The following is a 129,160-nucleotide window of genomic DNA, read 5'->3' as shown; positions in this document are numbered from 1 at the left end:
GGCAAACACAGATAGAAACTTCGTCGGGGGCCAGACATCCGCACACATGCGATGTGGCGTTCAATTACTTTCATGAATTATCGATAATTGCCTAATGCGGTTATCAGCAACAAAGGCGCGGAACTATCTCCCAAGGAACACCCTTCGAGCTCCCCGCTCCAGTCAGGTGCACTGAGTGGGCAAACATCCATCTGAAATTCATAAGCTCATTAAATTTTCAGCAGCCATCCCGGCAATCAGTAGTCGGCAGTCGGCAGTCAGCAATTTCCCAGGCTGGGCAAATACAATTAAAATGCCATAAAGCAAATTAGCCAAGACAAACTTTTCATATTTAGCCGCGGGCTGTGCAAATTAGATGCGACAAGATGGGAGCCTGAATGAGGGGGCTTAAAGGCTGGGCGCCTCGCTTTTCAGGGGGCAGAGCGACACTAAAACACATCCTGCGCCTTTCGTAATTGCCAGGCGGAGCACTCGTGGCTGGCAGTTTCAGCAAATTGTTGGCAATTATGTGGCACAAAGTAAAGTAAAACACACAGCGACATCCGCGGAATGCGAAGAGCAAACTCCCGGGAAAGCAGCATCCAAAAAGGTGAGGAAAAATATCTTTGATGACCGGATTATCGCTGATTCGGGTCGCCCAAGCTGGGTATATTTTACCCAGTGATGTATCGAATCATATCTGATCTGTTGGGACCAGCTGTGCAATTTTCCTTCCTGTTTTAGAAATCGATAATACAAAAAAACTGTACCTATATTTATAATTACTTAATAGTTGAACTAATGAAGTAACTTTAAATATTATAAAATATTAAAATTATTAAATATTATTCGTAATGAAAATGGATAATAAAGTTTTATACTTATTATTAGTAAGTTCTAACAATGAACAATGAAAATGTTAAGGCTTGCCGTGTATGTCGTTGTATATTGTAGCTATTATAATTAATTCAAGTCATCTTTTATTATTTTAGCTCTATAACACTGAGATTGCAATCGCTCAAATAGGGGTATTCGGGAAAAATGCTATCTGGAAATCTCAACTAACCCTCCCGTAGATCACCCTCTGGGTTCGGCAACCTGCTGGCAAGTGTATTAAATTATAATTATTTGTGCATGACAAAGGGTCATGAAACATGCCTAATGACACATTTGCCACAGTCTGGAACAAAACGCGGGCCGCCACCACAGCAACAACACCGCGAGGGGGGTGGGTGCGAGGGGTTCCAGGGGCATGGGTGGGGGGGTCGCGACTGGCACGCCCAGGGGGCAGACTTCACGTGTCTCCCTCTTGTCAGGATAGCGACTTGTGTATATGGCTACAATTAACCACGCTCGTTATGTTCGAGGCGAGCGGCAGCCGAAAAGAAATTAAACTAAATTGCTGCAAAACTGAAAATTTCCACTTGTAATGCAACACTAGCAACACAGCGGTTACGTCGAGGGAGAAAAGGCTTTCTCTGTTTGTTACGCCCTTAAATACCTATAAAGTTGCAAGAGAAATTTGTAACCGACATTTGGGATTCACTTTTTCATCCACCCATGTTTCCATATGCTGAAAACATCATGCGATTGGTAATTTACATTTCTTATAAGCTTTAAATGCATAGGTACACTCGTACTGGATCTACTTTTGGTATTACAATAATTTATGTTCCCATAACTTCCCTTTGCGTAATTATATTATATTACGTTTCTCAATTGAATGCAAGAAACCACCAAATTATTTACATTCAGGCAGATATCATCCATAGCATCTATGTATATCCTATAGGCACATATTCGTCAGGGTGATTACTTATATTTAGATTATCTATTTATGAATTACGTCCATTACCAGGCATTTTCCATTTAAAAAGAGAAGGAAGAGTATAATGTTGAAAACCAGACCCACCTAAGCAATCAGGTTTTGGACTAATGTCTATTAGGCATTTGCCTTGCTGGAAGTTTTCCGTTCCCTTTCCCCGGGTTTTCCGCCCTTTCAACCCCCGAAAACTTTTCATTTGCTGCACAGTGGAATGGCCAAAGTTGGGGAACCAAGGAGCGCGATAAGAGCACTCGGGAATGTTTCATGTTTTTGCTAAGGGCCTGCAGATAAGATCCGTAATGGGGCTCGCCACATTTAGTTGGCTGCACAGTTTTGGCTTAGTTTAGTGACCATTAAAGAATGTTGCAGGCCAAAGCGAATTCCTGACCTTAAATATAAGCAGTCTGGTGTGGCATCTTTTTAGTATTCCTTGTATTAAAATAAACTTAAGCAAAGTTATTCCACTTTGTGCTTAAAAGTATTAAATATATCTATGTTTTTCACAATCAAATAATCCTAAAACTGTAAGCATTTCCCAACCTGTTTATCCGCCCTCAGCTGTCCCATCGACCTACTTACTTTTAATTCTAGCCCTCGCTACAAGCTGCAATCAAACACCCACTCCATTAATCATCCCTCGCTCGTATTACCATGCCATTTTCTATGTGTCGTTCCCTTTTAGCTCGAATCCACCAATCTTGCACCACGGTGATTGTCTAAGGAAATTTGAGTCGTGGTCATGTCGCATTTCTTTTTTGAGCCCAGCTTGACGTCTTCCTCCTCTTCTTCTTTAAGACCTACGTGTTGCAGGCAAACAAAACTCGGAAATGAAGTCCAAAAACAACATAAACGCGGCACATAAACTAGACAAACATCGATAAGAGCAAACGAAGTCCATTCAAGTGGGTTGGAAAACGGGGAGGGGGCAGAGGGCTACGTAGATACTTTCGTATGAAAACAGAATTTACTAAACAAATACGTGCGTATGGAAATGTTTTGGATGAACCCGGGTAGGTAAAATGGTGGCTACTGACCCTTCCCACATACATTATGATTCCTAAGCGAATTTTCTAATTAAACGGAAATGCTTCGAAATTAGGCAGCAAGCGGAAATGACACAATGCCGGAGTACGAAATATGAAGGGTTCTGTGAGAAGCGCCCTGCAGATGATGGTTCCCTCGGGCTCTTTATTTATTTAACCAAGAACGCATATGGCAGCGTCCCGTTACCATTTACCATTATCAATCGTAAGAGGACAGTGAACATAAAAGTTTGGATGTTTGATTAATAAGTATTCAAAGTTATGTTGGAGTTACCATGTATTTCGTATGAAACTGAGTGGAAACGAATTGCGAGTCCTTGTTTTCTATAAAACTTCCTATATTGTACTTAAAAAATGAACCAAACCTTTTCTAAACCAGTTTTAATAAGTGCCATGTGTGGAACACCCCTAGTAAAGGCCGTACCATTTGTAATACTTTTCTTGATTCTATGTTGTATAATTTCTCCGGGTGGTAAGAGCCTTTGGACCTCATTAGCTTGCCCTTTCGAGGGCCCACTGTCTGGGTGATGCCCGATCCATATGCGTCAGGTTGTCGCTGCGCCGGCAATTGCTGCCAGCTGTGTTCATAATTTGATATGCGCCGAATTTGATTCGAGTTTTGCTCTCGGCCCGCTCAGCCGTCGCTTTAATTAGCTACAGTTGCTGACTTTTTAATGGACAGCCCGGGGAAGAGGGATGGTCCGAGTCCGGGCATCCAGACGGGAGGGCGGGACGGGCTCTTGGCTGGGTTTATGCAGGCCCGATCTGCGATTCAGGTCCGCACTCCGCCGCTTATCAATTGCGCTCAAATCGCGCACATCAATTACACGTCTGGCACGTTGCCCCGGCAGGCCTATCAATAAAATGTGCCGCGTTTCAGGTTTCGTTTATTTTTCGTTTTTTCGAAGCGATTTAATTGAAATACAAGCCCTCGCCAGCGGACAGAGAAGTGGAAAATCGAAGGGACAGGTCGACGCATTCGCTTTAAGCCTAAGCCGTAAAACTAGACGCCGACCACATGGAAATTAATACGACGACTGCGATGCCCTTTCGCAGGGGCCCTAAGTCGCCTGATCTTTCCCAATCCCCTATGAGTGAGTGGAATGCAAGCCGGTGGGAATGGGCAGATCTGATTTTGGATGGGGAAAGGGACCCTTTGTGGCCGTCGCCTTTGTGCGGGTTTCGATTTACACCACACAACTGGATGCTTGGTTTGTATCTGGATTTAAAGCTTATTTCACAGAAAAATTACCATTTCGAATATATAGAATATCCGTTAATAATCTTTTGAGTCGAGACTTGTTGTTCATTATTCTACATAGTGTGTCGTATATTTCCCAGAAAATATCAACGGTCAAGTCTGTTTTAATATAATAAGAATTCCAATTTAAATTTTATTATCTGTTTGAAGTTTTCTTTTCCCTATTTCTTAATATCTTTGATTTTCCGCACAATATCATGCCATAATATTTAGTTAAGGCTAAACCAATTTCAAAGTAACCTAATTATAATCTCTTCCACCCGAAAACGTGCTACTCAGTGTTGCCGCGCAGGCACGATTTTCCCTCTGCTCATTACCCTCATTCCATTTTCTCGCCTTTTAGCTCAACCTTTGCCCTTGTTTTCCCCATTTCCCCCTCCCTCGCCGCCATTCCACCCCCAATCAATCGCTCTCACTCATTATTCGATTCGTTATCGGCTGCAGGAACGACCTGAAAGATTTACGCTTCAATTGGTTTTATTTAAGCGCAAAATGCAGGCCTCCGGAATGAACTAGGGAAACCATCTCATCTCCTCGGAGTGCCAAGAGGTGGAGGTGAAGGGCTGCTCGGCTGTGGAAGTGATTTTGGAGGCGATGCGCGCCAGTTGCATTGATTTACATGACAATTGCGAGGGCGAGGGCCTGAGAAAATGCACACGAACTCTCGAAAATCGCGGCACCGGGAAGATTCCTTATCGCCACTGCCAACCCCTTGCATGATTTATAAGACGGGTCTCCACGGAGCACAGGAAGCAGACCCGATATCTCTATCTTGAGGGCTGCTAAAAGCAAATCATAAGCGACTACATACGGAAGTCGAAGTTGTTCAGCCCTTTTCCACAACTTTCCCCTTGCACGTGAAAAGTTGGGCCCGCAACTTGGGAGCAACCCTTCGGACGGCAACGGAACTTCTGCCTGGCTGCCGGAATTTCCGCCTCCATTCGAGTAAATAATTTCCAGACCCAGTCCTCGCTCCCCGAAAAATATATAAAAAAGAAAGTAAGTTGTAATAATTTGCATTTGGCTGCCAAATGAATTTAGCCACTCGGGCGAACGGAGGGTGGCGCACTGCCAGACAGATAACTTTTAACTTCAATTCCGGATAACTTCGGCCCGGGGGAGAGCTCTCCAGTCAGTCAGTCAGCCAGCTCGTCAGCCAGCCACCTGCTGTCAGCTCGGGCGGACTTTTCCATTTATTTTCCTGCCCGGGGTTGGTTTTATTTCTGCACGATCCTTGAGGGTTTCTGAAGAGCAGCATTTCTTGGCAATTCTGCATAAAATTACAGCTAGCTGGAGTGAATTCACTTAATTAGAGGCAGAGTTTCCGGGCGGAACTTCGCACATGCATGAAAGATCTAAGGAGAATTCTGCGAATTTGCGTTTAATTAAATTTGCAACGGAAGCAGCAACACTACACATTTTTGTATAAATCTAATTCGTGACTGAGGAACGTTCGAATGCCCGATTACAATCATTTATGGGAAGCTAAATAATTGCTAGAATTTTAATTTAACGTAGGGCAATAGTTCACATTAGGTGTGAGTTGCATGAGTTGTCTTTACAAATCAAAAACAACTTGATTTATTTGATTCCCAAAGGAGTTGGATATTTAGGTTAAAATTGTATCCAGTCCCAAAAGTAATTAAACGATTGGAACAGTTACCGTGACAGTTTGCTGTAGTTAGTTGTTTTTCATATATTTAAAAAATAGTTTGCCCAGCAGTTCTCTTAACCTTAAATTTAGGTAAGTTAAAAAGATTCTGAAGATAGAACGGACTTCTTACCTTAACAGGAATTTCCTTTGGAATCGTGACCCATCGCTTTGTAAAAAGTTTACTTTACGTTTATGTGCGTTCCTTTTCAGATAGGCTCATAGAGTTTCTTGTTAATGGATTAAATTTGGTTTCAGAAAATAAAATACATACTTTAGGGATTTTGTTTAATTTATTTCTCTAGTTTTCTTTGACTGAATCGCTTTCAACTTGCGACCTTATGTAGTATACCTTATAACTTACAAGTTACAAGGGTGTATCTATGGTACAAGATAGTCAATACAAAGAAGAAGTGAGTTATCTCTTTATGCCGAAACTTTGAAATGGGAATAAAAAGGAAAGTGTAGTTTAACCTGCTACAACGTAGTTTGGTCTGAACAGTGCATTGGGTAAAATTAATTTGCAATTGAAGGTGAAATTCTAGGATGTAAGTATGAATATTAAGGACAAAAGTAGCCTGCAGAAAGGTCACAGCCACTCACCCTGAATGCCTCGCAAATAAGCCACCGCTCGTGCTTTTAGCAGTTTACGTGGATCGCTTTTTGGCAACTCAAATGCCTGGCACTTCCAGACTAAAACTCTGAAAACGTGGCCAACTAGGAGTCGAAGGCAGGGCTGAAAGGAAAGGTAAAAGGCTGCTGCCACACGTAAATATTCTATAAATGTTTATGTGCTGCCTGTCTGGGCCGTAGTTCCCATAGCGTTAGTAGTTGCCGAGTGTGTTGCACCTGCCCCTCCGCTTCCTGTCCGTCCGGGAGTGCCGTCCGTGGGTGTCCGCCTGTCCGCTTGTCCGTATGTTTCATGTTGTCCGGGCCTTGTTCAATTGTCTGCCGTCTGTTCAAATATTTTAAACGCCTGCCAATGGCTGGGCTCGGCAGGAGCAGAGTGGTGGGACTTTGGCCAACTTTCGTTCACGTAATTGCCATTCTCATTCGGTTTCAGTTGCGAGTGTAGTTTGCGACGAGTTCTACACGAGCGGGGCAGGGGCATTCTGCGGTGTAAACACCTTGTCTGAGCCTTGCCTTGGGGCAACATTTCGTAATTCGGCTCTTCTTGGCTCCCGTTGCCGTGCCCGAAAAGTATAGATCCCGATGCCCAGGCTGCGCCCAGAATACCATGGCAATTAGGCACAAGAGCACTGAGCACGGCAGCATAATAGCACGACGATACACGGACAAAAAAAGGCGTTAATCTGTAATTATCATATTTCAAACCATTATCAAAAGGTTTGGAACCCGAAAAATAAATCATTAAATCAAGCTCAGATTGTATTGCCTATTTCTGTAACATATCCATAAAGATCTTGCATATTAGGCAATAAAAAGAACTATATTTAATAATCTTGACTTATATATCTTCACTGTTAGTGGTAATTCTTCTTCCTTTTAAGAGTGTTTATGTTTATATTAATTTATATTTCAGTATGTTACTGATGTTGCTCCAGTTGTTCTAAGTGCACGATAGCACGATGGCATATGGGCTTGGGCTGTTCTTGCCAAACTGCCAGGAGATGAAAGGCAACACGATTCGGGCGAGTCTCAGGCAGAGTTTTCTTAGGTGCGTCTAATGAAAGATTCAAACAAATCGCGATGAATGGGCGATGGGGTGAGTCAGGGAAGGGCGAAGAACAAGGCGCCGCGGGTGCAGCCCCAGATCAAAGACCTATCGATTGAAATTCTTATAGGGAATTTTCGAAAATCAAATATTTTCAATTTCCTGTCCGTGCCGGCAGTAAGGCGATGCCCAAGCCTAATTCACTTTGATCAGGGAAGGCAAGGCAAGGTTCTCAACCTTACTAATGTTCGAATGAGATTTAGTAGGCATTTATTAATTAAATTTTGATGCCGTAAGGGCTATGTATAAAAAGGCAGAATCCAATAAAAATAATGTTATTTGAAAATTTATTAGACCACATCAATTTATCATTTCAGATATTTCACCTTTTCAAATGTTTTTTTTTCCCAATGATATCCGAAATGTATCTTTCGCTCTTGCTCTCAATTGTTAAATCCAACGAGCTTCTATTTATTTACTGAAGTCTTTCATTAAAGTGCACCCACTGAAAGAGAGTGGACTGAATTCCTCGTGGATCTTTTATCCCGTAATTATAAATGCCCGTTGCCAAAAAACCGCTTTGAACTTAGTGCCATTATTGCCTCCGAAAGTCCCCTTTCATCTGGCGAGGTTTGGCTTCCGTTTTATGTAAGTCCCGAAATTGCAGCAATGGAAATGCATATTGCCAATGGCAACAGAAAGGCAAAGCCAGAAATTTAATTACTTTTTATTACCAAGAGGCGGAGGCAGGGCCAACAAACCCAGCGAACCGACCAACCAGCCGAAGGGGATAGAGGCAGGCTGTCAGGCTTACTCCTCCCCTTCCACCCCCTTCCCTCCCGCTCACTAAAAACTTTTGATTTGGCTTCGTGCATATTTAATAAGACGTCAGGACGTCAAAGTTTCGTTTGCCGCTGCTGCCGTGTAATATAATAATACACACTCCAAATTAATATTAATTTTTCAGGGGTGGTGAGCGGTCGGGGGCGAAAGCCCGCAGTGGAGGCGCTGAGGGTTGCTTTCTAGCCACAAAACTAAGACGGCAATTTATTGTAAGATAACGCCAAGGCCCTGGATACAGGATACAGGATACAGTATTCGGTTCTGGGCATGCTCCATTTACACCCGAATTTATGGCACGTGCCAGTTGCCACCCGAAAAAGCCCAAAGGGGCGTTGGCCAGGACTTTAATGAACAATTAGCACTGGGTCGAAGTAATGGGTGGGCGGGGACTGTTTTTCCAACTTCTACCGCATCTTGCCACCAGATCATTTATATGTTTCACTACCAGACGCGGTCAACTTATCATTTGATCGAGGGAATAAAAGTGAGGCCAAATTCGTGCTAACTATTATCTAAGACGATTGCGGGGTGGTCTATAATTCTTTTCTTTTTCCCTCAAGTTATGTAGAAAAAAGTTAAATATAAAAACACAAGTATTTCAGAAGAAAGTGGAAATGGGAGCACTGTGGGGTGTATTTAATTTAGTTGCGCCCAGCAACTTTTTACTTTTGTTTGTGCATCCGAGCCCCAGCCTCTTCTTCAGGCTTTATTTATCTGAGATGCATCTCTTTGTGGTCCCTTTCTACAGACGTCGCCGTTTGCTTGTGACATTTTCGCAATTTCTTAGGCTTCCGTTGCTACGGCTCTTTATTCTCTATGTATTGCAACTGCCCCTTCTTTTTGCCCCTGGCACTGTCCATTCTGTCACATTCACACAAGCACAAAGGGGCCAGGAAAGTGGGACAGGGATACCAGGGTGCACTGAGAGAAAAGTCCACGGGAAATATATTCGATCTTCAGGTATTTCAATTTATTCAAGAAGACGAGGTTTCTATCATAATATTCTTAAGTATGACAATAAAATAAGATAAAAAGATTGTTTTTCTATATTTTTCTAAGATCTACTTTCAAAGGTCTCTAACATTTTTTAGTTTCCTCATAATTTAAAGTGAACCTCCTTTATCTTTAGGTCGATATGTCAGGTCGGTTTTGTTTTGAGTGTAGCGAAAGAGGAGGAGAGGGGAGGCCCACATGTGACCCAGGCGGCGCACAATAGAACTTAAGTAGTGACGGGATCGAATAGATATGGTAATACAATACACGAGCGCAATAACAATAAAGGCAACAACACAAACAATAGACAAACGCAGTTTGCGGAATGGTGGGAAAAGACAACAATATACTCGTATGGTGGTACGGGGAAACAAGGTGATAAACGGGAAATAATGGGATGGATGGATGGTTGGATAGTTGTGTAGATAGCTCCTTATGGAATCTCGCAGATATTTTCTTTGCATCATGACAACTTCCAGGCTTTAAAATAACTCGTAAGGACAAAACGCAAAAACAAGATGATTACTGTATTAGATATGTATATGGTGATCATCCGCGTGGGAATAAACTAAACATTATTTTCAACATGTGATAAGACAAGTACCTTATGGATGTATGTTAAAACGAATAAGGAAGCAGTTGACAAATATTTTATCTGTAGATAATGCGGCTCCGGCTTTCATTACTTAAATATAATAATCCGTAATAATTTAATCCGTAATTTTCCTATTTTGTACCTGGTAAAAGCACAATGAAATCAATCCCTTAGCTTCAGGGATATAACAAAACCAGTTTTCAGTTACCATTATTTTTCAAATTAGTTCAAAAAAATCCGAAAAAGGTCTTCCAAGTTTTGTGGCCCAATACCTAAACCTCATTCAATTTATGATCGCCAATATGCATCGTAAAATAAAACACAAATTTTGGCCCAAACAAAACTCATTTACATAGCATGTGAGTGCACGCGTGTATATTTTAACCTTCTAGGCACATTTTTTGGCACTTTCCGTTAGCAAGTTTTGCGTGTTATCAAACGATTTACAGCCCACAAGTGAGACTGCATAAATTATCAATAAAAAAGGGGAATCGGGAAAAAACATGCATATAATAAAAGCCAACCGCCAGCAAAAAATGCTAATGAGTCTTGCACTCCCCTCGCCGCCCGGGGCAACTGTGTGAACACCCCTCGCGTCCGTTTCCTTCCCCAAATCTGCCCTTTGCGGATGGTCTGCGGTCTGCAGTCGGAGATATAGAAATCGGGCGAGGGGTGGGACAAGAGTCCCGGCCAAGTCATTTCGTTTCGCTTGATTTTCAACGACTTCCTGGCAACAATATTTAACCTGCCCCTTCCCCGCCGCCCTCTGACCCCGCAGACTTGGCTCCGCAGTCCTCAGCCGAGCAATTAGCGACAGTTGCAGCGGCAGTGCTTCTGTGAGACAGCTGCGGCCAAGATAATAGCATTTTGGAGTTCACATTTCACAGCACTTAGAAATATCTAAAAATACAAAAATATTTCTTTATAGTTTACTTTTTATTGGTCTACCAACTATTGAGTCCTATGACAATAAACAAAAATCTGTTTTTAAATATGTTGTCCACCCCAAGCCAATTAAATCCATTATACCGTAACTTTACATTATTAATAACTGTTTGTGTTTAAACCTCACTAAACTTAAAACCAAAAATTCTTTCACTCTGAATATTAGAAGTAGTTAAAATGACCACAGACTAACATTCACAGAGAGAAGGGTCCAAGAACATTGTTCTTGAATTGAGAACATTCGTTCTTAAAAACCGTTTAAGTACGTAATGGTATCAATATAAGAACGAAATGGTGAGAAGAGAAAAGTTAAATTGAGTTTATTTAACAATTTTTCGATAATTATAAACTAAGGACTACTTAAATACCGCTAATTCAATTTGATTCGAGCAAAATAAAAACATTTTCAACTTACAAATATCGTTCTGTTTTTAAGGACATTTTCAACTCAGATGAGAACATCAGAACTTTCTCTGTGTTCATAACACTCATTTAATTTGTTCCACCATTAAGAAGCGCACAACGAATCATTGAATATAAAAATCTATCGATTCATAAGGTGCATCTGGTTTAGATCTACTATTTTTACGGCAGGTGTGGCCTTCCATTTGTATTTCTTTGACGTCGTCCTTTTCGCATCTCTGCGGTTGTTTTTTCTGCTCTCGCTTGGCTGCTTTCGCCCCGTCCATCTTCAACTTGTTCTGTATCAATTTTTTCACGACAATTTGTGTTTGATAGTTTGTCGATTTTTGTTGCCCTGGCGTTTGTCATTGCATCGGTTAATTTGAAAACTGTCGACTTTCGTTTATTCACTTCCGGTCCGTCCTTCCCCCTCCCCCTCCCCATCCGCATCCCCCTTTAATGGAGCGTGTCAGCTGGCCAGAATTTCCGAGATAGTTTCGGGAACCGCCCAGAAATTATCCATGGAGTGCGCATAATCAAGCGGTAAACCAGCCCGAATGGATCGGGGTCTGGATGTCCTGAGAGTATCCTTTGGGAGGGCGCAATAAAAATAATACCAAGCCACCCCGGGCGTATCCGTTCGATTCGATTTCTGCTTTTTATGCTGAAAAAGCGTAATTAATGCATTTTTCCCTTTCAACAATTCCCGTTTTGTTTTTCGCTCCTTATTTTCTTTGTTGTTCATTCCTGTTTTTTTCGCTGAGCGTGCAAAAACGCAAAATCCAGCGCCCCGAGGGCGGCAGGGCAAGGGGCGTGGCAGTAATGAACAATGCCAAACACACACTCGAAAGCGGGCAGGGGGTTACTTTTATGTTTTGTTTCCGCTCGCAAAATGAAAAGCTTGAGGCTTCCCCGCTTTCGCACTTGAGCCGCAATATCGCACTCAAGGGCTTAATACATAAATGGCAAGGAAAAGGAGATACACGTTCGTATATAGGGGAATCGGACCTGGAAAGGGTAGCAAGATAAATAGATGCAGCTCGGCGGCAGCAGCTGCGTGTGGAAATTATCGCCGCCATCGATTTGTTATTGGATCAGAACAGGAAGTAACGGAGAGTCGGGGGTGCACATAAAAAATAGAATTAAATTCTGTTTGTTACACTGAAACTTTGCCCATCTGTCACCATGATACAAAAGAATCTTAACTTTCAACAAGCCGCCTTACTTAACACTGAAATGTGACAGTAAAATGAAATAAATTTTTTAATTTTAACAAATTTTAAAGATATAGATTATTTATCAAATTTAAAAGGTTGTATCTTAAAAAAGAATGTATAAGTCAACTGACTTAGGATGAGGTTGGCCGACTTAATTTCGGGATTGACGGCTATTAAAGTTCTAAAAGAGTTTAATGATGAAACCACACTTTTTAGACTAACTTCAAACATATTCCCTAAGAATGGTTCCAAAGATTTTTGAGAAAAACAACATACATATTAAAAGCTTATACTTTAGAATCCAATTACAGAAATGCTTGGCACTATCTGAATGAAAAAATGTACACCATTCCAATGACTTATAATTAACCAACACTTCATTTTCTAAAAAAATGTTTCTTATTTATTGAATCTCCAGTTAAAAGCCATTAGTAAATTTCATTCGATTTTAGAACTATATAATCAGATCTCAAGAAAACCAACAATACTCTCGGAAATGTTAAATGAACAAAAATATTAAATTATATTTAAGCTTCTCATATGCACATCAAATGCCATGTTCAATACTCAACTCCTTCTTCGACTGTATTTTTCCCAGTGCATTATATCAAAGCTCGCAGTCGACCGACAGCCGTCAAAGGCGTTTCAAGGCGTCTCAAGTGGCCGTGCAATGAGTTTTATTCCCATTTTCATTCGATTTCCATTCGTTTCGTTTCCACTCGATGCGATTCGATTCGATTTGGTTCACTTGGGATTGGGGTCTCTGTAAGCTGAGATCTCAGCCCCTCGTCCCCGCCCCTTTTTGCCCCTTTGCCGCTTGAATGTGCAGCGGGAATGCGAATGAAGCGGACTGATTGAGCGCCAAATTATGGGAGATACGTTCGCTACGCCTAAGAAATGATAAAAGAAATCCACTTTGAAGCCTTCAACACGTTTTGGTGTGCTACAAAAAAAAAAGTTGTGTACTTTATTTACAACTCAAAGAGCAAAAACTTTTGTTCGGGTAACATAAATGTATTTCACAAGTATACTTAAGGTAGTCAGATCTAGAATACAGTTATTATATTTGGCTCTAAATTTCACGTATAAGTTCTAAACTTCTTTTGACATATGTATATATTTGTTTGGACTTTGCAAATTCAAGAACATGTCCTTAGTGATTTGTACAGGTTAAGACGACTTATTCCTGACTGCGTTTGCACAATCCCAACTGTTTTCCCATTTAAGGCTTAGGCGAACACGAACTTAATCTGGCAACAACCCAATCTGAAGTTCCATTTTTCCATCACAAAGACCCACAGACCTGGTGCTCAATCCCTTTACCTAACCCATCATTAGGCCAGAAAACCCAAGAGAAGAGGTGGCCATTCCAAGGAGCTTGCTGGTAAAAATCCTATTGGCCGCATGATTAATGGCAGAAAATTCATTTCCGCAGGATAGACCCAGCGGAGGGTATCGAAGATATGTACTTGTATCCCAGAGATTCGTGAATTTGGTATCTCGGATTCAAATGCGGATGCGGGGCGAGAGATCCGCAGCCGTATCTTTCGTGTATCTGGCGCACACTTCCTGGAAACCGGCCGCAAACAAAATGTATATGCAGGTAGCGGGTAAGAACTAACATGCGAGTGCCGCCGAGTGTGTGCCGGCAATTCTCCGGGCGCGCCATAAGCTGGAAATTACTGTAAATCAGCAAATCAGGTCATTAGATACATTAATCTCGACAGCATGGACAATTTATGCTAAATTATAGCGTGCCAGGCAAAACGCAAGCGCTGCGAGATACATTTCATCCACAGCCTTAATCCCTTGGATACTTTGGCCAAACGAGCGCACCATCTGCGAAAAGCACTCTACGTTTGTTTTTGAGTCTGCACGCAAGGAAAAGTTATAGCTTAGACAAAAAATGACACAAAAATCGACCTTAGAAATATATTTGATATTTGATGGAATAAAGCAATAAACATTGAAACAGTTGCTTATATGGATAACAAGATTTTATATTTAACAGTGTCCAACTGATTACAATACCAAGGAAAAGTTATAGCTTAGACAAAAAATGACACAAAAATCGACCTTAGAAATATATTTGATATTTTATGGAATAAAGCAATAAACATTGAAACAGTTGCTTATATGGATAACAAGATTTTATATTTAACAGTGTCCAACTGATTACAATACCTTGTTACTTATTTTTCCGAGTGTGCTTTTATTTGGCAGGTGCTACCCTTATAACGAGATCCCAGCCAAACAAGAACGAAAACAATTTGTTTAAATATACTGCGCCCGCATCAGCAGCAACTAAATATGGATGTGTAATACGAGGGCAAGGGCGGCCTAACAACCCCCATACGTCAAGTGGAGTGACAGAATTACCTGCCTCGTCCTCCCGCTTTTCAACCCCTTCCCGCTTCCGCTCGCCGGTTTTTAATAACTGGAATTTGAAACTGCAATCAAATTGGCTAAATGCAGCTCAACCGGGAAACTTTGAGACGAGCGTATTAAGTTTCTCGAAAATTTGTCGCCCAAGTGGAAAAAGAGGCAATGCGAAAATCCGGAAAGTGTAGGCAAAGTAAGGGGAATGTTATCATGAAATTGTATCTCTTAAATTAATATAACATTTTTTTTGATAAAGTGTGTTGCGTGTCACGTTTGACGTGGAGTGACCCAACTAAAATGTATTATCTATGACTAACAAATATTTTATGTATTGTGCTCTTTACTGAAATCTTCAATTTACAAATAATCGTTGGAACACACGCTTAAATTACAGTACTCGTCATTAGGACTTCCCAAAGCCATATCCATTAGATAGTTTATACAGATAAGTTCCCCTTATTCTTTTTTCATCCAGAAAATACAAAGCCCAAAGTCATACCCTCGCCTCAAACAAAGTGCATATAAATTGTTTACTAATTGGATCCGTGGAGTGCCTTTATATGGCAAGACTTGATATACACTTCGGATGGTTTTTTCGCCATTTACCGCCAGCGGCATTCCCAATTCGACGTTTTCTCTCTCTTTTTTATCATTTTTTATAACCTCGACGTAAAGAATATCGTAATTGTAAAATGCTGGCAAGATTATGTGAGTACTGCCAACCGACTGGGGAGCCTTTGAGAGGAACTGTTATTATTTGGAAATTATTTTAAATATATGCGTTACGAGTGGCCCTAACTCACAGGGGAGCGGCGCTCTGGGCGCTGAAATTGCGAACTTGCGGTTCGCGTTTTGCATTTTGAAGTTTTGGAGTGACTAGGATAATGGGGTTTTGTAGTCTTATCACGACTACTCTTGTGTCAGTTTGTGGTAAGAGGCACTTTGAATTTCAAAGAAACAGGAAAGATGTAATAATTCTTATCGAATAAGTGCCTTCGGCACCATTTTTCGGCTTATGGTAAGCTAAAACCATATTTTAAAAGGTGTGTAGGATAAGTAACAAGAAAGGAAGATTCGGAAAGCTGAAGTTTGCTAAACCCCATTTTATACATTTTAAATCATACGTGTTTTTCTGGAACCATATACATACAGAGTTATGAAAAAAGTGTAGAAAATGATGCTACATCGTCTCGTCTAGTGAGGCTGAGCAATATATACTTTATAGGGTCAAATGTCTCCATCAGAGCGTTGCAAACTACTGACTAAATATTACTCGCTGTAAGCTAGTTCAATTTAATTTCTTTCACATTTCAAGGTCCAATGAAAAAAATTCCATAGTCTTTGAAATCATACACCAATTTCTTTAATTTTCTTCCCATTCCCTTTTGATTTAAATCGATCACAATCCAAAGCAAACTCCTTTACCAACCGATCCTCAAAACAGTTAAAAAGCTTTCCAATCGAAACCCATCAACCAAACCGTTAAACGGCCCCCATTTTGGCTCAGACTCGTGATTACGATCTACAATTATTGCCCGACAAATTTGAGGATCGCATATATGGTATTTATTTATGAAATTCCAGAAATGCCCAGGGACATAACTATAATAGCTTGCCAAAGTGGTTGTTTTAGTTTTTTGTTTCGCAGTATTTTGTTTTGTTTTTGTGAGCCCAAACTTGAACGACATTCCGGGATCCAGTTCGTCAAAAGTATTTTAAGAGGAATCCGTTTAATGGCATTTCGAATAAAAAACATAATGTGAGAAGTAAACGGTAGAACCAGAGAGGTAGAGGAACCCATCCTCGCGTTCAGAACAAGAAAAATAATAATAAAATACCGAGTCGTATAACTGCAATTTCTCGACCCCGTACCCCATACCCCTGTGCCAACCCTTCCCGCTTGTCCCCCTGACCATCCCTTCTGGCGAGCGAAGGTCAAGTTAATTATGCATTTGCCAGCTGACAGACAACTGGGTATGAGGAAGGCGAACGAACACATCTTTTTGGGAGTCAAATGCTCCGGATTCCTGGCAATTAGTTGCATAATTTCGAACGTCGCAAAAGGAGACGAGAAAAATAATTGAAATTGTTTATAACTGATGGGCAATCGAAATTGGACGGCAGTGAGACAATGGAAATGAATAATTCCCGAAGGGCTATTAAAAACATGCCAAGGAGCAACTACCAAAAGCGGCAGCAGCTCCATGATGAATCACAGGAATGAGGAGGCCAGTTCGGTTTCAGGGAAAATCAAAATGTATACAATACATTATGAAGCAACTATGGATCGCTTCTGCGAAAGCCGGCGATACGAAGATACATTTTTAAAATGTTAAATTGAAGCTCCGCAGCAGGGGCAGCGGTACAGCGGGACTGCCAGTAACCATAAAAAGGTATTTAGCAATTTAGATTCACTCGACGTGCACGCCGTCGCCATCGCCATCGCCGTTCGGAGTCGCAGTCGAGGTCCACGGGCAACGTGCCTGCAACTCAAGACGCTCCTGATGTTGCTGTTGCTGTGGTGGATGTTGCTGTTGTGCCTGTTGCTGCGGTAGATGTTGCTGCTGTTGTTCCTGGCGGAGTATCGCACGCTCGATCAAGCCGCTGATTGCGGCTGGAGGGGATTCGATCAGTGATGCCCACTGTGATCTATGAAAATGCGCTATAAATCAGGCATCCAAAAAAGGAGTTTTGCGCTGCTAATATCTAGCTATAGCTATTTACAGCTAATAAAATAAACACAACTTTTTAGATATGTATAAAAAATATGTTTTTTTTTTAGATAGGATTTAGTTTTTTATCTACTGCTGGCAGCAATGACAATTTTTTTGTAGTTTTCTATTGCATTTAAAACTTTTAATATATCTTAGATCTATATATAATATATGCTGTTCTTCTAGGAAAATGATAAAATAAAATTAAAACAAGTGGAATAAATATGTTTTCAAGCAGTATCATAAAAGAATTAGTGAGTACTTGATTAAGGGGAATCTTTAAGAAACACAATAACCATTTGTTTCATATTTGTATGGAAGTATGCGAACAAAGTCAGACGGATCTTTTCTTTTACACTCTATTGCCCATACAGACCGACACCCAGACTTTCAAAGATAAAAAACTTATAAACTTACCGTGAACATGGGAAATATTTCCCCTTGTGTTCTACGAATACGTTATTTAAATAAAATCAAAAATGCATGATTTCGGGTAGCTGCTTTTTAATGGTAATCCTATTAAAAAAAAGGGGCATAGAGAACAGTGGTCCTGCTCTGAAAACATCCAGTTTTGACGGGAAAGTGGCTGAGTAACCACCCCTGAACGTTCTGGATGGGACTGAGGCTGTGGCAAAGGGGAGGGGAGGGGGCTGCAAGGACTGCTCGGCTGGAAAAAAAATGAATTGCTTAGCGCTTGCCCAAAATGGTCCATGGCATAAATTCCGAATGGGAAACGCATCAATCAACGGGAAGGCTCTCGCACCGAGGAGTTCAAGAGCCGAGGAGCTGAGGAGCCGGCGAGCTGGGTATCCAGCGTTCGTGATGATATTGCCGGGGAGATTAGACGGCGACAGCACAGCAACTCCGGCAATGGCAGCCAAAAATTAAATAAGAAGAGATAACAACTAGGCACGGCCCGAGAATTCGAGAGTACGAGAATACGTGGAACCGCAAACAGAACAGAGTGGCCGGCGGGAGGGTGGGGAGGGGAGGGTCGGGAAGGCTGGGACCCGGGCCCAGAACAAATAGTCATCGTTGTCATGCCCAAGCGGATTAGCCTACCTTGCCGGGTAGCCTGCCTAGCAGCCTGCCCCGTCTTACCTGCGAAACTGGACGTGCAACGCCGCTCCCCTGAGCCGGGCTAAAATTTACGATTTTAGCACAGATTGTAAAGTAAATTTTCCTGTTTTTATTTCGAATTAACAAGCGGACCAGGCAAACAGACAGGCAGACAAGCCAACTGCAACAGCGCAGAGGGGACACACAGAAAGCCTGTCGGATCGTTCCGCTCGATCGTGATATACCCTACAGACAGTTGGCTTAAACATGGGACTTTAATCCAAAGAAAGTTTAAGTTAGGGTAGAAGTTGGCTTGCTTTAAAAAAGTATTTCAATATTTAAAAAATAATATCAATATTTATATATTCATTAAAATTAGCAGTTACTCTTAATTGTTTTTATCATGGTTCAGTGTAAAAAGGTGCAACAAATAATCTACTTTTGAAAAATTTTAATATGTATAAAATTATTATAATCTTAGTTTCCTAATTGCAGACAGTATTAAACTTTTTAATAAGTTCAAAGTGATAAATGATTTATCATAAATCACTTTATTACAAAAATACTAACAAAACTATTAATATCCGTAGAAAACTGTATGATTAGAACCAGAAATTTTATAAGAAACGTTTCTGTAAAAATTTCACTATGACCGATCCATTTACTTTTCAGAAACCTTATTTGTAGCTTGGGGGATCATGGTTTCGAGAAAAACGAATTTAATATTTAAAAATGTGTCTATTGCATACGGTAGACGGGATTTAGAAGGAGCTATACATACCTTCCAAATTATTTCGATTTTTGTGAAGCTTTAATAATACATTCTTAAAAATATATTCTACCGATTGGTGAAACAAAAAAATCGATTTCCATATGTATTTCAGTTAGTCTATTACAGTATAGTGCATATATCTCGAACATGTTTCTAAATCAGAGGACAAAATAAACACCCTTTTTTGTATGTTCTATTTATTCAGTCGAAATTTAAGTACGAGACCCAACGCTTAGCTACCAAGAAAAAGAAGGTTCGGTTTAAATGTGTACGTTTCTCGGCAAAATAGGGTTTTTGAAAGGCGGCATGCCTCTAACCCCCATCGGGTACCGGGTATAAAAAACGAAAGTTTCGAGCGGACATCGGGGAATAGAAGCGACGGCAGAACAGGCGTCTTCTGAGGAAGAGCCATGCAGCGCAACCGGTCGCACTCGGACACAGGCCCCGGCATAGCGGTTACTCAATAATGCAAACAGGTTTCCGCCGGGCTTCACTGTACCAGGCGACCGGGGAGAACGGATCGGGAGGACTGTGACTTCAACAAGAGAAAGGCAGTTGGTTATGAATTCGATATGCCAGAAGGGAAGAAAAGGAGCGAAGGAAGCGATAACACAATGGAAAAATAAAAAAGAGACGATGACAGAGATTAGAGGAACAGGAAATGTGGGCTGGACCGATTTAATGAGTGAATGCCAGAAATCCGAAAACTGTAGACCAAAAGAATGACCCTGGGGAGAAAACGAGGAGAGCTGAATGTTATCATAGAGCTGCGTTAAATGGGAACCGGACCAAATTATATATTTCACTCCCTCCGAAATGCGATAGCCGATCTTAACCAAGAATTCTCTTACTTATTTTAATTATTTAAATTGATAGTCAAAACAGTAAAACATCGAAAACATTAATATTCTGTGGAAGGAAGAATTATGACTAACATATAAGAATCCACTACATACAATTAATTGAAATATAAATCAAGGCACGTTAGTTTTCATCTCATTAAGTTAAATAGTAATATTTAAAATTTATATAGTACCAAAAGATCCGCGGGTGTGGGCCTGTAACGGAAACTCTAAGCATTATGTGACCGAAGTAAGACTAAAAATCCGCATTTGGAGGTATTTAAATGGCTCTCTTGTTCTGCAATTTGGCCAACCCCACTTGAGTAAACCATTATCTGTCTAGAATTTCTAATTTCGTAAAATTTTCTAGATAATTTCTAGCTTTTGTTGTGGTTGTTGGTGCCAGTCTTGGCCAATTTCCTGCTGCCCGTTTGCGTTCTTCTGTTTTTGCCGTTCGTTGAGGTTGAGCCATGGGCTCACTCGCAGAGCGACGTTCCTCTAATTCGAGCAGTTCGGTAATTTCCAAATTGGCGGCCCCGTAATCAAACTGTAATGCGGCCGACTCGTCATTAAGCACGCAAGCAGCAACATCACGGCAGCAACATCAAGCCCACGAGCAACAGCAACAGCACGTCGGCAGCAGAAAAGCAGAAGAGCCAGAGCAATAATAACCGCACCAGGGCAGGCACAAGTGCAACAACTTGGCAGCAACATTGGCAGCTGAAGTCTAAAGCAATAGCAATAGTATACTGTTCCATATATGGAACAATAGGAAGAACTATAACTAATAAAAACCAATAGCAATAACGTGGCAGTACTAACAGAATTAACACTTTTAGCAGTACACATCAGCTACATTAAGAAAGGATGGTCTACTTTAAGCCTATAAAAATTATCTTGGTATTAAACCGAACCACGCATCATAGGTGAACTTCCATAAATGATTATTTGATTTGAGTTTACCTACTTGTATTTATGTATTGTTTATTTTACTAATTAGACTTATTATCTGACTCTTTTGTAGATAAGTTTGACCACATATTTGAATATAATATCATAAATGTATTTCTCTCTCTGCATATGAAGCAACAACATTTAAAAGCAATAAAAATGTGGCAGCAAAATCATGATTTTACTTATATCTATGTATTATCTCCTTTACAAATGTGAATATTTTAACTAATTACTTGACAATTGGCATACATTTTTTTCATCAAATTGAAATACCTGGTCTTATAGCATTTTCTGTTTTTTTCTTTTATATAAAGCAACAACAAGCAGACCCACAAAAATTTTCAGCAATTTCCAATTCTAATTACCTGGCGCTTGGTTCTACACTTTTATCATAAAATTGAAGTACCTGGTCATATAGCATTACTTTTTCCTTCCTTGCTTATAAAGCAACAACAACCATAAGCAATAGCAATATGACAGCTACAACATGCAGCCCCACATAGGTGACAACAACCACTGCATCAATTTCTAATAAACATATGCTTATAAAAAGCATCTTGGTGCTAAGCGAAACCTTTAAAAAAGAAGAGATATGAGTACTTCGATATTACCTACAAGTATGTATTATCCATGTTACAAATTTGACTACTTCGACTAAATACCAGAAACTGGGTTTTACATTTTATACATCAAATTGAAATACCTGGTATTATTTCGTTTCATATAAAGCAACAGCAACAACCAAAGGCAATACCAATATGACAGCAACAACATGCAGCCCCACAACAACAACAACCACCACCACAGCAATTTCCAACAAACATATGCTTGAAAAAAAAAGAAAATAATATAAAAGAGAGGCAGCCAGACAGTCGTCACTCACCCACACACTCGCACGCGGACACACCTCCCCAAACAGCAGAACAGCTGATTCGTTATCAGCAGTTGCTGAATGGGCCCCACAGAGAGGGAGAGCGGCTCTCGCGCAACAACAATAAGTGGGGGAAAAAACGACGCCAACGGCGGCTGCTATGGCAACGACCTTCCTTATTTATTACAATGTGTGTAATTCCGTCTGCCCCGCTCTCTCTCTCTCCCTCTCTCTCTTGCTCGCGCTCTCGGAATGTGTGTGCGAGAGAGAGAGACAGTGCCCTTTCCCGACTTAAATTGCCCACTTTTTAGTGCAGAAATGTTTAATTTCGCTGTCTGTTTGAGTTTTTGCAATTCTTTTTTGGCTGCAGAAGCGTGGAAAAGTCTCTCAGTGCGCAGTTTAGGTTTCCATGTTCGGAAACTGGGGAGCTTCCTGGGGTTACTTTGTATTTAGGCGTGTTTTAGGGGCTTCTATTCGATATTTTCCATGGTCAGCACCTCTGTTTAACTAACTTTTTAAGTTCCTTTTATAAATCTGGTTTCAGGCTTATCATGTTCCACTGCCTGACTTATTTTATTCCCCTTTTAGGGCGACTCAATTAGCTCTCAACTCGCTGTTAACCCCTTTAGGCCCCATCTGCTTTTACGAGCCATAAAGCTGCTCCCAAAAAGCGTTTGCAGTAAAATTAAAGCAGGGCAGCACTTAAACGGGAAAAAAGTCGTATTACAAAATAGTGCGCGCTCTCGCTCTCTCGCGCTCTCCTGCTCGCTCTCGCCCAAACGGTTGTAAAGATGGCCGCCGTGTAGTAACATGGCTGAATGTGTACCACACACACACGCACACTCGGGCGCACAAAGAGAGCGACCATATGCTGCCATTGAATGCAATTGGCTCTCCTCGGGAAAGCAACAATAACAAGGCCGCTTACGCTCGCGCCGCGCGCCTGTGTGCGTGCTGAATACGTCACGGAACATCAGCTGTGCCGAACAGCAGGTAGGCGTCGGCAGAAGGGCGGCAGCGCAGCGACTGCGAGACTTGGAGGCCAACTCGCCTCTGCAGTCATTCGCTTCAAAGAGCTCGAATCGTGCGGATCGGAATCGGCAAAACACACAGTGCTCCGGACCAGAAAACGTTCTAAAGAGAGTCAGACTCAGAGTCGCGTTGCGAGTGACCGATCAGGCTGTTTGAAAACCAAAAGCAAGCCCATCTGGGGCAATTGTGATACCAAAGTGGGCGAATCGCCGCCAGACAAGCAACAAAAACAAAGCCTAAACACGGGCGTCTGGCCAACAGCTGTTTTCGTGCGCGCTCTCTCTTCCTCTCTTGCTTGCCCACCCACTCTCCGCTCGCACTCACCGTTCTCCGCATTCAGCAAACTCTCCGAGTCGCGCTCACAACGCCAGCAGCGACCGGGCAGAGCAGCAGCCACACAGCCATACGCCATACTTTCTCGGTCGCCGTTCAGATCGCGTTTTTCTTTCGGAGTGGACTGTTCGTTCGGCTGTTCTATCGCTCACATAGAACTAACAAGTTTCCTACTCCGCGACTCACTCCCGCGAGAACAGAACGGAACACAGCGAACCGAATGAGAAGAGAGACAGAGACGCAGACAAGGAGCTGAGAAGCAACGGTTAAGCCAGCGAAAACGGGCAAAAAGACTGAAAACACACGTGGATTGTTCACTCACACCCCCAAACTCTCACCCACACTCACCCAGCAGCTGCAACTGTTCGCTGCATTTATGTAAAACCAAACAAAGACTGATTAAAACGCTAATAAATATACAATAAACGTAACGAAACAAAGTTAAACACGCGAACAGCAGTTAAATATTATACGGGTTAAAGCGAATTCCAAAGCAAAGCAAACACATATGGATTAAGGTTCCTCCTATCTCAAAAACAAAAACAAAAACAAAAGCATACTCCAACACACACACACCACACACACACACTCACGGATTACCTGCAGCGGCAATTTACCGTTAGCCGCTCTTTTTGGATTACCAGTGCCAATAAAACCACAAAAGTGAATTTTTTCGAAAGTGAAGAAAGCGAGAAACGCCCGCAAAATGCAAAAAATCTGAAAAGCAAAGTAAATAGCAACCAAAAGCGAATTCTGTGTTACCGAAACGAGAGCAAAAGCTAAAAGAGCCCAAAAACCAGCAATGACGATGGCCGCCTGTTACGCCAACTACGACATGTCGTCCCTGTCGCACGGCATGTCGGCCCTGTCCGCCCTGCAGCAGCAACAGCAGCAGCAGCAGCACAGCCAGTCGCAGCAGCAGCACGGCCAGGCGCAGCAGCAGCACCACCAGCAGCAGCAGCAGCAGCACATGTACCACGCCGCGGTGGCTGCGCACCAGCAACAGTTGCTGCAACAGCAGCAGCAGCAGCAACACCACCGCCAGCAACAACTCCACCAGCCCGCCAGCAACAGCAGCAACTCGCAGCGCCACAGCCACGCGGCGGCGGCCCAAACGCAGGTCGCCGCCGCCGTTGCCAACAGCAGACAACAACAACAGCAGCAGCAGCAGCAGCAACAGCAGCAGCAGCAACAACAGACTGCCAGCAGCAGCAGCAGCAACACCGCGCCCGCCGCGTCGCCGCAAAAGGACTACAGCATCCCGCTGCACGTGGACTGCAGCGTGGAGTACGAGCTGCCCAACCAGCCGAAGCCTCCGGCGGGCCAGCGCGTGGAGCCGCTGCTGATGATCCACCCGTGCTACTTCCGCAAGATGGAGTCCCAGCGGCGCAGTCCGTTCGTGAACAACATGCACGCGACCGCTCGGGCGGTCAGCAGCAGTTCGCTGAGCAGCGGGGCCGCCCTGGGCGGGGGCGGAAGCGGCACGGCGGTCGCCTCGGCGCCCAGCAGTAGCGCCGCCCGGAGAGGAGCTCGGGCGGCGGCCACCAGCGCCCAGCAGCAGCAGCAGCAGCAACAACAGCAGCAACAGCAGCAGCAGCAGCAACAGCGCTACCAACAACAGCAGCAACAACTGCGACAGCAGCACCAGCAAATGTCGCAGATGTCGCAACAGGCTCACTATCCCCAACAACAGCCTCAATACAACCAACAACAATCTAGTCTGGAACGCCGACGACAACAGCAACAGAATAAAGAATATTTGATTGGTGAGTACTGCTTACAAGATGTATTTGAATTAGTGTTATGAATTAGATTGTGTTCATAGCGGAGGTTGTTGTCCAAATGATTAGTAATCTTTGCATGGTTGGTTGGGGATCAGCGGAATGATTTTTTCATTTCGGTCCTGCAATAGAATGAAGTATATAAACAAGTGATTGTTCATATAATGTAATCATTGAAAGGAATCTTTCCCAAAAGTCTAGTCTAAAATCTAATTTATATTTCTTCCTTAAAAATAATAGTACAAATATTAGGAATAAAAGTATTGAAGCTATTAAACGTGTTCTTTCCTTTTATGTATTATTCTCGTAATTAAAAAACAAATTTATTTTGTAAATTCTGACTTCTGTTGCCAATATTGTTTATAAAATTTTTAATGTCGCCCGCGTTTTCGAACTGAAGTCTCCCATGAGTCATTCCACGTAACAATTACATTTAAAGAACAAAGAAATCCACAAAATTCCAACTAAAAGAAATGTAGAATTTGTAAGAACACGCGATGGACTTTTACGAGTAAAAACATTAATTTGAACTTAGTTTGTGAATGTGAGTTGATTTTTAAATCCACCCTAGGGGTACAAAACTGGTCGGAAACACAGAACATGGCTGTTCAGCCTCTTATTTCGCGAAGAACATTTTAGGGCCCATAACAATTACCGTTGGTGGCTTATAAAAAAATCTTTTCATATAAATATAAAAGATATACATTTAATTTTATATGAACTGTTATTTTGTGACTAACTTTTTTATAATTAATAACATATGTATATAAATATGGTCCGTATTTAATTTTAATTTTTTTTCTGGATGTACGGTTTCTGTAGGATGCTTGCATAGTATAAAAATTATAGATTATTTAAAATTATTTTTAATTATTATTTTATTTATTTAAATTATTTGTTAAGCTAGTGGCCGTGGGAACTAAATTTGTGTTTTACCTATTTAATAAATCTTAAATACTTTACCTATATCCTCAGCCATATTCCCTTGCATTTTAATCATAATGGACCATGAACATTTTTTTGGTACTGGTTTCTGAACACAATAATTGTTTTTTCCAGGTTTCTGCGTAAAACTTTAATTTTTTTTGGGGCGTGTCTTACCAAATAATTGATAAACGAAGTTGTTAAATCATTGTTCATGTTATGCGTTTTTATTAGCGACATTTTAGATGTTTTACATCTAAGACGTGGGACAATTTGTGTACAAATACCGCCGCTTTTTAAGTTAGGAACGGAAGGAAAAATATTTCTAAGTAATTTATAAAGTTAACCGCTAGCATTTGTATAGTAGTAGCCGAAGTTGAATTAACAAATTAAAGCGAGTAAAGCAAACTACGGACAGAAGCAGTTTACCTGCCTTTGCAGCTATTTAGGCTACAATTTTTTAACAGTAAATAATATTTTATTACGGTAAAGTAAATTATATTCACATAGAAATGTGAATTTATATAAATAAAATGAAATATTTTGTGTATTTTCCTATTAATTCGTAAAATAATAAATAAAATACTAAATCCAAGCGTAGAATAGAGTACGTAGTAATGGAAAACATCTTAACCATTTATGTTAAATTAGGTTTTGTTTTAACTTGCTTAGGTGTATGTACATTTAATTTTTACTTTATAAGATTAATGATGTCTTACTAACCAATTGTAATTATTTTTTAATTGCAGCAAATCGCCCTCAACAACAGCAACAGCAACAACAGCTACACTGCCTGCCTCTAGATCAGCTGGCTGCCGCGCTGGCCGCCCGCACCGCCCTCACTCCCCACCACATGCTGCACCCCCACAGCCACTACGCGGCCAAGGGGAGCGGCGGGGCCGGGGGCGGCAAGCGGGACGCCATGATCTCGGGCAGCAACTACGGACAGACGGCGGTCGCCGCGGGCAAGCTGCAACAGTCGCAGGTGCAGCAGCAGCAGCAGCAGCCACAGCAACAGCAACACTGCCTGCCCCCTCCGCCCTGGGACGCGGCGTCCATGCTGATGGACCGCTCGCCGATGGCCACAGTTCCTAGCAATTATCAGGCCGGCCCTGACACCAACCCCATGCGCCTCTACTCGGCCACGCCCACCTCCGGAGCGGCCACGGGCGGGTCGGCGTCGGTGGGCGGCGGCGGTGGGGGCGGGGCGGTGAGCAGTGCGGGGGCGACGGGGGCGGTGAACACGGCCACGGACAAGCTGAGCGGAAAGTACCGCCAGTACTTGCGCTCCCAGCGGATGCATCCCTACGCGGCGGCAGCCTCGCTCAACCTGGCAGCCGCCGCCGCCGCCGGACAGACCTCCTTCGTGCCGTTCAGCTCGGCGGCCACTGCGGTGGCGGCCACGCCCACATTCCAGCACCTGCCGCAGATCTCCTGCTACAACGTGTGATGCAGCAGCAGCAACAAGGACAACGGCAACATCAGCAGCAGCAACAGCAGCAACAGGCAACTTGCAACACATGAGACAGGCGCCTACCAAGTACGCGTCGATGAAATAGCCGCCTCAAGGAATAACCAATAGATCCTCCCCTAAACAGTACTATATATACACACCCCCTCAAAGCTTTTAGAATCAAAAGTAATTAACTCTAAAGAATATTAAGAGATGAAATTCAATTCTGTTCAGCTGCTATGAGAAATTGTTGTCCGACGGTGAGAAAAGAGGAAACGAGCGATCTTTTTTTCTTTTTTAGTAATGGTAGTAATTGATAAACGATACAAAAACAAACAACAAAAAAATGCAAACTATTGTAGTGATATTTGTTATAAAATAATTTTAGTGATTAATTTAATTTAAATTAAACAACCAACAAGAAACAACAACAACAACCGCTCTGTGTAAACCAACAAAATCAACAATAACAACAACAACAACGGCAACAACATCCAACCAAACAACTGCTAAAAATTACACATACGCATATTTAATTAAAAATCAACAAAATGTTACAACAAACCATTTACCGAAAGAATATAAAAATATGAAAGCAAAAATTATTACCAAACGATGAAGAGAGGCGAGTAAAGCAGAAAAAGCCACACAAAAAATACGAATAAAAATTATTCAAAATTATGCAACGTAATTTGAAGCGAGATATGCAAAAATTAAGTAAATTGTGTTTTCAATTCAAGCTAGAGAGCGCGTAGAGAAAAGCGTAGTTCGAGTGATTTGGCTGCGGCGAAGAAAAGTCCGCTTGCCGTCGGCTTTTGGCCAACTTTTCACACTTCCCATCCTCGGCCCCCCATTCTGTTTTTTCTTTTCGCCTTAATTTGATTTTCAGCCTCGCTTTGCCCCTCATTTGGCTCCGCCTTTTGGTTTTTCATCTGCGGCGAGCCGTGATTGATTATTGTCATTGATGGAAGACCTGGCCTCGGGTTGGGGCAACTCCACTGGCAAACTGGCAACCGGCAACGTCTGCGCACAGAGGGCCCTCGCTATCGGAAACCTTTGAACTGAAACGAATTCCGAAAACTGTTCGGGTGCGATTTATGGTTAGTCGATAGGGAAGTCAGAAAACACCTATAAAATACGTTTTATCTCAGATCAAAGAAGGAATTTTTTTATTTCCCCCTATATATAAAGTAATTGACGCTCATTTTTTCTTCATTATTATCATTTGTCATAAACTTTTCCGGTATTATTGATTTCTTTTAAAAGTCTATTGTGTTGTCTTTAGTGATTAAATGAGATTAAAGGGACTCTAATTCACTTAGGGATGATTTAAAGATTAGAAAAACTGCCCATAGAACAGAAAAGGAATATGAAAACTGGCGTCTCGTTTGATTTATATTCATAGAACTCCACTAACGTCATTAAAATTTTTAGGCCCTACTGTGGTTCATTCATTTCAACGGCATAATCCATTCGCCTTTGTCTATGGCGCTGGCTATACGTATCTCTCAGATTTTCCCCACAAACCAATGTTTACGACTCCACATTACGCCCCTGTTGGAAGGCGAGTACACCGAAAAATCTAATGGTTTAGAGCTGGGAGTTTGAGCTGGCAGGAAATGCGAGAAGTTATCGGCTGAAATTGTTTTAGCTCGGCCCAAGGTCCCTGGGGAAAATGGGTATTTTTCATTATTGATTGCTCGCTGAAGCGATTGGCGACGTTCCATGGGAGTTGCCGGGTTCCGGGAAGTAAATAACTGATTAATTTATGCATAGGCAAGGGAAACCCGTTGAGGATTCAGTGCGGCAATCAACGAATTAATTAAACCGAAAAGAGTTTCCAACTTGAACCGAGACGAACGACATCCGCTGGCCGGAGACCAAAACTGACTCATCCGACTCGAACCCCTCCGCTTTGGGCTGCCCTAAATTAAAAACAAGTCCGAGTCTGCGTCCAAGTTGACGTGAATCCACTTATGAATCAACTAGGAAAGACGACAGACCCAATTGGAGCACGACGGAACCAAAGCAGGAATTGCTTTGGCCGGTGCTGGCGACTCTGAGGTATCTGAGAAATAGCCAAACCACAAACAGATCCATAAAATGGTATAAGGTGTACCATACAAGGCAAAAAGAAAACTATGGTTTATAACTTTTTACTTTACAGTTTATGAGCTATTTTTGAGTTATCTTAATTTTGGATTTCCTACACAGTAATCTGTCTCCAAACTGAAATAACAACCGGATTTAGTCTTAGGGCACTAGCATATTGTTATATCCGACTCACAATTCCTTATCGCCTTGGTCTACACTTAATCAACGTTTTCATTTCAATACCCTCGACTTCCCAGAAACCCACTTAACATTTGCTGGTGCGAGGGACCCTAGAAATCTTTCTCGGCTGGCCTTTCAGCCAATCTATCATCACTTGCCGTAGAAAGCAATCTCGTTTGGAAGCCGAATCTAAACAAGGCACCGCTCGTTTCCTGAATGGTGCCGAAGTCTCTCCGGTATTCACCCCCCATTCCGTGCTCCATGATACGATTGCCATCTATTCATTTATTCAATTCATATTAAATTGGTCGTAGATTAGAGACGGAAAAATATTTCAATTGCCGGCGGCGGCATTCACACAAGTGTAATTAAAATATACTAGAGATCGCTTCTCCAGCTGACAGCGTCGGTTGTTTGTTTTCATTTCGTCTGAGCAATCAGCCATCAGCTGCTGGGGCCATTTGCATGCTGCCGGGTGAGCGATGCCCCTCCGCCCACCGCCCCTTCGAGTGCGAGGTCATCGCCATTGTCGTCACTCATACGCCCCGTTGCCGCGCGGCAGGTCCGTCGGGCATTACTAAGCTGCACTTTGGATTCGCATTCGCATTCGCATCTGATTTGATTACCGTCCCGTGTGTGGGCCCGCGGATAATGTCCAGTCGCTCGAGTGCCGCACTTGAGTGCTTTCGCTTATTCGGCGTTTTTAGTCGGATCTGAAATGAGCACAGCGATCAAGTGGTGTGTTTTTGGGGCTTACTCACTTGGGAGGAGAGGTCTGTAGTGCTTGTTGATAGCCGTCTGCCGCCTAGTTTCCTAGTATACGATTTCATTCAAGTTGGACGAGGTCTTGGACTCACATGGTTACGCAAAAGGGCATGAGCAATTTCCTTTAATCAGACTACTTTGCTTAGAACTTCCATTTCCGATTAATATTATTTAAAAGGTTTCTTTTTAATTGACATTACATAAGTCAGTTATCAAGAGACTACTTGGTATCGGGTAACTTATAGTTAGGTCTTCTGAAATTACTTAACTCCCGTTTAGAAATTCGAAAGCACTAATAATACGGCAGGTTGCTGTGACTCAATTGATTCGTCTCCGTCGAATGCGATTTCCAATGACCATACTCGATTAATCGCTCAGTCCGATTCAAAGGCAGGCCTTATAGAGCGGATAGGTCAACTAAAAGGTTTTCTCTTCTAATTGACTTTATTTAGACGTTGTTTTTTGCCGTCGAGCGGGGAACAGCTGCCATTTAAAAGTCATCAACAGATAAATAAGCCCAATGATGGCCGGCAGGGCAAACAAAAAGCCAAGTGAAACAGGGCAAACATGCAAATAAGAGGCATAAAAACAGACCCCCGATGCAAGAGTGGGTTATTTTTAATCCAAGTGGGGAGTGCTCGCCCAAAAGTAACGAAACTGTTCGAAATGAAACAGCGCAAAGCGCATTAAACACAGTCCGCGCCGGGGATAAAATGGGTAACTCAAAACCAAGTGGAAGCGGCGACGGCAGTTGTCAAGCGCCGAAAAATAAATATAAAATAAACACGGGGCCCAGAAACTCAGCGTCGGAAGCTGTCCGCCAAACATTGTCTGTGGGGGCGGTCGGTGGGCGTGGCAGGGGCTAAGTGGCAGCCACAAAAGAGAAACGGCGGAGGACACTCGCATTGAGGCTGGTCATAAAGCCGATATTTACGAGTCGGAGGAGACTCCACTCCCAGACTTCGGACTTCAGACCCCAGACATCAGATACCTCGGGTGCCCCGGACTCCGATTTCAGACCTAGGCAACCGGTTTTGTCGTCATCGCGTTTTTCTGCCCCCTCGCTTTGCTCGTTTTTTATTTTTGGGTCAACTTCAATCTGCTGCCAAGCGAGCTACATCATTTCTGACATAATTAAAACATTTTAGCGGGCAAAAAATGAAAGAGAGAAAAAATACAGAAATTCATTTAAATATTTTCTAGGCTTTCGGTGATTATTATGCCAGTTTCCCAGCTCGGTGATGGCTGAAGTCATAAATTAAGTGTAAAAGTAAATGTGCATAAATATATATTTATGCCCGATGATAAGAGGCAGGGAGAGGTCGCGAGCGACAGTTTTAATAAGCTTTAATTAAAAAATATAACAGATCAGATAAAACGAATGCAAATATATGTATTAAATTGTCAGGCGGTAGCTGTAACTAATTAGCATAATTTATATGCACGAGTGCGCAGCGCGGAGTGGAATAGACTGCGGGATTTGAGCGCGGCTTTAAATAAATTAAATATAAATTATTAATTAAAAAGGCAAATTAATGGCACTTAATTGACCTCACTCTCTCTGTGAGCGGATGATTATAAGCCAAAAATAAAATTATACGGATTACTGTGCGCGCAAATATGCAAATGCCAAGCCCAAAAACAGCTTACCAAACTATAAATAATTAAGCTCGCCAAATGGGAATTTCGTATTTATTTTTTGCCGTCCACGCTTAGTTAGTAGGTTTTAGCTGAGTCAGCGGCCGAGATGATGTCAAAAGCGATTTGTCATTGATTTCTAATTTCTAATTATAGTGGGAACCTGCCTGGGCGTTTAAAATCCAAGTAATCCCGCTCAAAGTCCCCCAACCCTTGCGTAATTGTGAACACTTTTGGCCCAGAAGCAGTTAACCAAGTCATTGCTGAGCCAAAGTCAAATCACTTAGCCGCCTTTCAGTTGGGCAAATCAGTAGAAGGAGACAGCCGGCTTAGAGAGGGAAGGTCACAGCTTTCAAAAGGCCTACGAAACACGTAAAAAACCAACTTGAACTACAAACTTTAGACTTGGCCGAGCAACAAACAGCACTACAACGTGTAAAACTAGTTAGCTAGCGCAAAAATATCTAAAAATAAACAGCTGAAAAGCACTTACACACAAAAAACAATTAAAAAGCATTAACGCTTACAGCTGCCTAAGTGCAGCGCCACTTCGATACAGTGCGTTTCAGGGCCATAGGGAGTTCAAACCATACTAAGCCCTTTCCTTATATTGTTTACTTAACTTATATATTGACCATTTTGGGCTTCAAAACCTTTGTTAAATAGAATCTTCTTAAAATCAAGTACTACCTTTAGTTTTCAGGCATCTGAATATTATAAAAAACGTTTAACTCGAAACGCACTGTGTTCGTCTTCATTTCCATGCGCCAGATGCGAGTAGAGGTACGCGGCATAAAAGTAAAACATAAAAACTATTAGGTAAACCAACTCGAAAAACAATGTAACAAGTATAAACTATATGTAAGATGGCGAGCCAAATGTTTGGGGGAAGGCAGACATATACGTGTACATAGCGAAGATATGTGGCTCTGAGGAAGAGCAGTTCAGACATGTCTGGGTAATTAAACTCGAAACTGGGTCTCTGGCGAAGACACGAACAGCCCCAAGTGGATGGAAACGTGTAGTCATCATACACGTACGAATACGAAAAATACAAGTATATACCTATATTTAATTACTCTAAGTACATTAACTGCATTAGCCAACCGTATTGTGACTTACAACAAACAAAATCAGCCGCGAACTAAGCGAAATTAGCCAGTTAACGAATTGATACAGACGATCTATATAGCATACCTACCAACTACGCCTGTGCCGCAGCGTAACCACTATCTAGGCCATCAGCAAATTAAATATGTACCGAATATATATGCAATCCATCCGATACTTGGCGAGGGATTGGTTAGCCGTAGCTGCATATGAATAAAAAATCGGATTACTTATGAATGTGAAACGAAATCAGTTTTCAGCAGTTGGGCGCTGATTTAACAGAACTTATCGAGCGTGAAAATGCAAATCAGATATAAATCCGTAATGGGCGAAACAAAAAGTTGTCATTAATTCTGCTGTGAACGCATTTAACAATTATATATTTTTTAATTCGCTGGAAATCCACCCTTTTCGTTGCTTTTTAAATCGCAGCTAAGTATGGTTAGCATAGGATATAATCTGCCAAACTGCCAAGACAACGATTTTTGTTCGATCGAACGACCTCAGAAAGTCAGTCAAAGTGAAGCGCTGTCGGGAATTTGTTAAATTAGAGAACAATTTAGTGGCATTATTATCGGACCCAAATTGTTTCAATTTTCGCTTTGCGTGTGTAGATATTAATGAGCAATTGTTATTGTTTCCCGGGCATGTATCATACATATGTGTATTTCAATGTGATAGTAGTTTTATTCATAATTATTGTGCAGCGTACTTTGAATAATGTATGAAAATCAAACTACAGCATACATAGATGACTAACGAGTTTTTTTGCACACTGCTACAGCTGAACATTTGCATTATTTATGCTATTTTTTATAAGCCCACAGCCAACTAATGGATATTAACGTTTCAGTTCCGAGTGAAGCCAAAAAACTTTCATGTAAATTATTTAGATCCCCTGTCGAATGGAAAACCCAAAAACAACACATAAATATAATTATTTCGTATATATAACGATGTAAAGCGGTAGAAACGGAATAAATTTGTAGCATATTATGGATATAAAGGAATTATAAATACTACTGGGCTGCATGCGTAAGAAAAAACCCAGAGAACAACTGAACCGAACACAATAAAAATGCAAATTAATTGAATATTAATTTGGGCAACTTGAATAAAGTCGAATGTGTTTTGCTGGCAGGGAGGGGGTTTTGCGATCGGGAATTGTATTTCCCTCCATGGAGATTGTCCCTGTGTGTTGCATGAAGTACCAGCTCACGTATCTGTCATTGTGCGCAGCCTTCGTCGACTTTTCCCCGCCCCCGGGCACTTGAATTTGTGCCACACTATCAGCACTCACGGGGCTCAAGTTTCAAATGTGGATTTCCAGGGCTCATAATTCAAGCGGAGCGGACTGAACTCAACACTAAGTGGAGTGCTTTTCACAATCATCAGGGCCCAGATGATGGGGCAAGCTGAGGCCCCCGAAGAGGACCCACCCCTCGAAACAGACGTCAATTGGTCTCTGGCGAGGCAATTAAATTCGCTTTAAAAAATAATTCGAAACAACCTGCTACGCCCACGAAATCGCATTTACCAAGGCACACACGTATACTCGTATGAGTGGAAAATAATTAAAATATTTTAAATAGTTGTGCCTGGCGCGTCTTTTAATGAGCCGCCAGCTGAAAATGTTTTTCCTTGAATTTTTCATTGAATTTCCGCCGAATAAAATGAGTCCGACGAAACCAAAGCAAACAAAACAATAAACAAATGAATCCCATTCGAATTGGAAACGAGCATTGAGAATTAAATGAAACAAAGTGCAAAAGTTAAATAAATTATAATTTATGTTTATTGAGCGATGTGTCAGTCGATTTTTGTGTCTTTTTATGGCCTCCGCAACAACAAAAGTATCTGTATCTGTTTCTCTTGCTGGTGCTGTGCTGTTGCTGTAACTGTGTCCATGAGGTTGAGGCATTTATGACTTGTCATATACATATTTGCTTTTTTGGGGCCGCAGTGTGTCTGTGTAGGAAGCCATAAATTGTGGCATATACTTAGAGATACTTTCTCACATATGTGTAGTTTGTAGTCTGAAGTCTGTCGTTTGTAGTTTGCATCTGTATCTGCTGGCTGTGCCGTATCTGTATCGCTGGCTGTATCTGCCATCCACTATCTGCCCCCCGCCAGCAGCGCTGCATTTGTTTGCCGGCCGCCTGTTCATTGTTTTGCCATTGACAATAGTCGAATGCGAGGAAACCCTAGAGCCTCGGATGAGTAATGATTGCAGGCTAGGCATTCCACTTAATGGCCGGCCCCGGCCCTCTCCCTTTTCCGACTGCCTGCGGGCAGCTCTGAGACCTGGAAACCAGCAGATCCCAACTGAGACGAGCCGATCCAATCCGCATCCCAAAAAATCCGGCCCATCCCAGAGTTGAGTCGCCTGTTGTGCGAAGGGTACACGGAAAAAACAGCCTAGGATCAAAATATATATATAAATTCAACATAAATCTATTCTGCCCTCTCCTCATAGGCAACATTTAAATGTAAAGGTAATATACTATTTAAAGTAAAACGTTTTATCTAAATAAACAATTTGTGATGTACTCCCCCCAGTTTTTCTCCATGTACAAACAAAAAGTGCACCCAGCCATCGCTCGAATCCACCAGATACGATTTTCCGTGCGTTGGCCAGGCTCACTCACACCAAATTATACACATCGAAAGATTTATTACACGGCGACTGAATGGGCGACCCGTCAAATGAGTTTTTCAGCGTAATTACCGCGCGTCACAAAAATGTTTATATGGCCAAATTCGAATAGTAAAAAAATGGGAAAACGAAATAAAATTAAGCGCACTCGCACAGACAGCGGACCATGTGGGCACAAGTATTATGATTATTATATGGCTTTTACGGCCGCATGGAGTTTCAGTTTTGGTTGCGTTGTTTCTGATTATCGTGCCGATAAAGCGGCCGAGGGGAAATGGTAAAAGTATCTGTGGGGTCCGGGTGCGGACTTCTTCCTCCGCGTGACTCTGCCCTTGTTTGCAATGTTAATTGCACTTTGGCAACGTTAATCATTTATGAATGGTTTCCCGACCGACGAAAATAATAATAACGACGGCGGCTGAAGAATTAAGCCACCTTAACGACTGAAAAGACGAGGGGAGACAGACAGAAGTTAGATAGATTGCCAGCAAACAGAACATAATGAGATACGCGTTAATTGTTTGTTCGTTAATTAAGATTTTCTTCGAGCGGATGGGTCCGACGAATGCGAATGCGTAGCGTTCCACAACGCCGGATTTTGGTAATTAAGGGACGGAGAGCGCTGCTGAATCGATTGCTGATTGAACGGACAAAGGCCTCCAGATGGGGCTCAGCTGAGGTGTATGTCTAACCCAAATAAATGAACCAGATATCTGGGACTCGCATCGGATACTTTTTGAGACCCCAGTTCTCATGCTCCGCTCCCCCAAACTTTCCCATCTCAAGCTGATAATCCGCTTTTAATGATTTTAATTTATTAAAGACAGCCATTATGACATGATTTATACGTATTTTCGATGGCCGCGCATAAATTGGGATCCACGAAATTTCATGTCAACAATTTTTACGGCAACTCTCAGTCATTGACTGCTGCTTTTTATAGCCGCGTTGGGTACGAGGTGTCTATGCGAGAATTTCCAGTATGTGATCTTTATGAGTGGAAAAATATCGTATAGCTTTTACGTCTTTATAAGAATTCTGGAAACTATGGGTCGCAATAGTGGATCTTCGACGATAGGGTTAGATTCAGATGATTTTGTATCTTTTAGTGATAAGCCTTTTGGATTTTTCCAAGCTTAACATTGTAGCCTCAAAACGAACCCAGAAGAGATCAAATTAGTCGCTTTAATTTCCAACTGATTGAATGGGTACACAGCCTCCGCCATGAATAATTCCAGCTAATCGTCACCTATCTATCTGCGCTATTCTAAACTCGATATTCCAGTTAAAAGATCTGTCCCGGCTCGGTTTCTTGCGATGCAAGCGGAGCAGTGGAAAAATCAGAAACGTTAATCAAATCAAGTCCGCTCGGCGTCAACAATTACAACACGATCCGGAGAGCGGTTCCGATTGCTATCGGATTAGCATCATCTTGTCACGATTCCCGGACGGTTCGCTCCGCTCGAATGCAAAGCGCAAATCACACCTCCAAGGGGACCCCGGCTCCAGTCCGAATCCAAAGCCAATTTCCAATTTCGTGTCAAATCCGGCCATGTGTCATTATTCGTGTGTGCTTGCGTTGGCTTAATGGAACGTGTTTTTCTTGTAATCGCTGATCTGGCATTTGCACTTAATTAAAAACATTTTAGCTATTATTAACGGCGTTTGTTTTGTATTACTTCTCCGCCTCGCTGGAATTCGAATTCGCATTCGTAGTCGTATTCGTATTTGTATTTGCTTATGGTTATGGACCTGCGTGACTCGGCCCCTCCAGGCTCTGTTTTTGATATCCCGGGCCGTCTCGTGATTTTCCAGTTTGGCGTATCCATAAGGCGCTGCATTCAGGCCTTTATTTGAGTTGTTATTTCGAGAACTCGTTAATATCAATTTGCCCGAAATCGTTAATTGATTTTGCAATGAACAAATATTACGCCATTCCCCGGACCATTGGCACTGATGCTTTTCGCATCGCCTTAGCGCGGTTTTCGATGGAATTTCCGTAGAAGTATGCAAATATTTCTCGTTTCATTTCGGGCCAATTAATACGCTTACTTAATTATTTACAGCGCTGCTCGCTAAAAGTTTATCGCTTCTCGGCGACTTTCACGAAATCAGCGAAATTGCTCACGTCTCTGGATCAGTTGGGATCGCCTAAGTGCGTTAATAAAATCGCGTGACGTTCATCAGCACTCCCCGAGATATTGGAGCCCAGTCTAATGAGTTTGGCCCACACTCGGCCCCCGAAAAACTAATAAATAACTCGGCATTAGCACACACGTCACACGGCTCCGTGCTCGAAAAGTGCGGAGTGAATGAATTTGTAAACAAATATTTACCTGCACCGCAAGAAAGCTCTGCGCAGCTGGATTTGGCTTATCTGGCCGATAGCCAGGGGCACGTGAAATATTATCGACATTCTGTGGTCATTGACGTGACTTGACGGGTGGGTCGAGCCGCTGACCACATGCAAAGATGGGGTGCGAAAGAATTCCGCGATAGGGAAACCTTGTGACACGATTGCAGGGCGATTTGTTCTCCGAAACGCCAGATACAGATACACTATCTGGCCCGGTCACGTATTACCGTTCAAATTCGCGTGATGGGTGGGAGGTGATCAAGCGACATGGTATTTTGATGTAATCTGGGTTCGCCTATCTAGAGTTGTAAACATAAATTACAAAATGTTGAATTGCCGAATTTTGCTAAATACAGTTAAAAACTTGAATTCTTAATCAAAATGTGTAAAATTGTTGTAAATTAAAATGCCCTAATACCGGAAAAGATTGAAAACAAGCTTAGAGTAATTCAGAGCCCATAAAAAGTGTTCCAGCCTCACCTCTAAAAATATCCACAATCTAAAAAACGAATAAATAAATGTTGGTAAACCTTGTTTAATAGCGGCTATCTAGGCATATATACGTATACTTGTAGGTGTTTTTAATTGATAGAAGATTTTTATTACAGCTAATTTCATTTAATGGTAGTACTAAGTCGACAAACTAACTTCAGTGGAGCCTTTGATACTCAATAAAGACACTTTAGCTCCACAACCAGCCTATTGTGCGGACTAACCCTACCTTTAAAAGCTGTTGGCTCCACAGAGTCATTGTTTCACCCGCCACAGACGCAAGTTTCTTTGGCTCGGATGTATATTCCATTTGAAACTTATTACATCAAATTAAAACAGCTATTTTCTAAAGAATTAGCCCCTTTGTGTCTGCGCCTGGGTCTGTGGGGTCTATATAATTAAATTATGAATGCTTTATGTGGCAAGTTCATTGTTTGCCTTTATAGCACGCCCGGCACCAAAAAAGGGGCTTTGTTTTGTTTGTGTTCTCGAACCGATCCGATCCGTCAAACTGGTTTGGGCAACTGCGAAAACACACAAATTTTAGACTTAATTCCGAAATGAATGAATCCAATCTATACTCGTACGCACACAACAATCAAGCTCTAATGAATGCCAATGAACAAGAAAATAAAAACATTTTTAGGCATTGCATTATCCCGGCAGAGAGAAAAAACGATATAATATAATCATAAAAATGATACGTTGAACTGAGGCCGGGCCGGCAAACGAATCGAGTACATAAATAATTTATTAAATTACAAAAACGTTTTCTGAATTGCTCGGTGCGGTCCGGGCCCAGTCGGATTTCGGCCATTATGCCTTAAATTATGGCCTCATTGTTCGCCTCCAGTTATACAAACCCCTGATTACATTTATATGTGCCGCAGCTTATATTTTTGCATGAGCGGGCGATAATCGGCGCAAAGGTTGCGTCGCATTTCGCCTGCTAATCTAATTTATGGGGTTTTTCTAACGACTAATTGCAGTTTCCGCCCAGCCTCAGAAGGGAGCCACTGTCACTGCAATCAAATTACGCATGCCGAGCGTAAATAAATCTGTATATAATGCAAATCCCAAGAACCAAAACGGCGTAAAAGTATCAAGAGTCCGAGCCACCTTTCCCGAGCAGCCGACTGAGTGGATGACTTGACTGACTTGGCTGGCTGGCTCTTTTGATATGCTAATTTGACCCGCAAACGTTTGTTTTAATTAAGTTTTCCAGTGTCGCCGGCGTGCCCAGGCATACAAAGAAATCCACTCAGGCCCAGACTCGGAGGCGAACTCAAAGTCCCTCGACTGCGCTTCGATTTGAATTTCAAAAATGAGTTTTCGTCATTTATTCCGGTATTGTTTTCGTCTCTGGCTCCACTGCCTTTTGGACTAATCATTATGCGCGCGCCAGTTTCACATTGTGGGCCAATGGGCCGCCTTTGGGCCTGGGTCCAAAGCCACTCGCGGCCAGAGGGCTTAATGTATGCAAAATCATAATCATTAATAAAACCATTTAATGTGGTCTTCTGCGAAGTCGGGACTTTTTGGATTGCCCACTTTGGGTTGGCTGATGACTGCGTAATAAAGTTGGCTGCGAGGATGGGGTAGTACAAAAGTTGCTTTGAGGGCGGAATTCCTAATCACCTTGGCCCAACGTCCTTGTATAAATTTAAATTTGAAACCTTTTATAATATTTCAGTTACTAAAGATGGTTTTAGTGGTGGAACTTCGGTGTACTTTTATGGGATTTCTTAATAAAATTCATGTTCTGCTTTTACTAAGATAAAGGTGAAGGTTTACCATCCATTTGTAATTTCAGAATAAGTGATTAACTCATTAGATCATTTCAGTAAATAACTTATAGTATGTCTGACGTAACCTTAATACGTTCTTGGCTCTGTTAAGCAGATCAAAGCATAAAAGCTTAGCGCGTAAAAACCCAACCCTAAAAGAAATAGCTATTTTAATGCTTTATGATCCGCCGTTTTATTATCAGCTGCTTTTCAGGTATTTTGCATTAAAACGAGTTCCCATGGTGTTAAATGGGTTTTCGCTCCCGTTCGGGAGGCCTAAAGAGCTGACATTGAGGGTCGTCCGACCACCTGACCACCTTGCCGCCTTGGCCGGGGACTTGAGATGTTCCAGGAATGGGGTTCCACTTGTCGGCCAGCATGGTCATGCCCACGAAGCGTTGTTACTGCGATCGTTGTGCTGCTCCTTAATTGATTTGCCACCCAATGAGCGGCTCGCAATTAACCCACGGCGGCCCCAAAGGCCACTTCAAAGGTCCACCGTCCGCTGGGTGATTAAGCACAAAGGCTGGCCCGTCCCCGTTCCCGCTGCCGTCCGAATTTCCGATTTGGGTACGGACTGGGGGCCCCGAGCGCTGGAATCAATAGCGATATCATCGACGTGATCGCAACTCGGCTGCAGGCGACTTTGTTGCAGCCGGACAGATTGAGATCTCGCTTTGCCGGCGATTATATTTATTCCTGACTAATTAAAAGCAATGGAGAAATATGGAGTCTATAAATTAGGCGAGCCATTCTGGGTGCCCGCGCACCAGACTCTTTCCGATAAGGCACATATAGCTAGACGTAGCCCTGCCCACACGGGGCTGGTTCACAATCTGATCATGAGCTGGCCCATAAATCTAGGCATTACCAGACCAGACCGAGCAGCAAAGTGAAACAGTAAAAAACCCAAATCCATCTGACGCGGGACAAGCAAATACAATTAAGTCGGCCCCGTCAGCTCGTAAATCTGATACACCCCCGACCGACCACGCCCCTGCATTCGCCACCCTCTCAGCCTCCCGCCCGTCTAACGTCAGTTTCAAAATCGCCTCGCCCGCCTGTCGAAATTATCAAATGAAAAGTATCTTAATTAATTACTGATTACAGGGGGAGGTATAAAAGAGATTCATGATTGAAAGGTAGTTTTTCGCTTTCGACAAGCTCAATACCCTTATGAATGGTTGTTACTATGGATATTTTTGTTGCTTTTCAAGGAAGCCAAAGTCGGAATACATTTTGTAGTAATTATTCAAGATATTTCCCTAGCACTTTAAGGCATACGAAGATTAAGCGATTATTTTTTTAAATACAGAAGTCACTCACACAAAAGTAAACGTTTTTAAAAAAAGGAATCCTGATTTTACCCTGAAGTGATTAAATAAGTATATTGTTTAAGTTGTGTCGTTATGTGGCCTCTATTTCGAAACACAAAATTCTTACAGACTAGTTAAACAACAAATGACCTACCATAACACGGGATTCAAACGAAAGTACCTAGTTTTTAGAACATCTCGACCATTCAAAATTCCGGGGCGTTTTCCAGGTGCGAAATGAATGAATGACGTTTAAAACAGTTTAAAACAAACTTTTTTAAAATTTGGAACTACTTATGTACAAATTAAGAACATTACTTTACCTAAAGATTTAAAGAAAAGCCGTACTTAAGTAAACTCAGGTGGAAGAGCCAGAGCACCCTGAACCTCATCGAGGGTATGGAAACTGCTACTATCTCGACCTGCTGACGCAGCAGTCTAGGTGAATGGCGACTGAGCTGAGTGGTTCGTAATATCGGTCAAAAGCCGCAATTGCGCTTAAGTGTGATTAAGCAGAGGAACTCGTTCCGCCCCCCATCTCATTTACGATGGTGCCTGGTAAGAGCTAAGTATTTCCAGTCGCTTATCGCTATTTTCGTTTTGTGGGCTTTTTAACTCATTTATTTTACTTACCAGCGACAGCGTTTCGGTTTCGATTTGGCCGCCTTCGTTTGCGGCATTTCAATTTAAAGTGGATTGTTTAGGGATTTATGACGCTGATAGCTGGTCAAGTGCTGCCCTTCCGCTCCCCTTTCATTCCCCTGGTTGTCTGCTAACTGGAACCTTACTTTAAAGTTAATTTTTACTTGCCTGGGGCACGTCACAGTTTGGATTGATTGGAAGACGTGGGCCGAGAAAAACGTTGGCCATTGAAGGCGGGGCGATCCATGCTACAATGTAACACCGCCTATGTCTTTTACTATAGCAGCTGAATTCCCACACGTTTTCCAGAAATAACACAATAAAAATTTTCAAATTGTTCTTCCATAAAAGTTTATCAGAGGAATCCGAGAGGCCTTAAATTTGTCTTAAGATCAACGTCATCTTATAAGATTATACCAAAGGTGTTCTCTTTATATCGTTGGGAATTAGTCTGGACAATATTTTTTGATAACTCTAAACCTCTGTTAACAAAAAATTAGTGGTTTATACTTTATATCCCTTTTGGGATATGTTCTTACTTATTAAATAAATTCTGAGTAGCATAACGAAAAATTTCATTATAGACTTGTATTTCTGTATATCACATTACGTTTATGAGTAATCTCAGCCTGTTGACTCACACATAGTTCTGGAAACAGGAAATTATGTATGATGTAATCAAATTAAGTTTCTATAATCTTTGGATTAGTTACATTTCAAAATGACTTGGTAATTTTGATAACAAGTCCCACTCAGTAATTTAAAATAAAAGGAAAACACTTTTGTTGTAATTTAAATTTGGGCGTTGAACCCCCAAGTTAAAATAAGAGAAATCCCACAGTTTCAAAATGCCAAATAAAATTGCGTCGGGTTTTTCTTGGCGAGAACACTTAATCTAGAGTGCTACTCGACTTGGAGAGCTCTACGAACTTTTTGGGGAACAGCCCAACCACCGCCTAATTCAGAAATCCAAATGGCCATATATGGACGGGGAAAACAAACGTGGGTCCCCAATAAAATGATTCGGGAGAAGTTTTGACACTCCGCAGTCCCAAGGCCATAATCGTAATTGTTTACTGCCCAACAGATGCCAGTTGGACCTGATTATTTGCCAGCTGCCATATTTTATGGAAAAACAGGCACTTGGAGCCGAAAGAACCGACTGAAATGGAAACCCAATCCCGATGATTACGCATCGCATTTGGGGAAATGTACAAATGCTTTTTCGTCTGTCATATTTCGCCCCATGACTGATGATTGTACCAGACACTTGAGCGTTTATAATTGTACGTGGTTTTTTTACCACTCGAACACTTTTGTCAATATCATTTAGTGGGCATCGTAAAGATTGCCAAAGTCCACTTCAGACTGTGGAGAGCCATTGTGCCCTCATCTTGAAGTTTCGCCTCTTTTTTAATTTAAGGCCCGTTTTTGGGTTATTTCTGTGTTGCTGCCAGTCAAGTAGTCAATTTGTTTTGTGTTGAGTGTTTTATTAATTAAAGTGCTTAACTCACTATGGCTATGGCTCCGGGCTGCAGTGTTGTTTTGCGTTTTGGTGCCTTCCATAAATCATGGTTTCCGTCGCTGGCTGCTAATTAAAAAATAAAACAAGCAAGCAACTTTGGCGCGACATTTAAGCCCTTTTAATGAAAATTAATGCGGCTTAGTTTCAGGCCCCTGCACCCTGTGCCTAACCCCCCACTGCCCCTGTTCCTGTCCGGCCTCTTCCCGCCGAAGGTCGCCGCTCCATAAATAAAAGTTTCTGGCCGGCAGCTTCGGTTCGGGTCACGAAATGGAGGCCTAATGATTTATGCAGGAGCACAGCTCCCGGCTGACCACCCGCCCCTCCCACTGACCACTTGAGCTATTTGCATTAACAATTCATTCGAACTGCGACCTGGCGAACTGGCGCTTATCAGGCAGCGATAGGAGTTAAGTCGCCGGTTTTTGTTTTCGTTTTATGACACATTTTCCCAAGGGGCTGATAAGGGGTTTATAGTTGCCCGCCGGGGGGAGTCGCATATTTGGCAGTGTTTATTTAAAGTCATAAACGAAAGCCCGACTGCAAGCCTTTAAATATTTTAATTACTTTTAATTTATGGCGGAACGCACCGTTCCCGTTCCCGGTTCCTTCGTCGCTCGCGTGACTCAATGGGCACACCTCTCACCTTGGCCCGGGTTTCCTCGGCTCTACCCTATACTTTTCCTTTGTTTCCTGGCCCGAAAGCCATTAAGGCACCCGGCTGGAAATTGGCATCGAATCTCCTGGAAGTCCGACATCTCTCGCTGCCGGCTCTTTTTAATTTTATTTTTTAATCAATAGTTTGTCGTTCGCAGCGAGCATGAATATTTATTAGGCTTCCTCTCTTGTTTTTCGGGGTGTTGTTCATTTTTATAAATCAAAGAAATTGGAATTTACGAGATGCTCTAAAATCACTGGGGACTCGCCATGCTCCTCGGCCTTCTTTCTACTCTCCAATCCACTTCGATTCGCCTCGGACGAGGCCAGGAAATGGTTGTTAGCAGGTAAAACTGAATGTCAAATGGAATTACAGCGCAGGCAGTTGAAGTCTGGAGTAAGGAATTGCTAGGGAACCGCGATTACAAATTCCGTTCCCGTGGCATCTGGTTGATACGAATTGAATGGCCGTCGAATGAGGTAAGATAATGCTGGAATTGGTTAGAGTTGCAGCTGTTGGAGGACTATGCTTCATATGAGTAATGTAGTTTCATTATAATGGGAAGTCCTAAAAACCGTTCTGATATTAGCTACAGACATATTTCGTTAAATAAAGATCAGAAACTGGGAATTATTCTGGACTTACAGTTGAAACAAGTAAACACAATAACCATATTTAGATATCAATCCTATAATTTATAGAATCTATTTTATCTTTATGTAGCTCACAGGTGCAACTAACACGGTTTCATGTTATAGGTTCTTTGTAATAGATAAATACACTAAGGAAGTTCGTATTATTTTGAAAAGAAATGAATTTCATGTATATTACTTAGAGGTTTTTAAATTTCAAACACATCAGCACTATGGATGTATCAAATGTTAACATAACTTTATATTCCAATAAAAAGGTCTTAAAAACGAAAATCATTCTGAGTTATTCTTTTAACTTAGTGATTACTATATTTCGTAAATATAGTTTGACATTTTAATGCGTTTTCCAGTGCATAATGAGCTCTCAGGCGAATGGACCGCTGCTCATTAAGGATATGAGATGGCCAACTTTCGTTTGCTCAAGGGTTGTGGAAGCCTCGGTCTGAAACTGAGGCGGTTTAGGGTTTCGTTAAATGCAAAATAGTGTGACATATGCGGGCGGGCAAAGTTTTCAGTTTCCAGTCCGCCGTTCCCAGGGGCGGTGGCGGGTGGGGGGCGGGGCAGATGGCAAACAATGTGACCGCATTTTAGTCACAGTCACACTCGGGCAGACAGACGTTACATTTAATTCAGAGATTTCCGACCCGCGTGCTTCCACGTGAAGTGCAAGATGAGACCGAAGTGGAAGGGGAGACTCCTCCGTAGTTGGATTTGGATGCTGAATGTCGGTTGTTGGATGTTGGTTGTGTGCACTGCACCGGGCATAATTGAGTTTGTTTCAAATGCTTTTTACGAAGCACGACCATCAAGCAGCAACAAAAGCAAATACACACTGGAAAAGCAATTGGAGAAACTAAGCATCTCTGTTTTAGGATCTCATATTAAAAAGTAGGCATCTGTAATTTAATCCAGATCTTATTCGAGAAGGCATTTCGAGTACAGCTAGAGTAAGAGTCTTAACAACGTTAGCCAATGAAACCAAATAATGGAACCAAAACTATAACATTTTTGAAAGAATGTTATCATCCTAAAGCTAAGAAAGGTCACATTGTCAAGATCACTATAATTTGATAGTTTGATTGCAGTCTTTACCTACCTTTTAAATACATTCGTAAAGGAAAACGAAAGTTTTTGGTTTGAAATAAAGTATCCTGGTCACAGATCGTATCTTTTATTTCAAGATATGACATGTTAATAATATTTCAAGTAGGTACGATTTCTGCCAGTGTACTTATTGTCGCTGCCGATGTTGCTGCCGCTGTTTTTGGTGTTGCTGGTGCTGCTGGCATCTCTGGTCTTGTGGGTCGTCGGTTGCCGCTTGTTGGCTCTGCTCTTGGCACTTTTCGACATCAGCAACGTTGCCGTTGTCGTCGTCGTTGTCGTTGCTGTTGTTGCCAGTCGCTGGTTGGCATCGGCAACGGAATCTTAATGAATTTTACGAATTTAACATGCTGTGCACTTCAAAAGGAACACACACACACTTCAACATCCGCTCGCCGGGGAGGGGGAAGTGAGTCGAGGGGAGGGGAACACGCATGTCGCCGATAAGTGTGTTTGTCGTGCCATATATAAAATTATTACTTTCGACATGCAACTGCAACAAAAACCACGTCTTGGGCCTCGATTCCCCAACTCACGTCGCACATCTCGCATTTCTGGGCAGGAAGAGCGGCTTTGCATCCGATGAATGCCGCCTGGTTGGATGACAAATCCTCAGATCGTTTTCAGGGGCCACACAGATTAGATGACTGTGAATAGTTGCAGGCAAAATTATATTTTCAGTTTTAGCAACTAAAATATTTTGCGATTTTTAGATGATAAGAAATTGTGCAAATTTCAATTGAAAATAATTTTTGTTTCCCGGAAGGCTTTACAATTTTAGCATACAACATTTTCAATGGAATCTGTTTTATTTAACCAATATGACTCAGTTCCTGGAACTGGAGGCTTTCTTAATAAGCCATGAAAAGCTTATGTTATCAATTAAGGTTGAAAAATGCTTGCAAAAATAACATTAGGAGATATCTAGGAATGTGTTCTATTAAATAAACTTGTAGTTTCAAAGAACACTCATAAAATAATTTTCTTAGAACAGCGGTCACGACATGATGTTCCATCTTAATTTACTGGTAGTGATTCAGTATTTAGCAAACATTTATCTTGGCAATAGCACAGAACCATTCTTATGTTGATAGTAGTATCTTGAAAATATCAAAGCGCATTATTAAATTGTAGTCTTGAAAGTCTGGGCATAAATCAATCAATGCGAAACACACTTGTGCCTCTGCTGCTTTTCATTTTCAGCTGAGTGCCCAAGGCTGAAGTCGATTGCGATTCCCTGACCGCAATCACCCCGCAGATGATTGAAATAGAAAGGTCTAGTAGTATAGTAGCATTCGCATTCACCCAAAAAGTTGCTCAATATGCATTTGACAGTTGATTGATTCTAATTGAAAGCGGCAATTGAAGGCGACCGAAGGTTGCCCGACTGCCGGCAGCTCTTGTCAATTTGTGCTATCGAAAGGCCTTTTTATGGCGCACAAAATCCACGAAATGGAAAGCAGCTCGCTCTGATTTCGCCTTTTTGGAGTGATGATTTCAGTGGTGTTGACACAATTCGATTTTTAGGCCTGTGACTAATGCGGGCACCTTGGCTGGCTGTCCACTTGAAATTCTGGACACTTGGCCGGAGTCTTTGGGCAGTGGACTCGGCTTTGGACAGCCGACTTATCAATCATGCCATTTACACTGCGGGCATAACAATCGCATTAGTCGCCGACCGACCTTAGGCCGCAGGAAATACAATGCCGCATTACTAATAAAATAAACAGCAAATAAAGTTAATAGCATTAAAGAAAACCCGCTAATGAGCAAAGCCAATTAACGCTTGAATACAAATTTCAAAATCAACACACAAACACAAACACCGAGGGGGAATATAAACTTTTGCCAGACACATATCGGAGAGGTCCACTTCCAATGGCCCCAACCATTTCCAAGTCAGAGTCCGAGTTTTCTTTATTTGTGGCTGACCGCAAACATGTGAGTCGCTTGCGTTAAACAGTATTACGATTGTCGTACTCTTCTGGAGGGTATTGCACACTTGGAACACAAATATAGCTCGGATTCTAGTAGATTTATAAAAAACTATTATAAAATGCAGTGATCTATAAACAACCTTTATAGAATTAGACAGTTATTCTAACTAATGTTTTAAATCTGTCATCGTATAACTAACTACTTTTTCTATCCCAAAAACACCTCAGGATAGTCGTTATATACTTGCATTAAAATATAAAATGTTAAGAGCATCGATTTTTATAACTTTTTGCAAGGGTGTAGCACACTTCGCTGCCCAAACTCAAACTTATCCCTTGATAGTTTTGAACCATTTTCTTCTGTTTTATTTTTTGTAAATTGTTTGAGCATGACGAAGGCGATTGCGGTGGAAAACTAATGAAACGAACTCGCCTGAACTGAAATCATTTTTTTGCCGGCTGTGTTTCATTAATTTTCAGACTTGTGTGACATTTTGGAGGGGGAAGGAAGGAAGTGGCATCTCTCAACGGTCATAATTCGATGCGCATGCATTCGCACCGGGGCTTTTAATATTTTCATTTGTATTTACTTTTAATGCGCGCTAAATGAAATTAACAACTGTGCTGCACTTTGTTGATAATTTTTATTAGCTACGCGGCACAAAGACCTTCTTAATTATACGCTGAAAATGTTTTATAATTGAGCTGCAAAAATAAAAACAAAACGAAACCGAAAAACAAGGCGCCGAACCGCTGAAAAGGCAAATTATTTAATTTTATGCTGAGCATAAATTTTCTGCAACGTCGCTTAATATGATTTTTGTTTCGTATATTTCTGCTAATTGCTTGGCGCTTTTGTTTTTTCCTTCGGTTTCTTTCTTGATAATCATAAAATATTTAATTATAAATCATTTGCGTTCGATTTTCGCCTTGCCGCAGTTTTGGAAGGTCTCGCACGCATGCCGAAGGTGAAACCCAATTCCGAACCCGATCCCAAACTCCAATCCAAATCAAAAGCTTACGTTTCATTAAAAGCTGGCTTAAGCGCATTTAAATGTAAAATTATACAATTTTGTTTTACGATATGTATGCATAAATGCAAATATTTTGAAAGTATTTTGTAAAGCCACCTGACCAAAGCTTAATTCGAGAGCGGGGGTTTCGGCCGGATTGCTTTGGCTTTTCAGCACTTATTGATTTTGAATAGTGCGCATTAAATGCGTTTCATTTGATAACCATGGACAGGCAATTTGGGCAATTTTTATTTAACGAATATCGGGTTGCACATGCCACTGCGATGTTAATTGATTAAAGGCATTTAAGCGATTTCACGTTAAATTTAGCTCGTATTTGCCACTGATTGGTGTACTTCGCACATTGTTTTTGATGCAATATTAACAGTGTCACTTTACCCGCACTTAATCTCAATTTGATCATTGATTGCGTTCAAACATATACGTATGAATGTACTTGTGGACGAAGTTGGTCTTAGTATAGACATCTGTTAGATTGTTTTCATGGTTTCCAATTTTATTGAAAATTAAGGTTAACAATTGTGATTCAAATTCCTCAGATAAAAAACTGATTTTTAAAAGTTTGATACACGAAGGAATCCAGATATCCGCTCCGGAAAGCCGTTCATAAAATCGAACAGATCGACAAGCATTGTAACTTTTGCCTACCTAACTTTTACATGTCATCCGATTTCTTAGAGGGGGCATATGTATCTGCAGATACTCCCCACCGCCAGAACCTTGCGTGCGCCTTGCAGTCTTCGCCGTTCTAACGCTCTCTGGGGGGTTTTGGCCCGGCTTTCTGTTTTCCGCTGGTCGTGCTTTGTTTTTGTCTGTTTCTGTCTTTTGGCACTTGGGAATGATTTGTGGCGGCGGCGAATGGCGAATGGGGCTGTGCTGCTGTCCGAAATGTTGCGACTGCCGGGGGCCAAAGAGCCAAGAGCCGGGAGCCGGACAAAGAAAGCGGGCAGTGTGTGGGCGGTACGGACCATGGCGCGGCTATCTGTGGTATCTGGCCAGCCTGAAAGCGACGGCCCACACGGGCAGATCTCGTTTGTAGTTAGCACAATTTCATTTCATCTTCGCTGCTGATAACCAAGCAGCCGCGTATCCGTCGAGACAGGAACGTGGGCCGCGCTGTCCGCCTGTCCCTGGGAGCCCCATCTGCGACAAATGCGTGCGAAAATAAATTCCCCCAAAGAATCGCCTTGCAGACGACACACCCAGTCTTAGTCGCAGATGCAGAGACACACACGCGGAAAAACTAGTAATACTTTGCAAGACCTCAAACTTTAAATATGGTTATGGTTTTTTGAACAACGTTTATTCAGCTCTGATCATATTTTGTTGTTATAAAGTGCGAAACAGCTCTGCCACCTTATTTTGCTGCAGATACTTCATCCTTTGTAACTAGTAGAGCTTGGAATACGTTTTCCTCTCTGTACAAATGCAGATACAGATACATCTCCAGAAGACAGTCAGTGGCAGGGTTAGTGGCTGCCATCTTGGGCTCCGCTGTTTTAATTGCACTGCGCTTAATTTGTCATTAGCCTTTGACTTTGGCCCTGGACTCCACAGGGGCAAAAGGTGGGGGAAAGCAGCGCCAGAGAGCTGGAGTCATTCATCTTTTGTCATTTATGTTTCCGCTGGTCTGCGGGCTGTTCTATTGTATCTGGCAGGCACTTTGTCCGGCGGCGTTTTTGCAGCTATTCCTTTCAGTATCCCGGCATTGTTCGATTTTAGCAGGGCAATTAGTCACGCCAAGTAAATGATTTGCCCGGCGAAGTTATCCATTTCGGGTCCGCAGCTCCTGGCAACTTACTCCACCCCCCGCCAGCCGACGTTGCTTAATTCTCGGTGTGTATCTGGCAGATACTTACGGGTAATGCGGATGTATTTATCACACGTCTGCCTGCCCGTACGAACGAGTATCTGCAAGATACTTTAATCGCTCGCCGCCACTGGCTCGCCATGAAAAACAATTTCAAACATTTTCGACAGTTGTTTTATTCCTTCTGCCCGCCGTGGCCGTGTGTGTTTTGGTCAAAAGTTTTTCATGAGTAATTTTCAAAAGCCATAAAAATGCCGCAGACAAAGTCATCCGAAAAAGACACGGCCAGAAACGAAAACAGCAGTCGCGGCAGATTTACCACAAAGGTCTCCGAGGCAGAAAAAGATGTATGAAATGCCGGGCATCGTTTCGGTTTCGTTTTTACTTCCAGCTGCTTTGGCAGCTACCTGGCGCAGACACAGGTGATTGATAATGCAGCCTAAGCTCGAGACAAAGCCGCTATCGCATCTGCGTATCTATATATCTCTGCATCCGACAGATACGCGCGACACACTCTGTTTTCTCGCTACCTGGCTGCTGCAAAAAGTACGCTTCGTGTGAAAACTACCTGATTTTCCGGCTCACTGGAGCACCCGGAGTGCCGGAGTGCCGGGCACTCGCTTTCAATCAGCCGTGACCCATCCGCAGACTTCCTCGGCGATTCCTCAACAATTGCGGCCATTGTGCAAGAGTCCTTGTCAGCAATTGCAGTTATTCAAAGCTGCGGCCCCTTTGTGCTGCCATCATATTTAAATTACTTTATTTCCACTTGGCATACCCGAGCGAACCCTCCACTCCATTCACTCGGCCACAGTCTCGACCTCAGCATTCCCAGGCCGTCTTTCTCCGGTCTGGTCCATGGTCCATAAGCTCCGGGCTCGGATTCAGCCCGGCACATTCGTTATGCGCACACAATGAAGATATTTAAACGTAAAGCAGCTGATACTCACGATCTGTGTATCTGCATCTCCGCTTGTCTGCATGCCACATTTTAGTTACACGCATAATTTTCTTAAATTCACATTTATTATAATAGCCGCATATCCGACGAGTTGTCTTGTAATGTCTGAGAAACAGTCGGATCCACTCCAATGAATTCATAGGGATTGCGGTTCGGAAATAGTGTTGTTGTAGAAGGGAACTAACTTTTATGTGCGGCAATACCACAGCTACAAAGAGGTTAGCTTATTGCCATTAAAATTATTTTTATTGTATGAAAATAAAATTTAAATGCCGCTTTTTGAAAACACATATTTATTCACACTTTTATTACGTTACAAAGGCGGGATATAATGGACAAATATTTATAGCGAGAGGTTAAGTTAAGTTTATATGTGTGTTGCAAAATGTTTTTTGATATTAAATAGCGTATTTTACGTCTTGAATATTATTTTCTTATAACATTTAATTATGTTATCTGCCGTCTTTAAAATAAACAGGTTGTTAAGTTAACATTTATTGTTAGTAGAAAGTTAAAAACAACATCGTTTTGTTGTTTAATTTTACTATTTTTAGTTAGATGCATTTTAAGAAATTAATTTCGGGTGATGACAACCACATTCTGGTGCTCGTTGCTGTACCCATATACACATGGATATTTTCACCATCGCCCCAGTCTGCGAGCTTTTCGCATGAACCATTAAATTCTGGGTGTTTTCAGATCTCCCTTTGGATTCGTTTTTGTTTTCCTCATTTCGCCGTATTTTTTCAGCTCATTTTCATTGCCCGCGTCTGCTGATGAATGACAAGCCATTGAGGGGCCCCCGCGACCCCTGGCCCGATATTATGGCATATTTAATGTGCGAAATTAAGTGTTGTTATATCTATAGGAATTATTTCATCAAAATTAAGTAGCACATAAATTATTTGTGCATGGCGCTGCTTAGCGGGTATGTCGGTGTGTGTGGGCCGCCAAGGCCAAAGTGTGGCAACAATTGGCCGGCGGAAATCTGGGGGCGGAGGTCACCTCGGCACCGCGTCTTAAAGCCTCCACCGAGTGAAAACTAAGCCGCCAAGCAGGAGAAATCCGAGTCACGTGTTCGTGCTGCCCCCGACCAACATAATTGATGGCCTCAAGATGCTCGCAGCTTAGTGCCAGTCCGCTGAGAAATGGCCCAAACGGCAAGGAAATTTACACCTTGAGTCTGCGGACAGAACACGAACAGATTCCAATCGTTGGGTGCCTGTGTGATATGAAGCCGACATGCAGATGGAAAAATACCTTCGCGTATAGCCGTGCCAAAGAGAAACCCCCTCGAGTGTCACAGAATATCGGGAATTAATAAGATAGCGATGGAATCGACGGATTAAGTAGCATAAAAGAATAAAAATGATCCTCCGAAAGAAGCCCTAAGTATTAGGGTTTCATCTTAAGACACCAAATTAAATTAAAATTCAAAATATTTTTGTTTAATTATATTTTGTTAAACTATAATGGTACACCAAAAACTATAATCTTGTGATATGAATACTTTCTGAGTTCTTGTCACATATTTGTGTTTCTAGGGACTGTTCCGTGACAATCTCCTCTAAATTTGTCTTGCACTTTCGAAATACCCAGCTCTTAACAAAAAAGAAGTCGACAGTTTCGGTTTAAAGTGCCCAGGAGATACTCCAACTAAAGGTGACCTGGTCATTGGGTCTGGAAAGAGTCCCCCTCTCCCGGAATCATGGCTTAATAACAGAGGCCGCAGATTGCATGTTCCGAACCCATAATCCTCTTCACGAGGAAATATATGACGTGAGCGATAAGAACGAACAATTTCGAGTGTTTTGTTGCTAAATCTATCAGAGAACGCCTAGGGCAGCGACCATAAACTATAAATAAACAACCGAGGAGGAGGGGGCCAGTGGAAGGGGTAGGTTCTGGGCGGCGAGCCCATTTTCTTTATCTGCAACGGCACAGAAACGAACAGGAATTATCAATTAAATGTGGCAACCAAAGCCAAGCGCCGAGAGCAATGTCAATACGCGTAATCGCTCGGAAATAAAAGTAAATAAAAGCGACGGGAAAGGAAAAGCCATCGAGGATGAGGAAAGCACTCGAGGAATTCTGAGAGCTGGGTGCGGACTAATTGCCGTACAAAGCACTTAATTGACCTTTGGCTCGGAAGATGGAGACTGGAGAAGGAGCTGCCTGCAGAGCAAGCAAATTAATTATGCAGCCGGAGATGCACAGACTGCAGTCGGTCCTAATGGATTTCACTTGGTCATTGCGTGTTTTTAATGCCCTGTTTTTATTATGATTATTTTTTAGGGCTGCTGGCACGGGGGAGCTCTGAAGAGCGGATGGCAGAGTGTCATAAAGAAATTGCTAACGTCGGCTGCGGCAACTGGAGCAATGTCGTGACAGATAAGAAACCGCAAGCCGCAACTGAAGTGTCGTCTCTGGCCGTCCTGCTCCCCGGCCCCTTAACCCCTTGTTGCCGACCAAGTGGATAACGTGACCAACATGTGCGTGCCAAAGAAGCGGAGAGCTCCAGTCGCAGACTGCCGGCAAATAAAGTGACTGCATTTGTGTCTATCCGTGTATGTGGCAGGCCATGACTACGGATGCACTGCGGGAAATTGGGGAGGCGAAGAAGGGTGATATATGTAGCTGTTATGCAGGTCTTATCGGGTTTCACTTTCGAAAGTGCTAGTGGAATTCGTTTTTCACAAATGTTAATGTTCAGTCGGCTTTTAAGTTATATTTCTTATAATTTTTCTAACGGCTCATAATATAAAAATACTATCAATCAGTTGTAAAGTTGTTGAAACAAAAGGGAATAAAAAGCTAAATCGAATCACACACACTTTAAAGAAAATAAAAACTAGAACAGTGGTGATAAGTACTATTTCTGCTTTAATACTCCATTAATTCCCATATATGGTTTTAAAAAAGTGAGTTAATAACCATCCACTTAATATTAAAATTCCATGAAAGCTGGTTATACGTTGGTTAGAATTACCAATTCGGATTCCAAGTGTACCCCTCCATCCCATGTGCTTGGCCGTGGCCATATGACTATGGCTGCATCTATGGTATGGATATGGCATTCGTGCCCGATTCGAACTCGAAGGCAGACTCCAACTCCAACTCAGACTCAGTGCAGACCCAGACTCCTCGGCTGGCTGAATTGACGGCTGCTGCACGCTCTTGTGTAACCTTTTAATCCGTTTTGTAAGCAGAACGTAACGCACGTTCGCATAAAATGCAACAGCAACAAAAAGCAACAGCAATTGCGGGACAGGCAGCGGAAACAAGCTGCACACAATGCATCCATACCCGAACTCAACCCCAAACCCATACCCACAGCCATCCCCATACCCACACCCGAGCCTATATCCATTCCCATGCACAAGGCAATCCACATTCGAGATGCCAAAGGCGGATAAGAAAAGTAGCTTAATGTTACAGCCTACAATAATGCACCTTGCCAAAAACACTATAAAACATTTTCCCTTTCTGATTACTTTACATATTTGCCCGAACTTTGTTAGAATTTTATTCTATAAAGAATAGTTGCATATGATGGAATTTATTTTTGAGGCAGGTATTAGTTCAGAAGTATAAGTGTTTGTTTCTCCACCCATTTTGTTATTTATAATAGCCTATTCTAACAATTTTGTTAATATTCATCCATTATGATACCAACGTCCGATAAATTCCGTCCTTTACAAATACCAAGTATCCAAATTTGTCTACAAAAAAGCCAGGTGGGCGGCACTACCAGCCGCATCCACATCCAGAGGCAGACAGAGGCGATTCCGAACCAAGCCCAGATCAGACTCCGTCCATTGTTGCCGCCGCCGCTTCTTTTTTGCAAACTGTTTGCGGATAAATGGGCGAAATTGGTATAAATGATGGAATTACATTGTTTGGGGTCGCCACGTCGGACCGAAAGCAATAAGAGCCACATGCAGAGGAATTCTCGCCCGAAAATTGCTTTCAGTGCCTGAGCTCCGGCTAATTAATGTAACCCAGTTGAATCGCTTAGCCGGCCAGCTCATAACTGCTCTGTAAGCAGCTCAATCTGCCCGCTTTTTCTACCGATTCTCCTCAGTTATTTGCTCCAGTTCATGCGGTGGAAAAGAGCGGTAGAAACTAGACCAAAACGATGGAAAATCGGAGACAGTCCCAAGCTGCCGCTAAGTTGAGCTCTGCCCGTTAGGCCAGAGTAATCCCATAAAAAAATACGTAGGGCCCTCAGGAGCAGCGGAAATTAATGGAGCGAACAATAGATTGATTTAGGAGCAGGCAATTCTAAAAACGAGTCTTGCAGTTGAGCTGCCTCTAAATTGGAGATACAAATTGTTTAGACTACAGACAACAAAAGATCAATTGATGATGGCTCTATCAGCGAACGCTTCATGGCAATGTCCAACTACTAATTAAGGTTGCATTGTTCAAATGGGTACTCATCGAATAAAAATCTCAGTACTATGTTACTAAAGATGTTAATCCATTTAAAACTCGAAGTATAACAAAATATTATGTTAAATGTTTGTGTATTCAGGCTTTCCGGCTAGCAACTTATTGTAGTACGTGCACATCATAACGACATAGAATTGCTTTTCTTTTATGAGATATACAATAACGATTTAAAGCAAAATGCGTGACAATGGAACAATGGCTCTTCCGCGCAAATGCGTCTGATTCCCCGCCAGACAGCATCTATATTTAATTTATGCCGCCAATATTAATCAATTAGTGTGTGGACAGCAAACAGCACTTATGGTCGTCTGATTGGCATTGAGTTGGGAGGGAAAACCACCCCAATGACGGGCTTCAACGCCCACCAAGCCCAAAGGGTCCTGGCCAAATGTCGCCCTCCATCTCTCCGTCTCATCGTTGCGGCGCAAAGGCAACAAGCAAATCCAATAATACAATTTATTATCAATGCCAGACCTCGGAGCCACCCCCAAATGCCAAGGAAACCGGCGGAGGGTGGAGGCATCATAAATAACGCCGCAAAAAGCCCGGCCAGGACCGCTGTTACACAACATATTTTCAGACGGAGCGAGGGGGACTGGGCGGAATGTCTTTGCCACATGCAACACAATACAATTAAAGCCTAATTAGGTTTTAATTAAGGCTTATTAATTAAATTATAGCGCCAGGCGTAAATAATATGAAATTCGTTTTAATTAAAACATGGGGAAGTGGGGAAACGGGAATGGAAGGCAGAAACGCCGCCGAATTGTTTCTTGGATTAGTCGCAGTCAGCTGCATCTGACGGATGCAGATACTTGCTCTGGCACCCGCTGTTGTGCAAGCACCGAAAAAAACTGGCACAAATGTCACGCAGCCTGATACGGATACAGATACACGGATACAGATACAAACGCAGATACCGAGGCAAATACGAGTACAAATAACGCAACTTATGGGCCGACTTCTGGGACATATCTGTAGCTAGAGAAGATTACGTTAGCGCAGTTGCCAGTTGCGGTTTTGCCCTGGCTTTTGGCGCAGAGCAAACAGAAATAAAATCCGACACGAGAAGGAAAGGCAAATAAAAAATAAATATCTTGTGCTAAAAAACAAACACAGATACGGTTACGGTTGCGGTGCGCCGCGTTGCCCGTGTAAAGGTATCTGTGGTATCTGTATCTGTATCCGAGAGATACGCATAAGGCCGGCCGGCCAGCTATTAAGGGGCGTTTCATTTTATGTTTCATTTGCGCCGACTCGCTGATGACGACAAAATGATAATGACTCCAACAAAGCAACGATGACGGAGACTACGGCTGTGGCTGCGGCTATGGCTACCTGTATGAATGAGCGCTCGATTCGTGGGGCCATCCCGGGGGGAACGCCGGGGTTCACATATATTTATAGTGCGGACTGGCTGCAATGAATGGCCGGTCTGGTCTGATCCCCCTGCTCTTGGCCGGCGATTGGGCCAAGTTAGGCGCATGACTAACACCGCTGGCTCTACAACAACCAGCTCGGCAACAACTATAAAAACAACCAAAACTACGACATCGTCAGCGCAGCTTGTCGTGTCATCGTCGACGTTGTTGTCGTGCAACCGTAAGCAAAAAATACACAAGGAAAAAATCTGACGAGTCACGAGGGCGAACTTAGAATACCCTTACAAAAAAACAATCTTCACCAAAGGAAATTACGAATAAATAACAGAAAAATGAAATTTAGCATAATGCAGTCAGCAAAAAATTATGATTTTCTGTAACTTGTTCTAACTCACACAAGCTTTGAAAACTAGTATAACCTGTGAGTTCCGAAAACCACAATTCCATTTATTACACATGTAACAACGACACCAGTTAATTAATAAAACTATAAATGGTTGGAGATCTAAGAAATTGGAATATTAAATCTTCATTTAAAGTATTTAAGAATAGACCTACTGTCAAATAAAAGACCAAGGAATTATATCAAATGTTTATTTTACTTTTGTATGTATTACGTATTTTAATATCTGTGCTGCTTTTTATTAGTTTGCTCCCCTGTCAAAAGAGTATCTGGAAGAAGTTAAATCTGAATGTGGGTATATAATCTGATAAGACAAACGAGTTTGACGCTTCAAATAAATGTTTGCCAGCTCTTCGGTGCCCCTTCCCCCCTGCCCCTCCTCCTTACCCCGGCACAGTAACCTTTTTATGTGTGCTCATGCTCGGATCCATCTCTATTTATGGTGCGACGCTTGATGGTTCTGCTTCCCATGTTGAGCGGCAATTTTATCTAGCCGCTGGCATCTTGCGGATGCGAAAGAGTATCTGAAGCGGCCAAGTGGGACTCGGCCAGCAGATGGCGGCCGGGGGGAGTTTTCGCATTTATTTGCAATTAATTTTATCTGAACGTCGACAAAAAGTATCCCCAGACCAGGACGCCTCCATTGACACGTGCTGCGGATGCCAATACGGCGACCGACGATGATGGGAAAATGTTTCGGATAGTTCGGCGATTCGGGCGGGCCGTAAGACCAATGAGATCCGACATCACTGGCAACCGCAAACAAAAAGTCGTGGGGCAATGGGCTGATGGCCTTGTCTATGCAACGTGGATGCAGCTAATTTCATTTGACAATCGCTCAGTTTCGTCGCGGGGAGACATTCTTGTATGTAAGTGCAAAAACATGTTTCCAAGAACTTCGAGCGGAGCGGAGTCGAGGGGCGAGCACTTCAGCGCGGTGGCGATGATGTCGTTCTGTGGCTCTGATTATACCAGTCTGATAATCAGGCGAGTGCATTGAATGGTCTCGCAGTTGGAGGTCGTTCTACCCCAAAAGCGCCTCCCCCGTCCAACGTTTCCCTCTCGAGCATTAATGGACAGCAGGCGGGTAAACGCCCAACGGGGACCGAAGACAGAAGACTGGGGACTGACATGTACATAGTAGAGAAGGGCGGAGTCGGCGGAGTGGGTCTTTGAATTGATAAAACTCGGGCGGGGAAAGAACTGGAGTGTGGGGTCAATACGTAGCCTGTGTTCAGCATTGACTTTAAAGTAGATCATAAAAGAAATTTAGACGAATTTACTTTAAGTTGTCTATCTAAGTATAGGTAAAGAAGAAGAAATATTAGATGGAATCGAAATGCTGCTTCTTCTTAAAATCGGAATAAATTAAAATTGGAAATCAAAACAAAACCACCTTGTCCATCAATAAAAGTCTACTCTAATGACGCATCAATATCTTCTTAAACAAATAACCTGACAGCACGATATCAAATGCTAAAACAAACGACTTTCAAAATGTATCTAAATATAGAATGCGCAATAGTTCAAACAAAGAAAACCAGAACTACTATAAAACCACGTTAATATTAAATTTTATTGTGTTTACTTCTCTGTATTCGTTGTAGCATTTCAGATGCGGGAAACCTTTAAATTACAAGCTGAGCAATTAACAATCACAACATATACGTGTTTCCTCAATTTCAGAAACAGAAAAATAACTTCGCCGAAAAGGCCTGCCATAAACAAACAAAGTTATGTATTGTGTTGGTTGGGTAGAGTTGAGATACAAATGGCAAGCCAGAACTAAATGAGGCTCGACTTGCGGGGAATGACTTGATATTTGAGGCACAACGAAATCAACATAAACCCAAACAAGAGCGAGGCGGCCAGAGAAGTTGCCATAATAATGGCATAAATAAGGCTCAGAGCTAATGATTGTTATAAAGCGATAAGGCCGAAACGTGGAAAAGCCAAGGAGCGAGGCAGCGGAAAAAAACGAAAACCAGGGGCTGCGAAAACAGCATGGAAAAACTTTGGCTGCCAGTGGGTGGGCGTCGCGAAGCGAAATGTCATGCCTCCCCTCGAATCGTTAGAAATGGCCGGCGATTCTGCAGCCCAATCATTCGCCCGGCAGTTTTGATTAATGAACTTCAATTAAATGCCAAAAATACGCTGATGGAGGCCCTTCATTCTCCATCATCGTGGCTCCGGGGCTCGGGAGTGGGCGGCCGGTCGAGTGGGTTCCTCGGTTAGATATGACTGGGGCCCGCTCTGCAAATGTTATTTTAATTATGCCCATAAATAATCACGCTTGAGTATGTGCACGGGCATTAATTGGGACCGCGTCTGTCCCTGTTTTTGTACCCCTGAGCACTACGTACACTTATAATAATCCGATTTTTCGTTTCTGTGGAGTGCAAGTCATTAAAATTGGTTGGAAATCGTCGGATTCATTCCATAAGTATGACACCATGCAGGGATACCATGGGTGCCGTTGGAGTTTTTGAGGAGTGGCTAGCTATGATTGAAAATTAATTACATGCAATTTGTTCTTTCATTTAAAATGTGGTGCATTTATAGATAAGCCGATTCGAATTTGTCCGGGTAAGAACTGGATTTTTAATTTTAATGCGTGCAGAGTACGTCCTAGTCGTTCACACTTGACCACAAAACATTTTTTGAACCATTGCTAATGCAATTTGCGACAACATATGACGCCTCTAATTATACGAATTTGGCGCCTTATCTGAAAGCAAACACGACAAATGGGCGGCAATGTGACGCGATTGTACCATGAACAACATGCCATATAAACCGGCCGCAAATGCTCTCCGCCGATCAGACAATTTTCACCTCAACTTCACGACCAAATCGAGAGACAATTATCCGTAAGACGCTTTTGGCATGGCCAACACACAATTTGAAGCGTCGGTTTCCTTCCAACATACAAATAGCGAGTCTAAAACCCCGTACAATAAAACCAAAATAAAACGAAATAAAATTGTAGCCAACGACCAATTAAGAGAGCTTGTATCAGAGCCAAATATGAGGTTTGCCTGGCCGGATTTTGGACGGGGGAGGATCATTATAAAACTGCAATTGGCGCCTATGCCCATTGGCGGCAGATAAGGCTGGAGCAGGCTTCCAAGCAAGCTCTAAGATACACAGAAAAAAAATGTATTTACTTCGTTACTAGTAAAACAAATTAAGAGCCAAAACTCGTAAAACATGTTTTTAAAAACTAAAGTTTTCTTTATTCAGTTTCTGTTAACATCCTAAATTATATTTATTATTTTTTAACAAGCAATTATTCACTAATTCCTAAAGATGTGCGGAATATAGAGGTATCAGAGTTTAGCATATTATAAGAAATCGTTGCTCTTGATCATGTAACTTGATATTAGCCATTTTTAAATCTTCGAGATATATTACCAAAGCTTAATCTCCTTTCCAAAATTGTGCACTGCTTTTCTGTACTCATTTTCCTATGTGTAGAGCCATCGGGTGGTAGAGACAGTTGTTGGTTTTACTGCCTTGGGCTGGGCTGCGGTGGTTACCTACAGCCAGGGGGCATTAAAGCCGTATAATATTTAATCCGTGTAATTAAGTCCAAGGAGAAAAAGTATCAAGGGAGAACAGGGCAATTGGGCATGTGTTCGGCTGTGCGAGTCCCGCCCCGGCTTAGTCTTGGCGCATAAAAATGAAATTACAGGTTGACTGTGCCGGCTGTTAATGTTGTTGTTGTCTTTAATTGCCTCGAACACACTTGGCCACAGGTACTGCCACTTGCATATGCCACGGACACACACATGCCGTGTTGCCATTACTATTTGTTGTTCCCCGTCCGTCCGGTTCCGTCCATTTGGGCTGTCCGTCCGGGTTTTCTGGTTCTTGCGAGTGACAAACATTTTGAGGTCACAGAGTGGCATTGTCATGGAAATAAGAAATGGAAATGGGAAACGTCCGAGCAGGGAAACAAATAAAACGAAATAAGCCAGTGGAAATCCAGGTACCAGCGGCCCTTTGAAGGGGCCTCTTCGCCGAGATCGAAATGCGTAGATTGCGCAGCGGAAAGTGCGAGACGAGCGCTGTGCCTAATGAGCTGATTAGGGTTTGGTCTTATTGTGCCCAAAGTGCGGGCTGCGAAAGATGAGATATCCCGGATGACTCGAGAACATCTCTGGTAAATCCCTCTGCAGGAGATCCACGCTGGAAACAATGCACCGGAATGCTGAAAACTGATAGATCTGCACGTCATCATTCTGCGAACTGCGAGTTCTAGGTGTCTCATAATACCCATGATAAGGATTTATGTGTCGCAGACGTTTATTGAATATTGTGTAACACCGGGTCACAGGGCTTTGTAAAGTAGTAGATTTAAATATTAATAAAAAGGACTTTCGATAACGATCACCTGCCACATGATTTGCAAAATAAAACTCTAGGATTTTTCAACGAATAATAAGATGAATATACAAATATACGCATTTTCATATGACCTTCAAAGTCCTAGTATTACTTCAGATTGATTTCAAGAAACCCAATACCAAGTATCGCATAATCGGGCCGCTTGTCAAATCGCTTGATCTTGAGCTTTCCTTCTCTTCTAAATTTAAAAACGCCTTAAATGTGTTTTTTAAGTATTAGTTAGTTTCGCCTGAAAAGTCATATACCTTCAACGAGCGCTTGGCAAGAAACCCCAACCAAAACTCATCTGTTTCGTCGAGGTCCGGGCTGTAAATGGAGATATATCTGGGGCTGGGGCATGCTGGCAAATGGATATGACTTTGCTATTTGGTGCGTGTAAGATTACGCTCCCCCTGTCGCCACCGATGAGCTTGACACCACTTTCCCCCGAAGCCCCCTTGCACGCCTCTGGCAAAGACAGAGACGTGTCACTAAGCCGCACTTGTACGTTTGTCCGCTTGTATTTCTGCCGTCTAGTTGCGGTTGCGAGCGTTGTCAGCTTTCCACTCCGTGTTTGCAGCTTAATACCCATTACACCTTAATATTTCGTGCAAATGTCATAAAAAATTCACTTTAACTCTGAGCGCTTCGTGCTACCGAGCGCGTAACCCAATCCCAAAGATGGTGAGTACACTCCCAAAAATTCCAAGACTTTACAACTTTGAGAGCGAGAACTTCTTAGCGGCTTTATTAAGAATAGAACTACATTTTATAATTTATTTGTTTATTTCTGTACTTGGATCTGCACAAATAAAACATTTTTAAAATTGGATAAAGAAAAATTGTCAATCATGAACTTCATTTTGCAGAAATAAAGTGAGTAGTACTATTCTATTTGTAAAGCAAAACAGTACCACTTATCAATTTATTTTAAAGCAAATACATTTAAGAGAATAGCAAGTAGCGCACCTTATACATAAAAACTGACTTATCAACAACTATATTAAAAAAATTAAATTAAAAAAAAATCGAATACATTTTAGAAAAACTTGTCAACTTAGCAATAATGTCATAATATTAAAATCATTTCGTCAAAATATCCATTTATATACTGAAGCATCACAGAATTCTTCGACGGTTTTTGAGACGGATCGTCTAAAACCAGTCAAAAAATCCGTTGCTCTGGGCTTAAACAATTGTAACAATCTTTTGAAACGGTTTCTGTAACACCTAGACTTAAATTTTATTTACAATTTTAATAGTAGAGACTTAAAAAATCAAAATGCTTTGAATTTTCGGTTTGAATTTGTATATATGTTCATTGAACATTGTTCATAATATTTCCAGCCGATTTTTAAAAAGTAGTGTAACTTTCCCCGATTGACACAATTGTCTATCCAAAATGGCGGGCAATCAAAAGAGCAAAAGCTCATATTATGCCAAAACTATATTTAACATTTTTTTGAGTGTAGCGCTGACCGCAAAGTTTTCAAAAGCAAATGGCGAAGTGCTCGGGAGATACAAAAAAGTAAGGCCAAAGCTGACATCGGCCTACCTGAGCCGGGTCCACTTCGCCGTGGTGCGGTTCGATTATTATCAGTTTCTTAAAATATTAAATTGCTTAATGACCTCGTTTGGGAATTTGTGTCCCCGGCCAAATGGCCACGTAAGCGCTAATCCGAGCGATGGCCGACCCCAAAGGCAACCCCCAGGGCCTGGGAATCGGGACGGCTGCTGTTTTTCCTTTCGGCTCACCCTCGGCTGTACGGCTGGCTGATTGACGTGTCCTGGACAGGACGGCGCTTAATTACAAGCTCCTGACGGCCCTGTAATTTTCATGCGCCCGTTAAAATAGAAACTCATTTAAGTTGTATACACACGGGGCAGGGGGTATCGACGAAAGTTACTCCGAATGATGGTGCAAATTATGGCAAATATAAAAGTCAGCCGGGTCGATCTGATAAATAATGCAAAAATAGCCGAGTGGGGGCGGTGGCGCAACGGAGGCATAGTGGGCTTATAATTGAGAGGCATCGCGGCTGTAATTACATACATGAAGGGGCCTGGATAATAAATGGCCTGATTACCTGTGACTAAGCCACAGAACATTCTACTTTGTAGTTATTTTTTGTTCATTGAGCGGTGGGGGGCCCAGAGGTCGGGGTAGTATTGTGTTATCGGTTTTAAAATGGTCAATTACAGGAGGCTACTGAGGTCAGGATTCTCTATTACAGCGCCATTAAGCGTGTTATGAAAGTGGTTGTTGTTTATTTAGTGCCGACCAAGTGTTTTATATAGATAAATGAGGTCACTATTGAATAATATGAACAGGGTTGTCTTATAAGTCGATAAATGTAATAATTTATGTTCTATAAATACATATGAAGAGTATAATTATTTTAATTCTGCTTTATTCGTTCAGTTTAAAGTACATCACAATAAAAATTTTCAATGCCGATCAACCTTTAATATATTAAATGTTTTGCTACTGCATAAATAAATTATATTGTCCTACAGATGGCATTGAAAAATGTTAGAAGACAAGAGGTTAGAAAATGACCATTAACTATTTAAGGGTTAACAATATGTCGAAGATCTTAAGAATGGTGTTATTCACAGGGTATTTCTTCTTCAAGTCCAATCCTAAACATACTATGTGGACTTATATGTTCGCAGCCACATCTGCATGACAATATATGGATCCTAATGAATCGAGCTTTCTATTCATCCGTAGCTTGTTCATCCGGAAGAGTCGCCTTTTATAAAATTAGTCTATTTCAAAACATTCGGGCTTAAGAAGTTCAGTCAACTGTGGGCATGTGTTTTCTAACAAAGCCGAAATCCAGCTCAGTATCGTTAAAAAATTCCCTGTGGTCATTATGCTTATCCCGTACAATCTGTTATTCTTCCGCCTCGGTTCGCAATCAACCCCTCCGAGGTCCCAAGGGGCAGTCATAAGTAATCCATCAACTTCATGCATAAAATTGAATGGCGAAATTCGAACAAAACGCCCGCATATGTGATTCTGTTTGCATACAATTAGATACAAATCAGAATCAGCTGCCGCGCAGTGTCACCGCCCCGAAGTCGACCCAATCGAACTTGGTTTAGGATAGAAACTCAATTCCAATCCCAATCCCATTCGCCGACTGTTTGTCAAATGTCCCTCTGACAAAAGACAAGAAAAGGGCTGAAACCTTTCGCTTCCACTTTGTTTGACTCGATACCGTGGGCAAATAAAAGTCCATTCTGCCCGTCTGGCGTCGCCGCGAAGTTAAAGTTAAAGTTCCTGTTTGCCAAACCGCACACACGCAAAAAGTTTTAAAATTCGAATTTCTGTTTGCATTTGGCACACAGTTTGAACGCGCTGCAGACCCCAATCCGAATCCGCATCCGAAAACCGAAAACCGCCAACTTCATTGCGTTTTTGTATCTTTATCTGCTGGATGTGCATCCGCTCTCGGGCCACCCACCTCCGAATTATCCTGACCCTCGGCGGCATTGGCGCTTTAAAAGCAAACACTGGTTTGTGTGGGGCAACTGGCGAATTGTTTGCCTGCACAGTGCCGCCGTTTTGTTTAAATAATGAGAGGGGGAAATGGGAAAAAATGCGAATGTTTTGCGCCGCCTTTAATGTAAAATTCAAATGTTTACCCAACGCGGCTTCCTCAATGGAGGGGGCGACCGCGGGGATGGGCGGACGGGCGGCCAAACTTATACAAGCGGGCGGCATTTGCATGGCTTTCCTTGTTGCCCGCCATAAGAAAGAAATTTAAATAAACCAAAAACATTGTTTGAGTAACGTGTTGAAAATAAACGAAGCCATTCATGGGCACCACTGAGAATTGCAAACAGAAGCGCACACACTGCACAGTCGGACGTCGCTAGCGACAACCGACCTGAATCGAATTTTTAAAAATATAAGTCCATGGCAACGCAGTTCAATGGAAATAGTCTTCTTTCATTAGGTGAAAATTCCAACGAAAGGAATAATTTATATGGCATTTTACTTATTTAAATTTAAGGAAGTCTAGGCTGTCCGAATGAAATGATTTCCTAATCAATGTGGTCTGTTTTTAGCAATTACTTTCTGAGTTCTTAGGGCTTACTAAAATATACAGAGGTAGTCCATCATATTTTAAAGTATTTTTTGGACCCGATGACTGCGCTAAGCCCTGTTTTTGGAACTCTGATGGTTGGGGTGACAGGGGTTCGCCGGCATATGCAGATATGGCACATGCATGTACTTAGATATGCCCCGACAGTTGTGCAATTCGCAGACTAAAAGCGGGTCCCTCAATCATGCTCAATCATGCATCGTGGCGCCTCTTTCGGGCCAAGTTGAAGTTGCGTTTCCTGTCGCGCAGAACTCAACTCAACCGAACCGAACTCGGGTCCCCTCCTCCATGGGCCCCACTACGCCACTGCCACTGCCACTCAGCTCAACTGAGCTCAAATGAAATGAAATGAATGGCGACAAACTCCGCTCGTAAGTGGCATGCATTCATTTCTGGGCACGAAACACGACCAAGTCCCATTCGATTCGCACAGGAATCGCTCGTTTCTGGGGAAATCTCTTTGCCAAATGTCTGAGGCCCCGGCACGTTTATGTTTTATTTCATTGTACTTATGCGAATATTTGCTCGGTACCAGCGAAAATATTTATTGAGCACGATTTTGAAATATGAACGTTTTTTAGCCGAGGCCCTCGCTTCGCCCCAGGTCAGGTTACGCAAGCAATTAGAAGGGATCGTACTCACGGCAAGGGGTTGTCACTCATGGAAGTGGAAGCGAAAAAAGGCCAACCGCAGTAGTCCTCCGAGCCAGGCCCTGTGCACCGAGGAGGAAGTAAGCCGGACTACTGTGGAGGGGAACTCGAACCCCGAACCCTCGATGCTATCAATGCAATCGACTGAACAAAGGACAAGGCCTCTGGCATTGGTAGGCTGCCGCAGTCGGAGGCGCAAAAGCCTCAAAAGGGGCTAACGACCTGTGGGGAAACGTGACCCGTCTCAAAAGATGTAGGAAATTAAGCTCACAGGCTCAACAACTTGAGTTTGCTAATGATTACTATGCCAAGTGAAAGGGATCCAGGGATTTCAGCTCATTTCCCACCAGGGGAGGCGGAGTCCTTGGGAGCAACTTGAGCGAAATGAGCATTTGCCAGGCGAAAGTCTCTAACTCGAATTACCAGCTGCCACATGACATCTGTATTCGAGTTATGAAAGCTTGATAACCTTGGGATGAGTTTTTAAAGAGGATTTGCTCGCACAAAATTAGTAGACTGTTTGAGAGGCTCAAGTAACATAAGTAAACATGTTGAGAGAAACATATTTTATGACTAACCTTCAATTTCCGAAACTCTTGAGCCACTTTTCCAATTATCCGCCGCGAAGTAATTGCTGTTAGCTAAAAGCCAAGACCTTTCGATGGCTCCAACGATTCTGGGCTGGCTGCTTTATGGCTATATCTTTCCTTGGGGCTGGGACATCCCCTTCTCCCTCCCCACCGGGTCTTCACATGCAAACTGCACATAAAGCTCCGCCCAGCCCGACTTGTCTATCTCCTACGAGTGGGGCTTAACTCGTCGCGTGCGTGTCTGGGCCCATCAGGAAAGATATATCACTAGCAGACTGCTCCGACATTGTTGCATATGGATATGGGCACGGGAGTACATGTGTACATGCGGCCAGGGGCAAGAGGCAGGGGGCATTCGGCATTCAACAACTCGCATGGGGCGCGGCCTCTCCAAATTCATTAAAAAAGACTGATAATCAACAAATTTATAGGCGTATGCCAACACATCAATGTCCGGGGGACAGGGGATGGGAGTTCGAGGCCCGGGGCAGGTCTCTCGTGTAATTTGCGCACGCTTATCAAATTGTAAAATCAACTTTCAATTCGAGACAAGAGACTTGCCGCAACTCGAGACGTGAGCAATAACGAGCCGAGTGATATTTTGCGTTCTCCATAATAATTCTGATTATGGGAAATCGATAAAAATCAATTTACAATTTGTAGACAGCGCCCTGGCGATGGTCACACCCAGCGACTCGAACTCAAGTTAAATCGAATTGCACACGGTAAAATGTTTTATGATCTGACTACTTTGGGACATTCCTGCAAGTAAAGCAAATTCTTTCAGAATGTATTTTTAGAATTATGACAAGGTGCAAGAACTTTATAAAAGATCTGAAAAAATAGCATTTCTTTGTATCTTGATAAATAAGTAAGATCTGTAAATATCCATTTATAATAAAAATGTATTTTTGGTATTATGACTAGGTGCAGGATACCTGAATTTATACATTTTTATTAAAGATCTAAAAATATTTAATGAATATCTAATATTTAGATGCGATTTGTTTGTATCTTGATAAATAATTAAAATCTGTACACATCCATTAATAATTTATTTTGTTTCCTGTGCAGTGAGTCGAATCGATCAATGAAAAAGTAATTTGCTGTTGAAAAACTTTTAATTACACGCGCCTCGAATTAGATGCAATTATTTTGTAAATGAAAAATGTCCGATGATTAAGCCAATTTAACCATCCCCGAGTGGCACTGCCCCCCCCCCTAAGACCCACCCCACTATCTACCTACCTGCCGGCAAAACTAATTAGGTGGCGTGTGAACGGATACACCTGAGCTGATGTGGCTTTTGTCGATGGAGCCAGCGGCGAAAAAATCAATTTAAAAATGTCAAAGACGAGCGCGCATGGGACAGCCACCCCCGCAGTGCCACAGTCCCCAGTCCTACGGTCTCATAACCCCGCAACCCCTCGAACTGTGCAGCAGACCGTGTGAAGTGACAAGGGCGACAAGAGGCAACGCCCTTCAGCCCCCAACTGCCCATCCCACCCACAGCCAGCTAAAGCAATTTGTATATTTTAATAGATGAAAGTCAGGCGGTACACCGCCGAAAGAAGCGATTCTTCTGGGTTTTCTGGCAGGCGACCAACGGAAATCGTTTGGGTTCTCGGTTCTGGCCGAAAGCTCTTAAAATGCTCGCCTTTAATTGAATTACGCGCTTGGTGCTTTCTGGTCTCCTGGCCTTTGTTCTTCTGCCCAATTCGCCTTCAAATCGGCACTGAAATCTCTCCGAGCTCTATACACTTTTCACTGCCGTCCATTTGTTTATTTGGCTTTTAGTTCGGGAACCAAGCCCAAGCGAACGTTGGGGATACAACTTCTTGACATTCGATCGCATCGCATCGCGCATATGGGGCGCCTGCCACACAAAGTTGTCTGCGAGCTCGCTGTTTGCATTTAATTTTGTGAAAACAAACAAACGAGCTGGCACAATAAACCAGGGCCGAAAGTTATGATGAGGGTCGCGAAAGAAATGCCTGGGTACGCGGGTAAATGGAACGGAATAAGCATAAGATACAGGCGGCAGCCAGATAGCGTGCCCATTTATGAGATACTTTCAAATGGAATTGAAAGATGACCCATTGTGCGTTCATTTAAAATCCATAATCCCGCCGGGTCACATTCAAAATCTGTAAGAAGTCTGGGGGATCTGCAAACGAAATCTTCATAAATTAGTCTAATGAATATTTATATTACCAAATGTTTGCTGAGCCGGGTTGTTATGAGAACATTTGGCAGCCAGTTTTTAAAATATTTTAAGCAGGATTATCACTGTGGGCGACTGTTTACGTAGTGACGAAGCGCACCGGGGGAGTGAGCGTAGACGTCTGTTATATAAAGTCGAAAAACTAAAAATATCTTAAAGGGCATGGATGTAAAGGTATCGCTTTCCAGGGTAAAAGTTTGGAAGCTCTGCCAGAGGGGAGAACATTTAACATTTTAGATTTCGTATTTATATTATTATACTGTGTTATATACTATTATCATTTTGTTATTTGATTGTTGACTACACGTCATAATTTATTGTACTTAAATATCTTATATTGTAAACAAAAGTATTTAAAATTAATACATATTGATATGTCAAGATAAATTATAAATATAACATATTAGAAGTTGGAACGGAACGGATCGGAAAAGTTTATTCTACAGCTCCCAGAGGAATAACATTTATAAAACAAAATTATAGCTGCGTTGTTTTTAATAAAATTATTTTCTGTTCTTAATTACATAGAACATTTTTATAAGATTATAGAATAACGAATTAAGAATAAAGAATCAAACTACAATAACACGCAAAACACCATAAAAGTCGACCTGCCGAAGCTAGCTTTTTATACCCGTTACTCGTAGAGTAAAAGGGTATACTAGATTCGTCGGAAAGTATGTAACAGGCAGAAGGAAGCGTTTCCGACCCCATAAAGTATATATATTCTTGATCAGCATCACTAGCCGAGTCGATCTAGCCATGTCCGTCTGTCCGTCTGTCCGTCTGTCCGTCTGTCCGTCTGTCCGTCTGTCTGTCCGTCCGGATGAACGCTGAGATCTCGGAAACTATGGGAGCTAGGCTATTGAGATTTGGCGTGCAGATTCCTGAGCTTCTTACGCAGCGCAAGTTTGTTTCAGCACAGTGCCACGCCCACTCTAACGCCCACAAACCGCCCAAAACTGTGGCTCCTACAGTTTTGATACTAGAATAAAAATTTTAGCTGAAATGTATTGTTCTCATCAATACCTATCGATTGATCCAAAAAAAAGTTTGCCACACCCACTTTAACGCCCACAAACCGCGAAAACCTGTGACGCCCACAATTTTCATGCTAGATAAAAAATTTTAACTGAAATGTATTGGTCTCGTCAATACCTATCGATTGATCCAAAAAGAAATTTGCCACGCCCACTCTAACTCCCACAAACCGCGAAAACCTGTGACGCCCAAAATTGTTATGCTAGATAAAAAATTTTAACTGAAATGTATTGGTCTCGACAATACCTAGCGATTGGTCCAAAAAAAAAATTTGCCACGCCCACTCTAACGCCCATAACGCTTAAATCTGTATACCGCCGGTAGGTGGCGCATTTTAATCTCGCTTTGCTGCTTGCATATCTCCATTTAGCTGAGTAACGGGTATCTGATAGTCGAGGTACTCGACTATAGCGTTCTTCCTTGTTATAACTGTGTTTATTGCTGTGTGTAATTTGATGAGGGCTATTTAGAAATCAAGTATTTTGAAAGAAAAATAGTTTGATCATGAGTAAGGCACGGCCAGAAAAGTAACAAAAGAGTTAAGCACACGCATGAATCTTATCTCTTCTCTGACGCAATGCCCACATTGATTCACACACTCGTTTTTGTCTATTAGTAATCTTCTCTGTCCAATACGATACCCAACCCAGAAACAGGCTCCGTTCTCAAACTACAAGTTTATGAATTTATTTTGAAAAGTCATACGCATTGTTTGAGCAACAATTTATCACCGCCAGAGTCTCGGATTGGATTGAAGCCCGGCTTTGTGGGCCGAATATGGCAGAAAAGCCAAAGCCAGCAGCCGCTGCCACATCAATCACCGGCTGACAAGCCACCTAAATACAATATAAATATATTGTGCTGCCAGGGAGGCCAGTCGTTATAATCTCGGGTAGGCTAACCCCGCCGACTTATCGCATATGTGCATTACATTAAGCTTAATTAGTATTTCAGAGAGCGGCCTGGTGGAGGAAATGGCAGCTTATACACAGAGAAAATACCATTAAAAACTGTCTATATGTTGGATATTATTCACTTCAAATTGAATTACTTTAATTGAAAATACGTGAAAAAAATGTATTTAAGACCCGAATCTTATAAATTTGATTACGAGAGAACCATGTCTTACCGCCGGTTTACTCTTTATATAAATTGCTAAGAAATCGGGCCCATTCAGAAAAATTGTTCTTGAGTTTTGGAGATACGCCCCCTGATCGACAGTATTCCCGAAAATATAAGGTGTCTCTATAATACAAAACCTAAATAGTCATCAATGGATTAGAAACAACTTTGTAGCGGTTGCCATTTTATTGGAACTTTTAGACTTCCCAAATTCTTTTCGGTGTAGCTTGTAGAGTCTTGGGACTGTGGGAAAACTCGGACTCTGATTAATGAAGCGTTGTGTTCAACATTTTATGCATAAATTGCGGCACGTACAATAAATTACGCAAAATAATAAATTGTAAATTATGCAAAGCGAAATGAAAAGTTTTCGAGAAATCAGCGGGGAAGGTCGTCGGGGGAGAATTCGTATCTATGCTGTCGTTCATGCGAAAGAGATTTGCAAACCTGATTCACTTGAAGCCGTAGAAGCGATTGCACACAACCTGATTCTCATTTCTCATTTCTGATTCCTTGTGCTTCATTACAGCGACGGAGACAACTACACACGAATTAGAAATTCAAAATTCGAATGAAATCTTATTCGCCTTTCTGAATGGCTTCGAGTGACCGAACTGCGAATCGGATTGTGGATGGAACGACTTTTGAGCATTTCCTTTGAATTATGGCAGCGACCTTTTCGTTTAGCTCTCTGTTTTCCGTTCGCCCCATGCAATTTATCGTAATGAGTTTTATTTTTATTGCGCCAACGTGTCGAGTGTCTTCAAGAGCCAGATGAAAAGAGATCCAGAGGGTGCAGTGGCGTGAGTCAGAGTCAGCAATTAATTTCCAAAGTGCCAGTCGCTTTGATGAGGTTGAAAGTTGTTGATAACGCAGAAGAAGATGCTGCTCCTCGCCTCCCGCGATGTGCATTTTAATTAGAAATCAGCCGAGGACCAGTGCCGGTCGCCAGGTAAATGACATTAAAAATGCATGCGGCACAATTAACAGATGCTTGCAAAACATTTCAAACTCGCACTTTATTCTCGCGCCCCGCAAACTACAAAGTACACGAGAAGAACTCCGCTGGAAGAAATGACTGAATGAGTTGGAGCCAAATTGACACATAAAGTGTAATTGGGTGTGTGCCAAGATACGCGATACGGGGAAGAAACTTGTGGTGCGTTCTTTGTAAGGATTTGTAAGGATTCATATTAAAATGATAATAGTAAATGAAAATATTTATTGATTCTAAACTATGCTTTTCTAGAGCTAGAAAGAACAAGTACATTGTTCTTGAATTGAGAACATATGTCCTTAAAAACCGTGTAAGTTCATTTTGGTATCAATGTTCTTGATATTAAAAAGAAATGGTGAGATGAGAAAAGTTAAATTGGGTTTGTTTAGCAACTTCTTTATTAACATAGACTACTGACTAATAGGATTAATAGTTTATTTGTTGAGATATACAATGTAAATACCGCCAGTTCGACTTGATTCGAGAAAAACGAAAACATTTTTTGCTTCAAAAATGACGTTCTATATTTAAGAACATTTTCAAATCAAATGAGAAAACAAATAAATCCTCGAAATATCAACGTACTTTAGTTGTGAGTTCAGTGAGTTCACACCACCGATGGCCGCGTAACACCCACCGTCCACACCCCCTCCCACTTGACAACCACCCCCACACCCACCCCTCCCCGAAGGCGGTGGGGAATGCACAAGCATGAAACCATTTCGTAATGCAACATCAGACGAGAATGAGTTCACAGACATGTGTACACCCGTACAAGTAGCAACATTTAAAGAGCTTCAATACTTAAGTACCCCCAGTCGCCCCGAGTTCGCAGATCGCCCCTTTCTCGCCAGTTTCCCCTCCTCACCCTTTTAACAATGGCTCATTTGCAGACGCGTCGGCAACTAAAAACAATTTAACAGACACGCTAATATACATCTTATGTGCGATGTTTTATCGCGGGGTCTGCTCCAATGTGGGGCAATACGGAGCCCGTCCGCCTGTCCGCATATCTGTCCGTGGGTCCGTAGGCAAGTGTGATTTACAAGTTTTCCAATGCACAATGGCTGCGAAGGCGGCGGGATCGTAAAACCCCAAATATGTCGGCATCGAATCGGATCGGGGGGCTTTATCTCGGGGCCTCTCCTGCGCCCGCAGCAGAACCACTTTCGTTAGCTCGTAAAACTGTCTATAAAACGCAATGACAATAAAAACCCAGCACGGACGACTCATTTACGTACTATATGTGTGCGCCGAAGACCTCGCTTTGTCTGGTCCCTGAGTCCCCGTCTCAGTTCTGACACTTCGACCTGCTTGTCGTCCTTTAGAGGCACTTACAGCTCGAGACCCGAGATTCGTGTTGTTTTGGAGACGGAGACGGAGCAGCGAATTGCCTTTCACGATGCCTTTGGTAAATTGCTTTTTGAATTCGTAAAAGCGCATACTCACACTGAGGAAAAAGTCAGGGGCGCGGAGAAGGTTGCGGGACCGGCCTCATAAAACGGGAAAAATCTTTTTATGGTTTTCTCTTGGCTGGACTCATTTTTATTGTTGGCCCGTTTTGTTGTCACCAACTGTTCGGCGTTTCTTGCCCTCAGATCCTTTGACATTTTAATAGTTCATTAATTTCGCAAAAGAAAGAAAAACGTGTATAAAATACACTCACATTGTCGCGTTGGAAACTTTGAAAGTCGCTTTTCTATGCCCGGTTTTCCTTTGTCCCCGGGCAGCCTTTGTTGCTGTTCATCAATTTGAAAGGTAAGGTAAGCCGGCAGTTCTTCCAGTTCCACATCCACTTCCAAAACCCACTTCGGAGCCCAGTCCCGATCCGGCAACAGTTTCAATTGAATTGTGCGTCGCTCCATCGAGAGGAGTACTCTCCTTCATTCATTCAGTCGGTCATTCAGGCATTCAGTCGCCAGTCGGGGCACTGAAAAAAAGTTGGTAGCTTCGACGGTTGATATTAATCAAGTGATGGTTTAATATTCAAAATAATAAAGAATGTTAAAAAAGTTCTTACTTGTTCCTTAATGTGGTACCAAAGTATGTATTTATAAATTTGCATACATCATACTTGTGTCTGTAAATATTGATATACAATTAATTGTACTTTTCTTTCGGTGCACTCACTTTAGTTACTAGTCACTCAACAATGGACTGGCAAACAGTTTTCGTTTCGACTGGTTTGTTCGCCGCTCATTAGCATTTCTTTTTTGGACCGCTGAGCTGATTTTCTTGCCAATTTCGGGCGACAGGAACTGGCCGCTTGTCTTGTCCCGAGCTTCAGCTAATGGAATCGGATCGGATCTGTGGACGTAATTGTGTATGGCCTCATCTGCTTTGAATCTGGATATAATTTGGTGGCCAGCTAATTGTGAGCTACTCGCAGATGGCCGGAAACGATTTGCACACTCGGCTGAAAGAGGTTTTACAATGGCTCATTAACATAAATGGAAAATATTCACAATAGCTAAATCTGATTTCGGTGGGATCACAAAGGGGTGTGTCTGTGCCTTAAATTGTACAATTTCAGTAAGCTGTCATCCTTTATGGGAATATAAAATAGGAATTCAAATGAATTAAAATTCTAATCATAATTCTAGCGTTGACAACTCTTCCACTTGCACCCAATAAATATGAATGCTACATACAAAAACTTCGATCAATAAAAAGTGGCTTTCTTCAGTGAATAACTTTAAGAAAAGTCAACGGTATTTGACGTTAAGTAAAACGTACAAAAACCAAGTAGGTTATTTTTGTGTTTTGTATTAAACCATGGTTTAATAATGCACTATTAAATATAATCTAAACGTCTGGTTTTAATCCAGCAGATGCTTCGGACCTCTGTGAAAAACCTGAGTTTCATGTCGATAAAATGTACTGCATATTCCAGGCAACTTCGACGCCCTCAGATGATCCACTCTGAAATCCAGGGGTCTATCTGCGGTGTCAGCTTGTTCCGCAACTAATTCCCAGATTAATGCATTCAAACGAAAATATTTATCGTACTCGGCAGTTTATACATATTTCGGAGAAGCCGGGCAACCTCTTCTAGTAAGTCAGAAGCAAACCCTACAACGTGAACAAATTATACTCATTCGAGTAATCGGCCTTTCTGCACAACTAAGCAGCCAGCTCGAACAAAAACAAAACCCTAATGGAAGAGGGAAACTGAAAGTAAAAACAAAGGCCAGAAAGAAAATAAGAAAAAACACATTTTCGGGGCAGTCAGCTCGAATTTACTAACTAGGTTGGATTTCCCAGAACCCGATCCGAGCGAACAACACGTACAACAACGACAATAGACCGCAGGCTCGACCATGGAGAGATAGGAGCTCTCATATCTATTACGATTTTACTGCTTTATTTTTGAATGGGCGAGAACACACAGGGGGAACTCGAAACACAAAAGTCGTCCGTGGGGACCTTTGAAGGCCTCAATCTCCATGTGGCCGGTTCTCATGTTGCCGCTCGACAACAAAGATGATTATGTATTAATAAATGTACAATATTTCGCCATAAGGAACGTCCAGACAAAGGGCAAAGGTTCGAGGGGAGCAGCGCCGTAAAAAGCCGAAATGTAGTTAAAATAACATTTTCGGGGCTGGGGGCGTGGCTGTGCGTGAGCTTAGCCCATTCAGTCCCCAATCTCCCAGTATCGTACTCTTCTCGGCCCATTTCCAGAGAATCTTCTGGGGTCCCTGGTGTTTGAGCACCAACCTGGGGAATGAATGAGTTTCAGTTCTCCTTCTGGTCTCGCTTCTACTTGTTTTTGTGCTGCTTTCAGTCCTGGGTTTGTTTCTGTAGCCGCATATCTCTTTGTTTCAAATTTTCAGTTTTAGTTGCGTTTTTCTTTAGTTCTTATTTTGTTTTGTCATGACCGAAAAACACACAAAACCGCACTGTTCTGCAAACAGTCTCCACGGTCTTCGAATGCCCTTTTAAAGAAACAGTGGGACATAGGTAGCTGATATCTTTGGCCTAACTAAATAACAACTTCCTCTATATTTTCATTTAAAGAAACCTAAATTATACCTAAAGAGTAAAGAGACCAGAAGTTATATTCCAATGCTACGACAATGATCCAAATCAATGTTAAGATATTAACATTCTAAAATTCTTGAAAATGAACACGTCACATTTGAAATTTTTCGAATAACAAAAACCAGTTCTGAAAAAGAGAACAAACTTGAAAGTATAATCTATGATGTCTGCTCGCATTATTTCATTTTCAATCACAGACAATCATTTCCTGTCATCCTCTGAGGATCGGCATTGGGTTAGGGAAGTCCTTAAAGATTCCCTGAAATACAGAAGGTAAAGAGCATATCCAATTCGACGACATCCTCGGGCCCGGCTATTCATCTTGTTTTCGACTTTATTGTTCTCAATGTTGACAAGAACGAACCGAGGACGAGAATGGGAATGGGGCTGGGGATGAGGATGAGGACAGGACGTGCTCTGGCTGCTGTTGATGTTGTTGTTCAGGGGAAAAATGTTCCAAGTTTTCTTTGAACAATCCACTTTGAAGGCATAAATTATGCCTTCAGTTTTCACTGTGCATGAGTTGTTGGCTGTCAGCTGTCGCCTCGTCCTCCCTGCCACCCCAGCTAGTAACCCCCTCCCCGTGCAGTCACAAAAGCTTAACTCGCCTTTTGTGCAAAAGTTTTCGGGCCCTGCAGAAGAAAACAATCTTCAAGGGTTGTCAGACAGACCAGACCGGCAGACAGACTGGTCGGGTCTGTTCTGTCTCCTCTTTTTTGGGGCCTCGCTCTGTAATTAATTTGATATGCAACGAAGCGTTTTTGAAGTTTATATTGTTTGTCTTACTCAAAAACGCCCGAGTGTGCGTTTGAGCTGGACTGCGAGGCCTCGACCCGGAGAATGGGTTGAAGTGCCAGGCCGTACTCGGAAATTCTCCAACTTCACTACACGGAAAACAATCAACTCTATACCTCACCTTGATTGTAGAACTGCACTCCTTTTAGCTCTGTAACACATTAAGAAAATAAAAATGTAAATGTTATAACTTTTCTTAATATTTGACTTTCCTTAAAATATGAAAATCTTGAAAATATCTTCTCTGTGTAAAAATAAACACAGCTGATATCCAGCTCATCTCTGGCTCAGAAATATTTATAGGTTTTGATTTATGCACGCTTTACTATTTTCGAGCCCTGGCCCCAGACAATAGTTTTCCATCCATAATCCCAACACGGTTTTTGTGAGTTCAGCTCAGCTCATTCGGTTGAGTTCGGATCAAGTTGGTGTCCACCGGAACACTTGTGTTCTTTGTTGGGCCCCAGACTTTGATGAGGTTCGGTGTATTGAAACTGGAACTCGTCATTGTTATGCATATTGTACAATTGTTATGTGAAATTTATATTGTACACACACAATACATTCGATTGTCTGAGCTACTTCTTAGAAACGTAGTTTATGAGTATTTTTCATGACAGCAATTTTCAATTAAGGCCCTGCGAATGCCGGAATGGGAGGGGTACGTCTATGCCAGAGGTAGGTCGTCCGATCGAGAGGTGTGGCTGCCATTCAGTTGATTGAGTTGGGAACTTTGCTGAGTGGAGGGGCGTTTGATTGATGCGAGTTTTGATAGATGATTCGAAGTAGTAAGCAGATATTAAGGGGAGCTAGTTTGCAAGAAGTTTCAATCTTATTAATGCAAAACAAGAAATGTCGCTAGGGTGGAGGTCTCGACAGCAAGCTATCCCGTACTTATTTCTGATCGACTGGAGAACTTGTTAAGACCGACCTTTTTATCAAGAAATCTTTGTCAAGTAAAATGCACCGAAATTTATCAACTTTGTTTGTTCTAAGCAAAATCATAAACTAAAAACATTTCTATGATGCTAAAAATGCAACATATTGAAGAATGTAAAAACTATACTTAAAACCAATTGGCCGAATTGTAATAACTAATAAACTTAGTATAAAAGTAAAATCATTGCCTTGTAAATTTAGCAAGACTTAGATGACATCTAAACACTAAATGAACTAAGTTCTGGAAGAACTTTTAGACGACCAAAACGAAGTTCTTGTTAAAAGTTTGAGTTCTCGCCAGTCATTTCTTTTATTTCATATTCAAGAAACCCATTAATATGCCTCAATGTCTAAATTTCGTCGTGTTGCAGGCTAATGGAATTCCTCCTTAGTTTCATCATCATTTCCGTGAAATATTCATTTGCCCCGAGACTCCGTCACTTTGGTCGTGTCAAGAAAGGCTTTGCAAAGTTTCCCGAGCTGTGTACACACATGTGGCGATGGAAAAAGTGCCCAGAGCCAAGTGAACTTCCCGGGCCTTTGGTTCTTGCACAGCATTGTTGTCGCAAGTGTTTCATTTTTCTCGTTTTAATACTTTTATTTTTGAAGTTGTGCAAGCACAATCATCCGTGCGGCATATGCAGCATATTTTATAACAATAATAGCAGCAACAGCAGTAACAACAGAGCGCAAATGTGCCTGGCACTTTTGTTAACTTGAGCTAACACAGGCACATGTATTCGGTGCGGAAACAGACACAGATGTGGCTAAGATAATATATACTTCAGTTTTTAAGGAGGGAGTTATGCTGATTTTTAAAGTACATGCAACTTTGAAGTAAATACGCGATGGTACAAATTAGGAGCCAAAGTATAATGCTTGCAAGATTTAAAGAGGTTGGAATTAAAGAAGGTTGCATATTTTAAAATTAATATATTCGTATTTCTTAAATCCAGCTCAAAAAGCGCCTCGAATATTTTACAAATCCTTGAATGTACGGTTATACAACTTTGTTTGTATGGGCCTGATTGTCCTCAACCTAAAATAAATGTCTCAAGCCGAATAAATGTGCAGTATTAGTCGGACATATTGCTGTTTACCCTTGATTAATATACTTTTATGATTTCGGCAGCACCATCCACAGCTACCGTGCTCACCCCTGCTGTCGGGATCCCACTCCCTATGTAGGCCCTTTGTGGGAGCGCTGCCTCATTTGTTTGAGCAAGTGCCGGCAAACGACCTCGAGTAGTACATAGCACACTTGTGCCACATACAGCACGGTACATATGTATTGCCCAGACTCGCTGGGTCTTCGTCTGGATGTATCAGCCAGTGTCTCGGCATTCGGAGAACGAGTCCTCCGCCCCCTGCCACACTATCGTTCCCGTACTATGATACACCCATCCCAAACCCATCCCACACCCATGGCCATGCCACCCACCGACGTCGTCGGGAAGGCTCGGCTTAAGTTAATTACATGCCGGTCGACGCCTCGTTGCATAAATGTGTGACCCTCTTCTGCGGGTGTCGTGCCCTCTCTTTCGCCTGACTAGCCCCGTCTCTTTCGCCTCGCCTGTCCAGCTGTGCGGCTTGGGCCATTTTACAACTGTTGGCAAACGACCTTCCCGAAATGCGGCGATTGTTGCTGTTGTTGCACCGCTTTTCCTTTGTTTTCCGGCTGCTCCTGTGACACGCCTTTCTACTGCGCAAACTCTCTCCATTCAGCGGAGAACCGGAGAGCCGGGCCGGGAAATCTCCGGAGAAAGACGGGGCGAGTTGCGCAGAATCGCTCCTCGGAGCGGGTGAACCCACGGGAACCCCCAGTGGCTTCCAGTGAACCTGAAACAGAAAAAGCCGACTGTCTGCAATGGAAGTGAAAAGCAGGAAAACTCCTGCAAGGCGTGGCGGTGGGCGGTGGGAGGTGTGCTGGGGATGGTGGGGGAAACGGTCTGGTCTGGCTCATGAAGTTACTCAGACATGCATAAAAATGCCGGTTTTATTATGTCGTTAGGTTCAGTCGAGTGTCTGCCTGTGTGGGTGCCGTATAAGTATCCGTGCGCTTGTTTCTGTATCTGTATCTGTATCTGGGGAGTTGGTCCTTGTAGAAGACTCCTTTAAAGGTGCGACCCAAAAATAAAAAAGCCGGGAGAAGAAAAGCTTCTTTTTATATCCCCGTTTTGGGAGGCAATTTGACTGAATTTCAGGGTGCCGGATAGACAGACTGCTGCAACACTGGCGAGCAGGCCATCGTAAAACTCTCGGACCCAACCCTTTTTGGCCATAAACGAGTTTTATGTAACATTCGCCCACGGCATACATAAAATAAAATATAAAAATGTCCCTCGCCCCCAGTTTCCTATGTTTTATTTGCTGGCCTGCATCCTTGGCCCCGCCGAAAGAGATAGAACGACTTATATAGATCGTGGATGAGCCTGTTCCGGTTATACATACACTCGTATAATTTTGAAATATGCTTGCGACTAATTTAATTTATTTGCCATTGTTGTTTGTGAATTGTGGGATTTCCCTTTGCCTCTCTAGGTTTTCATTGTTGCTCGAAATTCCTCACAGCACTTTGGTCGCTGCTGGTTCGGAATTGCCCTGCCATTGATTTCATTTTTCTTTCCGTCTTTTTATTGGCCTAACGAGCTACCAAAGAGCCATGTGGGTGGTGGGTCGACGTCGAGTCTTCGCCCGTAATATATTGGTATAATTTTGTCATAAAAATGAAAACTTTTACAATTAGGATTTCTGGCATTTTATTTATGAGCTCGAGCTCGCAGTTCGTGGGTTGTTTGTACGCTTCGCAATTTGTTCAATTGCCGGCACCCACAGAATGGGGACCAAGATATATATTGGAACACATATAAATACGTATATAAGTGGACCTTCGAGAAAATGCGATGCGCTCGGATGAGCTGAGCAGAAGAGCTGCTGACTTTATGACGCAACGGAAATCTTGACAAATTGTCAACTTGCAAAGAAAGCCAACGAAGGCAGTGGGAAGAAAAGCTCTTAGGGTCTGAATCACTCAAAAAATGGAGCCACATTTATTCCAATAAAACCTCTGTAATAGAAATAATTGATTAAATAAAAGAATTAAAATTTAGTTTAAATATCTGTTCCTACACTTATCAACATCATAAGTATTCTTATATCAGTTCAACCATCTCAAAACCTTGAAATGCCGGTATTAATAACGCTTTAAAAATATATTGAAAATACTTTGCAAAGCATGAAAAATTATAGAAGATAAAACAAGATAGACATAGCCGGCTTTATATCTGGGATTTTTGCGTTACGCTGATTGCGACTGCCGATGTTACATCACACGCCACAGAGAATCATTCTGCCAAAAACAGGCAACTTCATCTGCGAATGGAAATTCAGCCAGAGCCAGCAGCGATTTCCATAAGCATTTTCCATTTATGTAATTCAATTTGCTTTTATTGTCCAACGGGCATTGCAAAACATTTTCAAATGGCATTTATCAATACGTCCAATCTCTGGCTTGCACAAGTGAGCTGGTGGATGTGTGTGGCAGGGTCCCATTGATTTTGGCTCTGGTGCACATCCGATTTCCCCGCTTTCCCGCCCACACGACCTTCACAGCTTGTGCGGCCATAAGCGCCGAAATATATGGCCAATAATTTTGTGTGCATGCCAATGCCAAATATGCAGGCTGCGAAAAACCAGTCAACTCTCCGGCAAAAAGTCGAATCTAATCCAAACCCGTGGGCAAAGACCAAGCCAACATAATAAATCCGATTGAACCGGGGAGAAAAGAAGCATCGAAATGGCCGTCACACAAACGGGAGAAAAAGCGGCTGGCGTTAAAATAAAAGTAAAAATAAAATAATAAATAAAATGCAATTTTTAATTCCGCTTTTCTGTGTCTGTTGACACAAACTAATTTATGGCATTTACACGACAACAACAACAGCGGCAGCAACATTTTTGCACATCAACAATTTCCATTGCCTGCTGTGGCAAATTAGCCAGCAACAGCCAGTAATGTTTTTCTCTCCTTTTTTAAATTTGCTTTTCTGTTTGTTGCGGCAGCCGCGTGTATAAATTTTGCAACAGCAGCAGCAGCAGCAAAAAGGAAAGAAACTGCAAGAGATTTGCCTGCAGTCGCAGTTGCGGCTGCTGCATGTATCTGTCGCTTGTTTTCTGCTTAAATTATAGACATTTGACTTGGCTGCGACTACACAAACAACATTTGGCATGCAATTTTTCTTGCTAATTTGCATGACAGTCGCTGGCGCATATTTTCTCTCACAGCGCCTGGGAAGTTCTCGGGGACAACTTCCTTGCAACTGGCAACTTGCAACTTCGGCTGCCTACAATATTTGTAATTAAGCAATTTATCTGCCGCCGCCTGCTGTGGATGCTGAATCCGCTGCCCCTGCCGAGCAACATTTCCGGTTTGACTAAGCTAAAATAAAAGGGAAGCGACTGAAAACTATTTTCGATTGATTGGAGAGCGGGCGAATCGGAAGGGAACTGGGCAGCGGATGTGACCATTTGGCTTTGCAACATGGCAGCAATTAGTGGGGAAGTCTTCACAGAGAAGAACTTGGCTGCGAGGCGACGGGGCGTATGCGCAATGTCTTTGGGACCTGTTCGTTGGAAGTGTTTGGCACTCTGATTAGTCAAGCTGATAAATTCTTTGAAGAAAATGAGTCAGCCTCTTTTCTTCCTAAAGGCTTGAAGAGAATTTCAAAATTGATGAGCTTTGTTCACTCTATATGAATTTATAGCATAAGATACTGTAAAATTGTTGAGAAATAGATACATTTTTAAACCATCTAGCTCTTAAACTCCTACAGAGTAACATGTACTTTTCTTTAAGCTCATACTTAAACAAATGTACATTTGTATGTATTTAAGTTTAATAAATTGCAATTTAATTTACAAAGTATCTTACTGTCAGAATTATTTACTATTCCATGGGTTAGGTTAATATATAAACTTTGAGATACTTCCATTGATATACAATTAATTGAAAATTCATTCATGGTTATAAAAACAAGACAAAGAAATCCGTATGTTTGGTGAGTCCTGATGGTGAATTAAAATTTGCATAATTGTAAATATTTGGTGGCGTACTTCTGGTATCCCCTATATGGGTCCTTGGATGTGTTCTTCGTCCAGCCAAGACTCCAAATATTTGAGCTGCGCAACTTTTCGTCCACGGGATGTTCGTGGCAGTTGCATTTCCATGGCTCCTCACGACTGCACAGGGAAAATGGCAGATGTGTGCGTTTGTGGCAACTTCTTATGGACATTCCCATGATGCCGGCATGAGTTTGTTTGCCGAGAGCCAAGACTTGGCTGTAACTTTGTCGTGGCTGCCACTTCCCTCCGTCCAACGCCGCCAGGAGTCGTCCTTATTGAGCTGTTCGCCCAAGTGGGCGAGTGTGAGTGGCAGGAATTCAGATTCCTCCGGCTCCAGTCAACATTCATGTCAATATTGATTTTTCATTGCTCTTGCCGGCGACAGCAGCAACAGCAATAATAATAATAAAAAGCGTAGAGCAATATAATTGGAATTTGAAATTGGAAATTGGATATTTTGCAACAAAAAGAGAGCAGAAATGCGAAGAAGTCGCACAGCAGCAGCACATTTTATTCGATTATTTATTCAATGAGCGTCGCTCTGTTTGGCTTTTATTGTGTGGACGAATGGGAATGGGAATGGGCACATGTGTGCCATACATGAGTGCCCGAGTGTCCGCACAAAGGCCAATTCAATTTGAAGCAGAAACAGAATCAGACCTGCAGACAGACTCCATGGACGGTACACTCAGACTAATCACGCCGTGATGTATTTAGGTTTAAATTCTATTTCGAATAGTTGATAGGTGCCATTCACTTTCCTGTTCTGGCAATACTTCTTATCCTCCTTCTGAAATCATCTATATAGTATTACACTCCACATATTAACCCCATTAGAGAAAGCTACTACTTTTTTCTAGACGTGCAAGAGACACAGACCGGCTAGAACTTTGACCAGACAAAACGCAAATAACTCAATTTAATTGCACGAAAAACTAAGCTGAAACTGAAACTAGCAGCCAAGTCCCTGGCCAAGTTAGCTGCTCGTCGGCCAAGTAAAGCATGGAAATAAATTGGAAAAACATTTACCATCGCCTGATCGATGGCCACTGACGAGTGCCTGTCTCCGCTTCCCCGCCCTCCTCCCTCCCCCACCGCCCCACTTAACTGAGTTTACTGGAAATGGTCGAGTGACCAACTGGTTTGGTCTTTGAATGATTGCGAGTTGGACAAACATCAATAAGCGGCATGGCAGTGGCAGCGGCAGAAGCCCGGCATCGGAGTGTTTATATGGAAAATATAAATCAAATAATGGCGCAGACATTAACAAACAACGCATGTGGCTGCGCAGACATCCAGATGATTATCGGGCTCACAAAGGTTTCGATGTGTATTTAATTGTAGACCCACGAGTGCTCGGTGGGGGGATCGAGCCGGAAGGTAAGAGCCTACAATTTTATATAAACAGAGAGTCCACTTGGATGGTTTTCCGCAGAACTTTTTAACTAGAGTGCAGCGTCTATTGAAGTAAACTGGATACAAATACGTCTTGTGCTTGATAACGAGAAAATGGAAGAGACCAGAACCAATTTTACTTTCCAAGCAGTATTAGTCTTTGCAAAGTGCCTAAAATGATATGACTAAGTAGATTACTTTTGTATACATCCTCTTCTCTATCTGGAATTATTATCCAGTAAAAAATATTCGTAAGAAACTCTACAAAGATCAATAAGTTTGCAATATAGTAACTTCCATTTCAAGAAAAAACAACAGCAAATCTGCGCTGTCTTATTGCTTACATAATTTTTATTGCACACATTTTAATTCAAACTTTACATCGGTTTTAGGCGCAACTTTGAAATGCACCTGGGATGGCTATGAAAGTCTGGGATCAGTTGCGGCATGAAATACCCGATAATTGGCCAATTGCATTGGGACACCGCGACGGTGGGCTGTAATGCAGCGTAATGCTAATGCTTACAACGCCTGCCCACATGGGTCCGCTATAGCTTCAGCTATATCTATATACGATGCCTGGTCGATCGGCTGATCGGCGGACCGGGGCACAGCCCACTTATCGAGGTCGGCCCATAGCAGCACGTAGCCATTACCCATATAATGCGGCGGCAGCCAGCCGAACATTACAGCGAAACCTCGAAACGAGACCGGCCAAATATCAAGTATACGGGCTGCCGCTTATCGGCCTGTTGTTGCGGTAATTATAATGCGCCAGAGTCACGCCAGACACGCTGCATAAATATTTAAATTAAATAATAACAAATGCTAGAAATAAATAAGCCGGGCAACTGTAAAAACAATACGTAATGCCAACAAAGGCGCACTCGGGCAAATATTAATATTAAGCGGCGTCGAATTCCAATTGACTAATGTTGCTGTGGGGAATTTGGAAGCGAGTTGCTGCCGTGTCTGGGTTTTTGAGTGGCTGTGGCTGTGGCAGTGTTCCTTTGTTCTGGCCATCCCCATTTCCACGCAGATAGCTCCGGGCGCCACTCCCCTCGCCCCTTATTTTAATTTCTGTCGTGGCCGGGCTCGAGTTTCAAAAACCAATAATGCGGCTGCCATCAGCAACATCAACAACGGCGACGACGACAGCAACATGGCGCACAACAAGCAATAAAAATGGCATAAAATTCAAAATGAAAGCTAAACGCTGCCCCGACCTCCTGCCGCACATGTGGCCCTCGTTCCCCCCGCCGATCTGCTGTGAGCTGCATAAAAATAAGTAATATCGTAAAAATTACAGGAAATAAAATCGCAACGTAAATACGTGTAAGTGCGAGAGTCGGCCAACTTTCCCAGTGGCTGAAATTGGCAGAAAAATTATGGCAAGCGAGGAGAAGGATGGGCCAGAAACGCCGGCGAGCGAGAGGAAAATGTAACGGCCTTTCGGGGAAGTGGAAAACCCATTAAAGTTCAAGTTGGACATTACATGGCCATATTCCGGGCAAATGTTTTGGAAAATAAATAATTCCCAGTTGCCATAAATGGGTTTTCGAGGGTTGTTGGCACCACGGACCGCCCCGGCCGATAAAAACAAATGAGATAACTTCTCCGAGCAACTCGAGCAGAATACGCAAGTTCACCCAGCCGGCAAAATGCCAGATATGAAAGCATTTTCTAATCTTTCTGCGAGCGTAATCCTGCAATTAGGCAACCTGTCTCAGAGCCATTAAACTCAATTACAATTATCTTGCACTCATTCACGAGGACTCTCTGCGGGGCGGTTCAGTTACCATGGTACTTTGTGTCAAAAAATTCGGTATTTCATAATTCTTTAAAAGGGTACATACAGTCAAATTACGCCCAGAGCAACAACACTTTGGGCGATACTTTAATATTTTTAGAAAAAATGGATTAAAAGATACGACAAAATATTTTCAGGATGGTATCATTATATTGAAATTAGATGAAATTCATTTAGCTTCATTTTAAAACCGGAGAAAAATTATATTTATGCTATCTTCAATATTTTGTATTCGTATATCACTCATTTATTCTGTTTGACTTAACGTTTGCATACTAATTGAGTTTAGGCATCGAGTGGATTCAGAAAGATAGATAATAACTAATCATTTGATTATTTGCTCAATCAATGGAACACAAGAAATAATTACTTATACATTAACGGTACAAAAAGTGTAAGGCTCATTTGTCCCGCAATACCGAAATCCTCTTTGTCCATTTAAATTTTAAATCATCAACAATGAAAGGTATAGCGCCAGTCTGCGAATTAACAAGCACTACAGCAGCAACAACAGCCACATAATTCAGCATGTTGTGCATGGATATTTCCTCTGGAACAACTACATCTGCAACATGGGCAATTGCAATTACCGAGTGTGTGTAGCACCATAATCATTTCAAACGGCAAATTATGACAGCGAGGAGGGGTCGCAGCTACAATTGCAACTGCAATTGCAACACAGGCGTACGGCAGGCAAATGAAATGAGCTTTTAATCAATTTCCGGTATTAAAGTCTAGCCAAACCAAGCAACAAACAACCAGCAACCATCCCAGCATTCCCCCACCATCCCACAGTTGTCTGCCCCATTGTTGATCCTGCTGGCCGTTATTGTTGTTGGATTTAATTAACAAACAATTTATATTCATAAACCTCAATCGGTCACATGCAAATGCACATGCGACTTTGGTGCGGAGAGCGCACCACAAAAATATCAAGTGGGGGAATCGTTTCGAAAAGTTGTGATGTGGTGGGTCAGATACTCTACGGGGAGGTTATACAAGTGGCTGAAAGTTACTTTTCAGTTCGGTGACTAGAACATTTTGAATCTTTCTAAATGTGAATGGATAATTGTAAGTCATTCATTAAACGTGGAAACAGTTTCTAAACTTGCAGCTGTTAAGGTACCAGGTTTTGACTAAGCAAAGATTTAGATAGATTATAAAAATCACACTATATCGAACGACCTGAGCTACCTTTTGGGCAGAGTGCTCGATTATATTTCGCAACGTGTACGCAATAAATATGGCAAATGCGTGGCATGGCAAGAAAAAAACATGTGCATGCTCGCAATCATAAAAATATACTTATAAGCCCGCACACCCGTAGATACGAATGTGTATCTATGCTTCTTGGGCACTAGTGTAACTTGGTCTTTTGTGTAACAAAACGTGGCAGCGGAAAAGAGCAGTCGCCACAACAAAAGCGCCCAGGGAGCTGCAACAATGTGAGGGCTGATTGGGGCGCCCCGTTTTCGGATTTTACATTTCAGATTTGACGCTGCCACGTGTTGCCAGCACAAACACAAACACACTCGAAAACACACGCGTTTGAATTGCATGCGCCCTGCATTCTGGCCGCAATCGGACTTGCTGGCCAGGGGATGTGCAGGAGCACAGAGAGAAATAATACCAGGAAAATATTAGAACGCTGTAGGACACACAGTTCAAAGATACTTCTGTTACCCCCCTAAAAAAGGTACATGACCATGTCATAACTGCTATTTTCTTTCTCTGCCGTCTGGATTAACCCACGTTCCGACACCCAATTAACCCCTAGCATGCACAGCGCATTTGGGAGTGGTATCTAGCAGCTTAGCAGTCATTAATTAAACCCGGCCAAATACAGAGCCAGACAAACGCATGAGAAATTATTATAATGAACACGCATGGGGAAATGGGCGCAAAAAGCTTTGCGGGGAGTCGCCCTCCTCTGCCCCCAACTAATTAGCATGCTGAAATGTGTTTGGCTGCAAACACCACTCGGAGGTCACAGCGAGGTCCAAGCCTCTTTTGGCGTGGAAAAATGAGGCGGGGCGGGGGTGGGCAAGAAAACACATTAGTTGCAGCAACAAGGGCAAGAAACATTAAGCCAAAAGGTCACGGAGGTGGAAAGAAACTATTTATGCCAAGAAAAGCTGAAGATTATGGTCTTTTACGGACGGAAACGAATCGCTAGAGAACCAGTAGATTTAATCTAAGAGGGGATGTGTAGTCTTGCAAAACCTCAACTAACCTTAACCAGAAATAAAATTCAAAATACTGCCTGCATGTATTTGAAAATGTTGAAAATCGAATGCACAACTTACCACCCAGCTGCTATTTGTGTCAGTGGAAAATATAAATGGTGATTATGAACGTCCGGTAACGTAAAGTACCCACCGAGTGGAAAGCAGCCACATTGTATGGCTGCAAATTGCACGAGAACAAATATAAATATGGGTACTTGTACATCATGCTCTGCGGCAGATTCAGTCTAACCACAAACTCATTACGGCCCATTCTGCTCGGCCCCGCCCCTCCCTGCTCGCCACTCTTCCGCCTTAATGACAGACGAATATTTTGTATAATATAGACATTTTCTACGGCCCCGACTTGGCCAAGTTGAGGAACCGAAGAGGAGACAAAACCGAGCCAGCTGAAAAGCGACCTGGCAAAACCACAAAAACTTGCCTTTGGTTATTTTGTATCTGGCATTGTCATTGCGGCTGATGTTGCTGCTGCCGCTGCCGATGTTGCTGTTGCTGATGTTGCTGCTGTCACGGCTGTTGTGCTGGCCAAAACGTGCAATTAAATGCTGTATAGAAGCCGCCGCTGCCATAAACCCCCGTCCATACACAGAGAACAACAAAGGCTGGTAATTAATTTGGAAAAATTCGAAGAAATGGCCATAAACTGAAGTTGTACAAGATCACACTAAGTTGAAGCAAACTCAAGTAACTCGCAGGCACAACAAATAGCACCAGGAACAATCATTTTGCAGATTTACCCAACTTTTTGATCAAATAAAAGAGAAGACAACTGGTCCTTTTCCAGAAAGAACTATTGGAACAACTATGTTGCACTGACATAGAATCGTTTCTTTCCTTCACAAAAACAAACTAGTCAACGCCGGAAGCATTACTTGATGCAAAATGGATGTTATCGAATCACCTTCATCGGATGAATGCTTCGAAAATTGGCATATAGTACACTTTGAGATGATACACCATCCCAACTTTTGTTAAAGCAGAAACTTAGTAAAATTGATGCAAATACCTGTTTTCTTAAATGTCGATTAACATTCTGCAACTCACTAACATAACACTCACCAGATTTAAGTTTGATAATTCTTCTGTGACGCTAAAAACTATAAACGTATGGATACTAAATAAATAGCTAAATCCTTAAATTAAAAATGTAGTACATCGACATATTTTACTGAGCCGCTTAAGATTTGTTGAATTCCCATCTCGAAAATCGTGTTAATCCTTTTATATTGCTGAGTGTTTCTCTCTCTGTAGACTGTGGAAGCCAACTTATTGGCAGTTGCTTGCCAAATGCAATGAATGAAAATTGCACAAAAAGAGAGGCAGAGGCCAGAACACAATTACAGCCAGCGGAGGCATTCACCAGGCAAATTATTGATTGGCAACCGCAGAGATGCATTCCGCCGAGAGACAAGATACAAAGATGCAAAGATGCAGAATCGGTCGGGCACTCACTAATGATGATGACGCTGGCTACTGGCCACTGGCCACCGCTACTCACTCTCTTTTGGCCGCCATTGACATTGAAATCTGGCAATTTGCAATCATTGCAATTAGTTTTTATTTCTTGGCCGAGCCAAACGCCTCGCGAATCGTCGCGGGTTTTTCGCACAAATTACTGCTGAGGATTTCGAGTTCGAGGAATTTCCGCGGAAATCATCCGGTAATGACAAACGATGGCATCTTGCATAAGTGGGCTGCGGATTTCCAACGGCTCCTTTCTCGGACCTCGAGAGTGCGAAGCGCAATCGCAAATAGCTAATTGCCAGCCGATTATTTATAGCCGCGCATTTTTAAAGTTCAAATATGCGTTTGTCGGAAGTAATTTGTTCATTTAGCGGGTCTATAAATAGCGTTCCGTCACTCAAAAGCTTTGGGGTCCCCAACGAGTGGCAAGGTGCTAGGGCTATGCGGATGGTCTCCGCTCCCCAGTCCCCTTTAGGTGATTACGACTGTGCAAGTGGGTCAAATCGTCATCGCCGGAGAGAAGCCTTGGTCCACATTGCCCACTGAATGTTCTCGCTTCCGCTAATCTCGGGCCAAGCTGCGGCAAGCGAATATACATATTTATGATGGGGATATCGGACTTGAATGGGGCATGAGTAGCGGGCTATCTGCTTGCGGTTGAAGCCCAAGGCAGACCGCTGCACTCAAAAAAACCTGCAGATAAATCAGGAAATCTAAGAATGTATTACACAACAAATCTTAAGTAAAGTTCCTTAGTTCCTCATTTCCGGGATGTTGAAAACTTACAGGACAAACTTGATACTCTTTGAAAATTCCCCCAAATCAAAAAAGAGCAATATACATCTTTAAATTACTCTGGGTAAGAGCGAGGCAGAAATTTTCGGAATACTCGGGAACAAAAACAGAGAGCCAAAACCAAAATGACGAATATATCAAGTAATGCACCTCCTATATACATTTAATTCATACATTACACCCTATTCATTTTTTCTCTGTGCATCTATAAAATCTGCATAATGTGGTTAGCTACTAAAACTGTGGATGATACAGCATCAAAGACTTTATATGTTTTTCAGCCCTTTGTTGCAGTGTAAAAGCGAGAGTAAATCTTCGTCAAAATTATTTCCATGCTTCGCCTTTTCAATTTTTCCAGCCGAACTCATGCGAAAGCCAACAGCAGTGATAATGAACAGGTTTATGTTGATTGCTTGTCTTCCTTTTTCACCTTTTGCCGCTTTTTGAGGGGCTGGAGTGTTGTGCGTAGGCACGGTCCCGGCCAAGTTCCATTCCCAATCCCTGTCACATTAATCACGGCAACATTTGCCATGCAATTAAGCAAATGAAGCCTGCATTTAAGTGCTGACAATGATGATGATGATGGGGACTTGGACTTGAGCGCAAAAGCGAACGCGAACTGGGAATGGAAATGGGACTGGGACTGGGACCGGGACTGGGAAACTCGGCGAAATCATTAGGCTAATGTGGTTAGTTGAACATCGATAAGTGAGTGTGCCCCATGGGCAGGCAGCCGCGATGTGACTCCGCTTAATGCGCATTTAATACCCCTTTGAGTCATTAGAAATTCAATCGAGTCGCTCAAAATAATTGACCCCCCTCGGTCTCGATTCGCGACAGTCGTTTCTGGCTATTCATCAACCCGAATCACAATCGAAATGCAATTTGCTGATGTTTGTGATGGCAAATCGAAAAAAGCACATTCGCACGTGGAAAGGAATTGACGCATTCCGCCACTCAGTCATTCAACGTCGGCGTGGCCTTTTTCGACTGTTTGTCTTATGGCCTTATTGGCCAAGCGAAATCCCGCCAACAGCCGGTTAACGACGAGGGGCAAAATGTCAAAAGCATTTCGCCATAATTAAATTATAAAATAAATATTGCACCAAGCTGTTGCTTTCTTTGCGCAACAACAAAAGTGAAATTCGGATTTTGAGCGCAAATCGCTGAAATACGAGTGTATGTGAGTGCCATGAAACATCGCGCATACGCCGCGTTGCATGGCCAAATGAATTGAATCAAAAGGCAACGTAAATCCGCTCTAACGCAAACACATAACTCAAATTCGAAGGTGGAATTCTCTAAGAATAGTTTATTTTGTAATCCTATTGATTTACTCTTAGTCTTACTTTTATATTTAGACAAAACGAGAAGACCGAGGACTTTTATTTAAAAACTTTTGACCTAAGAAGATTAAGATCTATTCAATTTTAAAATCAAATTCTCAAACCAAGCTGAGAAGATAATATTTTATTTTGAAGAATAATTAAGATCTGGAGCTAAAAAACTTAAGCGTTTTAACACATTTGCATACTTTATGACATATGCTCCCTTAAAAATAGAGTATTTTCGAACGGTTTTTCCTACGTTTTCGGGCTGCCTTCACTGCGTGTAATTTCACTTTCCCGCCTCCTGAGTCCCGCATTTTCCACCGTGACCGTACCCCCAAAACGCACCCAAAACTGCCTTTCTGTTTGGGTCGCCAATCATGTGTCGCAAACATGATTTATTTCGTCAATTTATGCCAAAAGTGTAAAACGATTTTCTACCGTGTGTCAAATGAAATATTATGACGTGCACTATCATTTACATGTGTTTTACAGCCCCCAGTGGGTGTGTGTGTGTGCGGGAGTGGGCGTGGCAGTGCGTTAGGAATGCGACAGTTGACTGAGGCTGTCTCGCTCTCCCACTCGCCACCCGTCTCTTTCGCTCCTCTCGCATGTGTTGGCATTTGCAATTTAGCAAAAAGGGAAATTACATTTAAATTGAATTGTAAACCGAATAAATTGAGGGGTTTTGGGGCTGGAATGGGAGGAGTTGCTGCGCAGTTGAATTTGCCAGAAATTTACGATTACGATTGAACGCAAATGGAATTCCTCTCTTTCTGCGGGCTGCTGTCTGTATAATTTACCATATATTTGGAAAGTTATCAGGCGTTGCGCAAGCCTTCCTGAGTTCTAAGCCTTGGGCGTTTTCCGAAATGTGAAAATGGCTGACAAACTTCTAGTCAATTAGCCAGAGCATTCGCAATGAAAACAGTCATTTCCTTTTAACTTCCTTGCAAAAGGGATGTTACTTTCATAGTTTTCCAAAGAAAAAACGATTTAAAAATAGGCCAATCGAATAATAACGGTCTTAAAGACAAAATCAACTTCTATGACGAAAAACATTCGCATGTTGATTTAAGTCTGCTGCAGATTTTGTATTTATTGCGCCCACATTAAGTCCAGATAACAATGTATTTCGGGATAATAAAATTAAAATTTTAATTTATTTAGCATATGGCGTATTCCACACAAAGCTGACGGAAAACCAACACAAAATTAAACCCGTATTTGTATTGCAACATCGGTAATTTGAGGGGAGCTCGGGGAAAATGGGGAATAAAACATTTCTATTTAATCTGCTTGCTATTGAGCTGTGGTGGGGCTGGAATGGGCCTTTTTAGGGAACTGGAAATTGCAAATACCAAGCGGATTGCACAACCGCAAAATGCCGACTAATTAAATTAATAGAAAACAAATGCATAATGAGTGCAGGCGTCCCAGACCAATCAGTCCGTATCTGCAGAGTCAATTAATGTTGTCCGAACCTGCGGTGATTTAGGCGCAATTAAAGTGCAAATTCTCAAATATTTTTCTGCTGAGACGCCGCTCCAATGCGATATGCAAATTTAGCAAATGCCAACTAAGCTATCTATGGCCAAGTACAGATACAGATACCCGTATCCACAAGACACCAGATACCGAAACGCAGATACCATATACCAGAATACCAGATACCAGAAGCCAGAAACCAGACGTTGCAATAGCAAAGCCATGGCAACTACTTTTATCGCATGTGCATTTTCTTGGCCCGCGACGCCAACGACGATAAATGCAAATCTTGACAGTTTTCTCTGAAACATTTTTATTTATTTTCGGTTGCAGTTTTCTGCCTGTGCTTTTCTCCTCGTCTATTTTCTTGGCTTTAGTTTTCATTGTCTGCCCGTCTGGGTTTGCTTTGGTTTTGGCCATTTGGCCATTCGGAAAGCACGTTTCGTGCTCGCACATCCGCCGTCGTTTGGGTGGCTATTTGTTGCTGGTTGTGGGTGCCGTTGCAGTCGCCGCACGGAAAGATACAAATGTATCTGACGCAGAGGAGAGGGTAGTGTGCTGATTCCCCTTCCCCCACCCACCATCGGCAGTGGACCCTGGCCAGATTGTCGCATTTTCCAAGGCGACAACTCGCTTCGACTTTGCCCTGACACTTGAAAGAACAGCTTCGCTCGGGGGAGTCCAGTTTCCAAGATAAGGTTCGTTTCACAACCTCAGGGCGACTTCAGAAACATGAAGAAAATCATCGAATTCATAAATATTTGCGTTGAGTCAATTTAAATTTAACTTGCTAGTTTCAACTTCCTGATTTTGAACGAGCATCCGGTGACAGATTTTAGATAGTTAATACCAGTCGTGTTAACTTTTATTGTTCACCAAGTGCTCTGCTATTAGCCCCATACAATTTGTACCCATTTTTTGTATATTTAACTACTAACTCTTTAAAAAAGTACCATAATATTTAAGTTTTCCTCTATAACTAAAAAAACAAAAACTTTTCTAAGGAGCTATTCCTTAAATATAACTTTTACAATATTAGACAATGTATTTTTGATTTTATTGGCTGACGAATTGAATTATTAAGACACAATGAAACGCACTGTATTGTTGCAGCACTATCCAACTTTAGTACAATGAGATGACTACTCTACGAGTCAAAGATCGTTCTTAATCCGCTGTGTGAATTTCCTGGGAATTAGTGGGCCCATTCAGAAGTTCCCCACGGCGTTCCCTCATTTGCATTTTAAATGGAGGCTCAAATTGTACTCGGAATTAATTATTGAGGAATGTTTATTAATCCATTAGATCCATTTCATGGCGGACTACAGTTTCCGTTTTGTATCCGTGCATAAGAGGCAGGGCGATCGGGATTTTTCCCGTCCGAGTTGTGCAATATTCAATGGCAATCTCAATATCGATTGCTACTTACCTTCTCATACATAATTCATCGGGGCCTGGTCGGGTCGTTTAATATGAAAACCAATTAATTAAACTCTCAACGGCAAGCGTCACGACTAAAAGCTTAGAAATTACTTAATAAATTACTTTCATTAAAGCCACAAAGGAAAAGTCAGCGGGCGAGGCACCCATTTCCCCGAACCGCCCAGCCCTCCCTCGGAACTTCCCTCGGACGACACCGTCAGGCGTTGATTTATATTAATCGACCCGCTTGCACAGCTCCGGGCATTATTTATTTGAGGCAGCAGCAAAAACAAAGCAGCGGCAAAAAATATGCCAAGTAATAAATTGAATGAATCTACACATCACATGGGGTTCGCAAAATGCACAGAAAGAAAGCAGGTCAACACAGTTTACTGATTTTATTTAAATAAATATTTATATTGTATTGACGCTCTTATATCGATGAACAAAAGAAGTAGATGTCCAGTATACCATATATTTAAAGGATTTAAATGAATTGATAGATGTCATGGGTGTTTTGCCAGTGCATGCTTACGATTTAGTATGGTATTTGGGCACTTGGAAAGGAAAACGCAAAATATGCGCTAATTTTTTATTTAAATTGCGTATGTCAAACCAACGAATCGGAGCTGAGGGCAAATAAACGAAACGCAAAGAAAAGAGCAGACACAATGTGGCACATGATTTATTGGCGAAAGAAAGGGCCAAAGAAAATATTGGCATTTCTGCAGCTTAAGTGGGTAGAAGCTTCTCTAGTGGGTCACCGGAAAACACTCAAAATCAAATGTCCCAAAACAGCTCGGGGTTAACTCGGGAGGTGAGTTGGCTGAAGTCGAGTTGGCTCGGGGAAGCGGGCCAAGAAAATGCTGACTTCGAAGTGCAGTTGCCAGCCGGGCCCAGAAGAAATTGCCTCATGATTACGTCGACCGTCCCACCGTCCAACCATCCAACCGTCCAACCGTCCGTCCATCCGTCTGCTAGCCCGCTTGTCGGTCTGGGTCCGTCACGTCCATGTCGTCTAGCTGTCTCTTTGGGTCTCGGAGGAAATACAAAAGTTTCCAAATTTCTGCGCTATAAGCACGTGCCCGACTCTTTGCCAAAATTTCCCATCGCCCCCGGCGTTTTCCCCGTTTTCCCCGGACTATCCGTGTCCGTCCCCCTTTCGAAATTCACTTCATGTTAATTTTCTTTTCTTTGATTTTGCGTTTGCATTTCGGCTTGCCACTCGGGGTTTAATGTAATTCTTTAGCATTTGCCTTCGAAATGAGGTTAAGCTGGCACAATGCTGAATGGCAAATGGTGAATGCTAAATGGCAGGCACTGTGTGCCCGAAATGGGTCACCTCAAGCGGATATTTCAGGGTAGCGGAAAATGTGGCATGGAAAAATATGTGCTCTCGAGAGTACATCAAAGTGGATCTGTGAAAAGCGGTGGGGGTTTTGGGGTGGACGAGCGATTTTAATTAATATTTCTTATACGTTTTGTTCTTTATTTTTGTTCCATGAAATATGGAAAAACATTCATCTCAATCAGGATCACAAGCCGAGTAGATCTAGCCTGTGATCTCTGTCTGTCAGTCCGTATGAACGCTGAGATCTCGGAAACTTTAAAATCTAGAAAGTTGGAATTAGGCATGCAAATTTAGTTTATTTCAGCAGAGTGCAACTCCCACTCTGACGCCCACAAACGCCCATAACGCCAAAACCTGTAATGTAAAATGTAAAAGGAATTTGGTTTGGATTATCAATATCTGTCCTCATGTAAAACATTGAGCATCCATTCAAAAGTTATAGTCATATAAAGGAGTCAACGGTTGGTGACGCTGTTGCAGGAAATTATTCCTTATGTAATTTAATTTACAACATTAAATATGAATTAGAAAATAATGTCCTAAAATCAAAGCTCCGTGGATAAGGAGAATTCAATTCAATACTTGATGATTCCTTATGTTTACGAAAAGAATGAAGTCGTCTTAAAAAAGAGTTGGCATCAAGGAATTTAATTTCATTTACTTTTATGACTCAGATCAGGATAACGAATATTTACTTAAGGAAAGGTAGGACTTTTATTAATTTAATTCTTACTACAATGCACATAATACGGTAGGATATGTTGAGTACTTAAGTCGGCTTCTGGTCGGCTTTATAAATAATAAAAAAGAAGTGTGCTTTAATTATGAAATAAATGCCGAGGCAACCTCATTGTTTTTGATTTTAAAAATCTACCAACCCCTCTCTAGTTGTAGGTTTTTCCCAATCGCATCCAAGCGACTTTTAATGATTATATTTAGTAATCATTATCAAAGAGACCTTCAGTTTCCCCTCGATTACGCTCAACTCATTAGGAGCGCATCCCGAAGATTCTTAAGCTGCCTGATTGATAAACAGTTAATAATAGTGAGCGACCCTCGACTAAATACGAAACCCCAGTCTAGAAACGGAAACGGGCAAAAGGGTTCGGGAAGCGGGTAAGCCCGTAAATGCACCGACCGTCCATACTTATAATTTGAGACCGAGCAGACAAAGTCCGAACTCTGCGCGCCATCAATGTAATTACGAACACGGCACGCAGTCGGTCAGCCACTCCCCTTTGCCCAGATCCCCGGTAATGACTACACCTCAAATTGCACAGGGGATACAAAATATAAATTTAAGCCCGTCGAGCGCCTAAGGTTTCCAGCCAGAGATCAAAACGAAACAAGGAAACGATGACGTACAAAAAAGACACGAAGCTGGAAAAAACAATAACCCCAAATGGGAAAAAAGAAAATCAGACAAACAACCGAATTAACAGAACGCAGCAAAAAATCCGGGAGGGGGAACATAATGCGAGTTTAAGTGCATGAAATTACAAACTGCCTGGAGTTTGGCTCATGGATGGCTGGTTGGTTTATTGGGTTCAGTGGCGTAGTAGGTGGCACTCAAAGGTGAAACAATTTTTAGGTACCTTAAATCATTAAGGTTTTAATATTAAAGTAAATAGATAAGGGATTATGAAATCATATTTTGATATATTATATTTTAAGAAAATGGGTCTACTGATAGTACGCCTTAAATTCAACGGCAAGTTTTTAACTACAATTTCCATACGATTTGTAAGTTGATAACGTTCTTTTTAACTAATAATATTAATCTAAACAGCAAAGAGATTTTAAAATGATAATTTAATTTAATATATCTAACGAAAAGGATAGCAATCTAGAGGTATATTGTTACCTGCAACTTTCACACAATTTCCAAGTTTAAAGTCCATTGTTCTCTTATTTTATGTTTTAATTTACAAAGGAGGACTCTTTATCTAGTATCATAACAAAATTGTCAAAACCCCCCCTAAAAAAGAGATGGGTACGCCACTGGTTGGGACTTTGCCTGCTGTGCGGGGCTGAAGGTTTCGGGTGCTGTGTTCAAAACTGGCTGCACCCTTTCCTTTTCCTTTGTCCAACTAATTTCGAGCCCGCGTTAGTTTGGTGACGATCTGAAATGAGGCATAGAACGCTGCACTTAATGGGACATTGTAAATAATTGCGGAAGTGTGTGGAGGCCTCGCTCGCCTGGCATTTGAATCGCAGATGTGTTCGAACTGTTTGATACTCGTAGTGTATGGGCTCGCCGTTGGCCGTTCGCTTATCTTGTAATTGTTGATTTAGTGTGTGCTCAATTTTTATTTTTGTGCGGTTCAGGTTCGATGGCAGCTCGGTAGTGCAGTGGAAAGGTGCAGGGGCTGCGGAAGGGGATCTGATGGGCCTTGGTAGGGCGGAGGGGGCGGTTTGTTTGCCCGCCCGGTTCATTGTTCGCTCATTGACATCGCCCGTGGTTGTTGTCGTTCCCGGCGCGTGACAAATGACTTTGCCGATGCATTCCACATTTTCGTATGTAAGTACACTGCGAAAAAGCTGTGAATGAGCAAGCAAAAATTAAAATAAAAGGAGAAGTATGTATGTTTTGATGTCTAATGTTGTTCTCGAGATACAGGTTGGGTGGAACCGAAACAATTGCTTGAACCTACCCTTAATGTTTATTCTAAATACATAACATAACAATATAGCAGCCAAAATTAAAGATTATTATATTTATGTAGCCCTGGCAACACTTTTCGATTAATACCTTATCGGACCATTAGTTAATAGTTATGACCTTATGACCACAGTCTTTAGATATTAATGTTAAGTAGAAGATATGAATGGACATTTCTTCGCTTCTAATCGAAGGTATATTTATTTGGTCGTAAGTTAGGAGAGTTGGCTGGTTACAGTCAAGGCATTTGACTCTAGCGTTCCTTGTTATACCCTTGCAGAGGGTATATTGATTTCAGTCAGAAGTTTGCAACGCAGTGAAGGAGACGTTTCCGACCCCATAAAGTATATATATTCTTGATCAGCATGACTAGACGAGTCGATCTAGCCATGTCCGTCTGTCCGTCCGTTTCTACGCAAACTAGTCTCTCAGTTTTAAAGCTATCGGGCTGAAACTTTCCCAAAAGTCTTATATCTTTTGCAGGTAGTATATAAGTCGGAACCAGCCGGATCGGACAACTATATCTTATAGCTCCCATAGGAATAATCGGACAAAAAAATTAAAAAAAATTATATCTTTGGTGTTTTTTAGCATATAACCTCCTAAGCTTGGAAATAACATTTTTTAATTAGTTTTGAATTTTGAATTAAATTTTATCGAAATCGGACGACTATATCATATAGCTGCCATAGGAACGATCGGAAAATTGGTAGGAAAATAACATGAAACAATTTATAACTTCGGTGTTTTTTAACATATAACCTCCTACGCTTGGAAATAACATTTTTTAATTAGTTCTGAATTTCGAATTAAATTTTATCAAAATCGGACGACTATATCATATAGCTGCCATAGGAACGATCGGAAAATTGGTGGAAAAATAATATGAAACAAATTATAGCTTTGGTGTTTTTCGACATATAACCTCCAACGCTTGGAAATAACATTTTTTAATTAGTTTTGAGTTTCGAATTAAATTTTATCAAAATCGGACGACTATATCATATAGCTGCCATAGGAACGATCGGAAAATTGGTAGGAAAATAATATGAAACAAATTATAGCTTCGGTGTTTTTTGACATATTATCTTATACTATTGGGAATATCATTTTTTGTGTTTTTAAATTTAATAATTATAGCTGCAAGGGTATATAACTTTTTTTCTTGTTGATTTTCTAATACTTGTAGACTTAAGAAATGGTTTCAAAGCTTGCCTTTGAGGGCTAACAGCTATGGGACCATATTATGTTTTAAAATTTTAAAATAATTAATTAAGGCTGTATTATAACAAATAACAAATAATTTAATAAAACCCTCATTTCTTCGGCATGTAAAAAATTGTTTTCCATTTCTTGCAATAAGTGATTTTTCATTCCCTTCAAACAAGAAAAAGATTTGGGCGATGGTGTGCGCTTTATTAGTGAACATTTTTAATAGAGATAAGAACGACGTAATCAATCACGGTTAGATTCAGTTAATACTGAATTTTCTCCTGGTGCACGGACTTAGTTGTGTACAGCATATGGCTCTGTCAATGGGTGTCCCTGTCCCTGTCCGCGTCCTACGTTGCCATCAATCGAAATCCAAACAGCCCGCCGAGCGGGCGGCGAATCAACAAATTGAACTGCTGCTGTTTATATAAAATATCTACATACTCGCATCTATCTATTGTTGCTGTTGGGACGTGGATGTATGGCCTCAGTCAGAGTCGATCCCACGAGCACTACGACCATAATTGACAGTTGTGTCGGCATTTATTTATTTTTATTTTTTTAGACGAAACTCACGCAAACACACACAAGCCAAGTGCACTGAACCGGGCGCTAAATTTGGGCACAGCTTTTTACTGTTTTACTGGGTTCAATGTAACCCCGCGGGGTTTCCACCTTACGTAGGCGCTGCCACTCGATCCGAGGGTCCCGATAAACCGACTGCCGTGAGCGATGGTGGTTCCTCGGATCTGCGGGGTGATTTACATTTTTTGGCGATAGGTAAGAGTGAAGGATAAGTGTGTGCCCTGAACCTGAATAGTTGGGGGCCCAGGCACTGGTTGAAGCGGTGCCAAAAATCTATACACGCGATTGATTGAGCTCTTGGAGTGACAATCCTAACGGAATTTTTTTTTAAACTGTTTATAAAAACTCTACTCATCTACATCCTTTATCAACTTACAAGATCGAAATAGGGATTTTCGGAATTCTTTGTAGGGATAACTTATAAATAAATTGTTAGTCAGTCAATGTTAAGTTGTTAGTAAACTTGACACAATATCTTTTTTATCATGTTAGTTAATATTTTATGCTTATGCTTATGAAATACACATTTGAAATGGTTTTTAGTTTACTTTTAAAACCCATTTGTCTACTTCATTTTGTTTTCAATTTTTTAAATAATAATTATAGTCGCAATTTGATTTTTTCTTGATTTTATTGCACATAATATTTTTAAACTTATTACTTTTCGCACTCTACTGTGACACATTCCGCCCACCCTGTGACAGTTTTCTCCCTGGTGGCCGCGAACACCAAACGTCAATTTGGCACAACTGTCAGACCAAACTGTCTAGAAAGAGACGGGGAGCGAGGAAAGAGAGAGACGGGGACATATAGAGGGAGGAAAACAGAAACCGACTAAAGTGTCATACACGTTTGATGGCCAACTAATAACCGAGAGCCCCGTTGTCGTGTCAGCTGCAATTGACACTTGTGCGTCGGATGGGCAATACAAGTATTTATGAACCCGATGAACTCCAGCGATTTCGCTGCCTCTAATCTCAATGGTCTTTCTGGAAATCTGACGTCTTTCTCATTGTTTGTCCGTTTGCTTACCTCTCAGCTCAGTCCGTTCGTATTTGGGACTACAAAAAGTAGGTACAAATTATGTACCGAGTTGGAAATATGTATTTGAAGCTGTAGTTGTAATTCAAAACAAAATTTGAAAATTCATCGCAATATCATATTATTATTGCAGTGTCCACTCTTGAATCTATTAGAAATAGCCAAATCGACAACACTGTGGTCCTGTCTCACTTTTATGGGCTTCCTCGTTATTTCGGTTGACAATCAAATTCTACGAAATTGGATTCTCTTGTTCCCCGACACGCTCTGCCGGGTTTCAAAACTCACCCTCCTGCTGCCTCAAGAAAAACAATAAAAATTGGAAATGAGAAAATCAAGCAAATTGCCTGCAATTGCAATTGTTTTCGCTCTTTGGCCGGCATGTGTGCCGCTGTCCGTTATTGTATTTTATGTTCCTCATTTTTTATTTGCCCCTGCCTCGCATTTTTAATGCGAAAATGATTTCATAAATTGTTCGCCGGCGTTGTTTATTTTGAAACTTTAGTTACCGTTGGGCCCCGAGGGATGGCTAAAAAACCGAAAGAAAGAACGCACCCATTTCCATCCTATTATTTCAGCTGTCAGACATTTCGACACTTGAAATTGAGCGTGTGTGATGTTTTCATTCTTGCAAAAGGGAAGGGGTCGTAGGTGGGTTAAAGACAGGACTGACTCAAAATACAAGAGCCGAAACACGGAGAAAAAATATAATTTAGAATTTTTATCTCTGAAAAGGCAATAACATGAAATAATTTAATAGACAGCTCATGTGTGAAACAATGGCTACATCAAGAGTACAAATCTGGATATTTATTTCTTTGCTTTAGATGGCATGTATAAAAACCATTTAAGTCGTGAGCAAAGTCCACGTTTATCGCAGTGTAGAAAAGGGGAACGAAGGAAATTCGCACAACAGGAAGCTGTAATTGGCCAGGAGCGCTTGAGCAAACAGCAAACATCGCCAAAGTTACTGCCGATGGAGGGGGGCTGCTTTATTGGAACGGCAGCTGTTGCCCGATAAGGTCGCACCCAGACCTCAGACTTCAGAACCAGGTCCCATATCCCTTATTCCATAGCCGAAGACCCGACACAATGCCAACTGATTGCCGTCTTGCGTGTTTGTTTTCCCCTCCAATTTCCACCCGAGCCTTATTAATTATGACGGGACATGAATTGATAATGGCTGGAGTTCAGCCCCCGAAGAACCGCCGATGAGCAGCGATAGATAAGTACCATCCGGGAGGAGGGCTTCCTCCATGATTGCACTTGATTGGGTTCGGGATCGGGATTGGGAGCTAATGGCGCCCAGCCCAAATGAAGGGTTATTACGGGAGTTTACGAAACGCGTGTAAAAGAGCAAAAGGGAGGAAGTGGACAGGCCCAGAAGCTTGATCGAAATCTTAAAAAGACAGGATGACCGCCGATCATTGCCTTTTATTATTAAAATTAATTATAAATAAATGAAGTATAAGTAAATCACTATCCTTCCACAAAGTAGTTCCTATGCAGCGATTCCTAAACATAAGAACAGATTTTACCAGCATTACTTTACATGTTTACTACAAAATCTTAATAATGCTTTTGGGTACAAGACTACATACGATACATGAGTAAATGTTTCAAGAACAAAAGTAGTTTTCAATGTTAAGCTGCAGCTGACTTGGGCTATAGATAAACATTAGTATTAATCCACCCCTTCGCCACGAAAATCTATAGGGGGTATGGAAAATTATCGAATAACTAACCCCCCGCAACTGAACCATATTGGGGGATAACCCAACGCACTCGATGAACCCCGTTTTTGTTTACAGCAATGGCAGATTGCATGTGCTGCTCGTGCAACGCCCCCGCCCCTAAGCGCCCTGCCACGCCCCCTTCAGATGCAGACATGTAAATATCATAAAGTTGTGTACAAATAAATCAAATCATAGTGCAGGGCGCTGAGAACAAACAGCCCGCATCAGGCGGTAACAAATACACGTGTTTCGATATGTTCAAAAAACCCATGTAGCACCATCATAACTCCCCCGACCAACCCCTTCCCCCAGCTATCAGTCAGCCAGAGTTCAATAAACAAAGGTCAGGAGGTGGAGGAGGAACGGGGAGAGGAACCCACTAAAACACTGCATAACTGGAAATCAAATAAAGCGCCCTTGTGTCCGTGTGCTTGACAGAGCGAGTGCAATCAAAACTCGCACCTTCAGATACAGATACTCCCCTACTGGGGACTCGGATACAGATACAAATACAATTAGCTTCGTTTCTTAGGCAATGCCCTTTGATGTAGGCCCCGTGATATTAACAGCCAGAAAAAAGCAAGCAAGTGTGAAGTTTTTTGTTGCAGGGGGCATCGGAATTGAAAACAACCGAAAAAGTGGAGGGCAAAGCTGTGCGACAAGTCAATAACCATATTTATTCAAGTAATCGATTGATTGGACCGACAATGGGTGTTCAATCAGAAGAGAAAGAAAAATATAAGTCTCAGGCAGAAATTGAGTTAGGTCTTGCAAAGGAGATATCAAAGAGGTCTCTCCTGGAATACTAATATCGAAGTAAATTGAATACGTAAAAATCACAATAATAACTTTCAAGCTAAAGTAAAACGGTCTTGAAATACGACTGCCTCTTCGCCACTTACCACATCTTTCAAAGGGGGATTGCCGGGGATTGAGATGGTTGCCATTCCCTAGGTGAGATCGACCAGCAGCTGGCTCCGTTCTCTGTCCCCGTCTCTGTCCCAGCTCCATTCCCTGTCTCTGTGGCACCGTGGCAATTCACTTGGCCAACATCAAAAGCCCGTTCGAGTGGCGGCTGCCACTTTTCGAGAGTGCGAAATTAAAACAAAATGTTGCAAGATGCTGCGGGCAGTGGAGCTCCATCTCCCATCTCCCAACCCATCTCGGCGAACCTCCTACTCGGCGGCTGTTTGATTTCTCTGGGCTGATAAGCCGAGTTGGCCGTAGCTCTTTACATCATGCGTAAAACGGCGTCAAAATGCAAATGTTGCGCAGGAAACAGCCGGCAAGTTTTCCCCCATTTCCCCCGGCTCTCCTGATTTCCCTTCTGCTGGCTGCAGCGTAAATAAACATTTTGCGCTTTAATTTATGTTGCAAGGTTTGTTGCTGTGTGCAACATGGGGAGCATTTTATTGCACATTCGCCCGGGCCACATTGCAAAATTTATCATCAGCGGCGAACTAAATGGGCTAAATGGGGGCAGCAGCATCGCCAACAAATAAGTTTTCCGCCCGTGAACTATGTAAATTTATGAAACCGAGCACATCAATTTTGAAAGGGCAGAACATCTCTGGTATTTAAGGCTTAACACATTTGCAAGGGCCGCAAACACACACGAAACTATTACTGAAAGGTGTGGAAAAATTATGGTCTCCAAAGCAAACAAAATTTATTAAAATCCATTTTAACTTAAAGGTCCAAAAGAATTTTAATCTAAGAAAGCAAAAGTATATTACAGTATATTACTATATAACTTTCTGAATATAAACGCAATCTTAACGTAAAGGCATTGTAGTCCAAAAGTGATTTGGTGGTGACTAAACAGGACTTTAAATTTACGTAAGCTCATATTTTGATCAATTAGATCTTAAATTTAATATCTTAATAGAATAATATTAGCTATCAGCTTAAACTATTGAAAGGATTCTTACATAAATAGTTAAACAAATACATTATTTTGTTAAATACGTTAATGTGACTTCCAGGAAAGTAAATTTCTATAAATTCGTTTATTAAGATCCAATTCTTCCCAATTCCGTTCTTACGTTTCGTTTAACCATTCAGCTTGAAACTAAATGCCAATCAAATCAATGCTTAGCTCGGACTGGGTTCAATTAAGACAATAGTCGGTGCTATCCATCAGAAGCCTTTGGATTGGACGTTTTGAAAGACGTGTTGCCAACTACCTGTACAATTTGTCGTCCCACCTGGCCCCTTTGCCGGCAGAGTGCAACTTCAGCGGGCTGCACTCATCTAAAATTTAAATGTGAAAATAATGCAAATTAATGTGGAGGCAGCGTTTTGTTACGGCCCCGCTGATAAACAACAACAGCCAAGTCTGTTTGGACAGTTGCTGCTGGAACACTGCATCTACACCAGGGGGATTCTCGGGTCCCTGGCTCCGAACAAGGACACCGTCGTGTACATGTTAATTACTTGTGAAAATATGCAACAGACGGCAACAACAAGGGCCAGTTGCCACGAGGCGGACTTTTCACACCAGCCAAATCGCCAGGTCGCTTGTTTTCGGAACGGAACGTGGATCGTATCGTCCCTTCTTTATGTTTCTGCTGACGAGTGCCCTTCAAAGCGAACCTGCCCGTCCCAAAGACCAACTGTTCGCCGGGACTCTCCGCTTCCGTTTCCATTTCGGAGGGCTTGGCGTGTGTGCGGGCATACTAATTACAAAGGCAACGTCACACACAAAAAAATATTGCATCTAATTTTATAACTTTTTATAAACAATATTAGTTGGTAAGCGTATTTATACCTTTAAAAATAAACTGATGAAAACCTAGGGACAAGCGATTTGCAGATTCACTAAACTTACTTTAATACACTTAAAATATTTTCCGTTCTATCATCAAAACATGCAAAAGAGTATTTAAATGTACACCAATATTTTGCCTTGAAATCTTTTTAATATTCGGGAGATTTTGTAACGGTCGTCTTCTTCTACCCAGACTAATAGATTTTTTTTGGGTGCAGCACCAGCCACTACAACAGCAACCCCGACGTGCCGCATTGGATGTGGATGTGGATCTTTAATCGCTTCCCCCGAAGCGACTTTTTGTGCCGCAAACTCATTAAGCGAAACTGAAAACCAGAAACAACTTCAAATCACACATCGTTTCTTTCTTCTTTCTCTTGCGCCCCTTTGGTATATTTTGTTATTTTTTATTACATTTCGGGACTGCCGGGCTTGTATCTTTCGCCCGGGCCTAATTGCTTTTTATGACAGTCGAGTGAATATGATAAATCTTTGGCCGTGGCCCGACATTATTTCGACATTTGTTTAGCTAGAAACATTCTTGGCAATTAAATTTATGTTTGTGTTTCGTTTGTAGTTTGTAGTTTGTAGTTTGCTCCCCGATAATAACACTTGACATGTGTTACTGGATGGCGAGTACCACCCCCTCTTCCGCTCACACTCGACCCACCTTTTAGCCATCCAACAATCCATCAGTTCAGATGAGAGTCCAAAAAGTGTCAGCTGTGAAAGTGTTTCCATGGCTGACATTTATTTGCAATTGGTTTAAGTCTGGCAATGGAAGAGGAAATTCATTTCAAGTGGACCACGAGGGGCGGTTTCAATGAGTTAATCACTGCCGAGGGGAAATAATGCGGGTCACTATTCTGGTAAAATAAATTGAGAGGTATGATCTCAGAAACGGGTGGCTTTGCGGAAGGATATTTTGGAACACTAACTAAGTTTTTAATAACAATATACTATCTAAGTACAATACTAAGATACTGGGGTTTATCAAGCCTGTGAAAGAATTTGACATTTTCTAGGGCGTTTCAACTAACTTTCTAGGTCAGATGAGGTAAGACCTCTATCTTGGCAAAAGTGAAATCCGCCAAAACAAATATGGCACTGAGCTGGCATAAGTCACGGGGGAATAAAGCTAACCCAAGCGAACTCAGCCATGTCAGCCGCATCGTACTGATCAAAAAACAATTTCTCTTTCAGCGTGTTTAAAGCACTTTTGTGGAAGTGGAACTGGCACTGACGATCGGGAAGATTATCACACGAGAGCGTCGAAAATGATTCGCAATTTCGTGAATTTTACAAATAAATACAAAATCATCCGGGGCATGATATCTTATGGCACCCTCTGGCCCTGCGGATCGCTTATCGAACAGACCATGATCGAGAAGAAGACATTCCGAACTTACGACTGGATGAAGTGTGTCAGGTGCGTCCCATGGATCTTGTCCCGGCTCGATTGCTAATTGGCTAACTCCGTTGCAGGTTCAGTTTATTCGGATTCTTTTTCATGGGGCCGACCATATACGTGTGGATCAGACTGGCGGGCGTTATGTGGCCGCGAACCGATATTAAGTCATCGTTCTGCAAGGCGATCACCGAGCAGACTGCATATGATCCGATGGCCATCAGCTCGTTCCTCTTCTTCATGACCTTGATGGAGGGCAACTCGTACGCGGAGGCCAAACGGGAGGTAAAGTAACTGTTCCTTCATTTGGAGCTTCACCTCAGGATTTCCATATCTTGTAGGTTAGGTATACCAATTTTCATTCATTCTCTAATGTATATTAAAACATATATCGGGTTAAAAACTCCTCAACTGAGGCATTCCTGCATGCAGCATTATGTTTTTTATCTCCCAGATGTGCTCATAGCCCAGTTGTGGTTAGATTCCAATGGTATTTGTTTGGAAATGGGGTCTCCAATTTCCATCGGCTTCTTGCACCCAATTCGGTGTGTTGGTTTTGATTTCGGAAATCCATTTTCTCACGACACATTCAGGCAGTCGCCGAGGCAGTATCTCCATCCTCGAATCTGTATCTATGCATCTGCATCTGTGTCTGAGGCTGTAATGTAAGCATGCATAAATATCACCTGTCTGTCGCTTACCTCCATCCATTCCCAATTGCTGCGTCTGGTCCTCCGCTTCGAACTGTCAACATTGATTTGTTGGCTCTGCGGCCATACTTTGAGATACTTTCAGGCACTTTGCTCCAGGGCCGAGTTCGGTTCCACGGCGGACTTCCATATCATTAGAAACCATTTATCTTGATAAATGTAAATGTTTTACCATATATTTGTGTCAAACGGGCTTCGTCTCATTTGCTTTGCATGCGTTCTCCAAAGATATATGGCCCGACTATTCTGAGCGAAGTGATCGGCTCAGGTCTTGGCCGTAAAAGAGTTATGTGCGTGGCTGATAAAGTCGTTAGTCCCCTGATCCTTACCTAAATATATTTTTGAGTGGCAGCCAGTTAAATGCGGGAAAAGTAATACGGTCAAACTTCATACAGAATAACACATTCAGCTAGTTCCAAAACAAAACTAACAGCTCAGTTTGTATATCAAATAAATGTATCAAAATGTTTTTTTCAAGTTCTTGCCCCATTTGTAGTTTGCCTTACAATAGGACAAGAAATCAATAGAGAACCATTTACCAATTATTTGATTGATTGAAATATGTCTTTTAATTGTGAGGATTCCACTTAAAATTAAATTTATTTAGTGGATTGATCTCTATTGATTACTTTAGACTCGTATACATTTTATTTATTTAGTTTGAAGTGTATCAAATGCAACTCCCAATCCATCGATACATAATATTTATGGTATGGAGATTTTATGATTCAAGTTAATCAATAGAAAGGCTTTTCTAAAATTAGATTACCTCTTATTAGCCAGCGTTTTGACCATTTTCCATGCCAGTGGATTTTCATGCCAGTGGTAAATTGCGTACACAAAGGTAGTCAATCAATAGTTAATTGCCAAAGCTCGACGGCCCCGACTCTGACTTTTTATATTGGATATCGTTGGCACATTGAGCGCAGTTTGGGCCAGGCAGATAATTTTTGGAGCCGGGCGTTACCTTTTAATTAACAACATTAACAAAAACGCCACGCCCCAGTCTAGCGCCCCATAAAAGAGAAAAGAGAGGGGGCAAGTCGGGCAATAAATAAAATTTTAAACATCTACCGCCGCTGGCCAGCAGGCACTTAATTACAATTTTCCGCGCTGGCATTTTCCATTTTCCGCCCGCTGCTGGGAGCATTATGTCACTGCACTCACCCCCCTGTGTCTCCTCTCGTTCCCAGGTCAGCGATAAATTCCTGGACGCCTACAAGGTGGGCGTTATTTATTGGCCCTGCGTGCAGACGGTGAACTTCGCCTTCGTGCCGGCGCGGAACCAGGTCATATTCACCTCCTTCTTCAGCATGTGTTGGACCACCTTCCTGGCCTACGTCAAGTTCCTCCAGCTGCATCCCCCCGTCGACGTGGACCACCACGCCATGGACATCCACTTCCTGGAGATGTGAGTCCTTACCTAGTTACCCAAAAATGTGATGGAACCAACACCAGGGGCGATCCCCTTGGAATGAGTTAATGACATGTTCTTTTGTATATATTTCTGTGGGCCGCTGGCATTGTATAAATATATTTGTATGTATGTACGCTCATTTATTTCTTCCTCATAAATAAGTTGTGATAAGTTCGTAGTTGGTGTTTTTCTCAGAACTGAATTGAAATCAGACGTTATCGTCAGTTTCGTTTAGGAATCTCATGGGAGTAGCAATAATAATGGGTGGATGGCTCTTCAGAATCGCAGACTCTGAACCACCAAAAGCGACCTAGACAACATGCACACTTTTGTTTTCACTTATATTTATTGCAAATATACATTCGTACCTAGACAATTTAGTACACATAATATTGAATACTCGGCCAGTGGTTATGCATACATTTAAGTTCATTTGACCTGCATCATCATTTATCAAAATTAATATTTATCACCTGTGCGCTTCTTTTGGCCGGGGGAATCGTGGTCCATTAAAATGCATACGTAACATCTATGCATATTATATACTTGTATATATACTAAGTATCTGTTTGTGTATCTGTGGGTTCGTTGAAGTGGAACCGCTAAGTGGTTGTGCTGAATGCGAGAACGGAATACATAAATAATGCCGATTTAGATTATTCTGAAACAGAAACATCATCGCCGAAGTGTGGTCCGCATTCGGATTTGGACAAAATGCCAGGGAACAGAGCGCAGACGATGACGAGGCCATAATCAGGGGAATTAATATGGAAATGTATGCAGAGCAAAAACGAAACCGCAAAAGTAAACGCAGAACACCAAACTGAACCCGCGAAATCCAAACGCATGTGGGTTCTGTTATCAGGAAGGGAAAACGTGGCGAACTTCCTGCCCAGAGAGGGTGTTCAAGCTGCACAGAGAAAATATACCGATAAAAGTCTCTAATCTAAATTTTAATAAATCAATGCTCACTTCCGTTTTGAAGATTGGCTTTAACGCAAAATAAAGCTAAAAATGTTTAAATGTTTTTAAAATTGTGTTCATACTGTTGAATAATAAATAGGTACAAGTAAATATAAGAATGAAATGATTAGCATGATAAAGCCAATCTATTTGAACGTTTAAAGAACTTAATTTGTTACCAATCATAATGAATTATTTTCTTAATTACTTAAATTGTAATCGATACAAAATCATTTTGAGTTTAATTGATCTACTGCACTTGATGCCAAACCCAACTCTTTTTTTCCCGTGTATCGTAGCTGCGAAAAAGCAATTGAAACAAGAGTTTCATTTAATTCTGCGTCGGCTGGCAGGCCAATTTCCTATCCGCCCTGCGCCCATTTCTCAGTGTCTTGCCGGGGTCTTTCTGTTGCTGTTTTATAGCGCATTAATTTCGAAAGTAGCGCTACGTGTGCCAAAAATCATTAGCAACGGAATTACGCTCAATGAAATGCAGTCGGCGTCGCCGGCAAACAAAAGCCGTCCGAGGGGAGATAATAAAGCGTGGCCAGGCCGGTCCTCCGTCGATTTCGATGTTGATGTCGATGCCGGAACAGGGAACCCAGAGTGGCCTGCCAGAGGAATTGGCCCTGCGACGGCGCCGGGGAAAAAGGTGGAAAACGGCCGAGGAAGTCGGAGGGGAAAAGTCGACAGCCGCCAGTCGGCAGCCGCTTGACGTTAGCGCTTCTGCTGCTTATAAATTTACCCTAACGACAAGTTAAATGCTGAATACGAAATGTTGCAGAGGCAAGGGTTCCTTCCACTCCGAAACCCTCGGAGACATTCGTACACATGCCGGCGAAATTGCCGCCAAGATGTAGCCTTAATGGGCTTAACTTTGAAATTCGAAAATACATATGGATTGGAGGGGGCAGGATTTATTAAAGCAAGGAAAGTTAGGAGAACAGTCATGGAATCTATCAACAATAAGGTATGGGAATATCGATTAATATTAGTAACCTAAGATCTAGATAATTTAAAATAGACCAAGAAGGTTACTCAAAAGAAAAAACACCCGATCCTTACCTTACCATATATTCAAATATATTGTGACTATCTCCTTTTAATAAAAATGTTTCACTATTAATATTGTGATTATGATTAGGCAAGCTCAAATGGTTTAATGGTTTGATTTAATTAGTGAAACCTAAGGACTCCAATCAGGTATCAACTAAACTGTCTGAAACTATATTTGGGAAATTGGTCAACATGCTGCTTATCCGAATCTGGTTCGCATCGATGGTCCCATACCCACAATCTTATCACTGGGGAACCAACCCTTATCAGATAATAGGCGGAACTAATTCGCCTAATGAAATTATGCAAATGGCGTTGGGAGTCAGTTCGATTTGGTCCCGACAGGTGCGAGCACTGCACACTTCTAAAAACATATATACACAATGTTTAAGTCCAAGTCCTTTGATTTGGTCAACGAGGAAAGGACGAAGAAACCGGAACGGCTGTATCAGCCCCGCCGGATGCGATGGCTCAAATATATCATCCTGCCGGCCGTGTTCTCCTTTGCGCTTCTTCTGATTCTGGTCAATGTGGATTTCTCCGAGACCAGTGATGAAGTAACTTCTGATTCCACGGATTTGGACTATAAACATGAGTCGCATTACAACATCTGTGACCAATCCCTCTTCATATCAAGCCATGGATTTGAAAATAACACTCTACAAAGGAGCTTTTTTTCCAGCAGCTGGGAACTGCAAAACTTAACAATAGTGAATTGCACCATAGTTCATATCAGTAATGGAACTTTTGATCAACATAACACCCGTTATCTTATGAACTTGCAACTCATTAATGTGGAACTGGAAAATTTAACAGAATCAGCCTTACATGGTCTTCAAAAGCTTCAGAACTTCACCCTAATCAATGGAAATAGCCATTTCAAGCCTTTTGGATTCCTTTCAGCTGTGTCTGAGACGGTTATTAATGCTAAAATACAACAGTCATTCTACACAGAAAGAAGATATGCACTCAGCGATTTCTTGGGATACAACAATTTCACCCACTTGAAATGTTTAGATATGAGCGGAACGAATTTCGGAGGGAGTTTTAAATCAGATTCCTTTGAGAATCTCCCCGCATTGGCGCAGCTGATTCTAAAAAACTGTGGCTTAAGCCAAATCGAGTGGGACGTTCTACCGCCAAGACTTAAGTTAGTGCAATACTTAGACTTGAGTGAAAGTCAAAAGGAAAGAGACTATGCTTATGACTTGGAAATACTTGAGTTTACCCCTGACACAACCATTGAGGACGAGGAGAGCTCTACTGTCCAGTTCGAAAGAGCCGCTGGGCCACCCTTTGCACCCGCAACAACAAACTCAACATCAGCCCCAACTACAGTAGAATCAACAGTAACCATATTTCCATCTACACTACAATCAATAACAACAACATCACCCACACAAGATATAACGGCTGATCCATCAACTGAACCATCAACGTTATCAACAATGACAACACCACGATCGAATTGCGAGGAGGAACTTTGCCAAGAACTCGTATGCTCTCGTATCTCAGCGAACTCAACGATTGGATTTTCAGATCTGGAAAGTTCGGCTAGTTGTAAGGATGGTATACTTGTGGAGGTCTGCGAATCGGACTGCACAGTACCCACCTACTTCTGTGGACTATTGGGCGACAATTTTACCTTCCCATCCAACTGTTGTTCTCATTTTACCATGAGATGTGTGGTTTCCTCAAAAGCGTCCTGGTTCGATGATCACAGCGGCCTTATAATTGGACTGGGAATAGGACTCCTTTTTGGTGGCATCCTTCTCGGTATGCTCATTGCTTACGGAGCTATACGACTGTTTAAGAAAAGTAAGCGGCGGGAATCCAACACGATGGGTCTAATTCCCCGGAGATTCGAAAAGGACCTGAATGACTATGCGGGGTAAGTTTTCATATAAAAACAAGGAAGAACGCTACAGTCGAGTACCTCGACTATCAGATACCCGTTATTCAGCTAAAGGAACTAAAGGGATTTAAGATTTAAGCGTTATGGGCGTTAGAGTGGGCGTGGCAAATTTGGATCAATCGGTAGGTATTGACGAGACCAATACATTTCAGTTAAAATTTTTGATCTAGCATGAAAATTGTGGGCGCCACAGGTTTGGGCGGTTTGTGGGCGTTAGAGTGGGCGTGGCATATTCGCATAACAAATTTGCGATGCGTGCAAGGCTACTGAATCTAAATCTGAGATATCCGAGATACCCACGTTCATATTTACGATTTTTTGAGGTTTGTGGGCGGTTTGTGGGCGTTAAAGTGGGCGTGGCAAACTTTTTTTGGGTCAATCGATAGGTATTGACGAGAACAATACATTTCAGTTAAAATTTTTATTCTAGCATCAAAACTGTAGGAGCCACAGTTTCGGGCGGTTTGTGGGCGTTAGAGTGGGCGTGGCACTCTACCGAAACAAACTTGCGCTGCGTAAGAAGCTCAGGAATCTGCAAGCCAAATCTAAATAGCCTAGCTCCCATAGTTTCCGAGATCTCAGCGTTCATACGGACAGACGGAAAGACGGGCAGACGGACATGGCTAGATCGACTCGGCTAGTAATCCTGATCAAGAATATATGTACGTTATGGGGTCGGAAACGCTTCCTTCTGCCTGTTACATACTTTCCGACGAATCTAGTATACCCTTTTACTCTACGAGTAACGGGTATAATATCTACTGCAATATAGCTATTTACAATCATGAATATTATTGCCACATTATCGCTTAACTCATTGTTTTTAGGGACAAAAAAGACAGAAAGATAATATAATCTAATCTGTAATTTTTCATACAAACGAAAAACATTTCCTTCCTTGACAATTAAATTAGGGGAGTGTAGGGTATAGTAACAAAATATTCGTTTTTCATGTAACTTTTCAAAATACAATATTTCTTAAAAGCTTAAAATTAAATTAATAAAATAAAATAAAAATTAAAAAAGTTAAAAAATACTTCTATTTTAATACTTTTTTAAAGTAATAAACATCAATAAACATACCATGCGCGGATCCATGGGTTGAAAGACCCCCACTCGGGTTAAAAACTATATTTAATATGTATTTTATTCAACAATTTGTATTTATACTTGACTAATTTTGTACATTCTGGATCCGCCACAAAAACCTACTGAAAATATTTTAGATGTAAATATCTTTCCCATTTTTTTCCTCTGAGATTTTTTACAACGGTCTAAGTTCAATCAAAAATCTTCATGGGGTTGATGATATGTTTGATTGAAGTAAAAGCTCTAGTCTTTAAAAAAACCTAGGTTGAGGTTCAAGAAGTTTAAGTTTTTACATGGCTTAACAAAGGTTTAAAAACACCAAACTTTCAATTTGTCTTCCAATAGGGGTCCGATTTCGACTCTTGACGACAGCGAATATGTCATTGCGTATCACCGCTACTTGGAACAAGCGAACCACCGTCACACGGAGACCAATAAGTACATACATCCACCCAGGGATAGGGCGCCTTCGGTTCCACCCTCCTGTGATTACCCCCTACCGCTCCCGGCAAGAAATAACTACATATACGAGAGCTGTGAGCTGTATGAGGAACTTCCATAGATTAATTTATAAAATAGATATGCATTACATTCATCCTTATACCAAGAACCAGAACATAATTAAATATTGATTATTTTTATAAGAAAAAGCTGTATAAACGAATGACGAATTTAAAAATGTGTTCTCGAAATGGCAAACCAATTTTAATTCAAATAAATTTACATAACGATAAAAAGTGTCAATACGTGGGTACAGGCTAGCTTCCACATCTTGAACTAACTTTGAAGACTAAATAAATTTTATTACTCGACAGAAAGACATTTGAGGTACTTTTGTTTTAAAACTCTTTGGTGATCTGAAATATTATGTTCCAATAACAGGAAAAAAAACAGAACTGAAGTCGTGCAGCTTGAGTTATGAGTGTCTCACATGGGGATGATGACATACCAATTCTACTTGTTTGTTCTGCTTTGCATCTTGTGATAGAACCCAGCCCCTTGTCTGGGTTCTGTGGAAGTTTGCACAGTTCAATGCTTTTATTTAGCTTTAATGAGCTCCAGTTGACGATGAAGGCGAAAAAACTCCATCTCAATGCGCCCCATTGTGGAAACAGCTTCCATCCCGGCACTTGCCCTTCCGCGGGACCCAGAGATGTACTCGTAGTGCTCAGTTTGTTGACTCGCCACATGCACAATAAAATATTTTTGTAAGCACTTTTTATGGCTGACATATCTTTTAATATACACACAAGCACCGAGATCTTTTTTGCGAGCGTTTTGCCAATTTATTTTCGCCCCTGTTCCAGTTTGGGTATTTGTTTTTTCTTTTTGGTGCCCTGCAGGCTGTCGCTGCCATAATTTCCCAGGCACATCCCATCCCCGTTTCCAGACCGGCGAAGGGACGGGGTCGCTGTCAAAGTCCGGCCAAGTCTCTCGGCCATATGTTGCACACATTATGCTTACTTAACAATTAGAGACGCTCTTGTAATTCCACAAAATTGCTTTGTTCGCCTGGATTTTTTGCTCCGGGGAAAGCGGGCGACTTCGGGGGAGGTACTCTTCTACATGCCACATACACAGAGGGGCTCTGTGCGGAGGGTGAGAAGGGGAAGGAAGTGCCGCAGAGTGGCTTTTGTGCTTCAGCTTGTTCAGAACTCTTTGGTCACTGAGCTGTGAATCGTTATGAGCTTTAAATCCGAGGAAAATGCTTTTATAACCAGGCTGCTGTGTGTGGGAACCGAAACTAGTTAGGGGTGAAGCCAGGGGAAGTGAGATCCAGCAGAATTTTCCGAAGCCCCAACTCACCTTTGAAAGCTCGAAGAAAATTAGTGTGTCTTGTTATACGTATCAGCAAACTCAAGAAATTGTTTTCAATAACAAAGAAGGAAGAATGACCTGCACTCTGCGTGTAAAACTCCATTACTTCTGCTTCTTATATTTCTTGGCTCTCATTACAAAGGGCACCCCATTGTTTTAGTAGAAAATACATCCATTTTAAGATTCGTTAACGTCGAATACATATATAGGTAGAAAATAGCAGAAGTGTACATTTTGGCATCCCTTGTTGCTAAGCTTCAATGGAATATCTACTTTCGAAGTGTCAAGAAATCTTTGAAAGTACTCATAACAAAAAGTATGGTCTGCAAGTAATTTAAACTCTTCTCAGCTGGCTTGTGAAGTCCCAAAAACTATTCCATTGAGCGATTAGATCGTCGTGCATACACAACTTTCAAGTGCAGATTCTACGTTCCCAGAAGACGACGCCAACAACCCCCTATGTACACTTCACTGGTGACGGAAAGAAAAGACCTGGATTCCTATCATCTCAAGTGTGAGACGACTGAAACCCTAGACGAAGTCACAGCCGACTGCATCTGGACAATCCCACATGTGGGCAAATGGATCGATACGAGTATCTGTCGCGATTGATATTAATGATTGGCCGCAAATGCCATTAGGCTGTTTGTACCTTTCCATCACGGCGAACACGATAACTCAGCGTGAAGAGAGCGCAGAGCCGGAAAAGTGGGAAAACTGGGAAACTCTCCGATTGCATGGCCGAGGAGGAGGCGTTGCTCCAGACAGATACGAGCAAATCTACCCTGGCAGGGAAGCCCCATTGTTCGGGCGAGGAAATCAAAGACCCTTGCCCATTTCCCATTTCCCCGCTGATAACGGACACGAACCAACGGCCCCGTAACGTGGCATTTGTTTAATGGATTAAAAATAATGGGCAGAGGGAAGGGCGGGCTGGGTGCAGATAAAAATCGTAGCACGTTTTGTATGCGCATGGAAAATGGAAAATGTGCCGCGGCGTGTCATAAATTAATTTTTGTAAATTCTGCAGCCTGTCTGATTCGGTTGCGGATCAGTATCGGCTTTAGCCGGGCCCCGAGACAGGGATTCTTATTAATAATAATAATGCCACACGGCTTTGATAGACAGACAAAGGATTTCCCCGGATGCGAAACCACTTTCATTTCGAGGACTTCAAGGGTTGAAATGGAAAGCCTTTCAACTGCGGTTGGCGGCCGGAGAAGCTTTTAAAAAATTATGCAAAAATCATGATTAGGCAATTTGCCGATGCTGGAGTCTGGTTTTTGTCTCCCGGCTGCTAATTAGCCATTCATGGAGTGTAGTGCGCCTGCCGGGGGAATATTTAAACAGTTGGCTGGTTCCCAGAAAACGGCGGCAAAAGTTTAATTAGTCCGGCGGATGAATGTGCCTTGTGAATATGAAATCCGCCCACAAATCTATTCAGCCCCGATCAGACGCACTCGTATCCTTGAGACTTCAGGTCGGTTCGGCTGAGTTGAGTTGCGACTAATGAGCCCGAGCAGAACCAACCAGAAACAGAAAAAGAAACAGCACACAAAATGTAGCAATTATGGGGCGGGACGGAGAAAAACTCACATTAATGACAAAAGCCAGAAAAGTACTCGGCGCATGAGGAGAGGCTGCTTAAGACCCGCAACAAACGAGGGGCACTTAAAAGATGAAACATAAAACGGAGCCCCAGAAGCCCATAAAAAACACATTGTGCCGGGCCGCACTTGAAAGGCAACTTCTTACCATGCCCGCCCGTCTTGTACGTCCACTGAGAAAAAAGTGGTATATGGTATCTTTGATACCACATTGGGGACGATGTTTAGGTAAAGGAATATATATTCTTTCTATGGTAAACCAGTGCACAATCTTTATACATAATAATCATAGCTTCAGTGTTATTCATACATATGCGGTGGTTTTCGATTAGGCAACCCTTTTTATTCCCAGTGGGATTTATCATAGTTGTGAAACTATTCAAATTTACATTGCATTCATGCCCTCAACATCAAGGCTTTTCAAATATATCAAAATAATTTAAAGACCGTTTACATATTTGACTTTCTAATTTTTCTAAAAGTGTTAATATCATTTACTTTATAACTTTATGTTTTGGGTTTCCAGTTCGTTTATGAGTATTCCAGTTGTAATATTTTTATTCAAACCTTATTTCTAACTATTTTCGTACCTCACTTCATTTTCAGATCAGGATAGAATGATTAAATATCCCATTTAACCCGTGCTAAAATTCCCTCGGTGTAACCTTGTCATATGGGACATTTGCTTTGTGCTTTGTGGAAAGGGCTGCCATGAAATTGCATCATAAAAATAAAAATTAAACCACTAAACGCAGTCCAAACGCGACCGCCTTGCGTCCAGACGCTGACTTTAAAGTTTGCCCTCCCGGATTGATTTGACTTTGAGCTGGCTGACAGTTCGGGAATCGACCCCAAGGGCAGGACCTCACGTTCGGCAGAGATAAGGGTGGGGGTGGGGTGTGCGTACGAGTACCCCTAATGATATTCAATAATAATACATGCGCATAAAAACCACTTGCGACCCTCCGCCCGAAAGTCGTCAACAGTTCAGACATGCCCCGGCTGTGCCTTCAGAATTTAATGTGCTTATAATGCCGCCCGCTGGCTTTCGCCGTAAACAGATGCAGTCCTCACTCTCGGATAGTCCCCAGTCCCAATCCCGATTCCGATGCCAGTTCCAATTCGAATCGGATACGGCACACACGCAGCCGCACTCCACTCACGTAATTGCGAGAGCAGCACCCTCGACACATTTTTAACAGCAAATGATGTCAATTTCCATGCCCGCCAAGGGCAGGAAAATTCCCCAGATGGAATCCGAGGGGATGCGTTCTGAAAATGCTGAGCGCGTTTTGTTATTCTATCGAAAATTGAACTTAATTGGTGCGTGAAGTGTGCACTGAGTGGATTTGATGGCTGCCAGGCAACTATTGTAGTACGGCTGCAAATTTGTCTGCAGCGGCGTTCCATTCCGCTCCCCATCTGAAACGCCTCCACCAGGCCTCATTATAATTTGCCAGTCAACAGGCAAAGGTAGCGATCAAATGGGACAGCCGAAACACGAGGGCGGAACCTGAATATTACTACAAAGTATTACCAAAAACATTACGTACTATTTTGTGTTTGCATTATACAAACTGATTAGAAAATGTGAATGGAATTCATAGTATAAGAACCAGGTGACAATTCTGTAAGGAATTACGTAAGCTAGCGTGGCAAATCGTAGTAATTGTTACCCACATGATAGGACCTTCATTATAGGCCGCTGCACCGGATCCGGAACTTATTGGCAAACGAAGCCAACCCTTTCGGCCGTAGGTGAGCGGAGCTGTCTGTGTAATCTCATCATGCCCGACAATCAAATTAATTTGCCATGCCCCAGTTTGCCACGAAATGGCCGAACAACCCTCGGGGCCAAATCCAGAAGGACAGACATCCAGGGCTCAGGGCTCCGGGGCTCCAGGGCATGGCATCCAAGCTGATTAGCATAAATTCGTCTATGTCGTTGCTGGCAACGTTGTCGTCTTTTGTCAACGTGTCTGGCATGCCAAGTTGAAAAACTTTGCCAGTTTCCCAGCTGCCAGAAGGTGAGGGAAACTCAAACAAGGCGGGGCAGCGGGAAAAGGAGCAGGCGCTGCAAAGGAGCAGGAGCAGGAGCAGGAGCAGTCACGGACCTCGGCTGGGAAACATGTGTCACTGGGGCCTGTCTGCTTATTGCACGACTAATGTCACTCGCAGGCGGAGGCAGTCAACAAAAGGTGGCCAAGGCAAACTTCCTGGCACAAAGACTGGCTTTTAGACGGCAAATGCAAGTGCTGGAATTCCTTGGCCTGTCCGGGGGATGCGAAATTATTTCCAAGCCACTGACGTGGCTGGGTGAAGGGCGCACTGCAAAGGACGCAGGATGGCGGACGAGCCGTTGCTTTCCAAGAAGTTTTCAGACCTTAGCCGGCTGCTTCCACTGAGAACAATTCAATTTAAACTTGAATAGCTGCGGACGATCCTTTGTGTCAAAGTTTCAAGCCGGGTCCTCCAATTCCTTTACATAGTCCTCCCATATAAGATTATTCTACGTGTACTATGCACTCACCTCACTTGGTATATAAGACGAGCACCCTATATAATATTAAATATGAACCCTGGTCAATTAAAATGTAACCCTTAACAAGACTACGCTAATCGTTAAATTTTTAGTCAATAAATAATTTACACCTCAATAAGTATTATTAATTTTAATCAATGTATAAAAACGCACTCCCACAGCAGGTAAAAAAATATACGGACAGACGGTACAAAGCAGCGGACAGCAGAAGATCCGCAGAAGGGTAATAATACGTATCTTGCTGATAGAACGGCAACCTTTGCATCTTACGCATTGCATCGATTCATCGATTTCTTACGGCTGGCGTACCTTTATTTCCTAGTTCTAGTTAAAGACGTTTCTTTCTTGGCACCGCTCTGAGGAATTTGTTGAGTGCCTATTTGCTTTCGAATTGTTGCGAAGCCCAAGGGCAGCAAACAAACTCAACATCCGAAGAAGGAATTAATGGGAGGAGGTGGGAAAATGGGTACTAATCATATTTTAGTGCGGTCCAACTAATTGCGGCCGCGGCTTTAAATTCTTGCTCCTCCCTTGTGTTGACACACACGACCCACACAGCGAAACCATGTGCACTTACACAGAGGCGTCCGAGAACACAGATACTCACATGGACGCAAACAGGCTCACTGGGGAACAATGATGCGGGTAAGGACGCAGGTAAGGGAGGGGCAACAATATACACCTGAGATCTGAAAATTCACAAGGGCCTGCTGAACCGAGAGGGAATCGAACTCCAGATACCGCAAGTAAACAATACTAATACCTAATAATCGTAAAGATATAACATATAATAGATACAGGGAATATTAGTTTCAATAATGTTCAGAACGATTTATGAGTATTTAAAATAAAAACACAGTGGTTTCCAGAAAAGAAAACATAATATATTGCTAGCAGCACACTTTAAACTGTTATAAATCAGACGTCAAACTGCAATTTAAATTTTCCACCCACGCTAATGGCAAGTCCAAATGGCTTGTCACAACCTCCCAGGGAGTCGTGAACATTCCTGGCAAGAGCGGATAAACAGGGTATTCGGGTACAAGGGGCCCGAGAATCGTAGCCGGGCTCTAAAGACGTGTTAATGAAGCAGACATGCGGGCCAGAACGAAGTCGTGGTCTCCGTCTTGGCTATGGCTTCAGCCCAGGTCTTCGTCGGCGCTGAATGAATTTGTATATCTTGCAAATCATGTTGACTGACGGAGAACATCGTGATGGGGAGTGGGGGACGTGGAGCCGCCGTTTACTTTGGTCGGGCAAAATTTGTAAAGTGTTGAGCGCAGCGCACAAACACCCAATCATATTGTGCCATACATATTATGAAAATACCAGGCGAGTGAGAGGCGATCTGGGGTTGTCTGTTCTACTAAATCAACATCATTAAGTTTTCTGTTTATAAAGAAAACACTCGAGCATCGTTGTGAGCTCTTTTTTTAGCCTTTCCGGGGGCTCGGTCTTCGGTCTCCAGCTTTTTGCTGCGCCGGAGTATTTACACAAACCGAAGATGCGTGCCTTGTTTTTTTAGGTTGGTTCCATCATGGCCAGACTTCAAAAAGCGATACAGCCAAGTGCCAAACACAAATTAGTAGTAGACGGGCCGAGTTGAAAGTGCCAGGAAAGTGAAGTTTCCTGCATATTTGCCCAGCCATTTTACCAAAACGTTCACCACGCTTTTCAACACGTGGGGACATCAACAGTCAATCGCTGCACCCGGTCTTATTTCTAATTTGTACAGCACCATTTTTCATGTTCTATTATTTTGCTTACATAAACTTATTCATGAAATAGATTTTTCTTTATACGAAAATATTTAACATTTAGAAAACTGATAATTACACCCGTTCTAAGGAGGAGGCATATAAATCGCTTCACTCTGGTTTAGTTTGTTGCCATCAATATAAATTCAACACGACTTCAGTGCTAAGCGATTCCTGGGGCACCGTCGATATTCTTTATCAGGATAACTGACTCAATCTATCTATGTCCGTGTGAACGCTGTAAAAGTGTCAATGGTATTTTTTATCAATATCATTTTACCCTTCTTTAGAATCGGACCATTCATTTAAAGATTTTGAGCAAATAATGCAATCACCAGTACATGAAGCTTTTGTACCATTTCAGAAACAGTCGCTACAGCGTACACATTTTAATACCCCTTACTCGTAGAGAAAAAGGTTATATTAGACTCGTCGGAAAGTATGTAACTGGTTGAAGGAAACGTTTCTGACTATACTAGGTACATATCACATTGTTTATTGAACGCTGAGATCTCGGAAACTATAAGATCTATAATGTTGGGATTAAGATTGTAGATTCCAGAGATTCTTTCCCAGCGCAAGTGTATTTCATCAGGGTATCACGCCCATCATCCTACCGGCACACCGAAAATTTTTAAAGTCGGAACATGACCTTACGCCTGTATCAAGCAACAACATTTTCAATAACGTCACAGTCAGGAGATAAAAGTAAGTGTAAAATATAAAAATGCACGGTAGATAAAAATGTAAATATCGATGTTTTTTTGCCACTACTCGAACATATACTTATTTTGAAGTTGGTTAGCTGTGTAACGGATATCAGATAGTCGAGGCACTGAACTTCAGTGTTCTCTCTTGTTAAAGCTCGAAAGTTAAAATTTGACTTTTAGATTTTACTTATGCCGTGCTAGCTTCATCCGAGTGCCACGCATCCAACGGACATAAAATGCAAAAGATAGTGGCGACCTCAGTTTTGTAGGTTTTTGTTTCAATTTATATTGTATTTAATTCGTTGCAACTACCACTCTAGCGCCCACAAACCGAAAAGTTCGTGCCTTCGCATACTTTATTTAAATTTAATTATCGGTACGCCAAAAATTGTTCAAATCGGACTATAAGTTAGTAAGTTATAAAGGTTAGCGTATACAAAACTTCCCAAAATTGTAAAGCAATTTATTAGGTTGTAAGGATGCTTTAATAGCAATAAGTGCAGCATATTTCTAGTTGTTATTTACATTGACCGTGTAAAACAAACGTATCGAATTACAAGTTAACGTTGTTAAAAACCCAATGTTCACAAGTAAGAAAACATATATTTTTAAATAAATCGATCTGGTTTTTGTCAGTGTAACTAACTGCTTACTGCCGCAGACATCCATTATGTGTGTCGAACGAGCGGTGCAACAAAATGCGAGGAAAAATAAACATCAAAGTCACGAAATTGTTTATACAATAAATAAAGTGTGTGGAGCACAGCGTCTGCGCCCAAACAGCAGAAGTATCTTAAAGATACAAACAGGCACGCATGCCGAACATGCCATTTCCCAGGACGTTGTGCATCGTATGCGATGGCATTCTCCTAGATGCGCGTATCGCCACTTGCATGCGGCTCGAATTACAAGCGGGCAAATGTTTAAATACTTGAGTGCCGAGTACGAGCATATTAACTTTTACTCAACGCTCAGTGTTCGAAATTGTCAACACGACAATTCACTTAGATCTGTACTTGCTGCAGCCGCCAGACAGTTTTCCCTTCAGCGGCAGATGCAGCCATGTCATTAGGATTTGCTTCGTCTCTCCCAAAGATTTCTTGGCGCCCCGGGAAAATCAGCCACGCAGAAACTGTGCGGGAGTGCCTAGAAGCTGGTACATTTCCGGATTGTTTAGCTGTTATGTGCACTTGTGTTGCAAAAACTTACTTTTATCTACAAGGGAAGGGAAACAGTAAAAAAAAAAGACAAGGATTATTCAAATCGATAGAAAGTTAATTTTCAGAAAAGAATATCTAAATAATACAGCTGCGTCAACAAAACCCGAGAGAAGGACTATCTGATACCCGTTACTCAGCTAAGGGGAGTGCGACGGAGATGGAGATATGCAAATAGCAATGCGACTGTTCCCAAGATTGCAGACCGCGCTACATCACCACCTAACGTCGATTCTTTTATTTTATTTTTTTGCATGCAGGTGGATATTGATAACACTAGTTTACAAAATAGTATTTTGAAACTGCCCCGAGAAGGATGGTCGTAGTCCCTGGTAGAGTTGGATTGTAAATGGATACGTTTTTTTAAAGGTTGTTTTAAAAAAATTGTTTTGGTATATCCGTGTTTTTAATTATATCTCGCTTTGCGCTTCACCAACTTGGATAGTGAGTTTTAGCTTACAAATAAATGTCACCCTTTAATTTTGCCGGCTAAATAATAGGCTCGGCAACCTTAGAAAATGTGGAGTTTTTTAACGATGTACGACTGTAAGGCGTCTGTTGATACCGTAAAAATTTGACAAAAGTCCGACCACTAAACGAGACGTGAAATAGGACGCCTAATCCAAGCTGTTGCCCTTTATTGTGGGAATTCACCGACAGGAAGCAATTCCACAAAAGGGGCAAATTCGCAGAATAGTTGAAGTGCTGGATGAGATCCACTAAAGAATCCCAGAGGAACTTCGCTCTCTACATGGACATCCTGCCGGACGTGTCCTCGCAAAGAAAGTAAGATCTGGCCAACAAATTTGCTTGCGTTGTACTAATAGAAGTATCTTTTTAGCAGAACCACCAGTAATACGATCTCCGACTACTTGGCAGCTTAAGCGGAGATGGAGGACCCGCTGGCTTCTATAGGGAGGAGGAAAATATGGCGCCCGCTAAGGAACAGTTGGAGAAGCCATAGCCATCCACTGCCAGGATGCTGGGCGACTTCCTGCAGTATCAGCGGATCAACCCCGTTCTTCCACTTCCTCAAGGTCCAATATGCCCATTGGGACTCGGAGCTGGACTGTGGTGGCGCGGAAAAGAATGCGAAGCATCCGTGGGACGAGAAGGAAGCTTTAAACTACTAATTTACATAAATAAATGCATTCGTTGAACATTCCATTTATTTGTATTCTAATTTCTTAGTGTACCAGCAGACTCCTCCTTTTTCAATTTTTGCAATTGATTTGTTTGTTTGGCAACAAACCAAACTGCTTGACAGTAAGACCATGCTATATGCGTTGCGGGTGAACTTTGAAAACTTCGGTCCCACTACAAAGAATAAGATTTTTCGACTAGTGAAACTCTTAGACGATCTGAGTACTAGGCTTTAAGGCTGCAACTCAAAAATCTAAAACAGCTAAATCGCTGAGAACATTAAATGCTCAAGAACTTCTAACTAGCAGATACAACAGAAGTTTAAGAAGGTGCAATTGTTTACATAGAGAATCGCTGAAGCTAACCGTATTCGATGGAAGAGGATGTGCAAATGCAGTCGCTTCCAAAAAAAAATGTAAAATAACGAAAAAAGTAAATACCACTTTGAAGCTAGCTTGTCAAATGTTTTTAGCATGAAATGATTATTTCTTTTCTATAAGCAAACTTTTCAATGATGAGATTTAGTGGAAATTGAATATGGACTATTCTGGGTTCGTTGACTATTTCCATTTTTTTTAACCAACCATAGCTTTGGCAGACGGATAGCTTCTCTAGATAAATAATGTTCGTTTTGGTGCAACAGGTGCCAGGTCCTGCCAGGGACATAATCTGGAGGTCAGTCAAATTTAAAAAAGAAAAGCGTAGCTATATTTCTTTTCACTAACACACCTAGCCTACAGCGTAATCTATCTTCTATCTGTATCTATAGCGCCACTAGCGTTTTGGTGGCGAATTAGTGAAAACAGCTAATTCGCTGCATGCAAACTGTTGATTGCTATTTGGCTATAACTAGAGAGAATATGCGCCGAATAACAACTTAATTTTTAAAATACAATGCTCCGCTTAAAAGTTATTCCGAAAACATGATTTTGGGGGACTTTCCAAAATGGATATGTTTGTCCCTCTGTTTGTGGGTTTGCATGAATCCCTTTTGGTTTTAGGGCCTTAGGGACTTTATGGATTATTAAAAAGCTTAAAACAGACCCTACGACTTTTGAAAAACCCTCTAGTTTAGGGGGAAATTAAAAAAATAGCTCCATTTTAAAGAAGTGTAGTTTCTAAACAACCAATGCTATATGTCGCTGAAATGATAATTCAATATGCTAATCACGCATAAGTTCTCAAAAGTTATAACTCGAAATTGTATATGTAACGCTTTTTGCCATTAAAATTACCGTTTGGATGTTATTGAGCGATAAAAAGACCAACCCGATTCAGTTCAATATAAAAAACCTTTCATGCTTACCTTGAATGCCCAAAAGTATACATCATTAATTTGATGATTCAAAATTCTTAGAAAATATTTTTTAACTAGTCGATTTTAAACCCATTTGCTATCCGAGTTTTGGTCCTCATTATCGTTCCCAGCTGTACACAGTTTTTAATCCGAGCCTTAAACCCATTTCCAATTTGGTTATTTGTCACTCCCGAGACCAACACCATAGGAACACAGTATCTATTATCCGCCGCACATTATCTTTGTCCATTTTGTCTCTTATCCGGTCTACATTATCTTTATCCATTCCGCTAAAATTATCTTGACGCAACGCCATCTATTGCTTGGTTGTACCTTTTGAATTAAAATGCTTCAATGCAACGCCATCTATGCTTGGACTAACTGATTGATTTTGAAATAACAATAACTTTAGCCCTGGCTGGTTTTATATTTTACAAGTATCAGGCAAATAACTTCTAGTTTTTGCTTTTATCTATGTGGAATTTTTTACCCATTTTCAATCCAAGGTCAAATTTGACAAGTATCTGGAAAGTAATTTCTTCATCTTTTATTTTTCTAACCACCTCTATGTGGAGTTTTATACCACATTTTCAATACAAGTTTCAGATTTTAATTGCGTTTTCACTTTCGAAATCTATTATCTTTTATCCGGTCTACATTATATTTATCCATTCA

At 42.0% G+C, this 129,160-nt stretch overlaps 3 protein-coding genes and 3 long non-coding RNA genes across 10 annotated transcripts; 4 read left to right on the top strand and 2 right to left on the bottom strand.

Annotated features, from left to right (window-relative positions):
• The first annotated feature begins 23,095 nt into the window (after positions 1-23,095).
• Positions 23,096-28,268, top strand: corto (centrosomal and chromosomal factor corto). The gene is made up of 2 exons (XM_036819351.3): positions 23,096-25,154; positions 26,843-28,268. The coding sequence occupies exons 1-2, from the start codon at positions 24,191-24,193 to the stop codon at positions 27,541-27,543; spliced, it is 1,665 nt and encodes a 554-aa protein (XP_036675246.3). The 5' UTR covers positions 23,096-24,190; the 3' UTR covers positions 27,544-28,268.
• Positions 28,269-30,085: 1,817 nt separating this feature from the next.
• Positions 30,086-31,545, bottom strand: LOC136117006 (uncharacterized). The gene is made up of 2 exons (XR_010654180.2): positions 30,678-31,545; positions 30,086-30,533 (listed from the first exon to the last, which is right to left on the bottom strand). It is a non-coding gene; the product is annotated as an uncharacterized lncRNA (long non-coding RNA).
• A 10,763-nt stretch (positions 31,546-42,308) lies between these two features.
• On the top strand, positions 42,309-42,932 carry LOC139353093 (uncharacterized). The gene is made up of 2 exons (XR_011604228.1): positions 42,309-42,498; positions 42,577-42,932. It is a non-coding gene; the product is annotated as an uncharacterized lncRNA (long non-coding RNA).
• Positions 42,933-46,567: 3,635 nt separating this feature from the next.
• LOC108019444 (uncharacterized) lies at positions 46,568-90,155 on the bottom strand. Of its 5 annotated transcripts, none has more exons than XR_011604151.1 (6): positions 90,040-90,155; positions 75,760-76,045; positions 75,650-75,709; positions 75,296-75,559; positions 75,079-75,230; positions 46,568-47,163 (listed from the first exon to the last, which is right to left on the bottom strand). It is a non-coding gene; the product is annotated as an uncharacterized lncRNA (long non-coding RNA). The 5 variants fall into 5 exon arrangements; XR_010654317.2 differs by lacking the exon at positions 46,568-47,163 and adding an exon at positions 74,312-74,814 and having other exon boundaries at positions 74,871-75,230; XR_005014645.3 differs by lacking the exon at positions 46,568-47,163 and adding an exon at positions 74,315-74,818 and having other exon boundaries at positions 74,871-75,230; positions 75,296-75,577.
• A 1,359-nt stretch (positions 90,156-91,514) lies between these two features.
• On the top strand, positions 91,515-111,545 carry plh (pasang lhamu). Its single transcript, XM_036819150.3, has 4 exons — positions 91,515-91,642; positions 109,040-109,265; positions 109,322-109,529; positions 111,148-111,545. Exons 2-4 carry the CDS (start codon positions 109,114-109,116, stop codon positions 111,367-111,369), a joined length of 582 nt encoding a protein of 193 aa, XP_036675045.3. The 5' UTR covers positions 91,515-91,642; positions 109,040-109,113; the 3' UTR covers positions 111,370-111,545.
• A 136-nt stretch (positions 111,546-111,681) lies between these two features.
• LOC108005927 (uncharacterized) lies at positions 111,682-117,131 on the top strand. The gene is made up of 2 exons (XM_036819054.3): positions 111,682-115,281; positions 116,740-117,131. Exons 1-2 carry the CDS (start codon positions 113,774-113,776, stop codon positions 116,954-116,956), a joined length of 1,725 nt encoding a protein of 574 aa, XP_036674949.3. The 5' UTR covers positions 111,682-113,773; the 3' UTR covers positions 116,957-117,131.
• The last annotated feature ends 12,029 nt before the right edge of the window (positions 117,132-129,160 follow it).

The sequence above is a fragment of the Drosophila suzukii genome, chromosome 3, assembly GCF_043229965.1.
Source record: "Drosophila suzukii chromosome 3, CBGP_Dsuzu_IsoJpt1.0, whole genome shotgun sequence".
NCBI classification, from domain to species: Eukaryota; Metazoa; Arthropoda; class Insecta; order Diptera; family Drosophilidae; genus Drosophila; species Drosophila suzukii.
This window is presented reverse-complemented; position numbering and strand designations above follow the sequence as displayed.

Coding starts and splice junctions, on each gene's coding strand:
- LOC108005927 (XM_036819054.3), top strand. CDS start 113,774: ATGTTTAAGTCCAAGTCCTTTGATTTGGTCAACGAGGAAAGGACGAAG. Junction 115,282..116,739: donor GACCTGAATGACTATGCGGG/GTAAGTTTTCAT, acceptor GTCTTCCAATAG/GGGTCCGATTTCGACTCTTG.
- plh (XM_036819150.3), top strand. CDS start 109,114: ATGATTCGCAATTTCGTGAATTTTACAAATAAATACAAAATCATCCGG. Junction 109,266..109,321: donor GACTGGATGAAGTGTGTCAG/GTGCGTCCCATG, acceptor ACTCCGTTGCAG/GTTCAGTTTATTCGGATTCT. Junction 109,530..111,147: donor ACGCGGAGGCCAAACGGGAG/GTAAAGTAACTG, acceptor TCTCGTTCCCAG/GTCAGCGATAAATTCCTGGA.
- corto (XM_036819351.3), top strand. CDS start 24,191: ATGACGATGGCCGCCTGTTACGCCAACTACGACATGTCGTCCCTGTCG. Junction 25,155..26,842: donor GAATAAAGAATATTTGATTG/GTGAGTACTGCT, acceptor TTTTAATTGCAG/CAAATCGCCCTCAACAACAG.